At 43.8% G+C, this 121,896-nt stretch overlaps 4 protein-coding genes across 8 annotated transcripts; all 4 read left to right on the top strand.

Annotated features, from left to right (window-relative positions):
* Positions 1–385: 385 nt before the first annotated feature.
* Positions 386–7,434, top strand: znf131 (zinc finger protein 131). 5 transcript variants are annotated; one of them, XM_029638379.2, is made up of 9 exons: positions 386–651; positions 1,663–1,795; positions 1,994–2,095; positions 4,126–4,270; positions 4,480–4,615; positions 4,781–5,011; positions 5,148–5,532; positions 5,992–6,122; positions 6,263–7,434. In XM_029638379.2, the coding sequence occupies exons 2-9, from the start codon at positions 1,678–1,680 to the stop codon at positions 6,746–6,748; spliced, it is 1,734 nt and encodes a 577-aa protein (XP_029494239.1). In that variant the 5' UTR covers positions 386–651; positions 1,663–1,677; the 3' UTR covers positions 6,749–7,434. The 5 variants fall into 5 exon arrangements, with proteins under 5 accessions (XP_029494239.1, XP_029494238.1, XP_029494242.1 ...); XM_029638378.2 differs by having other exon boundaries at positions 1,626–1,795; XM_029638382.2 differs by having other exon boundaries at positions 387–651; positions 1,626–1,795; positions 4,781–4,978.
* Positions 7,435–10,395: 2,961 nt separating this feature from the next.
* nim1ka (NIM1 serine/threonine protein kinase a) lies at positions 10,396–34,612 on the top strand. Its single transcript, XM_029638377.2, has 8 exons — positions 10,396–10,647; positions 19,197–19,288; positions 22,304–22,366; positions 22,538–22,817; positions 22,946–23,058; positions 32,093–32,214; positions 32,373–32,519; positions 32,709–34,612. Exons 4-8 carry the CDS (start codon positions 22,603–22,605, stop codon positions 33,462–33,464), a joined length of 1,353 nt encoding a protein of 450 aa, XP_029494237.1. The 5' UTR covers positions 10,396–10,647; positions 19,197–19,288; positions 22,304–22,366; positions 22,538–22,602; the 3' UTR covers positions 33,465–34,612.
* Positions 34,613–35,885: 1,273 nt separating this feature from the next.
* On the top strand, positions 35,886–44,565 carry creb3l3l (cAMP responsive element binding protein 3-like 3 like). Its single transcript, XM_029638375.2, has 10 exons — positions 35,886–36,025; positions 37,104–37,241; positions 38,233–38,623; positions 39,563–39,669; positions 40,618–40,710; positions 41,343–41,449; positions 41,661–41,729; positions 41,857–41,941; positions 42,592–42,685; positions 42,923–44,565. The coding sequence occupies exons 2-10, from the start codon at positions 37,104–37,106 to the stop codon at positions 43,342–43,344; spliced, it is 1,506 nt and encodes a 501-aa protein (XP_029494235.2). The 5' UTR covers positions 35,886–36,025; the 3' UTR covers positions 43,345–44,565.
* Positions 44,566–48,352: 3,787 nt separating this feature from the next.
* Positions 48,353–50,095, top strand: gadd45ga (growth arrest and DNA-damage-inducible, gamma a). The gene is made up of 4 exons (XM_029638374.2): positions 48,353–48,504; positions 48,624–48,725; positions 48,846–49,056; positions 49,263–50,095. The coding sequence occupies exons 1-4, from the start codon at positions 48,446–48,448 to the stop codon at positions 49,374–49,376; spliced, it is 486 nt and encodes a 161-aa protein (XP_029494234.1). The 5' UTR covers positions 48,353–48,445; the 3' UTR covers positions 49,377–50,095.
* Positions 50,096–121,896: the final 71,801 nt, after the last annotated feature.

The raw sequence follows: 121,896 nt of genomic DNA, 5'->3' as shown, positions 1-121,896 counted from the left end.
ACTGTGCCCAATGTTTGTACCATGTTGTGTTGCTACCATGTTGTTGTTATGTTGTGTTTCTACCATGCTATGTTGTTGTCTTATAGGTCTCTCTTTATGTAGTGTTGTGTTGTCTCTCTTGTTGTGATGTGTGTATTGTCCTATATTTACATTGTATTTTTATTTTATATCCCAGGCCCCGACCCCGCAGGGGACCTTTTGTTAGGGCGTCATTGTAAATAAGAATTTGTTATTTTATCTGACTTGCCTAGTTAAATAAAAATCTTTATCACAGTTACCTGTTTTTCACACGTGTATCTGCCCTCTCATTGGCTAGATAGGTCCCACTTGAAATGGCTTCCTCCTGCCTGCCTTCCATCTTCGAGGACGTATTTTCATATTAGCGCGGTTTATCGATTATCTTGTCAATATAATAGGCAATCTTTGGTGTTAACTAGTGACAACCTAAATGCAGAGAATCGAAAGGGGAAGGCCGTATGTTGCCTAGCAACACGCATCGGCGTCCTCTGGTGTTTGCAGTGGCTTGCGGGAATCTGAGGCCCGATTGAGTGACCGCCCTTTTTAGACAAACGAAAGTAGAGCAACGCTGCTAGAGTGGGGAGAGATATATACGCAAAAACAACTATTTAAAGCTGCGGAACCTAACTTGAGGTATGTTTTCTGATGCACGAGTTGAAATATTTCGGCCAAATGAGGTCTAAATTGGGTAATGTCTCTGGAAAAAGTGTATTTTAATGCGCGATTTGATGACGTAATGGCGATGGTCAAACTCGACATGGCGAGCTTTCACGGGCCTATTTGAAGTGATTACCTAGCTAACGTTAACGGGATTCTGTATCATAAAGCGTTGGTATGATTAGATACACATTATGATTATATGTTGATCGTTAAGTTTGATTTTGCGTTCTGAATTATAGCCAGAGTAGAGCTAGAGGCCTTCCGCTGTAACTAAGCTATTTAGCTAGCGTTTGAGAGTATCAAAACCGTGATGTATCATGGGTAAATTAACTGACGAACTAACCTACAAATAATATTGAGTAGTTATTTACGAACCAAGGTGATTTGTAGATCTGCCTCGCCTTTTAAAGTATACTGCAATGTCGATCGCGCCCACCGTCTTCCATTGCCATTGGCCAACTTAATACGATTATCTTTGCTGTCAAACGCATGATTGGCTGAATTCGACCTCTTTCCTTTGCATTGATACTATTATATTGGATAATACATGACGCGTTTTCCCCTCCTCGAACATCCTTACGATAGCACAGACCACCATGAAGTTTCGGGAATCCTTGGGACGTGGTTAGGTAGCTAAGTGGTTAGGTAGCTAAGTGGTTAGGGTATGGACGTCCCAAGGACCCCAGATATAATTGATGTAATTTTGAGAAATCAGTCCGACATAGCGTTTTTTTCCCTTCACATAAACCCACATTGGCAGATAATGATGAACATATACTCAGTAGGCTACAAAATGCCCAATGATAAAATGTTATTGAAATCAAAATGTTAATATCACAGTACAGTCCATCATGCTGTGAGCATGTTGGTCATATTTAACAAACGTGTTTTCCCACATGTAACTGTACAGACACAGACCATTACTGGTGATGTAATCATCTGTACAGTGTGCCATCTTTGCATGGATTTCTTCCTTGTGCCTAGGTGAGGGGCTGAGCCATGGCAGACGAGGTGGATTGTGGCAGTGAGTTCCCAGCCCTCTATAAAGTCATGCTGGACAAACTGAACGAACAGAGACAGTTGGACCAGTTCACAGATATCACTCTCATAGTGGATGGTAAGCTCATCCTCAATGACACTTGTTGTATTACAGAAAGTGGAGGTGCAGTTTAAGGTTGTATATTTTCTTCAGAATAAACCATTTCTGTTCCAATATCATTGTGTTCAAGAAAAAGTGTCCACTTTGTATGAAGTATTCAATTTAAGTATGTTCTGTGTTGTACCATTTATGGGCTCATCTTACTCTGGTCCGTAGGGCACCAGTTCAGGGCTCATAAGGCAGTGTTGGCAGCATGCAGTCAGTTTTTCCACAAATTCTTCCAGGACTTCACACAAGAGCCACTAGTGGAGATTGAAGGTGTGTATTGCTCAGGGTTTCCATTAGCCGGCAAAAGTGATTTAAAAAAAATATGAATTAATTTTTTATAAAATAAACTGTTGCCGGCCAAAAAGTTGTGCAAAATAATGCTTTTTATTAATTTATGGAAATATCAGTCGATGGAAATACATTTGACCACCATGTTTATAGATTCATTTACATAATTTAGTGGAATTAAATTGGCCTGTGTGTATTTTCATTAGTCATTGTGCATCTTATCCAAAACAACTATCACACACAGACAGCATATAGAGCCTATTTTGAGCATTATTTTTCCTGCAGCTCCACAGCTGGTTGCTGCTGGAGTAAACGTGCTTTTATAAGCCATTCATTGCGCAACATTTCAAAATGCAATTGTGTGTTAAAAAATAGTTTTGGTACAGGATTAAAAAGAGCTACTATTTTTTATTTCTCAGCTGGTAATTAAAGCGTGCCTCCCATTCACAATTCAAGTGCAAGCTATCAGCGAGTCACCCACCACTGTACAATGTGAACTGGAGGCAGTATACATTTTGAAAACATGCTTCATTTTTTAAAACCTGAATGTTTTATTTCTTATTATGAGCTATGTCTTGCATTGTTTCAAAGTAGCCTATCAGCAAAATCTGACCATGGAAACGTGGAGGCAATTATTTTATAAAGTCTTTATAGCCGGCGCTAGTTTGGGTATGCTTACAATTTATCCTACCATTTCTACTGTTCTGCGTGCCAGTTATGATTTTCATATGCTCATTATATCATAAAAATCTGAATTAAAATGATTTATATATAAAAAATAAATGAACTAATGTGACTAATCACCAGCCTCTGCCATATGGACACATTGATACACTTTGGTCCATTGGCGGCTAAAGAAATTAGCGCATGGAACTCATAGCCTATAGGCCAATGCCACAGTAGGCCTATAACTTCCATTGCTCTTTCACGCTGAAGATTGGTGATTATCGAGGGGGAGATTGTTGTAAAGATTTTTCAAATAGCTTACTGTGAGGGACCATAGTTTTATATATTATCATTCGCAATGGATGTTTAAAAAAAAATACATTTTCCTATATTTCATTGTTCTCATGGAGCACTCTAAACAAAAGACAATGAAAAATTGATAAATCTCGTAAATGATGGTTATGAAATAAACCAAAACTTGTTTCTCACAAGTGTAGCAGTTTGTGAACTCTGCAAACAACGTTTTCACTCTGAGAATGAGAACGATAAATGACAAATGAATACATCCATTAACATAAATCAATGTAACCAAATGGCGGGGATTAACAGTACATTTACTACTGGTGACATATGTAATGGAGAATTGATCCAAAAAATTATCTAATGGAAAACAATTCACACAATGAGACAATGTATGCGCAAGAATCGACGGAAGAAAGCTAAGCCGTTCTGGAGAAAGTCTCGCCTATACAGTATCTTTGCCACACACCCCTCTTCTTCTTCACTCAACATTTTAAAATTATACTCAAGATGCATTATCTTCAAACATATTTTAGAGCTTTTCACTGACAGCCACTACTAAATAATCAGCTAGGCCTATTGCCACGCACGCTGCCCAAATTGCTGGCTTCCCAAATAGGCATAGACCTACGGGCTTGTGATTTGAAACCTACAAGCTTGTGATTTGAAACAATCCACAGCTGTAAAAAAAAGTATAATGATCCTTGATTCCTCTTTGACTAAGTCATGATTTCTGCTTAAGTATTTTCTTTCTTTCTATATAGACAGAAGTCATTATATAATTTTGGCAGAGTGTATTTCTAGTGTAGTGTATTCCCACCACTATGTCATGTTCTATTGGCCAGTAAATTAAAATATTTTTGGTCATGTTGTCCGGCGCAGAAACCCTGGTACTGCTGAACCAATGACACATCCTCTGTCTTACTGTCATATCAAGAGCATAAACAATTGCAGAAAGAGCTCTATAGCCCCTGAGATAAGCAAAAAACAAGACTTATCACATGCTAACCCGGTGCACCCATCAATCCTCTGTGTTTGTTCTCCAGGAGTGAGTAACTCAGCCTTCCGCCAGCTGATGGAGTTTACGTACACGGCTACACTTGCCGTCAATGGGCCAGAGGAGGTCAATGACGTGTGGAAGGCAGCAGAGTACCTCCAGATGCAGGAGGCCATCAAGGCCCTCACCATCAGGTTAGCCTGCCATTAGAACATCTGGACCCCCTTACTACTAATATAGCCCCGTACTCCTTATAGTCCCATACCACCAATATAGGCTAGTCCCTTTTTGGTGTTGTCTTGTTTGGTTGTCATCTTTTTTTGTTTAGCTGATATTTTTTTCCCTGTGTATTTGAACGTAGAGGACTTTGATGGAATTAAAAACCCACTCTGTCTCTCCGTAGGATGAGTGATGGCACTCCCGTCAGTCCGGCCCAGGACCAGGCCCTGGCGGCGGGGAAGAGCGAGAGCGAAAAGAGGAAGACAGCGGAGACTTTTAGCGGGATCGCGGAGACTCTTCCGTCAGTGGTGGGGGAGCAGGTTAGAGGTCTACAATGGCACATTATGGTTGCGTTATTATGACATGGAATTATGACCTGCATAAAGTTCTAAAAAAAAAGTGTCCCAAATCCTCATCATCATCATCATCCTCGGTCCTTTCCTCCTAATATGTGTTGCTGTGCTGACCCCAGTCTGTCCTTGCAGGTGGAGATTGAGGTGGAGATCGGGGAGGGGGCCATCGAGGTGGAGGAGACTGCTATGGAGGAGGAGGTGGTGGATGCTGCTCGGAACGCCCAGGCTGCCTCGGACGACTCGGCCCTGGCACTGCTCGCTGACATCACCAGCAAGTACCAGCAGAGGGGGCCAATGCTGCACGTGCTGAAGAAGGAAGGACTGGAGGAGGTGAACGAAGCACTCGGCCTCTCTAATGCGCATGTAAAAAACCACACACTTGGACAGTGACCAACCTTGATTCAAAGCATTCATTTTAATATTATAAGGAGACTATTCTTTTTGGTGACATTTCCAATCTTTCTTAAAACAAGTTGTGTGTGCGTGTGTGTGTGTGTAGGAGATCCAGGAGGTGGTGTCTCAGGAGGAGACAGTGACAGCTCCCAAGACTCTTGAGGGCCTGGAGGTGGTCGAGGTCCAGATCTCTCAGCTGGACAAGATGTTCCGCTGCAACAAATGTGACCGCAGCTTCCGCCTCTACTACCACCTCAAACAGCACATGCGCGCGCACGTGGCCGCCCTGGACAAGCCGCATGTGTGTTGCCACTGCGGTAAGGCGTACATGCGGGAGGCGGCGCTGAAGCAGCACCTGAACACGTTACATTACGAGGCAGAGGAGCTGTCGCGCAGCCAGTCCCAGAAGAAGAAGATGCACCTGTGTGATTACTGTGACAAGCAGTTTGACCACTTTGGACACTTCAAGGAGCACTTACGTAAACACACCGGTGAGAATGATAATACCCAGAGGGATTCATTTAGGGTAGGGGCGTCAAACTCATTCCATGGAGGGCCAAGTGTCCTGCAGATTTTAGTTTTTTTCCTTTCAATTAAGACCTAGACAAACAGGTGAGGGGAGTTCCTTACTAATTATCGACCTTGATTCTTCAATCATGTACAAGGGTGGAGTAAAAACCCGCAGACACTCAGCCCTCCAAGTTTGACATGTGATTTAGGGGTTCGAGTTCATCTGTGTCAAAGTGCAGTTCCTGGGCAGGCTAAAATTGGCATCCACAGCATTTCATTGCAATTATTTGCAAGACTTCACTTCAACAACACCTTTTTGTCTCTCCTCTATGACTATGATCATGTGCGTTGATGACCTGTTCATGTGAATGCGACCACCTCAATAGGATCTCCTGAGTTATGCATTGAATGAAATTTGTTTTTTTGGTCCTTGTGTGTAGGTGAGAAGCCGTTTGAGTGTCCAGACTGCCATGAGCGCTTTGCCAGGAACAGCACATTGAAATGTCACATGGCTGCCTGTCAAAACGGCGTCGGGGCCAAGAAGGGACGCAAAAAAGTCTACGAATGTCAGGTACGGAGAACAGTCCTTTTTTTGTTGTTGCCTGATTTAATCAGGAGTCAAAATGTACTGTTTTTGTGCTGATGGTGTGCCAATCACACCGCTTGAATAGTGTACTTGCTGAGGTTCTAAAATGATCTCGCTCTCTCTAGGTGTGCAGCAGTGTGTTCAACAGCTGGGACCTTTTTAAAGACCACCTGACGACCCACACAGGAGAAAAGCCCAACCACTGCACCATGTGTGACATCTGGTTCACCCAGCCCCACGACCTGCGACGACACCTCCGCGAACTGCACAGTGTCACAGACGACACACTAATGACCCAGGAACTGGACATCGGTGCCATGGCAACGCAAGAGGAAGTGGCCGGGGAGGAGGACGAGGAGGGAGACGAGAGAGAGACCCTCTTACTGGAGGACGGGATGAGGGTGGAGCATGTTACCGTGGAGCCCGTAGACGTGGTAGTCATGGACGAAACGGACATGGTGGTGGAAGAGGTGACGGAGATGTGCGAGGAGGACGTGCAGAGACTGAAGGAGGCAGGAGTGGAGATCCGGGTGGTGCAGGTGTCAGCGGCGGGGCAGGTGAACTCTGAGATCCAGGTGGAGGAGGAATCACAACAGACTGTGGATGTATGAAGTGGAGCTCCATCTAAAATCGTACCCTGTTACCCATAAATACAGTACCTTGGCTTTGACCAGAAGTAGTGCACTGTATGAGGAAAGGGGTTTTATTTGAGATGTGCCTGCTGGTTATGGTCAAACTGGAAAAGCTCCACCTCCTCACCCTGTTGACTAATAGGGTAACGGACAGAGACAAGTATTTGAAGTTGCTCACATTTTTAGATATTTTTTTTAGAACCTGCTCTCAGCATGTTTCTGTCTTCTCTATGTGTGTCTGAGATATACCTGCTGAATGCACTTACACTGACCCTGTTCAAGGTTTTGTCACAGACCGATCAAAAGCTTTCTTTATTTTCTTGCTTTCTTTGTTTTTTTAAAAACATTTTAGCATGTACATTTGAGATGATCAAAAATTCATTTGTCAAGACGGTATGCGATCCGTGACGGTCCCTACTCCGTTGAATGGTTTCACTAGCAGACGCCAGTTATTGATTGGAATGCACAGTCTGTTTCACTGTCATACAGCTGCAGACATATTAAGGATGTGCCTCACTGCTGTTGCCCAGTTGGAATCCATCTGAAGCACAGATCTGTTGATAAATCTTTCAGCACTTGACTAAAGAGCATGTTTTTGATGGTGCGCATGTCCTAACTGATGGGGGAAATGCTTTAATATTTGAATAAAAAGATAATTGCTGTTAGTGTACGTATGTTTTCTGGTTTCTGCCCACCAATTCCCCTGCTCCTCTACCTCTTTCCTGTTCTGCCTGCAGCACAGCCCTGTACCCACAAGACATTGGGGTTCATGCACGACACTGTTATGAGTTACGCTGTTAAGAAACAGAAGTGAGAAAGTATTAAAAGCTAACATGTTTTTTTTATTTTAACAAATGTTCATAATTGTTTTCTTTGTCCAGATCAATTAAGAGGGAGTGGCGTAATCAATACACATTGAATCTTCAAAACGTGTTCACACTTTGCAATTACATTTCTTACAATGCTTTCGAATGTGCCGCTTTCAAATGTGTCAGACGGAGACGTGGAAGTTTAGGTTACTAGTCATCAAGAATGAACAAAAACCTGCTGGGACTAAATGCAATTTAAAAATGTTTTAAATATGCTTGTGAATAAAAGGTTGACTTAAACCACATTGGTTCTGACTGTCAACCACTGTTGCTGTCATTTACTGCTTTGGTGCTCTTCTTGCCACCACAGCAGAAGGCCTTTGAGAGGGCAGCATACAGACGGGAGCCCAATGAGGGTTTCCTGGGCTGCTCTGACTGCAGGAGCATCTCAAATGACATTAACAAGAAGGCCTGTAAAGCCACCGTATGCAACAGATGAGGATGGTTGTCCAGTCCACTATTTACAGTGATAAAGGCTGCAGACTTTTTGTCACATTTAGGAAACCTGCACATTTGTTTCGTGAAAGTCGGGTCCAAAATTATTGTCACCCTTGATAAACAAACGAGACTATCAAATCAATTGTAAAAATGCTGAACTACGTAACAGTACTGCTCCTGTCCCTCTTCTCATCCCAACCAGGGCTTGAACCTGGAATCCTCTAGCACACACCGGCAACAGTCACCCTCGAAGCATCGTTAGCCATCGCTCCACGATAGCCACAGCCTTTGCAGAGCCAAGGGGAAACAACTACTTCGAGGTCTCAGAGTAAGGGATGTCACCGATTTAAACGTTACTAGAGCGCACCGCTGGCTAGCTAGCCATTTCAAACCAGTTACACGGGACTGAGTCCGGAGACAGATGGCCACTGCAAAACTGTTGTGGCCTATTAAACATGTTTTTTTGTGAATTTTGACGTGTGCTTGGGGTTATGGTTGTGCTGGAAGATACACTTGTAGCCAAGTTTCAGCCTCCTGCAAGCGCCAACCAGGTTTTTTGGCCCCAGGACCAGTGAAAGCAAAATAGGCCCATAACATCAAAGGTCCACCACAATATTTTACAGTTGGTACAGATGTAGGATCTTAATTTGAGCCACTTTGCTACAACTGGAAGATAATCCTACAGCAACAGGAAATGTGAATTATTAAGTGGGTTATAATTAATGGACATTTTTTAAGGGGTTGATAGATTTTTTATAAGGGAAAATACAGTCTGAAATGTCTACTATAAGTGGAAATTACAAACTTCCGAAGCCTTTTAAACCTCAAATACACTACAATACTGCTTTCACGTAGGATTTACGGTATTTTGCTTGAAATTTTATTTGGCCCATTTGTACCACATTCTTCCCTTCATATGGCCTTGAATACCTGCCGTGCAGGTAGGAGTGGTGTGCAGATGTGGGTGGGTGTCTATTTTAATACATTATTGAATAGACACCCTCAAAAAGAAATCCATTACTCATTTGTTTAGGCAGGTCCTAAGAAACAAAAGAAAAAATTATTTTCAAAACAATAGAATGGAATATTTTTTAGTTGAATTATGTTAAATCCAAATTAATGAAATCTATAGGTGATTATTTTGTTAATTAACAGACAAGACATAAGAAATAATATATACTGTTAAAATGTTCACATGGAGAAAAGCACCAGGAATGGATGGCTTTCCCATAGAATTCTATTCAACATTTTGGTGACAAAGTAGCCACCCCTATTTACGCAAATGACAACACATGTCACCCAAATCAAAATCAGTACTTCCTAGTTCCATGTACCAAACTGTTATTTCAATTGTATTAAAACCAGGAAAATCTGAAGAGTCCCCTGCTGATTGTGGACCAACAAGTTTAATAAATTGTGACAATAAAAAAATAACAAAGCTTATAAGCAATAGAATGGAAAAGGTCTTACCAGACTTGATACATATCAAACAGGAAGAAAGGAGGACCAAGGCCCTCTTCATAAAATGTATTAAAATACTTTTATTTGTATGGCATGTTCAATAGAAACAACTTTTTTTTAAACCCCACGCATTTCGGCTGCATGGCCTTCGTCAGGGAGTACAATGAAATAATACAATGTCCTCTTTTGAACAGCTTTTCCAACAGCTTTTCCGGTTGTTCAAAAGAGGACACTGTATTATTTATTTGTACTTCCTGACGAAGGCCATGCAGCCGAAACGCTGTTTTGTTTCTATTGAGCATGCCTTACAAATAAAGGCATTTTAATTCATCATAAGAAGAGGGCCTTGGTCCTCCTTTCTTTTTGATGACCAATTCACCCCTTTGACCAAAGACCACCTTCTGTCTACCAAAATGTACTCTTGTGTACCTTAGTAGTGCTTCCCTTCCTCTTCTTTCTACATATCAAACAGGGTTTATTCAAATGAAATACAAAACAAATACAAGAACATGTTTCAGTTTAGTACAATATAACAACAAAAAAGATAGAGATGTTTCAATAATGGCTGTTGATGCTGCAAAGACTTTTACCATTTTGAATGGCCTTTTTATTTTCAAAACTTTGGAAGCTTTCAACTTTCCAGCTGAAATAATATGTTTAATAAAAATATAGCAGAAAATGTATACAAATAATACATTATCTGATGAAATTGCTTTAGAAAGGGGCACAAGACAGGGATTTCCCCGCTCCCCCTCCTGTTTGAACTGACAATTGAACCGCAAGCAGAAAGAATTTAGACAGGACTAGCTCAGTGTACGGAGAGCTCAGTGGTGCTGAACGAATCCTCTGTCTATGCCCGTGGACTCCAGCCAAGGCCATCAAACGCGTTTATGCATTGGCTAAAGAGAGGCAGATAACACACCCTGCCGTACCTAATTCGCCAAAGAAACTGTCACTCAAAGGGATTCCCTCTGTCGCAAGCTGGCTGGTTGCGAAGCAAAGTGGCAATTGCCATCAGTGGCAACACTACAGGGTAAAATAGTTGTCCTCCGAATAAATTCTGTCGGTAATTTTGCCTTTTGAATCGGTGTCTGCGTGTAATACAGAAAGGTAAGGCGACATGGGTGTTTCATGTGTTGTGCATAGCTGACAGGCTGGCCAAGTAAAATGAATAGCAATGTTCTGCTGGATGGCTGCGTTCTCATGATGTTTATGTGTAGGTGACGCCGCTTCTGACGTCCTGAATGTTATTGTTGCCTACCCTGTGTCAATCTGTTCTGTTCTGTTCTTGCTGTTCTCGATGTCGTTTTATTGTCACGTTTAGGCTACCTTGTGGCTGTGGTTGAAACAGACCAAGTACATGACATGTGGTGAACATCACTGAAACTTATAAGAACAGTGTTGGCCTATTATTAATTCAACAGATCGATCATATGAGCAGCGTCTAGGGGTAGCATAGTGGGCAGTACTCTCTCGTGGACAGATTAAATGGGCAGAGGTTGGTTATAGGCTACTATAGTCGGAAGTCATGTAATAGCATTGACTTGAGATACACTGCTATAGATAAAGGGGATTAACTGAGCATTAAAGTTTAGATGTTTAGAGACTGAAGTACCAATGTGGAGGGAGACCACACACAGGTCTCTCTCTCTGTCTCTCTGTGTGTGTGTGATGTGTCAAGAATGATGCATGGAATACCTGAGTCAAAGCTGCCTAGTTTCGTAGGATGGATAGGGTAAATTAGTTGTGAGGTCTTTATACCATGCTCCCTGTAATGTGAACCAGAATTCGCAACTAACCTGCTATCAAACCTGGGTTGTCTGAGAAATTCAGGAGTGCCTTATCCCATTGAGCTAATGCTTAGTGATTAGGTCTGAGGGCTAAACATATTATTCTGACCACTTCCATTACAATTCTAGAAACACTCAAAGGTGGGGAGGCTACTGTTGTGTGGCTGTTAGACAAGACTGTCTGTTTCCTTTGCCTTTGATGCTCCATCACACGGAGCACATGACACATTCATCGGATTTTATAAGATAAAAGCTGCTTTAAAGTGTTCTGATTAGAGAATACAAGAAAGTGAATAGATTATTGAGATACAATGCAGCGGAAATGGCTCTTGTCACTGGTCAAGGCGCCTCATAACTGCTTAACACTTTTTCTCTTTTCTATTTTGTAGATCATTGCCAATTGCTTACAAATTAAAGATATGTCCCAAAGAGATTCATTAGGATGTAGAGACCATAGAGTTGAATAGAACAGGTGTAGGCTAAATATAATGTCAAATATCATATAATTCACTCTGTTCTCACTGACCTGGGACTGTTCTCTACCTAACACCTTGTGTGTTTCTGTTGATGTGGCACGGATAGGATAGCACTTGCCCAGTGAGTTGGTACAATCAATGAGTCACTGGTGATACCTCGTCCAAGCCATCATTTTAGTTGGTGTGCATGTGTTCCCCCGAGTGCTTACAGCAGTGTGAAAACACCTCTCTCCCTCTGTACAGTGTCATGGTAACTTCATCAGACCCCGGGGATGTGGGATGTGTGTGTGTGTGTGTGACCTGGAAGTCACTCCTCATACAGCTTCCTTTATCTCTCGTCACAAACAGGGCACAAAACACATACCTTGTACTATATAAGATAGATCGATTTAGAACTAGTCTCAAAGGAAGATTCTCTTTGATCTGTTTCCAGCTCTACTTGATCTTGGTAAGCGATGGTCACTCAATGTGTTCACTGATTGAAGTTGAGTTATTCTGATCAGATGAACCTCTCTCTCTCTCTCTCTCTCTCGTTCTCCTGATTGTTATTCTGCCTACACCGACAAATTGCTGATGCTATCTACGTAATCAAACTCCTCTCCCTTCTGAAGGCGTTTTATATGATTGGTCTAATCAAGTCTGCTGGGTTTCTTGTTTGAATCGTCTGTTCTTTACCTAGTGTTCACAGAATGTCATTCTTAGGGTGGGGAGGCCCATGAGTGATTACTAGGCCAAGGCTATACAGTGCATTCGGAAAGTATTCACACTCCGTTTACTTTTTCCACTTCTGTTACGTTACAGACTTATTCTAAAATATATATATTTTTTTTATCACATCAATCTACACACAATACCCCTTAATGACAAAGCGGAAACAGGTTTTTAGAAATGTTTTCTAACTTATAAAAACTAAAAAAAGATACCTTATTTACATTCGGTATTCAGACCCTTTGCTATGAGACCCTTTCCTAAAGTTGATTGGAGTCCACCTGTGGTAAATTCAATTGATTGAGCATGAGTTGGAAAGGCACACACCTGTCTATATAAGGTCCTACAGTTGACAGTGCATGTCAGAGCAAAAACCAAGTCATGAGGTCGAAGGAATTGTCTGTAGACTACCTCAATTGGGCCGACCAAGCAGTGCTCCCACACATTGGCTAACTGGGCTATCTGCATTGTGTCCCACCACCCACCAACCCCTCTTTTACGCTACTGCTACTCTCTGTTCATCATATATGCATAGTCACTTTAACCATATCTACATGTACATACTACCTCAATCAGCCTGACTAACCGGTGTCTGTATGTAGCCTCGCTACTTTTATAGCCTCGTTACTGTATATAGCCTGTCTTTTTACTGTTGTTTCATTTCTTTACTTACCTATTGTTCACCTAATACCTTTTTTGCAATATTGTTATAGCCTGCAAGTAAGCATATCACTGTAAGGTCTACACCTGTTGTATTCGGCGCATGTGACAAATAAACTTTGATTTGATTTCGAGCTCCGAGACAGGATTGTGTCGAGGCACAGATCTGGAAGGGTACCAAACAGCATTGAAGGTCCCCAACAACACAGTGGCCATCATTCTTAAATGAAATATGTTTGTAACCACCAAGACACTTCCTAGAGCTGCCGCCCAACCAAACTGATCAATCGGGTGAGAAGGGCCTTGGTCAAGGAGGGAACCAAGAACCTAATGGTCACTCTGACAGAGCTCCAGAGTTCCTCTGTGGAGATGGGAGTACCTTCCAGAAGGACAACCAATCAGGCCTTTATGGTAGAGTGGCCAGACCGAAGCCACTCCTCAGTAACAGGCACATGACAGCCCGCTTGCAGTTTGCTAAAAGGCACATAAAGGACTCCCAGACCATGAGAAACAAGATTCTCTGGTCTGATGAAACCAAAATTGAACTCTTTGGCCTGAATGCCAAGTGTCATTTCTGGAGGAAACCTGGCACCATCCCTATGGTGAAGTATGGTGGTGGCAGCATCATGCTGTGGGGATGTTTTTCAGCGGCAGGGACTGAGAGACTAGTCAGGATCGAGGAAGAGATGAACAGAGCAACGTACAGAGAGATCCTTGATGAAAACTTGCTCCAGAGCGCTCAGGACCTCAGACTGGGGGCGAAGGTACCCCTCCAACAGGACGACAACCCTTTGCACACAGCCAAGACTATGCAGGAGTGGCTTTGGGACAATGTCCTTGAGTGGCACAGCCAGGACTTGAACCCAATCGAACATCTCTGGAGAGACCTGAAAATAGCTGTGCAGCAACGCTCTCCATCCATCCTGACAGGGCTTGAGAGGATCTGCATAGAAGAATGGGAGAAACTCCCCAAATACAGGTGTGCCAAGATTGTAGCGTCATACCCAAGAAGACTCAAGGCTGTAATCGCTACCAAAGGTGATTCAACAAAGTACTGAGTAAAGGTTCAGAATACTTATGTAAATTTGATATTTCAGTTTTTTATTTGAATAAATGAGCAAAACTTTCTAAAAACCTGTTTTTGCTTTGTCATTATGGAATATTGTGTATAGATTGATGAGGGGAAAAATCAATTTAATCAATTTCAGAATAAGGCTGTAGTGTAACAAAATGTGGAAAAAGTCAAGGGGTCCGAATACTTTCCGAATGCATTATATCTCCATGTTCATTTGTCAGTAATGCTTAATTTTACAGTCTGGCATGTACCTTATTGTGTGATGGACACTTTCTGAGACTAACTTCAAGCCTGGTAGTACAAGTATTGTCACACCCTGATCTGGTTCACCTGTCTTTGTGCATGTCTCCACCCCCCCTCCAGGTGTCGCCCAGCTTCCTCATTATCCCCAGTGTATTTATACCTGTGTTCGCTGTTTGTCTGTTGCCAGTTTGTTTTGTTTCGTCAAGCCTACCAGCATTTTTTCCTGTGCTCCTTTCTGTCTCTAGTTCCTGTTTTCTAGCTTTCCCGTTTTTTTGACCATTCTGAATGCTCTGAGCCTGCCTGTCGGTCTATACCTTGTCAAACCACCCTGGATTACTGATCTCTGCCTGCCCTGACCCTGAGCCTGCCTGCCGTTCTGTACCTTTCGGACTCTGCTCTGGCCTGTCGTTTGTCTGCCCCCGTGTTTTTGTAATAAACTTTTGTTACATCGAAACTGTCTGCATCTGGGTCTTCTCCTGAGCCTTGACAAGTATAACAAAAGTAATAAGGAGGTTATTGTTATGGAAACACATTATTACCATTTACTGTAGTTTCTGACTATGTATACCAGGTATAGGCTATTTATCTTTACTTGGCCACTTTTACAAGACCTATTAACAAAGGGTATGTGATGGTTCAAATCAAATTCTATTTCTCACATACACATGGTTAGCAGATGTTAATGCGAGTGTAGTGAAATGCTTGTGCTTCTAGTTCCGACAATGCAGTAATAACCAACGAGTAATCTAACCTAACAAGTTCACAACTACCTTATACACACAAGTGTAAAGGGATGAAGAATATGTACATAAAAATATCTGAATGAGTGATGGTACAGAACGGCATAGGCAAGATGCAGTAGATGGTATCGAGTACAGTATATACATACAGTGGGGGGGAAAAAGTATTTAGTCAGCCACCAATTGTGCAAGTTCTCCCACTTAAAAAGATGAGGCCTGTAATTTTCATCATAGGTACACTTCAACTATGACAGACAAAATTAGAAAAAAAATCCAGAAAATCACATTGTAGGATTTTTAATGAATTTATTTGCAAATTATGGTGGAAAATAAGTATTTAGTCAATAACAAAAGTTTATCTCAATACTTTGTTATATACCCTTTGTTGGCAATGACAGAGGTCAAACGTTTTCTGTAAGTCTTCACAAGGTTTTCACACACTGTTGCTGGTATTTTGGCCTATTCCTCCATGCAGATCTCCTCTAGAGCAGTGATGTTTTGGGGCTGTTGCTGGGCAACACAGACTTTCAACTCCCTCCAAAGATTTTCTATGGGGTTGAGATCTGGAGACTGGCTAGGCCACTCCAGGACCTTGAAATGCTTCTTACGAAGCCACTCCTTCATTGCCCGGGCGGTGTGTTTGGGATCATTGTCATGCTGAAAGACCCAGTCACGTTTCATCTTCAATGCCCTTGCTGATGGTAGGCTTTGTTACTTTGGTCCCAGCTCTCTGCAGGTCATTCACTAGGTCCCCCCGTGTGGTTCTGGGATTTTTGCTCACCGTTCTTGTGATCATTTTGACCACATGGGGTGAGATCTTGCGTGGAGCCCCAGATCGAGGGAGATTATCAGTGGTCTTGTATGTCTTCCATTTACTAATAATTGCTCCCACAGTTGATTTCTTCAAACCAAGCTGCTTACCTATTGCAGATTCAGTCTTCCCAGCCTGGTGCAGGTCTACAAATTTGTTTCTGGTGTCCTTTGACAGCTCTTTGGGCTTGGCCATAGTGGAGTTTGGAGTGTGACTGTTTGAGGTTGTGGACAGGTGTTTTTTATACTGATAACAAGTTCAAACATGTGCCATTAATACAGGTAACGAGTGGAGGACAGAGGAGCCTCTTAAAGAAGAAGTTGCAGGTCTGTGAGAGACAGAAATCTTGCTTGTTTGTAGGTGACTAAATATTTATTTTCCACCATAATTTCCAAATAAATTCATGAAAAATCCTACAATGTGATTTTCTGGATTTTTTTTCCTCATTTTGTCTGTCATAGTTGTGTACCTATAAGTGTACCTATGATGAAAATTACAGGCCTCTCTCATATTTTTAAGTGGGAGAACTTGCACAATTGGTGGCTGACTAAATACTTTTTTGCCCCACTCTGAGATGAGTAATGTAGGGTATGTAAACATTATATTAATTGGCATTGTTTAAAGTGGCTGGTGATACATTTTTTACATACATTTTTCCATTATTAAAGTGGCTGGAGTTGAGTCAGTATGTTGGCAGCAGCCACTCAATGTTAGTGGTGGCTATTTAACAGTCTGATGGCCTTGAGATAGAAGCTGTTTTTAATTCTCTCGGTCCCTGCTTTGATGCACCTATACTGACCTCGCCTTCTGGATGATATCGGGGTGAACAGGCAGTGGCTTGGGTGGTTGTTGTCCTTGATGATCTTTTTGGCCTTCCTGTGAAATCGGGTGGTGTAGGTGTCCTGGAGGGCAGGTAGTTTGCCCCCGTTGATGCGTTGTGCAGACCTCACTACTCTCTGGAGAGCCTTAGGGTTATGGGCGGAGCAGTTGCCGTACCAGGCGGTGATACAGCCCGACAGGATGCTCTTGATTGTGCATCTGTAAAAGTTTGAGTGCTTTTGGTGACAAGCCGAATTTCTTCAGCCTCCTGGGGTTGAAAAGGCGCTGCTGCGCCTCCTTCACAACGCTGTCTGTGTGGGTGGACCACTTCAGTTTGTCCGTGATGTGTAAGCCGAGGAACTTAACTTTACTACCCTCTCCTCTACTGTCCCGTCGATGTGGATGGGGGGGTGCTCTCTCTGCTGTTTCCTGAAGTCCACGATCATCTCCTTTGTTTTGTTGACGTTGAGTGTGAGGTTATTTTCCTGACACCACACTCCGAGGGTCCTCACCTCCTTCCTGTAGGCCGTCTTGTCGTTGTTGGTAATCAAGCCTACCACTGTAGTGTCGTCTGAAAACTTGATGATTGAGTTGGAGGCGTGCATGGCCACGCAGTCATGGGTGAACAGGGAGTACAGGAGAGGGCTCAGAACGCACCCTTGTGGGGCCCCAGTGTTGAGGATCAGCGGGGTGGAGATGTTGTTTACCTTCCCTCGCCACCTGGGGGCGGCCCGTCAGGAAGTCCAGTACCCAGTTGCACAGGGTCTCGAGCTTGATGATGAGTTTGGAGGGTACTATGGTGTTAAATGCTGAGCTGTAGTCGATTAACCGCATTCTCACATAGGTATTTCTCTTGTCTGGATGGGTTAGGGCAGTGTGGTTGCGATTGCGTCGTCTGTGGACCGATTGGGGCGGGAAGCAAATTAGAGTGGGTGTCAGGTAAGGTGGAGGTGATATGATCCTTGACTAGTCTCTCAAAGCACCTCATGATGACAGAAGTGAGTGCTACGGGGGCGGTAGTCATTTAGCTCGGTTACCTTAGCTTTCTTGGGAACAGGAACAATGGTGGCCCTCTTGAAGCATGTGGGAACAGCAGACATGGATAAGGATTGATTGAATATGTCCGTAAACACACCAGCCAGCTGGTCTGCGCATGCTCTGAGGGCGCGGCCTGGGATGCCGTCTGGCCTGCAGCCTTGCGAGGGTTAACACGTTTAAATGTTTTACTCACGTCGGCTGCAGTGAAGGAGAGTCCGCAGGTTCTGGTAGAGGGCCATGTCAGTGGCACTGTATTGTCCTCAAAGAGAGCAAAGAAGTTTTTTTAGTCTGTCTGGGAGCAAGACATCCTGGTCCGCGACAGGGCTGGTTTTCTTTTTGTAATCTTTGTTTTTGCCAAGCTGTAAAAACAGCACTGATCACATCCCATGTGTGCTTTTAAAACAGACCCACTCATGTACCTAACCAGGCCTGTAGAAATGCCCAGATTATGTTTCTTTGGCTGGGGCTCCATGACTCAGAGCAAGGGAACATTGTGTGTGTGTGTGTGTGTGTGTGTGTGGGGCGGACTGGTGATCTGGTGTTTCGGGCAAATGCCAGATGGGCTGGTCCATTTTTAGCCCAGAGTACCTGTCTCACTTGTTTTTCTCTTGCAAAATTCTTATTATCTCAAATAATGTAATAGGCCGTTGTGTGGAAAATGCCAGAGACTATTTCTGGTGTGCGTGTGCGTGCACCAGAGGGGTTATAGCAGTGGGGAGATTTGGGTCAGTCCTTTTTGGAAATGTGAAATGTTTGTCCCACAGATTCTAGAGAGGCCTGTCTCTCTGTTACTAAGGCCCACAGCCGCTATTGTCCCTGTCCTTTCACCGCTCAGCTCTTTATTCTCCACAACCGCACATCTCAATTATCACACAGGGGAGCTTTGTGTGGCCAGAGCCCTCCCTCCCTCCGTGTGTGTGTGTGTGTGTGTGTGTGTGTGTGTGTAAAAGAGAGAAAATTACAGACACACACACACACAAGCAGACCAAGACTAAGATAGAGAATTCAGAGAGAGAGAGAAAAAGACAGTGGGAGTGAGAGAGAAAAAGACAGTGGGAGTGAGAGAGAGCCAGTGAGAGAGAGTTTTAGTCAAAGGAAGAGGAGGATCCCTTTCATAGAAAGCATTTCCCCGAAGCTACCTGGTGTTGTGAGCTGCAGTACCAGTGCTTCTCTCAAGGAAAATACATCCTCTCATACAACTGGTAGCCTACATGTAGGGAGAGTGGAGTGCACTTCAGATCTGCGTTGCGTGTTGTGGATGGATTCTTCCATTATAGTTTTCGCAAATTGTTATTGCAGAGTAAACGAAGAGGATCACCAGAGCTTGGACCAGCCCTCCACCACCAACCATCCTAATGGATCCTTAGCCCCTGTCTGCTGCTATTTGACTGGTGAGTTGAATCTCTTTTTACAGGCTCGTGAATAAGTATTTTTACCATGTAGTTCTAATTTGATATTGCCTACACCATACAGAAAGGTAGCGTCATTTAGCTAGTGTGTATGTATGTATGTGTGTGTCAGTGTAGGCTGCTGAGGGGAGGACAGCTCATAATAATGGCTGGAACTGAGCAAATGGAATGGCATCTAACCATGTGTTTGATGTATTTGATACCATTCCACCTGTTCTGCTCCAGCCATAACCACAAGCCCATCCTCCCCAATTAAGGTGCCACCAACCTCCTGTGGTGTGTGTGATTTAAACTCAATGAAGCAATGTGTAATTGTGAACACAGTGCTCCGCTCTCTTCACATTCACCAGTTAATACCTAATCCAGAATAGAGATGCACACAAATATGCTCACTGCCCATTGCCAAGCAACCAAGTGGAGTTGTTTGTGTTTAGGGTCAGGTTGACATTTCCCATTTTATTTAACTAGGCAAGTCAGTTAAGAACAAATTATTCTTATTTACAATGACTGCTTACCCCGGTCAAACCTGGACAACGCTGGGCCAATTGTGCGCCGCCCTATGGGACACCCAATCACGGCCGGATGTGATACAGCCTGAATTGGAACCAGGGACTGTAGTGACGCCTCTTGCGCTGAGTTGCAGTGCCTTAGACCACTGTGCCACTCGGGAGCCCATCGATTTACTGAGGTCACCTTTTAGGTACTCTGTACACTCAGGTGTATCAGCTGCCAATTACAATTCATAAACAAATCCTTTCGTGTGTGTGTGTGTCTGCACGCTCACATAAATGGCTAATATCAAATCAAAGTTTATTGCTCAGTTTAGCAGATGTTATAGCAGGTGCAGTGCTTGTTATAGCATAATTATACTTTGCGGAGCAGTGTTCGCTTTGTGCTGTAAAAGCGGAGCCCTCTTCTCTCTTGGCGAGTCCTTTTAGTCGGCCTCAGATCAATCGTTAGATATTCATGCTAGAGAGACACAGAAAGGCAGAAAGGTGTTTGAAGGCTGGACAGATGGGAGAGGTCACAAAGGGGAATCTCTTTGATTTGCTATGCTCCACCTCCACTGCTTCCCCTTAATAGACATTGAATAGGGGAGCTCCTGGCAAGACGAGGGATATTCTGGTTTGAGATATCATGTGTCTTACTGAGGTGTTTATATAAGATCATGATTATGTACATTTAGATTGGTACTTGTTGCGGAATCGATCAATCGGTATTTGTAGAAATGTGCTATAGTTGTATATTCTGGAAAAGCAAATGTAGATGGCAAATGCCTAGAATTGGACTGAAAACCTGCATACACAGGCGTCCCTCCTCTGTTGACGTTTGTCTGTCGGTGGTGGTGTATGGCTATTGGCCGGTCATGTCTGAGATACATCGGTGTAGGATTAGAGAGCAGTGTGGTTGTGTGAGAACAGTAGTGTGTCTGGTGTTTGGGCTGAGGGATAAAGGACCTAACCCTTTGCTATGAAGGAGAGGATCATGCTGCATTACAGGTTATTATAGTGTGGGTGGGTTCTCAGACCGATGAACTCAAGTGTGCTCACCTTCAAAGATTCAAACCCTCTTTACTCCTCTCGCTCTCTCTCTGTCTGTTAGTGCATCCCTCTGATACGTCAGCTGAAGAGTGCGTTGTGATTCATTCTTAATAATCACAAAGTGGGCCCTATAATCTGTTTGGCATTTCCCAGACACAGGTTAGGCCTAGTCTTGGACTAAAAAAGCATTATCAATGGAGAATCTCAATTAAAAGTTCTTAATTGGGAAGGCTAATCAGTGTCCGGGAAACTGGCCCTATGAGCATAGGTTAGACCCTTGGACATGACAGTGGTGCTAAGTGAGTTAGTGCTAGGTTAGAAAACCTTGTTTCCCTTTACCATCCATAATAAACACATTAATGAGTGTAAAGCTACCTCCGCCTCTACTCCAGGGACATTGTTAGAGCTTCCAGAACAAGGAGTTATCACCTAATCACACACATGTACAGATGCACACGTGTGAATGAACTAGTACAGATGCACACGTGTGAATGAACTAGCACAGACACACGTGCACAAATTCGCCTGCACACACACACACACACACACACACACACACACACACACACACTTGTCACCTAATCATCTCCTGAAAACAAAATATGTTCTAATCAGTTTTTGAGTGTGTTTGAGTGTTCACACAGGTAAGCAGACATACATTAACACTTGTCCACAAGTATGTACACATTCTGTATGCTACCCTCACACACACACACACATGCTCACACACACAATGAATAAATCCGGGATTAAAAGATGTAGCGACTGTCTTCATTAATCCCTGCACCAGTGTTTTAGAGAGAAGAGACGAGAGAATGGGAGAATGTTAAAGTTAATGTTTCAACTGAGTTCATTGTTCCAATTTACATGTTTTATCGTTATTTAGCTAGGCAAGTCAGTTAATTAACAACAAATTATTATTTACAATGACAGCCTACCAGGGAACAGTGGGTTAACTGCCTTGTTCAGGGGCAGAACAACAGATTTTTACCTTGTCAGCTGAGGGATTCAATTCAACAACCTTTCGGTTATTGACCACTAGGCTACCTGCCGCCCCAAGAGATGGACAACTTTGTGGGGTGTTTAAGGAAGTACCCCATGGCAGCACCTTAACGTTCAGCCATATTCCTTTCCTCCCTCCCCCTCCTCCACCACCTGTGGGCTATTTATATCTCAGGGAATCAAAGCGCCAATTAAAACGCAGCTGCACTAATGAGAGAGCCAGCAGACTGAGGTGAACTGTTGTTCACTCTAAGCCATCCTCTGTTTCAAAGAATGATCTAGAGCAACAAGTTGGGCTTACAAACGGTCTGGGGTCAACTTCCTTGAGCTATGGGTCAGAAACTGTCATCAACCGCCTTGGTTAAGGGAGTGTTCAAACTGCAGTCCATCGAAGGTCTGGAGAGACGCACTTGAGGAATAGAATAGTAGCCTCTGTTTTGTCTCGTTGGCTTAGATCTGCGGTCGTCTGGACATTCGGTCAACAGAAAAGTTCTCTACATGGACCCTATGTATAAAGGTGAGATTCACACTTTGCTCTTCGCTTTTAGTTTGGTTTTGATGAGATCATGAATAAAATAAAAGAAGTCTGTGTTTTTGCAGCCCAGAAAAGGGGTTTTATAGACTGGATTGAACAGGGCTCTGGGTATTTCCCTCATGATAACGTTCTGTTCTGTGTGTTCTCCCACAGGTGGTGCCTTGCATCAGAACCCCCTCCAGCCATGAGCTACCCCCATCCTAGGCATCCTGGGTAGGATGACGGCCGTGTGCCCCTCTGGGGTAGGCCCTGCTGGGGCTACGGTGGGGAGCTCCAGGGGCTCTGGGGCTGGGAGTACAGGCGGTCAGGATAGGAGATATGCCCGCTGGAGCCGTCAGGACAGCTCAGACATTGCTACAGATGATGAGGGGGTTCCTGCCCGCCAACTCACCCCCCTGGAGAGGCTCAACCTCGACATGTGCCAGGACGACAGGTAGAACCAGGACGCCCAACGCTCTCTTAGAACACAACAAGAAAGAAAATTCATTATCATGTATTGTTTTTCTGGATCCTTTGTTAATGATGATTATTTGGCAACCCCTCTGGTAACCCTACTGACAGGGTGGTCCGTGAGCTCACAGTGGGCCGACGTATCGGCTTCTACAAGGTCCGCGGGGAGATCGGCTGCGGAAACTTCTCCCATGTCAAACTGGGGATCCACGCCCTCACCAACGGTAAGGAAGACCCCTGCCAAGCAGCAAACACATTAGCTGATGTTTAACATAACAGACTGTACTGTAGATGCTCACTAAACCTTTGAATCTTTTAAATTATTCAATTCATTGACCAGTAAAAGTGAGAAGATATATTTAGGCCTGGCCAATCTTCACTAAATATGCTGGCTTGAGTTGAATAGTTCTCGGAAAATCCCAGCTCCTCTGCTCCAGCAAAGTCTCAAACCACAGTGATGACTGACTAGCTGTTTTCATCAATGAGCTAATAATACGTATCCTTAGATAGCTGTTTGCTAATGAGCCAGTGGTTTGGGCCTGTGGTCGGAATCAGCCACAGCGAGACAGCTTGTCTGCTGCCCTTGAAAAGATGGATTGATTAGAGATCTCGTGTTTCCCTAGCGACGGCTGGAATTGCTGCATGCTTCATCAAAGACTGTATGTAGTGTGAATGAGTGAGTGAGTGTGCGTGTGTGGTATCGCTTGCTTAGTCCGACAAAGCAAAATGAGCTCCGGTGCTTTTTTAAAGGCTGTCACTGAAAGCTGTGGTAGAGCAGAAAGAGAGACCAATACCAGTTTGAATTAATTATGCATGTCAAAGCACAATTAGATATCTCAGCACCATCACACCGCTTAGGGACCTTTCCATACCGTATTAGCCAAGATCTTTGTTTTATTCCTTTATATTATTAATTAGTTCATGCTATTGATATCAAGTATGGGTGCTGCAGGTGAGGTCAGGGTGGTCAGAGCTGTTTAAGATGAGCATGGCCTTATTTCTATTACAGCATATTGGATGACTGTCATTCATAATCCATTCACCCGGCTCAATGTAACATTGATAGGTTTAGGCTACTACATGATATTCAAATTTTCCTTGAACCCATCATGAGGTTGATACATCCTAGCCTATGAATGAAAGTTTACAACCTAGGTGCACAGGTCAAGAGACAAATTAGAGTAATCAAAGACAGACAGTGACACATTCAATACAGCCTTGGACAATCTTGCGTGTATCTAGCTGACCTAGGGTGTAATTATCAGTCCAGCAGTTGCAAACAAGAGTTTCTGTTGGACAAATGCAGGTATGTTATCCCCGTTTTGTTCTGTTTGCTTCTGTTTAAGAAAAGTTCATCAACAGAGTTGATCACCGCAAACACAGTTCACTTTCATAGAAGCCACATACAAATAGTATGGTTGCTCATTGTGTAATTTCTTCTTGCATTTACTCGCGCTCCTCCTCTCAACTTTTTCCTTCGCTTGTGGACTTCAGTGCCTGTGACCAGGTGACAAAACCTTTCCAAGCCAAACCTTCACACCATAATCGCTAACCACTACACACACAGCCTAAATCATTGTCACCATATTAGCGAACGTCATAGTCAACATAGCTATCTACTAGAACTAACATGTTAATAAACCAACTACAATCATGCAGTACAGTCCCGGCAGATAAAACAGTTACACCGGCGAGCCCTGGTGGCAATAAAATAATAAAACCAAAACCTTACCTTGATTTGGAAGAGTTCCAGTGTTGGATAGCCATAGCCAGCCAGCTAACATAGCATCCCTCTCTGTTTGAGCCAGGTGTTTGAGTCGGCTAAACTAGCTAGCTGCATTCGCTAGCCAGGTAAGTGAAAGAAAAGAAAATCGAAATAAAGCTAGCTCTCAAATTAAATCAAATCGAGAGAGAGAGAGCACATTAGTAAGGTTGGGTGCGTATGTTGGGAGATCACAGATGGCGTTCCATCTGACCACCAACTCAATGGAGTTGAGGTCAGGGCTCTGTGCAGGCCAGTCAAGTTCTTCCACACCAATCTCGACAAACCGTTTCCGTATTTACCTCGCTTTGTGCATGGAGGCATTGTCATGCTGAAACAGGAAAGGGCCTTCCTCAAACTGTTGCCACAAATTTGTAAGCACAGAATCGTCTTGAATATTATTTTATGCTGTTTGCATTAAGATTTCCCTTCACTGGAAATAAGGGGCTTAGCCCGAACCATGAAAAAATCCCCAGAACATTATTCCTCCTCCACCAATCTTTACAGTTGACACTATGCATTGGGGTATGTAGAGTTCTCCTAGCATCCGCCAGACCCAGATTCCAGATGGTGAAGCGTGAATCCCTCCAGAGAACGCATTTCCACTGCTCCAGAGTCCAATGTTGGCAAGCTTTACGCCACTCCAGCCGACACTTGGTATTGCGCATGGTGATCTTAGGCTTGTGTGCGGCTGTTCGGCTATGGAAACACATTTCATGAAGCTCCCGACGAACAGCTCTTGTGCTGAAGATAGTGTTGCTACCGAGGACAGACAATTTGTACACGCTACGCGCTTCAGCACTCGGCGGTCCCGTTCTATGAGCTTGTGTGGCCTACAACTTCGCGGCTGAGCCGTAGTTGCTCCTTGACGTCTGTGCCCAAACAAGTCTCTCACCGTTGCCGCTTGCTATAGACCACCTTCTGCTCCCAGCTGTGCCCTGGACACCATATGTGAATTGATTGCCCCCCATCTATCTTCAGAGCTCATGCTGTTAGGTGACCTAAACTGGGACATGCTGGGACATGCTTAACACCCCGGCCAACCAGGATCTCAGCGATCACTGCCTCATTGCCTGTGTCCATAATGGGTCTAATCGACCTGGCCCGGGTATCCTGCAAGGATATTGACCTAATTCTGTCAGTAGAGGATACCTGGTTATTCTTTAAAAGTGCTTTCCTCACCATCTTAAATAAGCATGCCCCATTCAAAATATTTAGAACTAGGAACGGATATAGACCTGGTTTCACTCCAGACCTGACTGCCCTTGACCATCACAAAAACATCCTGTGGCGTACTGGATTAGCATCAAATAGCCCCCGCGATATGCAACTTTTCGGGGAAGTTAGGAACCAATATACACAGGCAGTTAGGAAAGCAAAGCCTAGCTTTTTCAAAAAAAATGTGCATCCTGTAGCACAAACTCCAAACTCGTTCTGGGACACTGTAAAGTCCATGGAGAATAAGAGCACCTCCTCCCAGCTGCCCACTGCACTGAGGCTAGGAAACACTGTCACCACTGATAAATCCACGATAATTGATGATTCAATACATTTCTCTATGGCTGGCCATGCTTTCCACCTTGCTATCCCTACCCCGGTCAACAGCCCTGCACCCCCCACAGCAACTTTCCCAAGCCTCCCCCATTTCTCCTTCACCCAAATCCAGATAGCTGATGTTCTGAAAGAGCTGCAAAATCCCTACAAATCAACCGGGCTAGACAATCTGGACTCTCTCTTTCTAAAATGATCCACCGCAATTGTTGCAACCCCTATTACCAGCCTGTTGAACCTCTCTTTCGTATCGTCTGAGATCCCAAAAGCTTGGAAAGCTGCCGTGGTCATCCCCCTTTTCAAAGGGGGAGACACTCTAGACCCAAACTGCTACAGACCTATATATATCCTACCCTGCCTTTCTAAGGTCTTCGAAAGCCAAGTTAACAAACAGATCACAAACAGACCATTTCGAATCCCACCGTACCTTCTCCACTATGCAATCTGGTTTCCGAGCTGGTCATGGGTGCACCTCAGCCATGCTCAAGGTTTTAAACGATATCATAACCGCCATCGATAAAAGACAATACTGTGCAGCTGTCTTCATCGACCTGTCCAAGGCTTTCGACTCTGTCAATCACCACATTCTTATCGGCAGACTCAACAGCCTTGGTTTCTCAAAGGACTGCCTCGCCTGTTTCACCAACTACTTCTCAAACAGAGTTCAGCGTGTCAAATTGGAGGGCCTGTTGTCCGGACCTCTGGCAGTCTCTATGGTGGTACCACAGGGTTCAATCTTCAGGCCGACTCTTTTCTCTGTATACGTCAATGATGTCGCTCTTGCTGCTGTTGATTCTCTAATCCACCTCTACGCAGATGACACCATTCTGTATACTTCTGGCCCCTCTTTGGACACTGTGTTTTAACTAACCTCCAGACGAGCCTCAATGCCTTACAACTCTCCTTCCGTGGCCTCCAACTGCTCTTAAATACAAGTAAAACTAAATGCATGCTCTTCAACCGATCGCTGGCCACACCTGCCCGCCCGTCCAGCGTCCCTACTCTGGAGGCTTCTGACTTATGTGGACAACTACTAATACCTAGGTGTCTGGTTAGACTGTAAACTCTCCTTCCAGACTCACATTAAGCATCTCCAATCCAAAATTAAATCTAGAATCGGCTTCCTATTTCGCAACAAAGCATCCTTCGCTCATGCTGCCAAACATACTATCCTACTGATCCTTGACTTCGGCAATGTAATTTACAAAATAGCCTCCAACACTCTACTCAGCAAATTGGATGCAGTCACAGTGCCATCCGTTTTGTCACCAAAGCCCCATATACTACCCACCACTGCAACCTGTATGCTCTCGTTGGCTAGCCCTCAGTTCATATTCGTCCAGGTCATCTATAAGTCTTTGCTAGGTAAAGCCCCGCCTTATCTCAGCTCACTGGTCACCATAGCAGCACCCACCCGTAGCACGCGCTCCAGCAGGTATATTTCACTGGTCACCCCCATAGCCAATTCCTCATTTGGCCGCCTTTCCTTCCAGTTCTCTGCTGCCAATGACTGGAACGAACTGCAAAAATCACTGAAGATGGACACTCCTATCTCCCTCACTAACTTTAAGCACCAGCTGTCAGAGCAGCTCACAGATCACTGCACCTGTACATAGCCCATATGTAAATAGCCCATCCTACTACCTCATCCCCATATTGTTATTTATTTTGCTCCTTTGCACCCCAGTATCTCTACTTGCACACTCATCTTCTGCACATCTATCACTTCAGTGTTTAATTGCTATATTGTAATTATTTTGCCACTATGGACTATTTATTGCTTTACCTTTCTTATCCTACCTCATTTGTACACACTGTATATAGACTTTTTCTATTGTATTATTGACTGTATGTTTGTTTATTCCTTGTGTAACTCTGTGTTGTTTGTGTCGCACTGCTTTGCTTTATCTTGGCCAGGTCGCAGTTGTAATTGAGAACTTGTTCTCAACTAGTCTACCTGGTTAAATAAAGGTGAAATAAAAATAAATATAAAAATTGTTTCCACTTTACAATAGCAGCACTTACAGTTGACCAAGGCAGCTCTAGTAGGGCTGGAAAGGTGGCATCCTATGACATTTACATTTACATTTAAGTCATTTAGCAGACGCTCTTATCCAGAGCGACTTACAAATTGGTGCGTTCACCTTAAGACATCCAGTGGAACAGCCACTTTACAATAGTGCATCTAAATCTTTTAAGGGGGGTGAGAAGGATTACTTTATCCTATCCTAGGTATTCCTGAAAGAGGTGGGGTTTCAGGTGTCTCCGGAAGGTGGTGATTGACTCCGCTGTCCTGGCGTCGTGAGGGAGTTTGTTCCACCATTGGGGGGCCAGAGCAGCGAACAGTTTTGACTGGGCTGCGCAGGAACTGTACTTCCTCAGTGGTAGGGAGGCGAGCAGGCCAGAGGTGGATGAACGCAGTGCCCTTGTTTGGGTGTAGGGCCTGATCAGAGCCTGGAGGTACTGAGGTGCCGTTCCCCTCACAGCTCCGTAGGCAAGCACCATGGTCTTGTAGCGGATGCGAGCTTCAACTGGAAGCCAGTGGAGAGAGCGGAGGAGCGGGGTGACGTGAGAGAACTTGGGAAGGTTGAACACCAGACGGGCTGCGGCGTTCTGGATGAGTTGTAGGGGTTTAATGGCACAGGCAGGGAGCCCAGCCAACAGCGAGTTGCAGTAATCCAGACGGGAGATGACAAGTGCCTGGATTAGGACCTGCGCTGCTTCCTGTGTGAGGCAGGGTCGTACTCTGCGGATGTTGTAGAGCATGAACCTACAAGAACGGGCCACCGCCTTGATGTTAGTTGAGAACGACAGGGTGTTGTCCAGGATCACGCCAAGGTTCTTAGCGCTCTGGGAGGAGGACACAATGGAGTTGTCAACCGTGATGGCGAGATCATGGAATGGGCAGTCCTTCCCCGGGAGGAAGAGCAGCTCCGTCTTGCCGAGGTTCAGCTTGAGGTGGTGATCCGTCATCCACACTGATATGTCTGCCAGACATGCAGAGATGCGATTCGCCACCTGGTCATCAGAAGGGGGAAAGGAGAAGATTAATTGTGTGTCGTCTGCATAGCAATGATAGGAGAGACCATGTGAGGTTATGACAGAGCCAAGTGACTTGGTGTATAGCGAGAATAGGAGAGGGCCTAGAACAGAGCCCTGGGGGACGCCAGTGGTGAGAGCGCGTGGTGAGGAGACAGATTCTCGCCACGCCACCTGGTAGGAGCGACCTGTCAGGTAGGACGCAATCCAAGCGTGGGCCGCGCCGGAGATGCCCAACTCGGAGAGGGTGGAGAGGAGGATCTGATGGTTCACAGTATCGAAGGCAGCCGATAGGTCTAGAAGGATGAGAGCAGAGGAGAGAGAGTTAGCTTTAGCAGTGCGGAGGGCCTCCGTGATACAGAGAAGAGCAGTCTCAGTTGAATGACTAGTCTTGAAACCTGACTGATTTGGATCAAGAAGGTCATTCTGAGAGAGATAGCGGGAGAGCTGGCCAAGGACGGCACGTTCAAGAGTTTTGGAGAGAAAAGAAAGAAGGGATACTGGTCTGTAGTTGTTGACATCGGAGGGATCGAGTGTAGGTTTTTTCAGAAGGGGTGCAACTCTCGCTCTCTTGAAGACAGAAGGGACGTGAGCCAGCGGTCAGGGATGAGTTGATGAGCGAGGTGAGGTAAGGGAGAAGGTCTCCGGAAATGGTCTGGAGAAGAGAGGAGGGAATAGGGTCAAGCGGGCAGGTTGTTGGGCGGCCGCCGTCACAAGACGCGAGATTTCATCTGGAGAGAGAGGGGAGAAAGAGGTCAGAGCACAGGGTAGGGCAGTGTGAGCAGAACCAGCGGTGTCGTTTGACTTAGCAAACGAGGATCGGATGTCGTCGACCTTCTTTTCAAAATGGTTGACGAAGTCATCTGCAGAGAGGGAGGAGGGGGGAGGAGGATTCAGGAGGGAGGAGAAGGTGGCAAAGAGCTTCCTAGGGTTAGAGGCAGATGCTTGGAATTTAGAGTGGTAGAAAGTGGCTTTAGCAGCAGAGACAGAAGAGGAAAATGTAGAGAGGAGGGAGTGAAAGGATGCCAGGTCCGCAGGGAGGCGAGTTTTCCTCCATTTCCGCTCGGCTGCCCGGAGCCCTGTTCTGTGAGCTCGCAATGAGTCGTCGAGCCACGGAGCAGGAGGGGAGGACCGAGCCGGCCTGGAGGATAGGGGACATAGAGAATCAAGGGATGCAGAAAGGGAGGAGAGGAGGGTTGAGGAGGCAGAATCAGGAGATCGGTTGGAGAAGGTTTGAGCAGAGGGAAGAGATGATAGGATGGAAGAGGAGAGAGTAGCGGTGACGGTGCCACGTTGAAAGTCACTGACCACGTCAGTAAGGCCATTCTACTGCCAATGTTTGTCTATGGAGATTGCATGGCGGTGTGCTCAATTTTATACACCAGGCAGCAATGGGTGTGGCTGAAGTATATAAATCCACTAATTTGAAGGGGTGTCCACATACTTTTGTATATATAGTATATTTAGTATAGAATTTTTCTAAAAAGGATAACTTTTTTTATTGTTTCACTATTTTTAATTGTATTAAATTCACTGAGGAGGATGGTCCTCCCTTTCCTCCTCTGAGGAGCTTATACTCCCCAAAGCCAAATCTGAACCAGCTTCACCCTTCTCCTAAATGGGTTCAATTGGATGTTTTCATGTTCTTTTTGTTCTCTACAACCTACACAGTATGTGTGATCTTAATTTCCGTTTGGTTATTTCTGCTCTGTCCTGTCGTCTCATCAATAGTCGAATACGGCTTTTCAAGAAAGTACTTGTTGAAACGAGTAATACTTATATTTGATTGTTTTAGAATAGGCTATAATCAAGAAAATGGGTTTCCATGAAAATCAAGCTCTCTAACAAATTAGTTAGTTGCCTCAGAGAAAATTGACAATATACAATAGCATACAAGAAAGCAATATCATAAGCCTATATCTAACTGTTTGCAGATTTGTCTAGGCTTCTACAGCTCTTTTAAAACTACGTCCTGGGATTTGGTCCCGGAGACAGTCATAGGCTTTAGCTGCTTGCTCTGGTGCACCCCCAGATAATGGGTGGAGATGCCCAGCAGTGTTATATTTAGTTAGGAAGTTTGCGATTTGTTTTCTGTGTTGCCAGGCACCATGCGGAGTGTTGTATGTAAACCTGTTCATTCAATTATAGCCATGGAGGTAAAGGAGAAGGCTGGGGGACAACGGAATGAGCTGAACCCCAGACATCAGATAGCTCTCCTTGAGGTTTTCAATGGTCAGTTGTTCCACAAAGTTAAAGTCAACATTATCCAGCTCCTCCCGTGCCTCATCTCAGGACTTACATCCACAACATTGACTGGCTCAAATTCAGTCAACTCCTGCAGGTTCTCCTGATTCCTGCAGTAAAGGAAGCTAGCACCAAGCACACACTGATGGCCAATGCTGCAGAACAAGCAAGCTACTTCGAGAAAAATCTGCAGATACTCGCCTTTGGATAGGCTAGCTAGCTATGCGTTTTGAATGGCTTTGGTTCGATCGCTGTAAAGCACATCCTCTTGCCACAAGTGTTAAGTCAGGACTTGGGCATTTCCCAGAATATTGAACCACATTCCACAACTGATATTGAATATAAATATCCCATTATCATAGTGACAGAATGAAACCGAAAAGTATGAAAAATGTCAGTCCTTATTATGACATCATACTTGAGAAAGCCACCTAGCTTGGAATAGAATGTAGAATGCACTCGTTTCATCGGCCACATAACTTGCTTATGCATACAGATATGCTAATGAAGTGTGTGTTGACATCGACAAAGTATTGCACAGTCTTTTCAATAGAGAATAAAACACCAAAAGCTCAAATAGCCTTACTCCTTCTCTCAGCCTCTTCTTTTTGGTACTAACTTCTATGTTTAATGAACATGTCCCTCTGTCTGTTCTCCTTCAGACAAGGTGGCCATTAAGATCCTGGATAAGACCAAGCTGGACCAGAAGACCCAGAGGCTACTGTCCAGAGAGATCTCCAGCATGGAGAGACTACACCACCCCAACATCATACGTCTCTACGAGGTCGGACACACACACACACACACATACACACACTGTTGATAAGGAATGAGTTACACAAAGCCTGGTCAGAAGCTAAGATCATCAGTGCAATGCACTTAAACAGAGTTTATCAGAAGACAACTTGACCATCCTCTCTCTGCCTTCCTGCCGGGTGACAGGTGGTGGAGACATTGTCACGGTTACACCTGGTGATGGAGTATGCTGGTGGAGGAGAGCTCTACACCAAGATTAGCATGGAGGGGAAACTGTCGGACATCGACAGCAAGATCGTCTTCTCTCAGATCCTCTCGGCTGTCAAACACATGGTATGGCCCAGGGCTGAAGTCCTGCTTACATACACTTTTCAGTGTAATCATCAGAGCCCACCCAAATAAATATTATGCAGTCTCTTTTCTTTTCCGTTGTGCAACATTGAATGTAATTTAAAGAGTATGAGATGTATTTAAGGTACATATCGGTATGTTAACCAGATAAATATTTGACCCACCCCACAGCATGACAACAGCATCATCCACCGTGACCTGAAGGCAGAGAACGTGTTCTACACCTGCAGCACCTGCGTCAAGGTGGGAGACTTCGGCTTCAGCACGCTGAGCCGCCGCGATGAGACCCTCAACACGTTCTGCGGCTCCCCGCCCTACGCCGCGCCTGAACTCTTCAGGGACGAACACTACCTAGGCATCTTCGTAGACATCTGGGCCCTGGGCGTCATGCTGTTCTTCATGGTGACAGGAACCATGCCCTTCAGGGCGGACACGGTGGCCAAACTGAAGCGCTGCATTCTAGAGGGGGCCTATGTGCTGCCCTCCTGGGTACAGGAGCCCTGCCAGAGGCTGATCAGAGGCATCCTTCAGCCCCAGCCCTCAGACCGCTGCAGTGTGGAGCAGATGATGGGCTGTGAGTGGCTGCTGCCTATAGACTTCCCTCGGGCCATGGAGCCCTTTAAATTGGACCCGTCCTATCTGGCCGAGAGCACGCCTTCAGAGTTGGAAGAGGATGAGGCGGAGGTGAGAGAGGCGCTGGAGACACTAGGGATCACCCCGGAGCACATCTTAAATAATCAGGGGAAGGACTGTAGGAGTTCTGTTACGGGCGTTTATAGGATTCTGTTGCACCGTGCGCACAAGAGGCGGGCGGTGGAGAGCATGCCTGTGGTTACACATGTGGTCGGGTCCAGCGTGAGTAAAAAGGACCGGCTAAAGGCGTACCACAGCTTACGGCACACCTCCAAGCTCTGTGTGATTCTGTGACGAAAAGCCTTCGCTCCTATAGTTGAACTTTTGTTGTAGTTTTTTTTTTGTCAATAAAGTAAACATTTATGTGACTGTGAATGAGGAATGAGGTGGTGAATTTTAAATCGGTACAACTTCTGTCTTGAATGTTTATCGACAAAATGTTAACCGCTGATTAAAAAAAGAAAATTGAAATCCTAAAGTTGGGATTGATGTTAGGATTTGTTTTATTTTTATATCAGTCTCTGTGTGAATATACTTTAGCCTGGGTGCCTGTCTTCTTCGACTTTATCTTACCAGACAAGGCTAAAATTGTTCATACGGTCATCCAGCAGACGCTTTTCTACAAAGTGATATACTGTTAACGCATATGTATATTCATATGACCTCAAGCAGCAATAAATCCTATACAACTCTGGTGTATAGCGACTGAGGCTTGGTAAAACCAGATGTAGCATTGTGGAATGCTGAAAGAGTCAAGCATCCAGGCTAATGAGAATGAAGAATGTGATGATTTGAATTAGAAATCAGGAGGTGATTATCTCTCGAATGTTTTATTGCACTGTTTTTGAGAGACATTTTTTTTTTCCCAGTTACATGCCATCATCATTCTAGACATTTTCATCTCCTATTTCATAAATGCATGTTATTTTTATTCATTTTGCATATGATATCCTATCACAGTGCTTCCCCAACTTCTCCTTGAGTAGCCCCAGCCAGTCCACTTCTTCTTTGATGTATTTCAGAACTAGCATAGGTGATTACTTAATCATCAAGCCCTTCATTTGTTGAATCAGCAGTGCTAGTTCTGGAATACATAAAATAACTGGGGTGGCTGGGGGTACTCGAGGAGAGGTTTGGGATGTCTATATCTGTTTTTGCTTTTTATGCTATCATGCTAACTCCTTGTCACTCCTTGTCATGCAAAACATGTTTGGCTTGACAATAAGCAATGGAGTTGGCAAGAGCACAAACAGATCTGGGACCAGGCTAGATATCAGCAGGTAACTGGTTGAAAGGAACACATTGGCCTTATTGGCCTGGTTGGGTTGACAGTTATTTGTACACCTTACCTGTCAACGCCAATAATTTGATTTTCAATTGTTATGATGCCATATTACTGCCCAATATATATTTTCAAAATATTAAATAAAATGCTGAAATACTTCGTTGTCCTATAATGTTTTGATAAACTTCACATGTCAATGTTCATTACAAAACATATTTTTCTCATCTAGGGTTAATGGGTTTATATTATGGACAATAAATGGTGACTGTATCTGATAAGAAACAACCCTAATGTCTTACTTACAGTACAGAAACAGTAACTAGCCTACACATCAGGCTTATCGGCATATGTAGACTCTAAGCTGTGGATGAAACTGAAGGGGGGCATGATGCATTTGCCTAATGTACAGTATCAAATCAAATTGTATTTGTCACATGCACCGAATACAACAGGTATTACAGTGAAATGCTTACTTACAAGCCCTTAACCAACAATGCTTTAAGAAGTTAATAAAAATACATTTTAAAAAGTATATATATATATATATATATATATATATACAGTATATACATATATATAAAAGTAACATAATTAAACAGCAGCAGTAAAAAACAAGCAAGGCTATATGCAGGGGGTGCTGGTTAGTCGAGGTAATATGTACATGTAGGTAGAGTTAAAGTGACTATGCATAGATTATAAACAGAGAGTAGCAGCAGCATAAAAGAGGGGTCTGGGTAGACCTTTGATTAGCTGTTCAGGAATCTTATGGCTTAGGGGGAGAAGCTGTTAAGGCTTTTGGACCTAGACTTGGCGCTCCGGTACCGCTTGCCGTGTGGTAGCAGAGAGAACAGTCGATAACTATGGTGGCCGGAATTTGACTATTTTTAGGGCCTTCCTCTGACCGCCTGATATAGAGGTCCTGGATGGCAGGAAGCTTGGCCCCTGTGATGTACTGGGCTGTACGCACTACCCTCTGTAGTGCCTTGCGGACGGAGGCCGAGCAGTTGCCATACCAGGCAGTGATGCAACCAGTCAGGATGCTCTCGATGATGCACCTGTAGAGCCTTTTGAGGATCTGGGGACCCATGCCAAATCTTTTCAGTCTCCTGAGGCGAAATAGGCTTTGTCGTGCCCTCGTCTCAGTATGTCTCTCTTCGTGCAGCTCAATATTTTCTGAAGAAACAAAAATATCAAAGATGTACGAGAGATGTATGAGAGAAAATGCCATTATATACTATCAATAATACATTTTCACAAGCAGTAAACCTCATCCATTTGTGATGCCTTTGATTCTTGGTTTAGTATTGTTTGAGTCTGTGTACTGTGATCATACTGTATTGCACACACTATACTACATTTCCCATAATGGACTAATATTGCGCATGCTGACTCGTCGATACGTGATGACGCAATTTCTGTCTTGTTGGAACTGCAAGGTGATTTCATCAGGAAGAGAGTAGTCATACTTGAGAGTGTACTCTACATACAGTAACGGCGACTAGAAAACGAAAATAGCTTCACTGATTCACTCGAATGCTATTGCAACTTGTCAGGCAGTATACTGAGAAAGGTAAGTATATTTGAGACATGATAAATGAATGCTATTTATTTTATTAATAAACGAACACATACAACAACGACCACGCCCTCAGCAATATTTGCACAGATGAATCTGTCGTGCTGGCACATTATTAACGTTATAACGTTAGCTGCTGTCAGTTTAAATATGTGTAAAGCCGTGGTGTGTAGTTTATGACCATCGATTCTTTATATTTTATGGAAATGCTATGTTCAGTTATTTGTCAAATTTGGTAGGGCATGGAACATGCATTGGCTGGTCAACTATGCAGTTGTGTTGCGTATGGCAAGCAAACTCTTGATTAGCTAACTAACTAGCCTAACGTTACCTACTAACCCTTGTGTCTGCACTGTCAGTACATTATGTTTCTATGTTAACAATGCTCTTTCTTGTAGTTAACGAAAGCTAGATAAACTAGGCCGGCAACAATGTATCTGGCTAACGTTACCTAGCTAGCTTGCTAACTAACCATCGACCTACTGAGCACAAACTGGTTTACATTTATTTGTGAGCTAGATTTTTCGCAGCAGCAGTTCATATCAAATGTGAGTACTTCATCCAGATTTGAAGTGCAATATTATCACGAACATTTTATGCCGCGTTCATGTACTAGTCTGAATTATGAAACTCGGAAATCTCCGACTTTCCGAGTTTCTTAGTTCCGACTTGCATATGAACGCGGCAGGTAGACTGGATTGTTTTCTTGCTTCTCATGCTTCTCATGTGACAAAGGGGAAAGTGGGCGGGGCGATGTATAAGAATGAGGTCATTGATGGGAGCGCGCAGCTGTGTATACTGGGTGGGGGCTGCCGAACACTAGTGACTGGTGTCAATTCTCACTTTAGTCTCTCTCCAGAATTTCTCATGTCCAGAATTTACATGTTAGAGAATTTAAAATGAAAGACACAGTTATTGGGTAGGATATTCCTATATATTTGCCTTTTTATTTGAACAAGAATGAGTTCAGTCAAAATTATCTTATTACACATCATTGAACTGAACTTGCCCCCAAACCAAAGTATTATATTTCCTGATTGTAATGGTGACATTGCTGATTCTGTTTTCCCAGATGTCAGTCACTGAGGATCTTCCTGATATGGATGGAGTGGATCTTCTGGGGATCCTGTGCCAGTATGGAGAGACTGGAGCCGACGATCCCTTCTTCACAGATGGGAATGGGCTAGAAAACTGGCTCGCCGAGCAAGATGTATGTCTCCCACTTAGGAATAACACTGTTTTATGTTTGCTAACCAATAGGCTAATAGAGTTTTGTAATTGTCAGGGAAAGAACCATTAATTTAATGGTATCTAGTAAAGCAGAATAATTTATTTTGTTTTACATCAATAATGTGATAAACTTCCTTATAGTGCTGAGCGATTAACTGAAATATCAGTTATTTTTTTAGATATTTTTTAACAACTAACTACCGACGTTGGTTCAATATTTTTAATTCTATTTTGTTTTTGTTTGGTGAGCTCGATGTGCAGTTACTGTAGAGATAAATCAGATGAAGCCTGAACTGTGCGATGTAGTAGTTGTCGTTTCCAGCAGGCCAATATTCTACATAGTTTAGTGCAGAAAGCGTAGTAATTAACTACAATAACCATAATCCATTGCGCGCCTGCTTAAACTTGTCCGGTCTGAACGGAGCAGACACGGAGACTGAGAGATCATGCGATCGACAGGGATAGAAAGCAGTTGCTTCATGAGCCTGAAAATACATTATCTAAGTAATTGACAGTTGGTATTCAGAAGTCATATTTACTTTGATCTACTAAAATAGTGATTTTGTCAGACAGCATAGGCAGCAGCACTATAGAGATGAGATGATGACTTGGATATGAAATAATAGTAATTAAAAAATATTTTATTAATGTAAAGTAATTTGACTAAATGATGGATTCATATGTGATAAGCAGTAATGGGCAACCACTACCATCATGGGACTTTTATTCATTATTTTATAAAGTGTTACAGCATTCAACCCACATAATGCAAAGTGCATTTAATATTTAAAAAAATATCAACATCGAAAACCCTGATTATCTTTTTATAATCGACCGAAACGACTTCGAAAAGCACTAATTGCTCAGCACTACTTCCTTACTTTAAAGCAGAATAACAATTTTTCACATTTTCTCTTTGTGGAATAAACAGTCATTGAATGGACACCAACATCCTGCTGTGTTTGTTGTAGATGCTGACAGGCATGGACACTGAGGACTTCCTGTCCAGCCTGCTGGAGGGAGAAGACAACATGGCTGCCTCGTGTGCTTCACACTCTCCACTGGGCAGCGACAGTGGCATCTCTGATGACAGCAGCACTGGGGGCGTAGTTGGACAGAACTTCCTGGCCTGCCCCAGCCCCCAGGGGAGTGACAGTGATACCGCACCCAGCCCAGGGTACTCCCAGCCCAGCCCGGGCTACTCCGACAGTCCCCTGATGGCCCTGGAGCTCCAGGCTGAGAGCCCTGAAGCCCTGGCTGTGCAAACGGACCACACCTACTCTCTACTTCAGGGAGGAGACATGAATGCTCTACAGAGTGTGAGGGCTGAGAAGCCTGACATGGATGTCTTTATTGATCTGGGTAAATGTTGATCTAGACCTTTATACTTGTCTAGCAGGTTCATAGCTTTGGGTGGTATGAATAGTTGCATGACATCAAATTGGCTCTTGACAATTCAACTAATTGGATAGTTTGTTGGTAGTTTGAGCGTCTAACTGTAGACTAACTTTAGGGTGGCTTTGCAAATGAAGAGGTTCCCAGGTGTGACCGTACACAACACACACACACTAGCCCAGCTGGTCATGAATCGTGAATAATGTAGCACACCAGCCAATCAACTATTGTAATGGGGAATTTCCAGGTGAAACAAAAGGAGAGCAGTCGTTGATCAAATCTATCCGAAATCAATCTGGTTTATTACAAGTTGCAACAGACAGGGAGACACCTCCAGAACAGAAGCAGAGAAAATGTCTAGCTGGCCTCTTGGAGACATGCCATTTTTAATTGTAATCAGACGGTACCAAGTGGTCTGTAAGCGCCAGCTGAGAGCCTTTTAGGAAGTCAAAATCGAATGCAGTAATGTTGTCAGCTGCTACAGAATCACAGTTTCACAGAATACAATAATAATCTGTCCTCGGTCCTTGTACCTCCAGTCTGGTGTCTATCCCTATCAACAGAACCTTACTTGAACAGAACACTGGAAATCATGTGTATTACAGAAAGCGAAAACTTAAATATGTTAAGTAATTGTGTTAATCACTCTTAACTGAATATGAACTTTATTCATCTTAAATATTCCCATTAAAACTATAAAGATCAGTTAGACTCGCACCACCTAATTCCAGCTATCTCTTCTATGTTTTTGGGATTAAGTCTAGCAGATTTGAGTCCAGTCACTAGACTCGTGTCCTTGGGCTAGACGATTTCAAAAGAATAACCTAGTAAGGTTTGAGAACTTTACTGTTCATGTGAACAGAAAAAAATGAATATGTTGTGTTTTTATGCTCTCCTGTTCATCAGACGACCTGGACAGTGAGGGGATGGAAGTGGAACAGATCTATTCCAGTGAAGAACTTCCCTGTTCTCTCGCCATAGAGGACTCTACACAGAACAACAAAGCTGATCTGGTGAGTTTCACATAATCAAATTAATATATTATAGACGAGGAAACAAGATGATCAAGTCTCGGAAGATGTCATCCGGAAAGGCTGTTTTTGTTTTGTTGACGAAGAGGAGGCGAGGAGCGTCGCCCAATGTGGTACAAAAAAACAATTGCAGTACATATCCTGTCGCATGTCTGTTGTTTGCAGTAACTTCTTTGATGTAGTATCGCAAATGGAAGTGGCAGTTTCACCATTAAACTTATTGCCAAACTCATTGTTTTAGTAAGAATGGCATTGATTGTACATTATTTGAGTACACCGGGGTTCCCCAACCGACTGGCTGAACAGAGAGATTGTATACAAATGTAAGCATGGTTTGAAATGTTTTAGTCAAATATCTGTTTGGCCTTGTGGTCAATTTGCAGTCTCAATCATTCAAATGTATTTATAAAGCCCTTTTTACATCGGCAGATGTCAGAAAGTGCTTAGCCAGAAACCCAGCCTAAAAACCCCAAACATCAAGCAAGCAATGCAGATGTAGAGAGAACAGTGGCTAAGAAACCTAGGAATAAATCTAGAGGAACCAGGCACTGAGGGGTGGACAGTCCTCTTCTGGCTGTGCCGGATGCCGATTTTACAAGAGTACATGACCATTAAGGCCAGAGTGTTCAAATGTTCATAGATGACCAGCAGGGTCAAATAATAAGATAATGTGTGAGAACATTTTGTTAATGTACTCCAGGGATCATTAACTAGTAGATTCAGCAAATTATTTGTAATTATGTTCTGGCCCCCTGACCAGCCGCTCGAGAACATAATCGGCCCGCGGCTGCTAGTTATTATCCCTGGAGGACATGAACAAAATGTAATCTCACAAGACATAATCTTTGTGGCAAAGTGGTGTACGTGTGGCCTTGAGCAGATCTTCAGCACATCTCATTAAAAAATACAAATGTTTTTCTTCCCTTTTAGTTCCAGTTCAAGGAGATTGTTCTGACTGATGAGGAAAGGAGACTTCTCGCTAAGGAAGGAGCAACCATACCGTCCTGCATGCCTCTTACTAAGGTCATTTTCTCCATTGATTTATTACAAATACTTGTTGACGCGCTGGAGACCAACCTAGAAACCATTGTAAGCATTGATCTAATTGGCATTCAGGGAGCACCCCTTAAAAAATGACAGCCAGGGAGGGTGTGACACAATCTACCCAATTTGTTGCTACTTTAGAGTGTTGAGCTTGCTATTATGAAGGCAAAATCTATCATATGAGGCTGGTGGGAGGAGCCATAGGAGGATGGGCTCATTGTAATGGCTGAAATGGAATAAATGGAATGGTATCAAACATATGGAAACACGTTTGACTCTATTCCATTACAATGAGCCCATTCTCACCAGCCTCCTCTAATCTATGTTTCATATTTGACCAGCGGACAGAAAATGTCTATTAAATAATAGACATCTCTCCTGCACGCACGTTTGACTACAGCGTAATTATTTGTTGACCCTTTTTCAAAATGAGAAAAAAAAAAAAAAAACCCTGCAGAATCACTTCCAATCAAACCAAATGAGAAACCGTCCCAGATAGCTTATTTGGCTCCAGCAGTGTGACGGCAGACTGCTCCTCAGCACTGTGTACTATCCGCTCAATCATGTCAAGCATGTGATGGGTAACCATTCCTCCTCTGTCTTTGTCGCAGGCGGAGGAGAGGACCCTGAAGAGGGTGAGGAGGAAGATCCGCAACAAGCAGTCGGCCCAGGAGAGTAGGAAGAAGAAGAAGGTGTACGTGGACGGCCTGGAGAACAGGTGAGAGAACGAATGGCGGGATCTCTGAAAATGAATTGAAAGCCAGCACACACTACTAATAAAGTATTAGTCATCGCATGATTGATTTCACCATTTCACTTCACCAATGTTTAGCCTGTTACGTCTTCGTCGGGTCAAAAGGTGTTTGTGTGTCTGTGTTAAGTAGAGTTTGATTGGTTGATTGACTGAGTCATTGCTGATTGGTGCCTAGGGTTTCCATCTGCACCGCTCACAACCAGGAGCTGCAGAAGAAGGTCCAACAACTGCAGAAACAAAACATGTAAGACACCACTGCTGTTATCATGATTATGGAATGAATGTTGTTATGATGAGTATCAAAGAATGAACGTTTGTAGACTAATATTGAGAGAATGTCCAATGGGTGTTATTATTCTCCCCCTGTCTAGGTCTCTGATAGAGCAGCTAAGGAAATTGCAGTCCATGATGAAGATGTCAACCATGAAGACAACCACCACCAGCACCTGTGTCATGGTAAGAGGACTAACACAGAGTAGATCTAGTAGCAAAACTAGTACTGAAGGACTCCCACATACAAGTTTATGTCTGCAGATGTATCTTGTTGACATTTTGGTTGTCAACCTTTTTCAAATTGAAGTTAAACTTTAACATGGTGGGTGCTACATCCTGTTCTTTCAGGTTGCCAGCTCAGCCTGTGTTGACATTTTTATAGCTTCAACTGTTTGGGACATGATAGCCTGACCCTGATTGAGGCTTGCTTGTGGTTTCATATGGTGCTCAAGGAGTTCCTGCCTGTACTATACTAGTGTATTTTATGAAAGTGTTCTATTGAGGCCAACGCAACTTTGACTACCCATTATTTTGTCCCACTGCCAAACAATGGTATGTTGGAAACATAAACCAACAAGTACTTCTGCTTCGGTTAACAAAAGACGAGTGCTATTTGGGTCCGTAATGATGAGAATTATATTTCTTATACAAAACAAGGTTACTTTAGCATAGAAAAACAAATTGAATGTTTTTTTTTTTTTAATTACACAGTAAAATACTTTTTGCGTTCATCTTTGTTGACCGATGTACCTCATCTACTGGGTTTGTAAATCTGGGTCGCACACACCACATTTAACAACTTTCTTATGTTTTTTTTCTTCTTCTCTGCTCAGGTGTTCCTGCTGTCTTTCTGCCTCATCATATTCCCCTCTGTCAACCCGTTTGGCCGCAGCCCTGGACAGAAGGAGATATACACCCCCTCTTCCGGTAAGTCAGGAGAGAAGTGTCGTCTGAAATGCTAAGGCTATGTCTAAACTATGAATAACATGTTCTTCTGTTGAAAACAACATTCATTTAGAGTACAAAGAATAGCTATGTATACAACAATAAATCACATCTAAAATTGTTCACAAATATTTCCTGTCTCTTCCAGTTAAGGTGCTGTATGAAACATTGTGTACGAATGCAGAATACGTTAACAAGCCTTTTCCTTTTGAACTGTAGTTGTGTCCAGGACCTTGCGTTCCGTGGCTGTTGATGACACCCCAGACCCCTTGCCCCTGGCTTACTCTGAGCCCGTGGAGGAAACTGACAGCGCTGATCCGCCCCCTCTCAGCCTCCTCCTAGTGGCCAAGGTAGAGAACCCCAAGGCAATGTTCACTGGAGGCCAGAACCACACACCGGACTACCAGAAGGTGGAGCAGTCGGAAACGGAGAGCGGAGTCAACAGCAACTCGTCTGCAGACTTCCCCAAACCAGGTCAAAACGAGCTGAAGCCGGGGGCTGGGCCCGGGGGCCTGCAGGAGGGATCCAGAGATCCAGTGGGAACGCCTGTGGCCTACGAGGTTCCAGGGACCAAGGAAAACTGGATCGACAGGAAGCCAACGTCCATCATTATACAGCAACACCGCTCGGATGAGATGTAGACAGATAAGAGCCAGATTTGAATCAACTAACAGAGGGAGGAAGCGGGCTAGGATGAAGGGGGCGAATCAAAGGTTTCAGTTGTTATTGATAATGTTGATTGAAACCCGGTGGGAAAAGGGTAGTAGATGTTCTGTTATGACAGTATTCCTCTATCTGTTCCTCCTTCTCCTGGTGATACTACTGTTCCTCTTTGAGCACTTTGTTCTGATGTTCCGTTCCAGTGGTAGAATGGACTACTGAGATTTCCATTGTTATGCGTTAGCCTCTCATCAAGGGGGGGGTGAAGTACACTATGAAAGGGAATAGTCATCTGTTGAAATCGCTTGACTGCTGAAGACTTTAAAACACATTCTCTCTTGAAAAACAGAATGATTAGTTCTTGCCATCTGTGTTTTTGTGTCTCCAACAGGTCTTGTTGCTAAGCACTTTGCTAGCGAATGACCAATTCCTTCCATAGCGCATGTCTAGTCCTCTGCTAGTTTACTTTGCACATTCAGCATCCATAGTGTAAATGTATACTCATGATGCTAGCTTAGTGGTTGATCTATCTGTATACTCTGCTTTAGACATTGCAGGACATTTGGCCATTTGGATTTTTGTGGACATCTCTTGGTATTTTCCTTGTAACAAGGGTTTTCATGCTTTCTTTTGTGTTTTCTTTGTTTTGCTTTTAGCTTGTTGACAAATTTAAACGACTGAAAATGGGAGTGCTCTGGAATTAGTCCCCATTTTCCCGTGCCAGTGACGGAACTGTGACTAGTTTGGACCTTTTTAGGTAGGAGCTGTTTGAGTCCTTTATCCAGTGGTTCTCTCTCTGGACCTACAGTATGTTTACCCCTGTAAACCTCTGGACATCTTTTTAAATAAGTGTATGTCACATGGAGAGGTGAACATTTAAAAAAAAAAATCTATTAGCTATGTTAATTCAGTGTTGCAGTATAACTATACTCAAGTGTAATGACCTGTCAGTTCATTCAGTGAGGCATTTTTGTTGTCTTTTTTTATTTTTCTTCAGTTCAGTGAATTATAAAATCTAAATGGTATTGGAACTCTTTGTTATTTTTGATAAGTCAAAGAAGATATTTAGATGTAGCTTTAATCATGTTGAAAAGAAGCACTGATATGCCATAGTCCGAAATTGGAATGTAAATAGGCTGGAATGATTGTAATGTTCATTTTTAACAATTAATGTATGACATTAAACTTCACAATTAAAAGTCCCTTTTTAAAAAATGGTTTTATTAAGGATTGTCATGAGTTTGGTCCTACTGTCCATGGTGCTTAAATATTGCTTACAATGTGTGCTGTTTCTTTGTGCAGAAATTGGTGTTACCACAGTTTGTTAGATCTAGCTATATGTTTTTCTGGGGATTTTCCCAAGGTCTAGTTCATAGGTTGGCAACCCTGTTCCTGAAGTGTCGCACTTAGGCCAGTGATGGACTAAATTCATCACACCTGGTCTTCCAAATCAGTTAAATCAAAAACAAGAAATGGTCTAGTTGTGTAAACCATGTTTTGCCAACTAAACTTGAGCAATCTTCAATACAAAATGCTCATGGAAATGGTTTCTTCGTTTGAAGTCAATTACTTGAGGTATGAGGTTATTTCCGTCTCATGAGATAGGTTTGTTAAAATATAGGCTACATTATTGGGTCATCATGGAAATGTTATGAAAGTCATGGCCACTGGAAGCTATAGAAGCTGAGCAAGATGCTCATTTGGTATCATCTATCAAAATGGTAGAGGTAGAGGCTTCTCAGCCCACCCAGTCCGCAGCAGCACAAGCCTGCGTGGAGGCAGGAGGAGACACCCGGGCTGCAAAGCTCAATGTCAAATGTCTTCTAAATAAATGAGGGTTTTTAACTAACATTGACCACTTCCTCTTATAAATTGGTTAAGTTTTTGTTTTAGTAAATAGGGAATTGACAGCCATTGGGCCTAATAGTTAGACATTCAATTCCACCTCCAACAGTCCTCTCTGCATACTACAATTACACTCAATTTTTGCATAGTATAAATGTGTTCAGACATCTGCAAATTGTTAGCCTGAGTGCCAGTCTGTGCTATCATGCCAAAAAAATCCCTGTCACTCATTGTCATACCAAAATTGAGCAAGTTTTAGTGCACTTTGACTGCAGAGTGCAAGAGCACAAACAGATCTGGCGCCAGGCTAGCAGATCTGGGCCCCTCGTTTTAAACAATTGTACTTCACTAGACACATGTTTTAAAGATGGGATGCATGTAGAAAGGGATGGAGGGAAGAAGGTATGTTGATAGATGCTGGACTATTTGAGTGGATGGAAGGATGAGAGGAGGTTGGAGGGGTGGATGGAAGTATAGGATAGTGTGTGATAGCATCATTGATTCGTCACTTACAACAGAAGAGTGAATAACAGCACATGATCACCACCTTCTATAAGGAATAAATGACTCATAATAGAGTCATCATGAGTCTTTGTTATTCAACAACTCTATGTCTGGCAATGTAGGTTAAAGGTCATTCTCATTTACTACCACCGGGTGGCGACTTCTGCACAGTTTTGTAGAGCTCTGCTACCCGATTGGAGCCTGACAGCCCTGACATATGAGGGTTAGGGCCTGGTAGGGCCAGTTTATTTCATCAATAACTAGGCTACAGGCAGGGCTCGGGTATCATTAAATTGATCGCTAAGATTTTGTAGTTGAGCCATTTGCTTGTGCTTTGCTGTGTAGTACAGTGATATCTGACTAAGATCATAACATGGTGTCAGACGCACTTAAACCTCGTCAAATATACAACAGGAGAGATTATTTCACAGAAAATAATAATGTTCCTTGAGTTTTGTCAGAGTTTAGGGTGACGGGAAAGTAGCTGACAGCTAACTGCCGTCTCATATCTCTTCATTGAGCAGAGCAGCCCAAGCAGAGCCTGTGTTGCTATGGAAACTCACAGACTCAGAGCAGCCATGAGCAGAGTGCATGCAGAGTGAGTTGTGCGCAGGGAGTGAGTGACAGACAGATCGGAGCAGTTTATGGATATACTCATGGAGGAGGTTATTTCTGATTTAGAGCGTCTGGCAGGGCAGGGCCAGGCCTTAAATTTGGCAGAAGCAATCCGGTCTTGGTAGGGTAGGGTCTTAACGTCACGGGCATGGGTAGGGCTTAAAATTCATGCCCGTGTAGGGCTCAACTGTTTTAGCCATCCTTTGACTAAGGGGCAACACTGTTTTAAATTATGCCTGCCTATGTAGGCCTATTGTAGGCCTGTATCAGATCTAGTAATAGTCACTGTATTATAACAAGTTCCACAATCATATGTATTATCTAACTTTCTATTGTTAGTCCTAGTAGAGTGAAGTACCTATAGGATTGGCCATGAATTGTATTCCAATTTCAGTGCTGAGTAACCTAGGCCAGAGCTAATAGTTCATGAGATGGCCTATCAAGTCGTTATTCATAGGCGACTCTGACAGATGAGTAAAAAGGGAGTGTGGATAGCAGACAAATAGTTGATAACTGTTAACGAGCTAGTATGTCGAATCTTTCAACGAGCTATCAGACGTATCAATCAAAACCATTCATCAGAATGATAAAAGAGTGAAAGGGCCAGCCCGCACCACTCTAAATCCCTGTTTATACCTGGTTCTAACATGCATCCTTTGTCCTGATCTTGTTTGCATTCTGATTTTGCCCACATGTCCAGATAGGTTTAGACAATTAAAAGACACATTGTGCAATTAAAAATAACACACTGTGGTCTGATTGTGATTAGATCTTGCCTGACCACCTTCGGAGGTAGTTCGGCATGCATTGTGTCTGCATACCTTACAAGTGAAGACGGATATGGACAGTGAAACCATTTAAATAATCATTATCCATCTTCTACAATCATTGACTTATGGCATCAATTAGGTGTCTTAAAATAAATAAATAAATATGATTTTGTAAGAAAAGCTGTCAAATAATTTGCATACAGGGAGGGACCAGGATGTGGGTCACAATGTGGTCACAATGTGGGGACAGTGTACGGATAAGAGACACATTTTAGTACCATGTGCACATATTTCTGAAAATGTGGGCACAATCAGAATGTGGACAAGATAAGAACAAAGGAAGCATGTTTAGAACCAGGTAAGAACGAGGCTTTAGTGAGCACGTGCATCTGTCCGCAGCTGTTGCAGTAGCTGTTGCAGTTACACACACACCCTGACTCCCCCCCGGCCCCACTCCCCCCCGGCCTCACTCTCATCCTGAAAGAACAGGAGGCAGGTGGGGCACGCGCCATTATTCTGACAGCGTTCTTGCGCCTCAGATGCAAAACACTGGCGTGTGCCGCGTGCAAGCTGTTCTCTTCCGCTTGTCATTCTCCGTAAAAAAAAAAAAAAAAACGTCTTTCACTTGGCTGCTCAGATACGTATTGGAACCAATAACAACTTTGGGAAAATAGATAAGGCACACATTTTATGTTTAACGTTGCTGCAAGTAGCCCAGATACCAAAAGCCTTTACAACTTTTGGTATTGGATCAATTGCAAACCAATAAGGCATTATTACCTATCAATACTAAACAGCCCTAAAGAAACGAATTATGCATGACCTCCATTTCGTCTTATAAGAGACAATACAATGTAGGCTTCACATGCCCAGTGAGTGCATGTCAATTTTAATAACGTAACTGAACAAAGAGTACCGTTTGGGAGCTTTATTCAGTTCTGCAAGTTTCATTCCTTTCAAGCCTGTTTTCTGTGAGGTGTTTTCAAATTGATATAAAAGGGGAAATTTCAGTTTTGCACAGTGCTGATGTTGGATGTTGGCAGCGAGTCAAGGCAAAAGTCAATGAAGGTGGGGGGATTTCTTGTAATATTGTAATCCTGCCCCACGTGGGGTTGTCAACAAGCGCAACTGTAACACACAGGGACATTTGGCTCCGCACATACCCAAAGCCAATCACGACCGTCAGCGGGGGAAAACCACGCCTCTTGCCGAGAAACTCCGCTGACCTGCTATATAACAACTGCAACGCTGCGAGAGCTCAGAATAACGCAAGAGCTGCCGGTGAATTGTAAGCCTGTATCTATCTATCAATTATTGAACAAGCCCGATATACACTTGGATTATAATCATGACTCTGGAACTGGAAGAGATCCGTGGACAGGAGAGCGCACTCGATACCACCGATAGGTAAATAGCCTACACATTTTACAAACGAATGCAAACCTACTGCAGTTGGAACCTTTTGATACTGTGTTACTATGTAATGACAGTGTGCAGAGATTAATAATATATATTTTTCTCTTCAGACTGCAAATTGCAGGCACAGCCCTGGAGGAGCTGTTGGTGTCTGCAAAGAAGCAGGACTATCTTACGGTGGGAGTCTACGAGTCTGCCAAAGTTATGAATGTGTAAGTACACTTCTAATTGTTTTTGTCATGCACTAAGTATTCATGCTCCGATGTATGGCGTAGTGTACAATTACAGAATAGGACCCGTTTCTAAACTGTCTCTCATGTTTATTTCAACAGTGACGCAGACAATGTGGCATTCTGCGTTCTGGCGACAGACGAGGAGTACGAATGCGACATCGCGCTCCAGATCCACTTCACCCTCATCCAGGCTTTCTGCTTCGATAACGACATCAACGTGGTGCGCGTAAACGATATCGAGCGCCTGGCTGACCTCGTGGGCACGGACGAAACTGGGGAACCCAAGGACGCACATTGCATTCTTGTCACGGTACGTCCTGGTCTACATGCTTGATCACGAGTCATCCAGTCAGCATGTTTTACCCATAGTTCTTGCTGATAGTGGCCGCCCTGAGCGCTGACAAAGCAATAAAAGCATGTCACTCAATTCAATCTAATTCTATATGATATAGAGTAGCTGTCTATCTGATGTGTTTGTCATGATTCTAATTCCTGCTCCCTCTCTCGTCCTCACAGAGCCCTGGTGCTGAGTCGTGGAAAGACCCTGCTTTGGACAAACTGCATCTGTTCTGTGAGGAGAGCCGCAGTGTGTATGACTGGGTTCCCACCATCACCCTCCCTGAACGCTGAACAACTACACCCTCTGCATGCTTCATTTGACGATGATGAAGATGACGAAGAAAGCATCAAATAAATCGGAAACCTCAGGGTTTGAAGCCTGCCTGTCTATTGGAATATAAGGCTGTGGCTGTAACCAAGGACCCAGAGTGCAGTGTGGGAAGGCAGTGTGGTTCTGGATTACTCATGTGGACTGGTCCAGGTGTATGTGGACTGGGCCCATGTCATGTCATGAAATCCCAGATCAGGATAGGGACTTGAACTGGAATGAACTCTGAAGTACACAGAGACAGGTCATGACCCTATAGCTGCCCTGGCTAAGGTCAAGAGTTAGGGGTGAACTGAGGGGATGGTCAGAGAAAGAGAGAGGAGGAGGGAGGAGGAGGTGGACTTGTGAAAATGTGAAACATGGCTGGATGTGAGGTGGTTTTGTTGTAGCAGAAAGAGATGTGGAAGAAGACGGACTTCAGAAGGTTCTCAGAAGAGAAAGGAAAATATTGGACTTCATTTTTAAAGTTTTACAAAGACACTGGGGAGTGCTCGGATTGAAACTCAGAGACAATAACTTTCTTAAAATGATGCAAGCTGTTCTTATGGCCTACCACTGAATGAACTTGGCAAACATCAATTTGTTGGACTATGAATTGTATTGATTATTTTACTGCCATTCTGTTTGTTATGAAACTGTAAACACATTTTACACAATTTCTTAATAAATGCTTTAAACTTTACCCAAGTTCTATGCTGTGATTTGAAAAAATATATATTGTTCTGTGCAGCAATCTCCAGTGATGCGCAGTTTGCACTCACTTGACCCTGTCTCTGATGGAGTGGAATCTGATAGGATGAACCTGCTGCAGAGTGGCATCTGATTGGTCAGAGATAGGTGAGGCAGGAAGTGTGGCACAAAGAACCCCAAAGGGGGAGGGGGGTTGCGGGGGTTGTCGGAGAGAGTAAGAATAACTGGGTGACAGGTAGGAGGTAGTTGCAACACCAGCGGTTCAGACACAAGCTTTTTCAGGCAGTCAAGCAGTGACCTTTCCTCACCCATACACCAGCTGCTTACTGCAACAGCTTGCACAACCGCAGGAGCCAGCAACCAGGGCTGGGGGGGCCAGAGACTGGGGCGGGCTGGAGAAGAGAGGCTAGGAGTCTGTGCTTTAGAGGGCTCTCTTTGTCTCCAGAGCATGGCTTCTGCACTGTCAGCGAGGGGGCTGGTGGTGTGTGTGTAACCGGGGAAGTGTGCTAACGGGATTTTCTTAATAAATCACGAAGTACAGTTGCACACATTTTGTTTCACTGAAGGGGATTGCACGCTGTTAGGAAACAGCAATGCACACTTGCACATCCTGAGTGACAGGTTTCCGAGATGCTATAGCTCTTGCGCACAAACACTATCGTTGTGCATTACACAAACCAAGGCAAGATTCAAACTTCTTCAAAAGGGAACGTGAGCACAGCTATTAGTAATTACCATGTGTATGCATGTGGTCTTTCCAGGAACACATGCATACCCACACGCCTTGACATGGTCTTGAAAGTCCGGGCTGGGGGCTGTGAGTTGGAAAGGGGCTCAGGCGGTCAGAGGAAAGGTGGATGTGGTGTAGCACTAAGCTGACAGTCAACACGTCCACATCAAAGAGTCCGAGTTAAGGGAACACACACACACACACACACACGCACACACTCTTCCTGTAAACACTCGTCATGCAATTCTATGAGAAGAAGACCGCTAAACTGAGTTGAGATGAATAGAAGTCTAGTCAATAGGAATTCCCCCTGTCCATTAGTCACTGGACTAGAAGGCACTGGGCAGCCACTGCAATCCCTCCAATGTGTAGGAGTAGTACTTGTACATTTGCACTGCATTGGCCTCGAGCAATTTACAGAAAGTGCATTCAGTTAAAGGGGAGTGAAACAACTATCGCACGACATTTCTTTGCTAGACTGAACAGACAATATGTTTTGCAGTCAAAAATGATTTATGTTCATCTAAATAATCATGCTGTGTAAACCAATGACTGAAAGACATTCTCCCCCAAAATAACTCAGTGAGTCCATAAAACAAAGAAGTGTCTTAATGTGTTCATGTAAGCAGAATCGGACTATATTGCTGATGCTGGTTGTGTCTTGCTGTGCAGGTCCCTGTCTGATTAAAAAAACACTCTCCCTTGAAATAGTCTTGGCAACAAATTGCTCCCCAAAATGTGTTCTATCAAGACTATTTCCCGTGAATGTAGGGTTTTTCCTTCTTTCTTTTGCACTTGCCCTGAAGCCAATAATTACTAAAGCCAAAAGTCTAGCACACCAGTCCTTGACTTTAGTCAACTTGTCTGAACTTTTAACACCATATAGAAATACGCAGAAATAGCAGCTCCTTGACTGCTCACACTTGACCCATTTCTTAAAAAAAAAAAATGAAAAGCACTATTTCAGTCATGCCCCAGATAAAATAAATCTCATATCTTGGAGAAATATAAATGTTGAATGTATGTTAGTTAAACATTGCCTCGGTCAGTAGCATTTAATTGGTAATTGTTGGATAGCTCCTTGCCTTAGTTTACATGGGGCCCTATACAATTGACTTTAACCCCCTAGAGTCGATTGACGCACCGGTGACACACCATAACAACAACAACAAAAAAACTTGACGCACCGGTGACACACCATAACAACAACAACAAAAAAAACTTGACGCACCGGTGACGCACCATAACAACAACAACAAAAAAACTTGACGCACCGGTGACACACCATAACAACAACAACAAAAAAACGATCAAAATCTGTCAGCCAGAAATATCAGCTTTTTTTTGTTGCATTGGATGCATCTCAATCCATCACATCTGCCAGTGTCGCACTTCTGCATCTGCGGTGAAAGGTGGCAGAGCTAGAGTGGTGTTTGTCAGACCGTAAGACATCCCGAAAATCGGTCTTCTCACCTAAACGTCTGTAGCGTCCGAACGGTTTGGCTTGCAAGCTATTAATGACTCCCCTACTCCCCTACCTTCCTCGGAAATGAGACTGTATCTCAACAAGACTGACCTAAACCAATGTGAAATGAAGACAAAGGATCACTGCTACTAGATGTGTGGAGAAACTGCATGGAGTCTCTCTACACGAGTCGACCCAGTTTAACTTTGTACCCAGAACAAAAACAACGTGTCTGTTTACCCTCTCTTTACAGGTGCACCATGGGGCCAGTGTGGAGAGGGAAGAAGGTTATTCTGGTTTGAATATAGAGCTCCAGCTGGAAAACAGAAAGACATGCTGTGTTCGTGGTTTACTAACAGGTTCACCTCCTCGTGTTGCCTGATGTTCTCTTCCACTCGAAGCTCCCTGCAGCAACAGACCTCGTCAGAAGCCTGTTTATACCTGCTCCTAAAGTCCTTTGTCCTGATCTTGTCCACATTCTGACTGAGCCCACATTTCTAGGCATGTGTAGATGATTAAAAGACACATTGTGATCTGATTGTGATCAGATCTTCCTGACCACCTCTGGAGGTAGTCAGAAATGCATCGTGTCTGGATATCTTACAAGTGTAGACAGATCTGGACAGTGAAACCATTTAAATCATCATTATCTAAAGGTCTAAAGTCATTGACAGGAGATGCCATTGACGTGTGGCATCAACATGTCTTAAAATAAATCAATATTATTTTGAAAGAATATCTGTTAAATCATTTGCAGGGAGGGACCAGGATATCTGGTGACAATGTGGACACAGTGTACGGATAAGAGACACATTTGACTACCATGTGTAAATGCAATGGCTACAATGTGGGCACGATTAGAATGTGGATAAGATCAAGATAAAGGACACATGTTAGCAACAGGTATAAACAAGGCTTAAGAGAGACATACTGACTGTCTATGCTGAGATCTGTGCTCAGATAGACAAAGAGGGAAAATGAAAGTGTGATCCAGAGAGAGAGAGAGAGAGAAAACCGGAGATGGAGAGTTTATCAGTTAGACGGCTAGCCCAGACACTGTTCTCCCTCCCCGTGTGGAAGCTTATCCTCAATTTCACCGGTCCCAATTCAAAAACGTTTATTTGGCATTCTTTGGACATATAACATGCTCCAGTTTAGTATTCAGAACAATCCCAAACCATTGCTCACAACATGGGCCAACTGTAATACCGATATGTATGCCTGGTTAAGGTAGAGGATCAGCACCAGTTTTCCCCATGTGTGCTTCAGCCAACCTCACTGACTGCTGTTGTCATGCTATTCATGTTAGATCAGTTAGGCTAAAGTACACAGAGATCTGGAAGCAGGCAGGCAGGCAGACAGACAGACAGACAGACAGACAGACAGACAGACAGGCAGACAGACAGACAGACAGACAGACAGACAGACAGACAGACAGACAGACAGACAGACAGACAGACAGACAGACAGACAGACAGACAGACAGGCAGACAGACAGACAGACAGACAGACAGACAGACAGGCAGGCTAGAGGAACAGAGAGTTTCCCACTCCCTGCTCCTCCTTCCTGACACTAACCACAAACAGACAGATGACACCAAGCCAGTCAACGTGCCTCCAACTGTCCCCTGTCCCCTAGTTTAATGCCATGAGCTCATGCTCCATGCTGGCTGGGGCTGGTTATGTGCTGCTAATCTAAGCATGTGTCTCAAACTGGACTGAAGCTGCTTTACTCTGGTGCTTCTGCTTACTGACAGATCACTTATATGGGCTCTGGCCCGTCACACTGCTCCTTGTTTTGGATAAGGAATAATGATTTCCTGGTGTCACTGTTAACATGGTGGAGAGTTTTCTTCAGTGTCACTCTCTGGCTCTGGGGATAAGTAGAGGTAGAGGTGGATGGACCCAGCACACCTGGGTTGGGGGAGGTCAGTAACAGGCAGCGATGAGTTCACCTCCACTGAAACTCTTTGTAGAGTGACTGACTGTAGCTAGCTCAGTGCCCTGTGATCAGCCACAGTAAGACAGCTGTCTCTGACCTGAAGGGAGGATGACCAAGATCAACAGTCACTCATTCACTTGACCATTAGTTAACAGCCTCACTGTGGCCCCTGGGTAGGAGGACACATACTCTAGGTCTTTTGGTCTAGTGTTCATTAGTGGTCCCAAAACGGCGGTTCTGCAGTATTGTCTCCCAGCCCTGCAATAACGTACCTGATTTGCTAAGCAAAACCTGAAAATCCACATGAGACTGTAGGTATATTGTCATGCTAATTTGGTTTAAATGCAAAATCCCACATTTGGCTTTGTTTAATCATGCAAGAACTGATGTTCATTCTCAATTTGATGAAAATCATCAACGGGGATTTATTTAACATTGCATAGTCATTGCATCAGGGGCTTCTTCATATGGTAATCACGTTTTGGAATGGGTGAAACGTGTGATATTTTTGGTGAATAAACGCCTCGTCCCTATTTCCATGAGAGCACACTGTTTTGTAGACGTACTGTATGTGTTGTCGTTGTGCACCCCTTCCTTTAAGAACACCAACCAAAGTGTACGTCAAACAATAACGTTTGAGGGGTATCAAAATGCAAACGAGGAAAATATCAAACAAAATATGGCAAACTGATGTGGGACAGGCAAACGGTGAGATGCACCAAGAATGCACACGGCATAACAACCTCAAACAACCTCGCAGGCAACTACTAAGACCAGGCGTATCACATTTCAGATTAGTGCATTTTACTCACGCAATTGTAAAAAATCCTAAGCACATAAAGCAAAAAACAGAATGGCTTGAAACACAATCAAATGTGAAACGTCGAAGAGTGACATTTCATTAACTGAACCCAATCTAGTTTACGCAGAGGGTCTTAGTACATACAGTAAGACGCTGTCAAGCCAAACACATTCCCCTCCTGTTGATCAAATTAGGCTGAGGGTTCAGGCCTGTCCCCTTACCCTTACGTAAGCCCACATGAGATCAGTGTAAATGAGAAAGGGCTCCTTAAATAGCCTAGGGAGGCCACACAGCCATGCCTGGCCTGCACCTCCTGGTATAGACACACAGCTTGGCAGCGGAAGTATGGAGAGGGGAGGGAAAACTGAGCAAAGACATGCATATAGTTTGAGATGAATGACGCGTGAAATGTTTGAACACGGAGTGGGATGGTGCCAACATGTAGTGGGAGCGAGCAGTTCTGGTTTTAAAGGAGAAAGTGCTTTCTTTTCCCTCCACCCTCCAACTCTCCCCACATGCCATCCATTTTTGCCAGTTTATCGTGGATGCCAGTCTTGCACTGGCGAGGAAATGCTAAGTGTTTGCCCAGATATGGGGTGCAGTGCAGCCTCAACACTCAGAATGAAGCCTCACACATTACTGACATAGTTCAGCCTAGCCCATCAGGAACAAGTCTCTAGGCCATGCCAGGAATCCCCAGGCCCCAGCCACTCATAGCCTTTAGATGTAGGTTCTGGGGAGCGATGTCATATGCGTATATACACTGCTCAAAAAAATAAAGGGAACACTTAAACAACACAATGTAACTCCAAGTCAATCACACTTCTGTGAAATCAAACTGTCCACTTAGGAAGCAACACTGATTGACAATAAATTTCACATGCTGTTGTGCAAATGGAATAGACAACAGGTGGAAATGATAGGCAATTAGCAAGACACCCCCAATAAAGGAGTGGTTCTGCAGGTGGGGACCACAGACCACTTCTCAGTTCCTATGCTTCCTGGCTGATGTTTTGGTCACTTTTGAATGCTGGCGGTGCTTTCACTCTAGTGGTAGCATGAGACGGAGTCTACAACCCACACAAGTGGCTCAGGTAGTGCAGCTCATCCAGGATGGCACATCAATGCGAGCTATGGCAAGAAGGTTTGCTGTGTCTGTCAGGGTAGTGTCCAGAGCATGGAGGCGCTACCAGGAGACAGGCCAGTACATCAGGAGACGTGGAGGAGGCCGTAGGAGGGCAACAACCCAGCAGCAGGACCGCTACCTCCGCCTTTGTGCAAGGAGGAGCACTGCCAGAGCCCTGCAAAATGACCTCCAGCAGGCCACAAATTTGCATGTGTCTGCTCAAACGGCCAGAAACAGACTCTATGAGGGTGGTATGAGGGCCCGACGTCCAAAGATGGGGGTTGTGCTTACAGCCCAACACCGTGCAGGACGTTTGGCATTTGCCAGAGAACACCAAGATTGGCAAATTCGCCACTGTCGCCCTGTGCTCTTCACAGATGAAAGCAGGTTCACACTGAGCACGTGACAGACGTGACAGAGTCTGGAGACGCTGTGGAGAACATTCTGCTGCCTTTAACATCCTCCAGCATGACCGATTTGGCGGTGGGTCAGTCAGTCCACCTGGCCATGCTGCTGCTCCAGTTTCAACTGTTCTGCCTTACTATTATTCAACCATGCTGGTCATTTATGAACATTTGAACATCTTGGCCACGTTCTGTTATAATCTCCACCCGGCACAGCCAGAAGAGGACTGGCCACCCCACATATGCTCTCTCTAATTCTCTCTTTCTTTCTCTCTCTCTCGGAGGATCTGAGCCCTAGGACCGTGCCCCAGGATTACCTGACATGATGACTCCTTGCTGTCCCCAACTGTTCTCCACCTGACTGTGCTGCTGCTCCAGTTTGAGCCCTAGGACCGTGCCCCAGGACTACCTGACATGATGACTCCTTGCTGTCCCCAGTCCAACTGTGCTGCTGCTCCAGTTTCAACTGTTCTGCCTTATTGACCATGCTGGTCATTTATGAACATTTGAACATCTTGGTCATGTTCTGTTATAATCTCTACCCGGCACAGCCAGAAGAGGACATATGTTCTGCCACCTGATGCTGGTCATTTATGAACATTTGAACATCTTGGGTTGTTATAATCTCTAGGTTTCTTCCTAGGTTTTTGGCCTTTCTAGGGAGTTTTTCCTAGCCACCGTGCTTTTACACCTGCATTGTTTGCTGTTTGGGGTTTTAGGCTGGGTTTCTGTACAGCACTTTGAGATATCAGCTGATGTACGAAGGGCTATATAAATACATTTGATTTGATTTGATTTGATGGTGTGGGGTGGCATTTCTTTGGAGGTACCCTGACTGCCATTAGGTACCGAGATGAGATCCTCAGACCCCTTGTGAGACCATATGCTGGTGCGGTTGGCCCTGGGTTCCTCCTAATGCAAGACAATGCTAGACCTCATGTGGCTGGAGTGTGTCAGCAGTTCCTGCAAGAGGAAGGCATTGATGCTATGGACTGGCCCGCCCGTTCCCCAGACCTGAATCCAATTGAGCACATCTGGGACATCATGTCTCGCTCCATCCACCAACGCCACGTTGCACCACAGACTGTCCAGGAGTTGGCGGATGCTTTAGTCCAGGTCAGGGAGGAGATCCCTCAGGAGACCATCCGCCACCTCATCAGGAGCATACCCAGGCGTTGTAGGGAGGTCATACAGGCACGTGGAGGCCACACACACTACTGAGCCTCATTTAGACTTGTTTTAAGGACATTACATCAAAGTTGGATAAGCCTGTAGTGTGGTTTTCCACCTTAATTTTGAGTGTGACTCCAAATCCAGACCTCCATGGGTTGATAAATTTGATTTCCATTGATCATTTTGTGTGATTTTGTTGTCAGCACATTCAACTATGTAAAGAAAAAATTATTTAATAAGAATATTTCATTCATTCATTCAGATCTAGAATGTGTTATTTTAGTGTTCCCTTTATTTCTTTGAGCAGTATACTGTATATATATTTTTAGTTATTTATTAGGATCCCCATTAGCTACTGCTAAAGTAGCAGCTACTCTTCCTGGGGTCCACACAAAACATAAAACATGACATGAGACAACATTAATAGACAAGTACATCACAGAATTACATAGATTTACAATAAGAACACATGCTTTCATGCAGTTATGCCTTCATGATCATTTGATACATGGATGCTACTGAATGCCAGTACGACACACGAAAGTGAAAATGCTATTGCAACGGTTGACCCATCAATGGGCTCATCCACATGCTGTAGGAGACAGCTGCCCTGCAGTTACAGTCTGTTGCTTCATTTGCATATTCGTTTGATGACAGGCTCTGGTGCCTGGGTATTCAGACTTACAGGCAGATTGGCTGGTGTACAATTTGGTGGGATGGATGGAAGAAAGGATAGGTAGAAGGAGAGAGAGGTGCGAGGGAAAGGAGAGAGAGAGAAATGAGAGATGCCTGTTTAGAAGGTGTAAATCTGATGGGAAAGGCTGCGTCAGGCTAAAGGATCTATTTGGAGACTATCCGAAAAGGCAATGCGGACTCTTATAACCCCCCCCCACCCCTCCAAACAAACACACACACACATACACACACACACACACACACACACACACACACACACACACACACACACACACACACACACACACACACACACACACACACACACACACACACACACACACACACACACACACAACACACACAACACACAGAAGATGTAGCTCTGTTGTTATAAGTTGCTCCTTAGATACAATGAGATTATCCTTTAGAAAGTATCAAAGGAAGCCGGTAATGCTATTATCGGTAAAGAGCCTCACTGTTTTCCACATTCCCCATGTGGTTCTCAATCTGCATCTGTTGGTGCTAACTCAATATCTGGGACCAGGCTAGATCTTGGGTGAGAGTTCTGTGAGGGTAAGGTGGTCAAGGCAGGCATGTTGTTTTGGCTGGTGAGTAACACAAAAACAGAATGGCCAGCACACTTAAAAGAGTAAACAGCATGACTAGAGTACTCTCTCTTTCTCAATCTCTCTCTCTCTCTCTCTCTCTCTCTCTCTCTCTCACACTCTCTCTCTCTCTCTCTCTCTTCTTCAGTAGCCCCTCCAACCATGTTAATGAGAAACCCAGAAGGACGTTGAGTGAACAGAGAGAGAGAGAGAGAGAGAGAGAGAGGAGATAGAGAGGGGGGAGAGAGAGAGAAAGAGAGAGGCCTTGTTTGTGTTCAGGTCGCTGTGTGTCCAAGGTCAGGGTTATTAGGGGAATGATGATGCACTGGCTCCTTACACAAACACAGCTTATTTCCCCTTGAAAGTGTGTTGAGAATGTAAAAACATGCAAGATAGACTGATGTAATACTGGGCCATAACATGTTGTTGCGTAGGGTAGGGCATGTCGGGTAGAAGGGCATGATCTTCAGAATACGCTGAAGCCATGCCCCCTGAACCATGTCTACATTACTTGCTGTTGTAAAGTCCCACTGGCCACCTGCACCGTCATCTTATCTACAGGTCCATGAACTTTCAGAACAGTCCGCGGACTAACACGCAGTACTGTGAGAGGACAAGCAAACAGCAGCTGTGTTCATACTCGCACACTCTCCATCCCTAGGGAGAACAATGCACTACCGTTATCATCACTAACATGTGCACAGTGGCGGTCAACAACAACAATAAACGTAGCATTTTCTCCCACGCCTGAACTGAATAACAAAGTGTTTTGAGTCTGCATGGAGACGTATGTGAAACGTTTAGAATTCCATCCATTATCACTCAAAGGACGAACTGAGGATAACAATTGCATTTAGCTCATAGGGTGCAGTAAGGTTTTTGAAGGAACTGATGCAATCGTCCCCTCTTGGTTGCACATGGGCTTTTTCCATAGCAACACGTCACATTTGCCCTACTAACACACCAAGGGGTCCCTAGCAACAGTGCTCCATCTTACTCTCTCTCTCTCTCTCTCTCTCTCTCTCGCTCTCTCTCTCTCTCTCTCTCTCTCTCTCTCTCTCTCTCTCTCTCTCTCTCATGCCTTCAGATATCAGCAAGTTCAAGCAAAACAAGCCCAGTGTTTATGGGTGCTCTCTGCCATTAATGAAAAACAAAAATAATCTCTTTTTGTTTTGGTGGTGTATCTTAATCTGTAGGGATGGAGGGAAGAGCACAGTGAAATATAGAGAGGGGTGGGGCCCTCTGCTAGGGGCTGGGGTGGCAGTGGCCAATCAGATCACAAGCTCAAACAGGGATTGTTGCTGTTGGTAACAGAGATGTGATTGGCTGACGCTGGTCTTGCACAATTGGATAGGTGTCCCAGAGCATGTTGGTATTTTGAGCACTGTTATGATTGTGTTAACCTAGTTCATTGGTGTTTAATAACCTTGTAATTATTTTTTATCTTACACGTTCTCTCTCTCTCTCTCTCTCTCTCTCTGTATTTCTATCTCTCACAGAGGAGGATGTGACGGTAAAGTGAAGATAATTAGATTTCTAAAGCTTTGTCCACATGTGTGTGAGTGTTCATGTGGGAAAGAGTGTGTGGGTGTTTGTGTGCATCTCCCGCATACCACTACTGACTTATGACCACGATGTACTTTTCGTCCCTCTGCAGCACAAGGTCATGTGGCATGGGGCCTCCCTCTAAACTCTTTTATTCATATCTCCATTTCCCCATCTCTGTTCTGCATGGATGGGACGGATTCATATCGGATCAACATGTTATTGGACTATTGGAGCCTCTGGAGAGCTCTGTTTTCCAAGCATGAGATGTCCAGCGTGAAACCATCATAATCTCACTGATCCTACAGCAGTAGATCAATCCTAGAGGTCAACCCAGGTGTGAGCAACACTCTGTTGACCCCTCAAAGACAGAGCTGACACACGCTGGGATTGACACATGCACTGTTTGTTGACATGTTTACGTACCGTTCCTTCCTCAAAGGGCGGGGCTTCACCCGGCATTCCGATGTTGCTTTGGAGACAGGGCTCTGACAGCGGCCAATGGGCAGAGAGGATTATAATGAGTGTGTGTGAATCAAACAGCGCTATCAAACAGCATGTTGACAGAAGGTGATTTTTTAAATCTGCTCACTCAAGGAAGAATGCACAGCGGGGAATAAGAACGAGAATCAAATAAACAAACGCTGCTAAGCCAATTAAATACCATAGTCATAATCTGGACATCAGGGGTTAGGTAGTGAGTGAGTGTGTGTTTTAATACAATTGTTATTGTTACTGAATGTGGCAACTCAGTTGTCTTTGGTTCTGATTTAATCTTGGCATCAAGGGTCAGCTAGAAGTGTGTGTGTGTGTGGTCATGTGTGTGTGTGTGGCTGTGTGTGTGTTTGTATCTCACAAAAGTGTTTGTGTCTCACAAAGGTTTGTCACTCTCCTTACAAAGTTGTAGTTCTTTTGCTAAGTATATCAATGTTGTCGTTAGTATCTTCTCAGTATCTGGTTACTTACTTACAGTTGAAGTCAGAAGTTTACATACACTTTAGCCAAATACATTTAAACTCAGTATTTCACAATTCTTGATATTTAATCCTAGTAAAACTGTCTTAGGTCCATTAGGATCCCCACTTTATTTTAAGAATGTGAAATGTCAGAATAATAGTAGAGAGAATGATCTATTTCAGCTTTTATGTCTTTCATCACATTCCCAGTGGGTCAGAAGTTTACATACACATTAGTATTTGGTAGCATTGCCTTTAAATTGTTTAACTTGGGTCAAACATTTTGGGTAGCCTTCCACAAGCTTCCCACAATAAGTTGGGTGAATTTTAGCCCTTTCCTCCTGACAGGGCTGGTGTAACTGAGGCAGGATTGTAGGCCTCCTTACTCGCACACGCTTTTTCAGTTCTGCCCAAACATTATGAGGATGGAGGTCAGGGCTTTGGGATGACCACTCCAATACCTTGACTTTGTTGTCCTAATGCCGTTTTGCTACAAATTTGGAAATATGCTTAGGGTCATTGTCCATTTGGAGGACCCATTTGCGACCGAGCTTTAAATTCATGACTGATGTCTTGAGATGTTGCTTCAATACACATAATTTTCCTGCCTCATGATGCCATCTATTTTGTGAAGTTCACCAGTCCCTCCTGCAGCAAAACACCCCCACAACATGATGCTGCCCCCCGTGCTTCATAGTTGGGATGGTGTTCTTCGGCTTGTAAGCCTCCCTCTTATTCCTCCAAACGATGGTCATTATGGCTAAACAGTTTATTTTTTGTTTCATCAGACCAGTGGACATTTCTCCAAAAAGTACGATCTTTGTCCCCATGTGCAGTTGCAAACCGTAGTCGTTTTTTTATAATGGTGGTTTTGGAGCAGTGGCTTCTTCCTTGCTGAGCGGCCTTTCAGGTTATGTCAATATAGGACTCATTTTACTGTGGATATAGATACTTTTGTACCTGTTTCCTCCTGCATCTTCACAAAGTCCTTTGCTGTTGTTCTGGGATTGATTTGCACTTTTCACACCAAAGTACGTTCATCTCTAGGAGACAGAACTGGTCTCCTTTCTGAGCGGTATGACGGTTGCGTGGTCCCATGGTGTTTATACTTGCGTACTATTGTTTGTATAGATGAATGTGGTACCTTCAGGCATTTGGAAATTGCTCCCAAGGATGAACCAGACTTGTGGAGTTCTACAATTTTCTTTCTGAGGTCTTGGCTGATTTATTTTGATTTTCCCATGATGTCAAGCAAAGAGGCACTGAGTTTGAAGGTAGGCCTTGAAATGCATCCACAGGTACACCTCCAATTGACTCAAATTATGTAAATTAGCCTATCAAAAGCTTGTAAAGCCATGACATAATTTTCTGGAATTTTCCAAGCTGTTTAAAGGCACAGTCAATTTAGTGTATGTAAACTTCTGACCCACTGGAATTGAGATACAGTGAATTATAAGTGAAATAATCTGTCTGTAAATCTGTCTGTAAATTGTTGGAAAAATGACTTGTGTCATGCACAAAACTATAGTTTGTTAACAAGAAATTTGTGGAGTGGTTGAAAAACGAGTTTTAATGACTCCAACCTAAGTGTATGTAAACTTCCGACTTCAACTGTACACCTGTCCCTCAGTTACTTTACAGTAACTGTCCTCGCTAACTGCCCTCGCTAACTGTCCTCGCTAACTGTCCTCACTAACCGTCCTCGCTAACTGTCCTCGCTAACTGCCTGCATATTGTCTGTTTATCACATGTAAAAGCCTTCGTATTTAATCTGCAATAAAATGAGAGGATACTATGTAGTGTAAAACCCCGTTATTCAAACAGGCAGCAACACTTCCTGACGGGCAGAGTGGATTATTAATCTGACACATGGTAATCAAACAGGCAGCAACACTTCCTGACAGGCAGAGTGGATTATTCATCTGACACATGGTAATCAAACAGGCAGCAACACTTCCTGACGGGCAGAGTGGATTATTCATCTGACACATGGTAATCAAACAGGCAGCAACACTTCCTGACGGGCAGAGTGGATTATTCATCTGACACATGGTAATCAAACAGGATGTTATCATCTGCTCTGATTACACGAAGATTAAAAAGACTTGGGATCAGCCAGACAAAGGATCATCTACAACTGAGGCTTTCATGTGTGGAGATTTCCTTTGACGTCCGAGCTAATTCATGATTACCTATCAATCAAATGAAGTTTCATAACTTTCATCATGATGCCTTTGTGTCTGTGGTTTGTGTCTGCTGCTTCTTGGCAGTTGTCTTGGTTGTTTAACAACAAAAAAATCTTTCTTTCCCTTTTGAGGGGTAACAGGTTTAAACATGCAGTGTGTGCGTATAAAGACCTTGGTGTGTGTCTATGACAAGAGAGCCCTGTGCATTCAGCCATGTAGGATGCAGCTGCAGATGCAGTTGGAGAGTGTGTGTTTGTATGTGTCTGCATGGGGCCTTTTGTGTTTCTTCAAATGTAAATTGCTGGTTGTTTGTGTTGTTTTGTGTTCTCTCTCTAAGCCCCACTCTATGCTATCTTGTCATCCACCTAAAACTTTTACTCAAAGTGTGCCTGACAGATAGAGACAAACAGCAGAGGGAGGAGAGGAAAAGGAGGGCAGTAGTAATCGAATAAGTAATCGAAGTTTACAGCCTGGCTTGGCTCTTTGTCCTCTGACAGTTCGTGAAAGCCAACCACTGGCTGAGTGACTCCTGGGCCACTTAGTCTACCCAGCAACCACACTCCACTCCTCTCCATCTGCTGCACAACACAAAGGAACAGAGAAAAGGACTGCGTGTGTGTGTGGGTGCGTGTGTATGTGTGTCTGTGCGTGTGTGTGTGTATAGATGGGCGGTGTGATGTTCTTGTGTGTTTATGATGAGCCGTATGTGTGTTTGATGGGGGTTGTGTGTGGGTATACGGGGATAGCGTATATGGTGGGCGTTCTTGTGGGTGAGCTGAATGGATCATCGCAGCACAAGGCAACTTTCATTGAGGTCCAACAGGGAAGCACAAGGAGTCTGCTTGTTGCCCCCAAGGTCCTCAGTGGGCGACCTAATTGACCAGGGTCTCTCTCGCCTTCTCTCTTGCCTTCTCTCTCGCTCTCTCTCTCACTGTTTCTCTGTCTATCTTTCTTTCATTTGCCCTACTAACACACCAAGGGGTCCCTAGCAACAGTGCTCCATCTTACTCCCTCCCTCCCTCCCTCCCTCCCTCCCTCTCTCTCTCTCTCTCTCTCTCTCTCTCTCTCTTTCTCTCTCTCTCTCTCTCTCTCTCTCTCTCCCTCTCTCTCTCTCTCTCTCTCTCTCTCTCTCTCTCTCGCTCTCTCTCTCTTCAATGGACTTTATTCACATGGGGAACATATGTTTACATTGCCAAAGCAAATGAAATAGATAATAAACAAAAGTGAAATACACTATATAAAACATTACACAAAAGTTCCAAAGGAATATAGAGGCATTTCAAATGTCATATTATAGCTATATACTGTGTTGTAACGATGTACAAATAGTTAAAGTACCAGATGGAAAATGATTGAACATAAATGTGGATTGTATTTACCATGGTGTTTGTTTTTCACTGGTTGCCCTTTTCTTGTAGCAACAGGTCACAAATCTAGCTGCTGTGATTACACACTGTGGTATTTCACCCAGTAGATATGAAAGTTTATCCAAATTTGATTTGTTTTCAATTTTTTTGTGGGTCTGTGTAATCTGAGGGAAATATCTGTCTCTAATATAGTCATACATTTGGCAGGAGGTAAGGAAGTGCAGCTCAGTTTTCACCTCATTTTGTAGGCAGTGTGCACATAGCCTGTCTTCACTTGAGAGTCAGGTCTGCCTACGACGGCCTCTCTCAATTGCAAGGCTATGCTCACTGAGTCTGTACATAGTCAAAGCTTTCCTTCATTTTGGGTCAATCACCGTGGTCAGGTATTCTTCCACTGTGTACACTCTGTTTAGGGCCAAATAGTATTCTAGCACCATCTTGCTTCGGGGACTCTTCTCCAGGTTCGTCTTTCTCTATAGGTGATAACTTGTACCCTTCAGTCATGGAGGGTACCTACCACATGGCTCACTCTAACAGACACTTGAATCCCCACCAACCCCCTGACACACTAATTGCATATCCACTCTGCAACACCCTCACCCCGACCCAATGAAACCCCCTCCCTCCATCTCCCTCCATCTTGTGTACCACACCTCCTGAACACCCTGTCCATGACTGACTGTCTATGTAAGTGTGCCAGATCTGGGTTTCTGTCTCTGACTGGAATGTGTGTGTGTGTGTGTGTGTGTGTGTGTGTGTGTGTGTGTGTGTGTGTGTGTGTGTGTGTGTGTGTGTGTGTGTGTGTGTGTGTGTGAGTGTATAGTCTGTCTGCAGCTTGGGGCAGCCATCCCCAATGTCTCCATTCAGCTTAACAGGCTACTCATCTTGAAGAGGCCTCAATCAGACATGTGCCCTCTTCAAAGAGACATAGACACACAACAACTGGCTGGGATTCAGAGCATCTAGAGTCTCCAACAGAAACACACAGACACATGGATATATAGTCATACCCTGTGTTATGCAGCACTAATATGACAATTGAAATATACAATAATGAACTGTGCACTGTTTAGGCACGCAGGCCGCAGACAGACTTCACATAACACAGGCGCGCACACAAGATCCCTCAGGGCTTGTTGGCTTTAATCTGTAACTTAGTCATCCATAGACAACGTGGCAGGTGCGAAGCTGCAGTAAGATGTGTGTGTGTGTGTGTGTGTGTGTACTTTAGTCATCAGCCATATGGCCCACTTGTCCTGACCCCCTCACACACCTCACCCTCTATCACACACACCCACGAGCCCACAGCACACAACCACACGCTTGCTCACCCACTCACACTTTCATCAGCCACTCTTCCAGTCTCCATAGCTGCTGTTGAGTTCAGTATACAGTGTTCAGCTCCTCTACCATTCAGGATACACACACACTAACCAGAGACACAATCAAATAACCAATCACAGACACAGCCTATTGGAAGGTGAGCCAATAAGAGAGGGGTAGAGCTAACCAATGACGGAGCCAGCAACAGCCCTAGGCAGCTAGAGATTGAGGCAGAGCATTCTGTGAACCAAACTGCGATAACCAACAAAGGAAAGAGCCAATCAGTGAGGATTTCTTTGCAGTTGCAGCACGAGTATCTGACCAGAGAGAGAGAGAGAGAGAGAGAGAGAGAGAGAGAGAGAGAGAGAGGGAGGAGAGAAAGATTGAGTGTTATTGTGTACCTTATTAAGAGTCGATTGTTTGAGTGCAAAAGACCAAAATACAGCTTCCAAATGATCATGAGTGTAAAAATGTTTTATAATGTATATGTATGCATGTGCATGTGTGTGCATGCACGAGTGGCTATGTCTGTGTGTGTGTGTTTTTGTGTTTCTTTGTGTGTTTCAACCACTGTCTTGGTAAACAATATGAGAGGGAGGCGTATCATTGAGACACGTGCTGCCAACAGTTGCTGAAACTCAGCTAACATAAAACCATTTAACTGACTGTGAAATGACCCCCCTGGTCACGGCACACTCTGACAGCAACCCCCCCCCCTGTCCTGGCTCCATTGTCCCTCATGAATAGGATGAGGGGGTGGAGGGGTGTGTGTGTGAGTGTGCGCGCACGATATTGAGGAGTGGGTGTATAGGTGTGTGTCTGCTTGATGAGATTCAGTGTTTGTGTACGTATGTGTGTGTGTAGGAGGTTCTGCTTGTGTGTAAGGAGAGCTGGGTGTCTGGCAGTGTTAATAGCAGCTGCCACTGCCCCAGGCCTCAGGGCTGAACAGTGCAGATTAGAGGGCTGAGGGCACGTGCTGCCTGTTCTGGAGACAAACAATGGATGAATGGAAGAGGAGTCCTTATCCCTCTCTATTTTTCTCTCTTTCACTCTTTTCACTCTTTCTTTCTTTCTTTCTTTCTCTCTCAATTCAATTAAATTTGCTTTATTGGCGTGATGTAAGAATGTACATATTGCCAAAGCTTACTTGGAGATTTAAAATATTAACCCAATTAACATAATATCTCTCTCTCTCTCTCTCTCTCTCTCTCTCTCTCTCTCTCTCTCTCTCTCTCTCTCTCTCTCTCTCTCTCTCTCTCCTTACAGATGAAGAGAATTAGGCATAGAAGGAAGATAGATGTTGATAGGGAGATAGACAGGACAGAGGCGGCTTGGAGGATAGAGGGATGGAGACAGAGGAGAGTTGGGCCTCTGTAGGGTGCTGAGAGGGCCATGGTGGCTTTGTGGCAGCTGTTACTCCTGCAGAGAGATATTTGAGACGGTTCCTTTCACAAATACAAGGGTCTGAGGGATAGAGAGGGGCGAGGTGTGCGTATGTGTGTGTGTGTGTGTGTTATGAGGCAATGGGTTTTGGTTGGGTACAATGGGATTTGGGTGGGTCTGGACAGACATAAAGAGAGGCACATTTCACCCAAATGTCTCTTTTACTAATGAAAAGAGTGTTCTGGATGAGGGTGGGATGGAGGGATGGAGAAAGGGAAGGGGGGAGGAAGACTTTCACCACCTAAAGAAGAGTTACTATTATTATTATTAGTGTTATTATTATTATTAAGGGCTCTATTCAATCTGTATTGCTGAAGTGTTACAGATTGCACAATAGAAATGTAAAGCTAATCTCCGATTGAGCCAACATATGCGGCGTTTACCGTGAATGCAGTTTCCGCTAACATTGCCTTTAAATTTAAATCCCGCTGTAGCGCTGAACTTCTGTGATGCGGATTGAATAGATCCCTAAGTTTATTCGAAAAGGGACAATGTACAACAAAACATACACTACCGTTCAAAAGTTTGGGGTCACTTAGAAATGTCCTTGGTTTTGAAAGAAAAGCACGTTATTGTCCATTAAAATAACATCAAATGGATCAGAAATACAGTGTAGACATTGTTAATGTTGTAAATGACTATTGTAGCTGGAAACGGTAGATTTTTAATGGAATATCTACATAGGCGTACAGAGGTCCATTATCAGAAACCATCGCTCCTGTGTTCCAATGGCACGTTATGTTAGCTAATCCAAGTTTATAGTTTTAAAAGGCTAATTGATCATTAGAAAACCCTTTTTGAAATTATGTTAGCACAGCTGAAAACTGTCCTGATTAAAGAAGCAATAAAACTGGACTTCTTTAGACTAGTTGGGTATCAGGAGCATCAGCATTTGTGGGTTCGATTACAGGCTCAAAATGGCCAGAAGACCTGTACGGTACAACGCTGTACTCCCTTCACAGAACAGTGCAAACTGGCTCTAACCAGAATAGAAAGAGGAGTGGGAGGCCCCGGTGCACAACTGAGCAAGAGGACAAATACATTTGAGTGTCCAGTTTGAGATCGATGCCTCACAAGTCCTCAACTGGCAGCTTCATTAGATAGTACCCACAAAACACCAGTCTCAACGTCAACAGTGAAGAGGCGACTCTGGGATGCTGGCCTTCTAGACAGAGTTCCTCTGTCCTAGTGTCTGTGTTCTTTTGCCCATCTTAATCTTTTCTTTTTATTGGCCAATCTGAGATACGTTTTTTTCTTTGCAACTCTGCCTAGAAGGCCAGCATCCCGGAGTCGCCTCTTCACCGTTGACTTTGAGATAGTAAAGTAGACAGTATACAGTAGATAGTAAAGTAGTTGACTACCTAAGGGTTGTGGAGCAAGTCCATGTAAACATTTAAAAAGCAGCTTTACATTTGAACATTTACTAAAACTTTAAAAACTTAACACATTGTGTTTCTTGAGAAATAAACAATGGTTAACAATGGTTAACTGTTGCTGTTTTTGTCCATGTCAATCTACTAAAACACAAAAGGATGCCTGAACAGAGTCGATGTTGACATAAAGGGGTCATTGAGATCTTTAAAACAGTTACTGATATTTACCCTGCAATACAGGGTAATGGGCCGTATGGTAATCTGGCCGCCAAACACAAACACAGTCAAACACAATCAGTTTGACTTTCCTACGCATCTCATAAAGGATACAGGGATGATGGTTAAAAGGCTCAAAGAGCACTATGTCATGCTTGAAAACCCTAGTTTATGATGCCAATGGAGCATGGAAAACGCTAAGAGAAATTGTAAATGCTTTAGAGCCATAACATTATTTGCTATTTAAAAATAAATGCATTTCACCTTTATTTAACCAGGTAGGTCAGTTGAGAACAAGTTCTCATTTACAACTGCAACCTGGCCAAGATAAAGCAAAGCAGTGCAACAAAAACAACAACACAGAGTTACACATGGAATAAACAAATGTACAGTCAATAACACAATAAAAAAATATATATATACAGTGTGTGCAAATGTAGTAAGATTAGGGAGGTAAAGGCAATAAATAGGCCGTAGTGGTGAAATAATTACAATTTAGCAATTAAAAACGGGAGTGATAGATGTGCAGATGATGATGTGCAAGTAGAGATATTGGGGTGCAAAAGAGCAACAACAAAAAAAAAACAATATGGGGATGAGGTAGTTGGATGGGCTATTTACAGATGGGCTGTGTACAGGTACAGTGAGTGATCGGTAAGCTGCTCTGACAGCTGATGCTTAAAGTTAGAGAGCGAGATATAAGTCTCCAGCTTCAGTGATTTTTGCCATTCGTACCAGTCATTGGCAGCAGGAAACTGGAAGGAAAGGTGGCCAAAGGAGGTTTTGGCTTTGGGGATGACCAGTGAAATATACCTGCTGGAGCGCGTGCTACGGATGGGTGTTGCTATGGTGACCAGTGAAATATACCTGCTGGAACACGTTCTACGGATGGGTGTTGCTATGGTGACCAGTGAGCTGAGATAAGGCTGGGCTTTACCTAGCAAAGACTTATAGATGATCTGGAGCCAGTGGGTTTGGCGACGAATTTATCTATCTATGATAGAGTAATTGGAATCGTAATTTCCTGGGAAATGTCACACTGACTTAAATGTTGATTGATGCGAAACATTTATGTGTGTTTCTCAAGTTAGACCCATTGTCACTGATTTGGCCTTGAGTGTTTGTGTATGGTGTATGTGGTTGGATGCATGTTGCCCTCAGCTACATGTTCCTCCAACTCCATCTCTTACTTTTCTCCTTCTCTCACTTCATCTCATCTTCCTTTTCCGCCTAATCTCTCCCTCCTGCTCCTCTTCTTCTTTCCTCATTCCCAACGTTTCTCCAAAAATCCCGCTCTCTATTCCCAGCCTTGTTTTCACGGCAATGCTTAAGTCTGATGCACACTGACAGTTCTATTGAGGTTGACATTGTCTCTCGTGACAGCAACCGTCTAATTAGTGTAAAAGATGCTCCAATAACTCAAATGGCGGTTGATTCTTTCAGACCTTTTGTCTAACTCTGTCTCTTTGTCTCCCTCATAATCTCTGAATCAGCAGAGTTATGCAGTAGAATGAGAACTGGTATTTGTTGATGATTCTTTCCTACACTTTAATGATGCTAATTCTGTGACTGACTGTTCTCTTTTTCACAGTCAGAGAGGGACACGTACGATGCATCAGTTTTTGGCCCTACACTAACAGCAGTTTAACAACATTTATAACAACAATGAGTAAACAATGGTCAGATATGGTCCGCCCTCCAAACCATGGGTAAATTAGCAATACAAAAACACACAGCAGGGTGATGGAGTGTTGTGATCCAACATGGCCTCAGGGAAATTCGTAAGATTATGGAGATATATTTGTCTCCCTTTAGAATGAAACAGTGCCTTCAGAATGTATTCACACCCCTTGACTTATTCCACATTTTGTTGTGTTACAGCCTCAAATTCAAAATGGATTAAATCAAATTGTAACGGGGTTCTTCCTGGGAAGGAGAGGAGGACCAAAACGCAGCGTCGTTGAAATTCATGTTTGTTTTTAATAAGAAAACTATACATGAATAAACTACAAAAACAACAACCGTGTAAACCCAAAACAGTCCCGTGTGGAACAAACACTGACACAGGAGAAAATCACCCACAAAACCCAACACCAAACAGGCTACATAAATATGGTTCCCAATCAGAGACAATGACTAACACCTGCCTCTGATTGAGAACCATATCAGGCCAAACACAGAAACAGACAAACTAGACACACAACATAGAATGCCCACTCAGATCACACCCTGACCAAACAAAACATAGAAACTTACAAAGCAAACTATGGTCAGGGTGTGACACAAATATAAATCTCACCCATCTACACACAGTCTTCCATAATGACAACGTAAAATATGTTATTAGAAAATGTTGCTAATTTATTGAAAGTTAAGTACAGAAATATCTCATTTACGTAAGTATTCACACCCCTGAGTCAATACATTGTAGAAGCACCTTTGGATGCGATTACTGCTGTGAGTCTTTCTGGGTAAGTCTCCGAGAGCTGTACACACCTGGATTGTGCAACATTTGCCCATTATTCAATTTCAAAATTCTTCAGGGTCTGTAAAATTGGTTGTTGATCATTGCTAGACAACCATTTCCACAACTTGCCATAGATTTTCGAGCAGATTTAAGTCATAACTGTAACTCGGCCACTCAGGGACATTCTCTGGTAAGCAACTCCAGTGTAGATATGGCATTGTGTTTTAGGTTATTGTCCTGGTGAAAGGTGAATCAATCTCCCAGTGTCTGGTGGAATGAAGACTGAACCAGGTTTTCCTCTAGGATTTTGCCTGAGCTTAGCTCCATTCCATTTATTTTTTATCCTGAAAAACTCCCCAGTCCTTAATGATTACAAGCATACCCATAACATGATGCAGCCTCCACTATGCTTGAAAATATGGAGAGTGATACTCAGTAATGTGTTGTATTGGATTTGCCCCAAACATAACACTTTGTATTCAGGACAAAAATATTATGTCTTTGACACATTTTTCAACTATTACTTTAGTGCCTTGTTGCAAACAGGATGCATGTTTTGGAATATCTTTATTCTGTACAGGCTTCCTACTTTTCACTCTATCATTTAGGCTAGTATTGTTGCGTAACTACAATGTTGTTGATCCATCCTCAGTTTTCTCTTATCACAGCCATTAAACTCTGTAACTGTTTTAAAGTCACCATTGGCCTCATTGTGAAATCCCTGAGCGGTTTCCTTCCTCTCCGGTAACTGAGTTAGGAAGGACGCCTGTATCTTTGTCGTGACTGGGTGTATTAATATATCATCCAAAGTGTAGTTCATATGTTCACCATGCTCAAAGAGATATTCAATGTCTGCTTTTTTATTCTTACCCATATTACCAATAGGTGCCATTCTTTGCGAGGCATTGGAAAACCTCCCTGGTCTTTGTGTTTTGAAATTCATTGCTCGACTAAAGGACCAAACGGATAATTGTATGTTTGGGGTACAGAGATGAGGTAGTCATTCAAAAAGCATGTTAAACACTATTATTGCACACAGATTGAGTCCATGGAACATATTATGTGACTTGTTAAGGTAATGTGTACTCCTGAACTTATTTGGCTTGTCATAACAAAGGGGTTGAATACTCATTGACTCAAGACATTTAACCTTTTCATTCTATATGAATGTGTAGAATTTTTAAAATCTTCATTTAATTCATTTTAAATTCACGCTGTAAAACAGCTACATTTGAAAAATACCAAGGGCTGTGAATACTGTCTGAAGGCACAATATTCTACTATATGTAACTTTTTGGGCACCCCGACCAAATTCACATATAAATGTTAGAGTTATAGATATGTAATTCTCATTGAAAGAAATTCTAAGAAGTGGTAGATCTGTTCTATGTGCGCTATTTCTATGCTCCCCGTTCTTAAGTTTCGTTATACTTTCGATTTTCTACACCAGATTTAACAGCTGAAAATCAAATATTTTGGGATATGGAAAATACATTTCACAGCGGTTTAGTCACATAAACTGAAATTAGGCGAACAATTAGAATTTTCGCAAGTAGGAAATGGTGGAGCGACCTTTAAGTTTAAAGGACCTACAGTTGAAGTCGGACGTTTACATTCATCTTAGCCAAATACATTTAAACTCAGTTTTTCACAATTCCTGACATTTAACACTAGTAAAGATTCCCTGTTTTAGGTCAGTTAGGGTCACCACTTTATTTTAAGAATGTGAAATGTCAGAATAATAGTAGAGAGAATGATTTATTTAAGCTTTTATTTATTTCATCACATTCGCAGTGGGTGAGAAGTTTACATACACTCAATTAGTATTTGGTAGCATTGCCTTTAAATTGTTTGTCTTGGGCAAATGTTTTGGGTAGCCTTCCACAAGCTTCCCACAATAAACTGGGTGAATTTTGGCCCATTGCTCCTGACAGAGCTGGTGTAACTGAGTCAGGTTTGTAGGCCTCAATCTCACACGCTTTTTCAGTTCTGCCCACAAACTTTCTATAAGATTGAGGTCAGGGCTTTGTGATAACCACTCCAATACCTTGACTTTGATGTCCTTAAGCCATTTTGCCACAACTTTGGAAGTATGCTTCTGGCCAAGTATGCTTGCGGCCAAGCTTTAACTTCCCAACTGATGTCTTGAGATGTTGCTTCAATATATCCACATAATGTTCCTCTCTCATGATGCCATCTATTTTGTGAAGTACACCAGTCCCTCTTACAGCAATGCACCCCCACAACATGATTCTGCCCCCCCTGTCTTCGCGGTTTTGGTGGTGTTCTTCGGCTTGCAAGCCTCCCCCTTTCCTCCAAACATAGCGATGGTTATTAGCGCCAAACAGTTCTATTTTTGTTTCATTACACCATAGGATATTTCTCCAAAAAGTACGATCTTTGTCCCCATGTGCAGTTGCTTTTTTTATGGCGGTTTTGGAGCAGTGGCTTCGTCCTTGCTGAGCAGCCTTTCACGTTATGTCAATATAGGACTAGTTTTACTGTGGATGTCCAAACTTTTGTAACTGTTTCCTCCAGCATCTTCACACGGTCCTTTGCTGTTGTTCTGGGATTGATTTGCACTTTTCGCACAAAAGTACGTTCATCTCTAGGAGACAGAACGCGTCTCCTTCCTGAGCAGTGTGACGGCTGCGTGGTCCCAAGGTGTTTATACTTGCGTACTATTGTTTGTACAGATGAACGTGGTACCTTCAGGCATTTGGAATTTGCTCCCAAGGATGATCAGACTTGTGGAGTTCTACAATTTTCTTTCTGAGGTCTTGGCTGATTTCTTTTGATTTTCCCATGATGTCAAGCAAAGAGGCACTGAGTTTGAAGGTAGGCCTTGAAATACATCCACAGGTATACCTCCAATTGACTCAAATTATGCCAATTAGCCTATCAGAAGCTTGTAAAGCCATGACATAATCTTCTGGAATTGTCCAAGCTGTTTAAAGGCACAGTCAACTTGGTGTATGTAAACTTCTGACGCACTGGAATTGTGATACAGTGAATTATAAGTGAAATAATCTGTCTGTAAACAATTGTTGGAAAAATGACTTGTGTCATGCACAAAGTAGATTTCCTAACCGACTTGCCAAAACTATAGTTTGTTAACAGAACATTTGTGGAGTGGTTGAAAAATGAGTTTTAATAACTCCAACCTAAGTGTATGTAAACTTCCGACTTCAACTGTATAGTTTCATACGTCTTACCCGGTCAGACAATATCACACGAATTGGAATACATTACATACCATACATCTTGAAGGACATCTTCTTGAAGCTTGTTCCGTCCTAACAGCAAAGGTTAGGATTTTTTTAAACATTTTTTATTTCACCTTTATTTAACCAGGTAGGCTAGTTGAGAACAAGTTCTCATTTGCAGCTGCGACCTGGCCAAGATAAAGCATAGCAGTGTGAACAGACAACACAGAGTTACACATGGAGTAAACAATTAACAAGTCAATAACACAGTAGAAAAAAAGGGGAGTCTATATACATTGTGTGCAAAAGGCATGAGGAGGTAGGCGAATAATTACAATTTGAATGATCAGATGGTCATGTACAGGTAGAGATATTGGTGTGCAAAAGAGCAGAAAAGTAAATAAATAAAAACAGTATGGGGATGAGGTAGGTGAAAATGGGTGGGCTATTTACCAATAGACTATGTACAGCTGCAGTGATCGGTTAGCTGCTCAGATAGCAGATGTTTGAAGTTGGTGAGGGAGATAAAAGTCTCCAACTTCAGCGATTTTTGCAATTCGTTCCAGTCACAGGCAGCAGAGAACTGGAACGAAAGGCGGCCAAATGAGGTGTTGGCTTTAGGGATGATCAGTGAGATACACCTGCTGGAGCGCGTGCTACGGATGGGTGTTGCCATCGTGACCAGTGAACTGAGATAAGGCGGAGCTTTACCTAGCATGGACTTGTAGATGACCTGGAGCCAGTGGGTCTGGCGACGAATATGTAGCGAGGGCCAGCCTACTAGAGCATACGAGTCGCAGTGGTGGGTGGTATAAGGTGCTTTAGTGACAAAACGGATGGCACTGTGATAAACTGCATCTAGTTTGCTGAGTAGAGTGTTGGAAGCAATTTTGTAGATGACATCGCCAAAGTCGAGGATCTGTAGGATAGTCAGTTTTACGAGGGTAAGTTTGGCGGCGTGAGTGAAGGAAGCTTTGTTGCGGAATAGAAAGCCGACTCTTGATTTGATTTTCGATTGGAGATGTTTGATATGAGTCTGGAAGGAGAGTTTACAGTCTAGCCAGACACCTAGGTACTTATAGATGTCCACATATTCAAGGTCGGAACCATCCAGGGTGGTGATGCTGGTCAGGCGTGCGGGTGCAGGCAGCGAACGGTTGAAAAGCATGCATTTGGGATAATTTACATTAGTTAGGAGAACTAACGACACAGGTTAGGAGAATTTACGGAGCAGGTTTGGAGAATTAGATTAAGGTTAGGAAATGGTTAGTTTAGGGGAAGAGTTAGCTAAAATGGTCCAGCTGTCCTAGGCGCGACTCGAACACCCAATCTTTGGATTGCTAGATGGTCCCAGTATACGCCCATCCATACTCCCTGACCAACCTCCCTATTTTAGATTCTGTCTTAAGTACATTTAACATTTAAGTAATTTAGCAGACGCTCTTATCCAGAGCGACTTACAAATTGGTGCGTTCACCTTAAGACATCCAGTGGAACAGCCACTTTACAATAGTGCATCTAAATATTTTAAGGGGGGGGGATGAGAAGGATTACTTTATCCTATCCTAGGTATTCCTGAAAGAGGTGGGGTTTCAGGTGTCTCCGGAAGGTGGTGATTGACTCCGCTGTCCTGGCGTCGTGAGGGAGTTTGTTCCACCATTGGGGGGCCAGAGCAGCGAACAGTTTTGACTGGGCTGCGCAGGAACTGTACTTCCTCAGTGGTAGGGAGGCGAGCAGGCCAGAGGTGGATGAACGCAGTGCCCTTGTTTGGGTGTAGGGCCTGATCAGAGCCTGGAGGTACTGAGGTGCCGTTCCCCTCACAGCTCCGTAGGCAAGCACCATGGTCTTGTAGCGGATGCGAGCTTCAACTGGAAGCCAGTGGAGAGAGCGGAGGAGCGGGGTGACGTGAGAGAACTTGGGAAGGTTGAACACCAGACGGGCTGCGGCGTTCTGGATGAGTTGTAGGGGTTTAATGGCACAGGCAGGGAGCCCAGCCAACAGCGAGTTGCAGTAATCCAGACGGGAGATGACAAGTGCCTGGATTAGGACCTGCGCTGCTTCCTGTGTGAGGCAGGGTCGTACTCTGCGGATGTTGTAGAGCATGAACCTACAAGAACGGGCCACCGCCTTGATGTTAGTTGAGAACGACAGGGTGTTGTCCAGGATCACGCCAAGGTTCTTAGCGCTCTGGGAGGAGGACACAATGGAGTTGTCAACCGTGATGGCGAGATCATGGAATGGGCAGTCCTTCCCCGGGAGGAAGAGCAGCTCCGTCTTGCCGAGGTTCAGCTTGAGGTGGTGATCCGTCATCCACACTGATATGTCTGCCAGACATGCAGAGATGCGATTCGCCACCTGGTCATCAGAAGGGGGAAAGGAGAAGATTAATTGTGTGTCGTCTGCATAGCAATATAAGTAACCAGACTATTACTGCATTTGCAGCATAATGTAACATATCATACTAAATGGAGGTGAACACATTAACGTTCCAAAGCATACGTCTGTTTAATGTGGTCAGGCTGTGTGGTTCTAGAAAGCACCAGTCCACTTACCTGTTTATAAAACACAACAGCCTGGCAACATCTAAATGATCTGAAGGGTTAAACTACTGTAATTACACATTGTCTGACACCTACATGTATGACAAGCCAACTTAAGATTTATGTTTTGGCTCTATTTAACAACTATTTTTACTATTAGGGTGGCTTAAAGTACAGCTGACACTGTACATCAAATGTCTTGTTTGTTGATCGTCTGAGCATCGAAAAAATAAAGGAAGTTAAGTCCAGGAGGCTTTTAGGAGTCATGTGAGCCCAGTTAGAGTAACTGCTTCCGCTGCTGTGATTGTTATGTGTCGACAAGGACTTACTGTATGTATTCCCATAAAGGTGTGGGATGTAAGGTATTTAACATGTCACAGAACAATAACCGCACACACTGTTATATGCGAGTGGGATTGACTGTTCATTCAGTTGTATTCTAGTCTCAGCAATGTTTCATTAACTGCTAATCTCTTATCTGAAACTTTCCTCTGTACTCTAATCCATCCAAAATGACATGGACCTTTCTTCTGCTCCTTTGGCACATACAATATACCTAACCAGAAACTAGCCTATTAAGCAGGAAATGACCAAGTAAACAGGACATAATATATGTTAAAGTGTTCACCTAAATAACCGAACTTGTATCTCAAAGTATTACAGCTAAATAAATAAGGTTTGGGTTTCGGTGGCCTCAGTCACCTGGAAAAACCCTGTAGAAGGTGTGTGTGTGTTTGGGCGCGCGTGCTTGGGCGAGTGTGTGTGCTCATGTGTGTGTCTCTGATGTATGCGTGTTCGTGGCTGGATTTTTCTGCCTGGCAGTCCAGTAAATGTATGTGGTTTCCTGCACCGGACCAGAGCGTGAGATGCCAAACTTCATTGCACCTTTTAACACATCTGTAGATTTTTGTGAATGTTTTTATAATCTTGGCAGTAGGAGTATGAGGTCGGAGTGCTACATCCGTTGGTTCTTCGCTCTCTTTGCGCTTTCAACACATTTTGTGTGCTTAAACACTATTTACTTTGCTGAAACAGATCAAAGTGGTTTTGATTTAGTCATTATTTTGAATGAGTTACATTTATAGCACTTTTGCACTTTTTTAAGGGGGTATCTCCCCTCCTCTACTAATGTGTCACAACATGGAGGTTGAATCCTAGCATCCCTTCCTAGCTTCCCTACACTCTTCGAAAAAAGGATTCCAAAAAGGGTTATTTGGCTGTCCCCATAGGGGAACGTGTTTTTGGGTCCAGGTTAACCTTTTTTTTTTGTTTCAGGTAGAACCATTTTGGGTTCCATGTAGAACCCTTTCCACAGAGGGTTCTACACGGAACCAATAAGGGATTCTTCAAAGGGCTCTCCGATGGGGACAGCCGAAGAACCCATTTAGGTTCTAGATAGCACCTTTTTTTCTAAGAGTGTAGACCTCACTCTTTTGTTCATAAAAACATATTTTTTGCCAATTTTTTGTTGTTGAGTTTTTTAGGCTACTTTCCTAAAACAATAATTGTCCACCTCACGGTTCAGCTGTCAGAGATTTGAGCACTACAGTACATGTATCAGGGCATTGCATGCCTATAGGCCCATAGGCTTAGGTGTCCACTGAATGATATTGACATTTGAATTTATGGATACATATAGTCTATATAAAGGAAGAGAAGCTTAGGCCTAATCCCAGCGAGATAGAGGGAGCTAGAGACATGCATTTCTTTATGTCCGATGGCTACTGAGTCTGCTGTATAGATATAGACGTACAGAAGGAGGGTAATTCGTTCATTTTCGATCAGAATATTTTGTATAAAGATAAGCATTATAGTGTTAGATTATAGGAGTAACTGGTAGATCTGAAACATTCTTCCATACCTCAAGTTCAACTGTCGGCGTCCGTTGAAGCTCCAGGGCGCACTGCCTTCGTATTTTAGGCCTGCAGTAGCTAGAGCTTAATAATAGCCACACCACACCAAACCTTCACAAGCGCTTCTAAACTTTACCAGGGTAACGTCAAAAGTAAGTCAAGCCATTGTTTATAGGGAAAATACGAGCAGAAGAGCAAACGTAAACCAGGGAAAAACGCAATACCCTCAGCTCTATCCCCAGTTACTGCTAGAGGAATGAGCACTGTGCTCAACAATGACTGGTTACAGCTCTACCTCCAGTTACTGCTAGAGGAATGAGCACTGTGCTCAACAATGACTGGTTACAGCTCTAACCCCAGTTACTGCTAGAGGAATGAGCGCTGTGCTCAACAATGACTGGTTACAGCTCTAACCCCAGTTACTGCTAGAGGAATGAGCACTGTGCTCAACAATGACTGGTTACAGCTCTAACCCCAGTTACTGCTAGAGGAATGAGCACTGTGCTCAACAATGACTGGTTACAGCTTTACCCCCAGTTACTGCTAGAGGAATGAGCACTGTGCTCAACAATGACTGGTTACAGCTCTATCCCCAGTTACTGCTAGAGGAATGAGCACTGTGCTCAACAATGACTGGTTACAGCTCTACCTCCAGTTACTGCTAGAGGAATGATCACTGTGCTCAACAATGACTGGTTACAGCTCTACCTCCAGTTACTGCTAGAGGAATGATCACTGTGCTCAACAATGACTGGTTACAGCTCTACCTCCAGTTACTGCTAGAGGAATGATCACTATGCTCAACAATGACTGGTTACAGCTCTACCTCCAGTTACTGCTAGAGGAATGAGCACTGTGCTCAACAATGACTAGTTACAGCTCTACCTCCAGTTACTGCTAGAGGAATGATCACTGTGCTCAACAATGACTGGTTACAGCTCTATCCCCAGTTACTGCTAGAGGAATGAGCACTGTGCTCAACAATGACTGGTTACAGCTCTAACCCCAGTTACTGCTAGAGGAATGAGCACTGTGCTCAACAATGACTGGTTACAGCTCTACTCCCAGTTACTGCTAGAGGAATGAGCACTGTGCTCAACAATGACTGGTTACAGCTCTACCTCCAGTTACTGCTAGAAGAATGAGCGCTGTGCTCAACAATGACTGGTTACAGCTCTAACCCCAGTTACTGCTAGAGTTATGAGCACTGTGCTCAACAATGACTGGTTACAGCTCTAACCCCAGTTACTGCTAGAGGAATGAGCACTGTGCTCAACAATGACTGGTTACAGCTCTACCCCCAGTTACTGCTAGAGGAATGAGCACTGTGCTCAACAATGACTGGTTACAGCTCTACCCCCAGTTACTGCTAGAGGTATGAGTACTGTGCTCAACAATGACTGCTAAGGTGGGTTAAATTGACAAACCGTCAAATGCATAAAACAATGTTAAACATTAAGACACAACCACTGGCATGTTCTTTTAAGCTTAATAACTTAAGGGACCCTACATTTGTGTTCACTACAACAAGTCACTTTAATCGTTGCAGTTCAGAATACATAATGGAATTTAGTGTCAGAAAGTCCATAAAACACCAAACAGTTAAGTATTTACAACTTTAAAACCATCTGGGCGGGGATGTCACTCTATGACTTTCTTATTGAACACTGAAAAACTTTGAGAGGAGACAGGAGAACCGACTGTTAACAGTGGCTCTCTGAAACAGTCACATTTTGCTTGTACACATTGGGCGGAGGAGAGAGAGAGATTGTCTGTCTGTGTGCGCGAGTGTGTGTGTGCGTGCGTGTGCGTGCGTGTGTGTGTGTGTGTGCGTGTGCGAGTGCGAGTGCGTGCGTGTTCATACAGTGTAAACAGCACCATATGCCCAGGTTTACGTAGCTAATGGTTTCTCTTATCATAGCTGTTCAGTGTGTGTGTGTTCATACACAATGTACATTAGTTTTAATGACTTGAATAATGAATGAATATCAGGGAGTTGCATGACAGGACCATATGCCCATATGCTTTCTTTGAGAGGGCGGAATTATATCTCCACATCTGACCACTGAGTCTATGGAGTGAGGGAGTGTGTCAGCTCTGTGTATGTGTGCCGGGGTCTTGAGCAAACACTCATGTGTATTAAGGCTTTATCACATCACTCCGGTAAGGCACGCCTCTGGGATCCAACACGGAGAAAAACATCCACCTATTGGATCCTGATACCAGTTGCATCAAACTGCTTAGATTTCCCCTTACCTGAGGGAATTGGGTAAGAGAGGTTTAAAGTAAGGGGCATAGGTGTTTCACAGTCCTTTCACCAGTGCACCGAGGAGGGGTCATATTTGAGAGCGACTCACCATGTCTCAGGTCAATGTTACAATGAGTGTGAAACCTGCCTCTACCGTGGCACACTTTCACACCACGTCGAAAACACAGCTCCATGTTTTCAGCATAGCTTCAAACGTGAGAGGTAGACTAAGTACCCCTGTGTTCAATTCTATTTCCCCAAGTGATTCTGCCTTAGGTGCGATCTGAAGTGTGTGGCTTTGTGTGTGTGTATATGTGTGTGCAGCAGATGAAAAGGGTCTTGTTTGAAGGTGAGTTCCAGAGAGATCAGAGAAGATTCTGGAAAGTCCAGGATGACTCACCATGCTGTCATACTCAAACTGAGTTTCAACTGCAGAGCAAGGCATCAATTGAACAGAATCTGAGAGAGAGAGAGAGAGAGAGAGAGAGAGAGAGAGAGAGAGAGAGAGAGAGAGAGAGAGAGAAACAGAGAGAGACAAAGAGAGAGAGAGAGAGAGAGAGACAAAGAGAGAGAGAAACAGAGAGAGAGAGAGAAACAGAGAGAGAGAAACAGAGAGAGACAGAGAGAGAGAGAGAAACAGAGAGAGAGAGAGAAACACAGAGAGAGAAACAGAGAGAGAGAGAGAGAGCGAAACAGAGAGAGACTTGTGTGGTGCAGTGGTCTAAGGCACTGCAAGAGGTATCAGGCTGTGTCACATGCGGCCGTGATTGGGAGTCCTATACGGCAGCGCACAATTGACCCAGCGTCATCCGTGGTAGGCCGTCACTGTCAATAAGAATTTGTTCTGAAAAGACTTGCCTAGTTAAAGAAAAAGAGGAAAGAAAAAAGAGAGAGCGGGGAAGAGAGAGGGATATTATCAGTCATGTTCATGTAAGCTTTCACCTCTCTGTCGTTGTCTTTTTTTAGACACACAGTAGATGTCTTTGAAGAGTCTTTGAGTCAGAAAACATTATCTTAAGATCCACAACAGACCCTTTCATGTTTGTTTCAGGGAGCCTTTCCCTTTGTGAGACGGAGAGATGATTGAGACTCACTTAAGTGATCTGATGTCATTTAAGTCTACACTGCACATACAGTAGTTAGTGTGATATTTTTAGTGAGTCACATTTGAACATCAGATTTCCTGATAGAAAGAATTCAAGATAATGTTATGGCTGAGAGGAATACTGTTCTAATCTAAGTTTATAATGTTGCTGGGATCCAGAAGTCGCTCATTCCTCCAAAATCTGTTTTACAAAATTTCTATCAGCATGTTAAATGTTATTCCTTTACCTTTATTCCACACACAGAGACGCATACAAAGTTCTCCCGAGCCCTCCATTTGGCAAATCTGACCATAATTATATCCTCCTAATTCCTGCCTACAAGCAAAAATTAAAGCAGGAAGCACCAGTGACTAGATCAATAAAAAAAGTGATCAGATGAAGCAGATGCTAAACTACAGGACTGTTTTGTTTTCACAGACTGGAATATGTTCAGGGATTCCTCCAATGTAATTGAGGAGTACACCACATCAGTTATTGGCTTCATCAATAAGTGTATCGATGAGGTCGTCCCACAGTGACTGTACAAACATACCCCAACCAGAAGCCATGGACTACAGGCAACATCCTCACTGAGCTAAAGGCTAGAGGTGCCACATTCAAGGAGTGGGACTCTAACCCGGAAGCTTATAAGAAATCCCGCTATGCCCTCCGACAAACCATCAAACAGGCAAAGTGTCAATACAGGACTAAGATCGATTCGTACTACACCGGCTCTGACGCTCGTCAGATGTGAGTAGGGCTTACAAACCATTACATACTAGAAAGGGAAGCACAGCCATGAGCTGCCCAGTGACACTAGACTACCAGACGAGCTAAACTACTTCTATGCTCGCTTCGAGGCAAATAACACTGAAACATGCATGAGAGCACCAGCTGTTCCGGAAGACTGTTTGATCACACTCTCCACAGCTGATTGAGTAAGACCTTTAAACAGGTCAACATTCACTAACATTTAAACCTCTTTCTATTCGAGTCTGTAATACCAACACGTTTTACCACCGTTATCTCAGAAACCCTAGACCCACTCCAATTTGCATACCGCCCCAACAGATCCACAGATGATTCAATCTCATCTGCCACGCTGATCCTCAACACAGGGCCCCTTCAGGGGTGTGTGCTCACTCCCCTCCTGTACTCCCTGATCACTCATGACTGCACGGCCAGGTACAACTCCAACACATTAATTAAGTTTGCCGATGACACAGTGGTAGGCCTGATCACCGACAACGATGAGACAGCCTTTAGGGAGGAGGTCAGAGACCTAGCCGTGTGGTGCGAGGACAAGAATCCCTCCCTCAATGTGATCAAGACAAAGGAGATGATTGTGGACTACAGGAAAGATAGGACGAGTGCGCCCCTATTCTCATCTACGGGGCTGCAGTGGACCAAGTTCCTTGGTGTCCACATCACCAACAAACTAACATGGTCCAAGCACACCAAGACAGTCGTGAAGAGGGCACAACAAAACCTATTCCCCCACAGAAGACTGAAAAGATATGACATGGGTCCTCAGACCTCAAAAGGTTCTTCAGCTGCACCATCGAGAGCATCCTGACTGGTTACATAACTGCCTGGTATTGCAACTGCATGGCCTCCGACCGCAAGGCACTACAGAGGGTAGTGCCAACGGCCCAGTACATCACATGGGCCAAGCTTCCTGCCATCCAGCACCTCTATACCAGGCGGTGTCAGAGGAAGGCCCTAAAGATTGTCAAAGACTCCAGCCATCCCAGTTCTCTCCTCTACCGCACGGCAAGCAGTAGCAGAGTCTTGGTCCAAAAGGCTTCTAAACAGCTTCTACGCCCAAGCTATAAGACTCCTGAACATCTAAAATGGCTACCCAGACTATTTGCCTTGCCCCCCCCACCTCCCCTCTTTTACACCGCTGCTACTCTCTGTTGTTTTCATCTATGCATAGTCACTTTAATAATAACTCTACCTACATGGGCATATTACCACAACTAACCGGTGCCCCCACTCATTGGCTCTGTACCGGTACCCCCTTGTATATAGTCTCGCTACTGTTATTTTACTGCTGCTCTTTAATTACTTGTTACTTATATTTCTTATTCTTATCCATATATTTTAAACTGCTCGTAAGTAAGGATTTCACTGTTTTATTCGGCGCAAGTGACTAACACAATTTGATTTGATTTGATTTAACCATTGGGGTGGGGGGATGCAGAACCGGCCTTATCGGTGTCATTACACTTCAATACACTTCATATTCAGATTTTTCACAGTTTACGTCTGCTGTGCCACTGAATGGAGACATTTTAAAACACATCAAAAGGACAAGGTTTAAATTAAATGAGACAACTTCATTACTTCAAGGAATCAACTCTTTGATATCATAACCACTTGAACATTTCAATGTGTGTGTGTGTGTGTTTAACCCAGAGACCCTTGATGTAAAGCCTGCATCAGCAGAGAAGGGTTAGGTCAGTTCCTGTTATATTCAGCTTGCCAACTCTTTCAAGAAAGAGCATGTACATCCGGCTGTCCGGGACTGGAGAAGGCCTGGGAACCTGCCTGTTGCTGACTAGGATAGACTGGGGTTCACAGGGTCCACTACCGTCTGTATACTGAGTTGAATAACCACATCAAACACAACAGGTGACTCTCTCTCTGTCTCACTTGTTCTCTCTTTCTCCCAACCTCTCTCTCTCGATCTTTCTTTCTCCCTCTATGTCTTCTCCCCCCTCTCTCCTGGGCTGTGAGAAGAACGGATAGACTTGGTCTCTCCCTAGCTGCAAGACCAGAGCCAGCGAAGCAAAAAGAGAAGAGAGGAGAGTACTGGAGGTGTGGGTGAGAGCAGAGTGCCTTTCTCAGCCCAGCTGAATACATACTATACCAGCTGCACACTACTGAGGCCAAACACAGTTACACATACACACCCTCTCTCTAATACTCAAGCATTTAGTAAAACAAATGCATGCCAACACGCACCCCACACACAAAGACACAAGCATATGAACAAGTACGCGTACGAATACACTTATGTACACACGCAAACAACAACCACATAGTCAAACACACAAACACAAACACGTAGTCTACATATACGTGGTAGATGTAGATGGCGCCGACAGAGATGGTTGCCTCGCTTCGAGTCCTTAGGAAACGATGCAGTATTTCGTTTTTTTAATGTATTTTTTCTTACATTGTTAGTCCATAAAATCTTAAGTCTTATTACATTCAGCCGGGAAGAACTATTGGATATAAGAGCGATGTCAACTTACCAACATTACGACCAGGAATATGACTTTCCCGAAGCGGATCCTTTCTTCGGACCACCACCCAGAACAGTGGATATAATCCCAGAGGCCAACCCAAAACAATGTCGCTGCAGAAGAGGTAGACGGTGTGGCCTCCTGGTCAGGCTTCGAAGGTGTGCACACCGCCCACCACTTCCCGAGTATACTACTCGCCAATGTCCATACAACAAGGTGGACCAAATTAGGGCAAGGGTTGCCTTCCAGAGAGACATCAGAATTGTAACATTCTCTGTTTCACAGAAACATGGCTCTCTCGGGATATGTTGTTGGAGTCGGTACAGCCAACGGGTTTCTTCATGCGTCGTGCCAACAGAAATAAACGTCTCACTGGGAAGAAGAAGGACAGGGGTGTATGCTTCATGATTAACGACTCATGGGGTAACCATAACAACATACAGGAACTCAAGTACTTCTGGTCACCTGACCTACAATTCCTTACAATCAAATGCTGACCATATTATCTCCCAATCAAATTCTTGTCAGTTATCGTCACAGCTGTTTATATATCCCCACAAGCAGATACCATGACGGCCCTCAAGGAACTTCACTGGACTCTATGTGAACTGAAACCATATATCCTGAGGCTGCATTTATTGTAGCTGTGGATTTTAAGAAAGCCAATTTGAGAACAAGGTTACCTAAATTCTATCAGCATATTGATTGCAGCACTCGCGCAGGCAAAACACTGGACCACTGTTACTCTAACTTCCGCAATGCATACAAGGCCCTCCCTCGCCCTCCCTTTGGCAAATCCAACCACGACTCCATCTTGCTCCTACCATCCTACATGAAGAAACTCAAACAGGATGTGCCCTTGACTGGAACCATTCAACGCTGGTCTAACCAATCGGAATCACGCTTCAAGATTGTTTTGATCACGCGGATTGGGAAATGTTCCGGACAGCTTCAGAGAATAACATCGATCTATACGCTGACTCGGTGAGTGAGTTTATAAGGAAGTGCACTGGAGATGTTGTACCCACTCTGACTATTAAAACCTTCCCTAACCAAAAACCATGAATGGATGGCGGCATTCCCGCAAAACTGAAAGCGCGAACCACCGCATTTAACAATGGAAAGAGGACTGGGAATTTGGCTGAAAATAAACAGTGTAGTTATTCGATCTGCAAGGCAATCAAAGAAGCTAAATGTCAGTATAGGGACAAAGTGGAGTGGCAATTAAACGGGTCAGATACGAGACATATGTATCAGGGACTAAAGGCAAATACGGATAACAAAAAGATAACCAACCACGTCACGGACACCGATGTATTGCTTCCAGACAAACTAAACACCTTCTTTACCCACTTTGAGGATAATAGTGTCCACCGACGCAGCCTGCTAATCAGGACTGCGGGTCCCCCCCTCCTTCTCCGTGGCCGACGTGAGTAATACATTTAAACGTGTTAACCCTCGCAAGGCTGCTGGCCCGGACGGCATCCCTAGCCGCGTCCTCAGAGCAAGCGTAGACCAGCCGGCTGGTGTGTTTACGGACATATTCAATCGCTCCCTATCCCAGTCTGCTGTCCTCTGTACCCAAGATAACTGAACTAAATGACTATCGCCCCGTAGCACTCACTTCTGTCATCATGAAGTGCTTTGAGAGACTAGTCAAGGATCATATCACCTCCACCTTACCTGCCAACCCAGACCCACTTCAGTTTGCATACCGCCCCAACAGGTCCACAAACGATGCAATCGCCATCACACTGCACACTGCCCTATCCCTTCTGGACAAGAGGAATACCTATGTAAGAATGTTGTTCATTGACTACAGCTCAGCATTCAACACCATAGTACCCTCCATGCTCATCATTAAGCTGGAGGCCCTGGGTCTCAAACCCACCCTGTGCAATTGGGTCCTGGACTTTCTGACGGGACGCCCCCAGGACACCCACGGCACCCGATGTCACAGGAAGGCCAAAAAGATCATCAAGGACAACAACCACCCGAGCCACTGCCTGTTCACCCTGCTTACCATCCAGAAGGCGAGGTCAGTACAGCTGCATCAAAGTTGGGACAGAGAGACTGAAGAACAGCTTCTATCTCAAGGCCATCAGACTGTTAATCAGCCATCACTAACTCAGAGAGACTGCTGCCTACATAGAGACTCACTAGTCACTTTACACAATGCCACTTTAATAATGTTTACATATCTTACATTACTCATCTCCTATGTATATACTATATCTTATACCATCTATTGCATCTTGCCTATGCCGCTCGGCCATCGCTTATCCATATATTTATATGTACATATTCTTATTCCATCCCTTTAGGTTTGTGTGTATTGGGTAGTTGTTGGGGAATTGTTAGATTACTTGTTAGATATTACTGCACTGTCGGAACTAGAAGCGCAAGCACTTTGCTACATTCACATTAATAACATCTGCTAACCATGTGTATGTGACCAATAACATTTGATTTGATTTGGTGTTACAATGTTACACACAATCAATTTGCAGGGGCCGTTGCAGGAACATTTTCACCACCAGGAAATTGTTCCAAAATGACTCTACCCCACCCCTCTGCCCCATAGGCTTTTGTCCTGTGTTGTCTGTCTCCAAAGCCCTTGAGTGCGTAGCGAGTCGTTATGTTTCATAAACACAAACCCTCTGGAGGTGACAGCTTCCCATTACTCCTCTGGCCTGGCCTTGACATGGCTAGACACATCCCACTGGGCAGAGACGTCAGTTCAACGTGTAGTTTTGATTTACATTTGGCTGAGTTGTTAACTAACGTGTCATTGGATTTAGTATAAAGGTTTGGTGAAGAAAATGCAAAATTCCCTTACGTTGATGATTTTTCCAAATCCAATCAGTTTTCCACGATGATTCACATTGCGTTTTGGGGTTGAAAAGACGTGGAAACATTGATTCAACCAGTTTTTGCCCAATGGGATGGTGCTAATCACCAGCAGTGGATGGATGTTGCATGATATGGGTCTCAGAGGGGCATTTTTACAGTTTTCCCCGCCCTCCCTCGCTCCCTCTCTCTTTTCTCCTTTTCAGCCTTAAGGGCTGCAGCAGCTGCCCCACTTGCGTGAAATCCTTCAATCCCTGCAGGACAGGTAACGCCACATGTGGGACATTAAGGGACTCTCAGAGCTCTGCGTCTCCGGTTACCAGCTGCACGCGACAGCTGCCCAGAAAAAGATTTGGTTTCATGTGGTTTTTACACTGTTGGTGATGGACAAGTAGTAAAAAGAAAGAATTGTTTCCCCCCCTTTTACGCCCGACCCGACTTATGAGTCAAGGACAGTTTGACTGTCAGAGACAGAAGGAGAGTCCACTCATCTAACCGACACCAAGCGATGCACTCACTGACTAATCCAGTACACCACGTTCACAGAAAAGCCTCCTCTCTGACTAAAACAGCTCTTGCACTCCACTTCTGGAGGAAAAACACACTGGGTATATTCTTTTCAAAAGGCAAGACTGCTCAAACAAATAGACTGCAACTTGAAAATAGAAAATGTAGTGTATCATGCTCAATGACATGATTCAATTCAGTCCACACAACATCTACCTCCTGTAAACATCTCCGTATCTTTCCCTGGGACAGTCAGATAAAGAGAGGAAAGACAGGATGCTTCATCAGACAGGATGCCTTCGTTACCCTGTGGAGGAGGGCAGTGGTGCAAACACACCCAGCATACTAGCCCTCCACTGAGCCTCATCTGATAGGGGGCCCAATACACTGTGTGTTTGTGTGTGTGTGTTTGTGTGTTTATGTCTGTGTCTGTAACAATATCGTCCTCCTAACCTCCTTATCTCCTCCCCTCTGCAACTTCCTGTAGTGTCTTTGTGTGTCTGGCCCTGCCTGACAAGGAGGCTTTAAGATGCATAGAGAATAGGACCATTGTCCGAGAAGACTGTTGCTAAGGAGATAAGGAGAAGGATTGACATGAGGACATGGAGGACTCTGGCTGATGCCACAGACAGTTGGTTTATGTAAAGGGAATTGACTTATCAGTGACATTTGCTCATTGCATCTCCTGTCTGGGTTGATCTTTTTTTAAATGGTTTTATTGCGAACAGGAACAATTAAAGCCTGAGCCAAACATGTTGTCGTCGTGTTTACTTCCCACTGGGCACACGCTGGTTGAATCAACGTTTTTGTCCACGTCATTTCAATGCAATTGCGTGGAACCAATACGGAATAGACGTTGAATTGGCGCCTGTGCCCAGTGGGTTTCTGTCTATTTTACATTTACCTGCATATATTTGCATATATATTTACATATATTTTTGTATGATTGACTGGTTATGCAACTTGGGTTATCTGCATGACCCCAGATTGCTTTAACACAAAGCTGGGCATCAGCGATGGGAGCTAAACAAGAATCTTCAGGTCTGCCGGCAAGTTGATTCATCATGCGAGCATAGCTCACCAAACCACCTCTGCGACAATCGTTGTATCAGTGTGCAACACTGCAGATCATTTCAGACACGTACGGCAGCAGCTGGGAACGTTATCTCCACATCCACCACAGACATCATATCACCGTTGGAGGGAAACATTCCCCAGGTGAGGTCACCTGTAAAACAGACAGACATGTTAGTTACACACTCACCTGTGTTATCTGGGTTCTTCTTCAGATGACGGAAGGTTGAAAAATAAGGTGGGACGGTTCTCTCTAGCCACGTAGTGATGAATAAAGGAGATGAATAGGATTGAGCTTCTTGGTTTTGGTCGCATGGACAGACTGCTTGGTCAATGTTTTGGCAGAGACTCCGACTTCGTAGTGTTACGGTAGGTTGACCTTTATGATGACCCATTTCACATCCAATCAAATCAAAATCACACGCCTCTCTCTCTTCTTTAACTCACCGTTCACGTCCACATTGTGGACGATGACATCACCGGGTCTTGCTTGCTATTGCAATGCACACAAAGACGGCAACGTGCGTGTTTATGCAGTCCTCCTTCCCTCTCCCTGCTGATCTTTCTGTCTGAGATCCTATCATATCAGAAACGCTGGAATGTCGTCTGGATATGAACTGTGATAGTGGGATCTTGAACATTCTGAAATAGACAGGGACATTCAGAACCCACCTGACACTGTGTTACTGTCAATGACCTGTGATTAAAAGTGAAAACAGTGCATATTTATTGTATTTTCATGTTCACAGGGCTCCCTTGCAAATGAGATCCTGGTCCTGGTCTCATGTATTAAAAAAAAACGAAATGTGTCTATTTGTGCCCATGTTTGTGTGTATGTGTGTGTGCTTTCAGAACACTGCACCAAGAGACCTTAATGCCTATTTAGCATGCAAGGGTTGACACAACATCTGTTCTTCAGCTGTTTATCATTCATGCAACATGAGCCCTTATAGAAGTATACTGTATATACATTCAGTGGTTGTTCTCAGTGTAAAAGCAGACGTCCTGTGAGTTTAACTCTTATTGGCCCCTCCATTCAGGATACGCATCAAAGCCCAGTGGTCTCAGCTACCTGGTGTGTGTGTCTGTGTGTGTGAGATACGGTATTGTGTAAGTGGTGTTATAAGAGCATGGGGATACAAGCTGCTTACGACGACACTGTCTGGCTTGTGTAAGTGTGTATGTGTGCCTGAACATGTTCTCTTCCACAGGTGTAGGTGGGTAACCTGAACTCTCACATGTTACTGCCACTGGAGCAGACTGGTCACTGCACTGCCTCTTTACTGTGTGCGTGTGTGTGTGTGTGTGTGTGTGTGTGTGTGTGTGTGTGTGTGTGTGTGTGTGTGTGTGTGTGTGTGTGTGTGTGTGTGTGTGTGTGTGTGTGTGTGTGTGTGTGTGTGTGTGTGTGAGAGTCAGTGTGCACGTGTTGGTGATGCTTGAGTGGGTGCAGACCTGAGCTTGTGTGTATGTGTGTGCGTGTGTGTTTTGTATGTTGAAAATATTGTATGGACTGTATTGTATGGACCAAGCTTCATATTGAGATGACTTACGTGAAGAGATGTGTCAGATAAAACATTTTCATATTTAACACTGCACCAGCACAGGTCAACTTCCTGTAAACAATCTGGTGAAGTAAGACAGGATTAATAACATACGTTACACAAGTTAGCAGGACAAAACACTGCTGCTGACTCCCTGCTTGATGTGTGCTGTTGTTGTGAGGGACTTTTTTGTTCGCTCAGGCCTGATCTGATACTTGTACTATTTGTGTGTGTGTTTGTTCTGTTGAATCTGAAGTGCCTTGGGAGAATGTTCTTCTTTTGTTGTTGTGACAGATGAGGAATTCTAGTTGTCAAGCGAAATTAGGCATTGCAATAAGTCCCCACACAGTCTTTTTGATCCATGTCACACTTCAGAAATCACTCTATGAAGCAGTCCTTGGGTTTTTTAACCATACTTTCCTTGGACTTACTTAGGCAGAATTGTGAATAACATTGGTAGTAAACATTTCCCTCCAATGGTTTTTATTGTTTTTCATGTTCTGCACTGGGGGGTTGAAAACATCCCTTCCAGATACAAGCTCTTTGTCCTCAGGCAACATCAAGCTGGACAGCATCCAACCTGGACAGTAATGAGTACAATAGTGCTGGTAACCATTATCACCAAAGCTGGTGGGAGGAGCTATAGGAGGAAGTGTCCAGTTGGTGGAGCTTTGATGTACTCATTGTAATGGCTGGAATGGAATATATGGAGTGGTATAAAACACATCCAACACATGGAAACCACATGTTTTACTCTGTTACATTCATTCCATTCCAGCCATTACAAAAAAAAGGCTGTCCTCCTATAGCTCCTCCCACCAGCCTCCACTGCACCAAAGACATTTCTTTAGAAACAACCCGTTTAAGCACACAAGCTCATGGTCTTTTACACGAGCACATCAAAGCTCCACCAACTGGACATGAGGTAAATACATGCTAAGCTCCAGCATTTAAAGAAGAACGGTTAAAAAGAGAATCTAACCAATAGGCATTTATTTCTTCCCTTTCTCCTTGGTATTTGTCTGTCTTTACTACTATACGCAGAGACGACTGATGCCTATTGCGCTTGAAGCCCAGACTTCTCTTCTGCACTGATGCATTAAGCGTCTTTGCCCTGGAAGCTATTGTGTTGTTGTACAGTTCACTGTGCTGGACAAACATGCTCTTGTGCAGACTTGTAAAAGACGGCAGGTCTCAAAATGAACCTTTGATGTTCTATGCTGCTCAGTTGACATTGACCTCCATGTGCTGCAAAGCTGCCTTTCGGTCTGAGATGTTGATGACAAGAATCACGGTCCGGCGAGCTTGTTGGACCAGTCAAAAGTTCCTGACATGAAACTGGCGATTCACATGGTTAAATTATGCACACAGTTAGTGTTCCAGCACATCAATATCTTCCAGTTGATCTTAATCTTGGGAAAGCTTTTTTTCCCCCAATGAGTTCTTAGTTCTTGAAAGACAATGCAAGTCAAAATGTGAATGAGACGCTAGGGTTGAAAGGTGCATTTATATGACCCCTTGTCGGCTGAGGGAAAGATTGTTGTTTTATACGGCCTTGTCTAAACACGGTTCCGTTACTGACCTGGGTCTACAAGTCATGACTGCCTTCATGGAGTGTTGGGGAAAAGCATAAAGTGGCACATGAAAAAGTCCCCCGGCAGATAGCCTGGCAGGTAGGCTAGGGATCTATCAACGTGCCCTTAAGCAAGGCACTTAACCCTAACTACTCTGGGTCATCAGATATCTGTTGAAAATGATGCTGATGGATATGATAGAACAGAATCGCTTCCAAGTCAATGTGAGATGTACAGCACCTTCAGAAAGTATTCACTTGTTGTGTTGTTGTGCCTGAATTTAAAATGGATAAAATGTTGATTTCTTTGGTCACTGGCACAATACTCCATAATGTCAAAGTGGAATTATGTCTTTCAAAATGGTTTGTAATGAATAAAACATTCATAGCTGACGTGTCTTGAGTCAGTAAGTATTCAACTCCTTTGTTATGGCAAGCCTAAATACGTTCAGGAGTACAAATGTGTCCCATAATAAATTCCATGGATTCTGTGTGGACTCTGTGTGTAATAATGGGGGTTTACCTTGAATTTTGAATGATACCTCATCTCTGTACTCCACACATACAGATAATTGTAAGGTCCCTCCGTCAAGCAGTGATTTTAAAACAAAGATTCAACCACAAAGACAAGGGAGGTTTCCAATGCCTCGCAAAGAATGACACCTATTGGTAGATTTAAAAAATATATTAAAAAGCAGACATTAATTATCCCTTTGAGTATGGTGAAGTTATTATTACACTTTGGATGGTGTATCAATACACCCAGTCACTACAAAGATACAGGCAACCTTCCTAACTGAGTTGCCGGAGAGGAAGGAAACCTCTCAACCAATGGTGACTTTAAAACAGTTACAGAGTTTAATGGGTGTGATGGATCTGAGGATGGATCAACAACATTGTAGTTACGCCACAATACTAACCAAATTGAAAAGGCAAAAGAAGGAAGCCTGTACAGAATATGTGGCAAAGCCAGTCACTTTTTGTCTTGAATGGAAAGCGCTATGTTTAGGACAAATCCAACACAACATATTACTGAGAACCGCTTTCCACCAGACACTGGGAGATTAACTTACCTTTCAGCAGGACAACAACCTAAAAAACAAGGCCAAATCTACACTGGAGTTGCTTACCAAGAAGACAGTAAATGTTCCTAGTTACAGTTTTGACTTAAATCTATTTGAAAATCAATGGCAAGACCTGAATAGTTATCTAGCAAGGATCAACTACCAATTTGACAGAGCTTGAATAAATTTGAAAAGAATAATGGGCAAATTTTGCACAATCCAGGTGTGGAAAGCTCTTCGAGACTTACCCAGAAATACTTACAGCTGTAATCGCTGACAAAGGTGCATCTACAAAGTATTTATTCAGGGGGTGAATACTTGTGCAAACTACATAATTCCACGGTACCACGGTAATTGCCTATGGAGCAGCAAGAGGACCTGCCCCTCCCTAGTTTCAGTCTATTCTCAAACCCTACACCCCAACCCGAGCACTCCGTTCTGCCACCTCCGTTCTGCCACCCCCCCTTACTAGCTCTGAATTTGCTGACAGCAAAGGAAAGGAAAATGTGCTTACTAAGACTGTGATACAGTGGGGAGAAAAGTATTTAGTCAGCCACCAATTGTGCAAGTTCTCCCACTTAAAAAGATGAGAGAGGCCTGTAATTTTCATCATAGGTACACTTCAACTATGACAGACAAAATGAGAAAAAAAATCCTGAACATCACATTGTAGGATTTTTTATAAATTAATATGCAAATTATGGAGGAAAGTAAGTATTTGGTCACCTACAAACAAGCAAGATTTCTGGCTCTCACAGACCTGTAACTTCTTCTTTAAGAGGCTCCTCTGTCCTCCACTCGTTACCTGTATTAATGGCACGTGTTTTAACTTGTTATCAGTATAAAAGACACCTGTCCACAACCTCAAACAGTCACACTCCAAACTCCACTATGGCCAAGACCAAAGAGCTGTCAAAGGACACCAGAAACAAAATAAAAAATTAATTAGGTAAGCAGCTTGGTTTGAAGAAATCTACTGTGGGAGCAATTTTTAGGAAACGGAAGACATACAAGAACACTGATAATCTCCCTCGATCTGGGGCTCCACGGAAGATCTCACCCCGTGGGGTCAAAATGATCACAAGAACGGTGAGCAAAAATCCCAGAACCACACGGGGGGACCTAGTGAATGACCTGCAGAGAGCTGGGACCAAAGTAACACAGCCTACCATCAGTAACACACTACGCCGCCAGGGACTCAAATCCTGCAGTGCCAGACGTGTCCCTGCAGTGCCAGATGAAACCAAGATATAACTTTTTGGTAAAAACTCAACTCGTCGTGTTTGGAGGACAAAGAATGCTGAGTTGCATCCAAAGAACACCATACCTACTGTCAAGCATGGGGGTGGAAACATCATGCTTTGGGGCTGTTTTTCTGCAAAGGGACCAGGACGACTGATCCGTGTAAAGGAAAGAATGAATGGGGCCATGTATCGTGAGAGCAAGGGCATTGAAGATGAAACGTGGCTGGGTCTTTCAGCATGACAATGATCCCAAACACACCGCCCGGGCAATGAAGGAGTGGCTTCGTAAGAAGCATTTCAAGGTCCTGGAGTGGCCTAGCCAGTCTCCAGATCTCAACCCCATAGAAAATCTTTGGAGGGAGTTGAAAGTCCGTGTTGCCCAGCAACAGCCCCAAAACATCACTGCTCTAGAGGAGATCTGCATGGAGGAATGGGCCAAAATACCAGCAACAGTGTGTGAAAACCTTGTGAAGACTTACAGAAAACGTTTGACCTCTGTCATTGCCAACATAGGGGATATAGCAAAGTATTGAGATAAACTTTTGTTATTGACCAAATACTTATTTTCCACCATAATTTGCTAATAAATTCATTAAAAATCATACAATGTGATTTTCTGGATTTTTTTTCTCATTTTGTCTGTTATAGTTGAAGTGTACCTAAGATGAAAATTACAGACCTCTCTCATCTTTTTAAGTGGGAGAACTTGCACAATTGGTGGCTGACTAAATACTTTTTTGCCCCACTGTATGTGGTTGTCCTACCTAGCTACTGTACCTTATTAAGATAAGTTGCTCTTGATAACGGCGTCTGCTAAATTACTAATATGTAAATGTCTAGTGGTATGAATACTTTCTGAAGGCAATGTATCTTAGGTTTCAACACCTTGGCAGACAACATACTGTATATAATGTATTTGAAGCATGTCAAGTTCATTACCAATAGAATTCCATGCATAGCTAATGCTCCTTTGAAATTACCAATATTTATGGAATTTGCAGGAGGTGGAGCAGCAGAATCTCGGAATGTGGTTCAGAAATAGAATGCGGATCAGAAACATATCAAATCAAGTACAAATGCTTGTCGAACATCTCATTCCAATATCATGGGCATTAATATGGAGTTGTTCTCCCTTTTCTGCTATAACAGCCTCCCCTCTTCTTGGAAGGCTTTCCACTTGATGTTGGAACATTGCTGCAGGGACTTGCTTCCATTCAGCCACAACTGCATTATTGAGGTCGGGCACTGATGTTGGACGATAAGGTCTGGCTCGCAGTCGGCATTCCAATTCATCCCAAAGGTGTTTGATGTGGTTGAGGTCAGGGCTCTGTACAGGCCAGTCAAGTTCTTCCACACCGATCTTGACAAACCATTTCTGTATGGGCTTCACTTTGTTCACAGGGGCATTGTCATGCTGAAACAGGAAAGGGCCTTCTCCAAACTGTTGCCAAAACGTTGGAAGCATAGAATCGTCTAGAATGTAATTTTATGCTGTACGTTAAGATTTCCCTTTACTGGAACTAAGGGACCTAGCCCAAACCATGAAAAACAACCTCAGAACATAATTCCTCCTCCACCAAATTTTACAGTTGGCACTATGCATTGGGCAGGTAGCATTCTCCTGGCATCTGCCAAACCCAAGTTCGTCCGTCGGACTGCCAGATTGTGAAGCGTGATTCTTCACTCCAGAGAATGCGTTTCCACTGCTCAAGAGTCCAATGGCCGCAAGCTTTACACCACTAACGTTTGGCATTGTGCATGGTGATCTTAGGCTTCACAATAACAGCACTTACAGTTGACCGGGGCAGCTCTAGCATGGTAGAAATTTGACTTGTTGAAAAGGTGGCATCCTATGACCGTGCCACGTTGAAAGTCATTGAGCTCTTCAGTACGGCCTCTCTACTGCCAAGTTTGTCTATGGAGATTTCATGGCTGTGTGCTCGATTTTATACACCTGTCAGCAACAGGTGTGCCTGAAATAGCCGAATTTGAAGGGGTATCCAGGGGTAATTTGAAGGGGGTATCCATATACTTTTGGCAATGTAGAAAAACATCTCAAACATCCCTATGGGCCCTGGTCAAAGTAGGGCACTACATATGGAATAGGGTGCCATTTGGAGCACCGCCACAGACTTCTCATCAAACACTGACATCACAGAACAGAACTAAAGCCATCGGTCACATAAAGGTCTATCTAAAGCAAGCGTTCATTAAGGATGACATCATTGTTCTGTATGACTAACTGCAAATAATACACAAAGGTATTATTTTGACAACAACCTCATAGACTACTCTGTATCACTGTGCTACTGTAGGAGTATGTATGGCCCTGAATGCTGTTCATTGTAAATCAGAGCTAAGGGACACCTGGTCCAGGGGGCCCACAGAGGTTCAACTAACCCTGCTTAAACTACAAGATCTCATGGTTTTACCAATTTGCCTATTCTGACGTTAATACACATTAAAGAAAAGTTCAACTGAAAACTGTTCTCCTGTATCCTTAATTATCCTGGTTAGCCTATTGTCTGCAAAGGTTATTACATAGTCATTACATTGTAATTATGAAGGTTATACACTACTGCGTTTCATTTTACATTAAGTTGCTAGCTCCTGGGTAGGTACATGATCATTACAAGTATATCCTGTGTAACTACATTGTGGTTACATTACACTTGATTTGGTATAGCCTTTGAGCCAGGTCATAACATAGAAATGAAGTAACAGGGTGTGTCTTGTTACAATTGTTGTTATCTGGTCCTAGTCTATTTATCAACCCTGGTATCACATGTAGATTCACCTTGTAGTTACATGTAACAAGCTCAGATTTTGATTTGATTTATTAACATGCTAATTCATGTAAACCTCCGATTTTCATTCTTGATTAATGAAAACATTCTTGGCAAATGCTTTTGCTTTCATCCATGCTAATTCATTTAATTGCAAAACATTACTTACATAGTGTAATAACATCAGTAATTACAAATGTGGAATAACCTTCAGTAGATGTGTAATTACACATTCCTTGTTCCAATTCTAACAACTTATAGTGCTGCAAACGTATTACCATGTAATTACATAATAACACCTATGTAACTACTATGTGGTTACTGTAGTTATTACTGTGTAGTTACATAGTAATAGTAATAGGGGCAACTTAATGTAAAGTGTTACCCTCATTTCTTTCAGCCTGGTGACAATGACTTTTATAACACTACTCTGTGCTTCTACATCAGGGGTGGGCAAACGATGGCCCATGGGCCGAATCCGGCCCGCAGGAGGTTTGAGTAAAAAAATTAAATAGTGTTGATTATTCATTCTTTGGACTTTAAAAAACACTCCAGGCCACTTTTGAAAGTCTAAACTAGATATAAACTATGTACACGTTATAATGGACATATATTTTCAAATAACTGCCCTTCTAATGGCCCGCAAATTGATTTGAACAAACAAATCGGTAAAAAAGAAATTGAAATCTCAATGTGGCCATCAAGCCAAAAAGTTTGCCCTCCCTCTGTGAGCCAAGCCAACTGGCTGCGTAACTAGGTCTCAGTCAGCCGAAGCCTAGCTCTCACAGACTCAAGGGAAAAAAGACGTAAACATATTCCACACGTCACAAAAGAGTATGACTCATCAACGATCTATTCATATCTCTCACCTCTCAGCTCATCTGTTATGTCTGAAAATAGCGGCTTTCTATCAGGTCTGAAATAGGCTGTGAGAATGGAATGGTTAATAGTGTCTATGTGTTATGGCTGGATGGAACGGAGATTCTAACGGGTACATGTGAAATACTCCTCTGACTCATCTGTAGGTGTACTCCAAATACATCTAATCTATTTTTACACCAAGATTCCGTTAGGGAAATGTAAATAGTAAAAAAAATAAAAAAATATATATTGCTTTTGATGGTGTTTTGATTTTGATCATGAATTAACAAGATGTTTCTGTGTTGAGGGAGTAGAATCTGATTATATCCTAATTGAACACTCATTAAAGAGCAATTCCACCACTTTTCAATCCCGTTTTCATTATCTCCAGCACAACACCAGTGTCCAGAAATGTGAAAACAGCACATAAGGTTTTGTATTAAAACATTTAAAGTAAAAAAGTTGTACCCAATGACATCATCAAAAGTTAAAACATGATTTGCGGTGACGTGGGGGAACAAGAAAATATCCTCCCTCTGGTTAGAAACTTGCAGGTTTTGAAAATCGCTGTTTTTTTCTACTTTTAATCCTACCCTGTGATGTCACAGAGATGCATTTTTTTTAGGACCTTTCGTCTCATATATTTAACCACAGATCATAGAAATGCGCTGTTTTCACATACATAGACACTGGTTTTGTGCTGGGGACAATGAATATGAGGTTAAAAAGTGGTGGATTGGCCCTTTAAGGCCTTTACAGACTCATTTACTGTTTCCATTTGTGAATGGGATTGTCGAAAGGAATCATTTATAGAGGGTTGCTATCACGTATGATAAATTGAATCCACAACCAAAATGGCCAACAATCTATTACTGTTTTTGTGTTGTTTAATTGGTGTGTCAAAGAAGCTCATGGTTCCCAGTAGGTCAAGCATAAATATATATATGGGAACCACAGACTTAACATCATCACCACTAATATACTGTAGTTCCCCTTTCTACAAGCCTAGTATGGCCCTCTTCCTAACCTCCCCCTGACCACTTCCCTTGTCCACTGTGCTCTGTCATCTTACCTCAGAGCTAAAGCCACTGAGGTGAACAGACACACAGGACCTCTATGGCTGAACCACTGTCAACACCATAAAACAGACAACCATGCCTCTACTCCGTACACTCAACCTCAATGACATCACTGCTATATACTGCCTCAGCTTGAATGATATGTGGCATAGGGTATTTCGTTACCACAGAGAGTACTGTCATGTAGTAAACCTCACAGTGAACCACATTAAAATCCACAGGACAACACCACACATCTCCACTGCAAGTCTTTTTGGTCCTCAGACAAGACTGCAAGTAAAGCAATGAGCAATTTGAAGAAAACCACACACAGACAGTACCGTTACCAACTCCCCCCCCCCCCCCCCCCCTTTCTGCTTATGCAGCCCTAGAGTCAGAGCAGTTCTTTCTGCCCGTGCCTCCAAGCCTCCATTGACGTAAGAGAGGTCAACTCTCCCCAGCTGCAGTGGGCATAGTTGATGATTTCCCTCTCCTCATCAAGGTCTTTACCATCTGATTAGTCCTAGGACACAGTGAGACCCTGTGGTACTGACAGAGACAGAGGCTGTGGCCAGAGCCGAGTTGGGACGTACGTAATGATGAACAAAAGCAAAGCCAGTCACTGAACCCACATACACGCACACGGGGTCTGAAGCATCAACTGGGGGACAGACGTGTGCTTGCACACTCCGCTCTGCTGTTCTGTTGCCTTTTATTGCATCATTACAAGGCTCTTTGTGTGGGTGATCGGCTGTCACTGGGCTGACTGTACTGCACTGTCTGGCTGCAGAGTCACTGCCTGGGGATATGTAGAGCCCTGCTAGGATCACCGGCTTCATCTGGGGGCGATTAAGACATACACATACCGCCACCTGGGGTCAATCAGTTCATCTGGCATGTACCGACCCTGGATGCCACGTAGTCAACACTCCAAGTCAAAGGTCGGGCATCATTGCCACAAGCACCATTAGTATAGGTCAGCGGTAAGATCTATTTTATGGAGGTAAGATATAGTCACGAGGTCAGCACTTCAGTGACGTTCCCATCCCTGACACCATAAGTAACTGTCACCACTGAAAGCCTGCACTTTTATGGTTTAGAAATACCAAAGGTTTTTCTGCATTTGGGAACTAGGCAGGGTTGCTTTTTATTTTAACTTCATTTAACTAGGCAAGTCAGTTAAGAACAAATTCTTATTTACAATGACGGCCTACTGGGGAACAGTGGGTTAACTGCCTTGTTCAGGGGCAGAACGACAGATTTTTACATTGTCAGCTCAGGGATTCCTTTCGGGTTAATGGCCCAGCGCTCTAACCACTAGGCTACCTGCTAGGCGCTTCACGTTCAAGGATAAGCAATCATCACTGACATCCATTATTACGTCTGTTGACAGTATTGTTCTAAATGCATTGTACACACAAACATACCGTTTACATATGTCCTATAAGAACAACACATGTGCCGCTGCCTTGATACAGTCACAAACAACAACAGAGCAATGCTCCCCCATCCACATGTTTACATATTGCACACACTCAGAGGGGATCAGTGATGCTGATATTAAATCCCCCTGGGATGTTATTCCCCACTGCAACCAACAGCTGACTGGTTAGCTGGTCCAACCCAGGATTTGTGTGTGCATGTGTGTGACAAGGAGGGAGAGAGAGAGTGTGTGCGTGTGTGAGTACGCGTGCGTGTGCGTGTGTTTGAAATCATGTGTGTAGCTGTCTGTATAATGCCCCATACATCTCACGCTGTTGCTGAGGAGAATCTGTCATAATCCATTGCTTTCCTAGTGACAGCCCATCAACTCTCTCTCCTAAACCCTGCTATGGAAAGCTGCTTTAAATTAAACACCAGATTCAGGGGACTTCCCATCATCCTCCCAATGCTCTCTCACTTCTCTGCTCTCCCCCACTTTCCTCCCACCAGCCTCGCCCTCTTTGCTCTCCCCCTTCTCCCCTCACCTCCTCATTTGCCCTCCTCATTTGCCCTCCTCAGTTCTTTCCACATTTATCTCCCTCCACTTTTCTCGTCTCCCCTTCCCCATCTCCTCCTCCCCTCCTGCTGCATTCTTTCCTCTTTTACTCTCTCCCCCACTTCCTCCCTCACCCCTCTCTCCCGCCTTTCCCTCTCTCCGCTCAGGTAGATGGTAATGCACAGCAGAGGGGGTAAACACATCAAACACAAGCTCATAATCTGACGGAGAGGGATTATACCAAACCACATGCACAAGTTTATAATCTGGCACAAGCACTCTAAACACACATACATTTGACCATTTTACTATTTTAATATTGTTATTTGACTGTATTGTTGACTTTCTATTGGAGATATGTTAAGGTGAAGTATTGTGTCATACTGGGTTGTGTAACGCATGGTTTGATTGTATGTAATTGTGTTTGGACCCCAGGAAGTGTAGCTTCTGCCTTCGCAGCAGCTAATGGGGAAGGGGAATTAATCAAAATCAAAATACACACATACACACACACCCGACACCCGACACCCCCTCCCCAACCCCCCAGAACCTTATACAAATCCCCCTTCTTAACCACTGAGTGCAGAGCATGGTAAATAAACATACGGCAATAACAACTAATACTCCAGTAAACAAGCTGTGATGCAACAATAGGATTGATCTTTATCTCCGGGCGTTTTTTTTCTCTCTCTGTCCGCTACTAGCTGGAACAACCTAACATCTGCCCAGATGGGAGCAAAAATCATCTCAATGATGAATCCTACTGTTTATTACTGGAGAGGACCATTGTGTTGTGTGTATTTGTGTTTGTGTTAACTCGTGTTATCCTCTCTGTTCTCCTTTGTCTTGTTGATCTACTGTGGTGGTAAATGAGGCTGTAGTTAAATAGTTCCTCAAGTTTGCCATTGTCAGTTGGGCTGTAATCTCCATTGAAGCACTGAGAGACAGAAACAAGTGTTTTAGATTAACTACAGTCTGTCATTACCGTACCTACCGACTCCAAACAGATGCGACCTTTGAGATGTGACTGTGGCCATTGATTTATTCAGCATTAACTCAACTTGTGTAATATAATGTAACAATATCGGCGAAAGGCAGGACACGTTTCACATCTACTTTCCAAGGTGAAGTCGATTATGTAAATCACCACTAGGGTTTAAAAATTCAGGTGAAAAAAAAATAAAAATCCCAAGGTTTTCCAGACATCCTGGTTGGCAGATTCCTGAAATCAGTTTGGAATAACGAAGTAAAGCCTTTGAATTTGGGGAACGTTACTGTAATTGTGCAACCCTCGTCACCGCACATTTGAGAAAGACTAGAAAGTGTAAAGATATCATACAGTATAATCTGTGGAGCTGTACTCTGGTGGGGGGGGGGGTTCTGTTGTTTGACGGCAGCAGGTTCTTCTAAACATCACACACTTGTGTTGCAGCTGCTCCTGTAAGCATTTAGCCTCTACCAAGAAGAGAAGGCCCCATGGGGACTCCTTTGGGCCTGTGTGTGTGTGTGTGTCTGTGTGTGTTAAAATGAATGGCATCCCTGGAATGTCTCCTCATCTCTGGGGCTGACGTCTGATCCGAGGCGATAGATACACATTCTTTCAGAGTCTCCTCCATAATCAGAGAGGGTTGGTCTTAGAGAGTGGGAGAGGAACAGTAACATTTACTGTAAAGTACTTTTACAATTGCAATTGTCCAAAGGAATGAGCTGCTTGAGAAACAGTATGCTCATGATGTCTATGTAATGCTCTCCCCCCACCCACCCCCCCCCACACACACACACACACACTCCCCCTCACATAGCCTACACAGGATTTATCTATAGAGCCAGCTGTGTAATAAACTCCCTACTGGATAGTGTGTCTCTCCTCCCTCGGCAGCAGCAGAGACAGAGAATGGGTCAGAGACAGTGAAAAAGATAGGGACAGAGACAGTGACAGAGACGGTGACAGGGACAGGGACAGGGACAGGGACAGAGACAGTGACAGTGACAGAGACGGTGACAGAGACAGGGACAGGGAAAAGTGTGTGTGTGTGTATCCAGTTATTAATAATGCAGCAGGGGAGGGCCTGACTGTCATAACAGGAACCCCCCCCCCCCCCCCCAGTAAAACACGCTGCTATGGGGGACTTTACAGTAAGTCTCATCTGTCTCTTGGTCTCTCTATTGGTCACAGCAGTGAAAGCTTACTGACGGTAAACTATTAGGCCAAAAGGTACTTTCAGATTTACTCACAATTATAGCATTTTTACAATCTCTCTTTCTGTCATTTCAGTACTGAAAATGAACCAAATGATAGCAATGTGTTGTTTTCAAGACAACTCATTGCAGTATGCTTAGCATGTTAAGCACTGAGCATGATATGACTGAATGCACACAGCAGTGTGTTTGTGTGTGTGCCATGTGCGTAAGAGCGCTTTCCACGATAATACGCTTCATCATCTAACATCGGGCTCTGCCAATCAAATCAAATTTTATTAGTCACATGCACAGAATACAACAGGTGTAGGTAGGCCTTACAGTGAAACGCTTATTTACGAGCCTCTAACCAACAATGCAGTTTAAAAAGACAATACATATAAGAATAATAAATAAAAGTAACAAGTAATTAAAGAGCAGCAGTGAAATAACAATAGTGAGACTATATACAGAGGGCTACCAGTACAGAGTCAATGTGCTGGGGCACTGGTTAGTTGAGGTAATATGTAAATGTAGGTAGAGTTATTGAAGTGACTATGCATAGATGATAACAACAGAGAGTAGCAGCGATGTAAAAGGGGGGGCAATGCAAATAGTCTGGGTAGCCATTTGATAAGATGTTCAGGAGTCTTATGGCTTGGGGGGTAAATAAAATAAAATCAAAGTTTAAAATCACGTGCGCCGAATACAACAGGTGTAGAACTTACAGTGAAATGCTTACTTACAGGCGCTAACCAATAGTGCAAAAAAGGTATTAAGTGAACAATAGGTAAGTAAAGAAATAAAACAACAGTAAAAAGACAGGCTATAGACAGTAGCGAGGCTATAAAAGTAGCGAGGCTACATACAGACACCGGTTAGTCGGGCTGATTGAGGAAGCATGTATATTGTTAAAGTGACTATGCATATATGATGAACAGAGAGTAGCAGTAGAGTAAAAGAGGGGTTGGCGGGTGGTGGTTGGCAGGACACAATTCAGATAGCCCGGTTAGCCAGCGTGCGGGAGCACTGGTTGGTCGGGCCAATTGGGGTAGAACTGTATGTACATGAATGTATAGTTAAAGTGACTATGAATAGATGATAAACAGAGAGTAGCAGCAGTAGCCATTTGATTACCTGTTCAGAAGTCTTATGGCTTAGGGGTAAAAACTGTTGAGAAGCCTTTTTGTCCTAGACTTGGGACTCTGGTACCGCTTTCCATGCGATAGTAGAGAGATCAGTCTATGACTGGGGTGGCTGGGGTCTTTGCCAATTTTTAGGGCCTTCCTCTGACACCGCCTGGTGTAGAGGTCCTGGATGGTAGGCAGCTTGGCCCCAGTGATGTACTGGGCCTTCCTCTGACACCGCCTGGTGTAGAGGTCCTGGATGGTAGGCAGCTTGGCCCCAGTGATGTACTGGGCCTTCCTCTGACACCGCCTGGTATAGAGGTCCTGGATGGTAGGCAGCTTAGCCCCAGTGATGTACTGGGCCATACGTATTACCCTCTGTAGTGCCTTGCGGTCGGAGGCCGAGCAGTTGCAGTACCAGGCAGTGATGCAACCAGTCAGGATGCTCTCGATGTTGCAGCTGAAGAACCTTTTGAGGATCTCAGTACCCATGCCAAATCCTTTTAGTTTCCTGAGGGGGAATAGGCGTTGTTGTGCCCTCTTCACGACTGTCTTGGTATGTTTGGACCATTCTAGTATGTTGGTGATGTGTACACTTGAAGCTCTCAACCTGCCCCACTGCAGCCTCGTCGATGAGAATGGGGGTGTGCTCGGTCCTCCTTTTTCTGTAGTCCACAATCATCTCCTTAGTCTTGGTAAGTTGAGGGATAGGTTGTTATTCTGGCACCACCCGGCCAGGTCTCTGACCTCCTCCCTATAGGCTGTCTCATTGTTGTCGGTGATCAGGCCTACCACTGTTGTGTCATTGACAAACTTAATGATGGTGTTGGAGTCGTGCCTGGCCGTGCAATCATGCGTGAACAAGGAGTACAGGAGGGGACTGAGCACACACACCTGAGGGGCCCCTGTGTTGAGGATTAGCGTGACGGATGTTTATGATTATTTTCCATGTCTGTGTTTGCTCCATACGGGACTGTGTCGGTTTCCATTTATTCTCTTATTCTTTTGTTTTCTGTGTTCAGTTATATTTCATTAAAATTATATTATGGACACTTACCACGCTGCGCATTGGTCCGATCCTTCCTACTCCTCCTCAGAAGAGGAGGACGAAAACCGTCACAGGAATGTGTTTAGTCCCAGGGTCCGTAGCTTATTTATGATTTATGGTGTTGAACGCTGAACTGTAGTCAATGAATAGCATTCTCACATAGGTGTTTTCACTTTTGTCCAGGTGGGAAAGGGCAGGATGGTGCAATAAAGATTGCATCATCTGTGGATCTGTTGGGGCGGTATGCAAATTGGAGTGGGTCTAGGGTTTCTGGGATACTGGTGTTGATGTGAGCCATGACCAGCCTTTCAGAGCACTTCAATGCTACAGACGTGAGTGCTACGGGTCGGTAGTCATTTAGGCAGGTTACCTTAGTGTTCTTGGGCACAGGGACTATGGTGGTCTGCTTGAAACATGTTGGTATTACAGGCAGGGAGATGTTGAAAATGTCAGTGAAGACGCTTGCCAGTTGGTCAGCGCATGCTTGCAGTACACATCCTGGTAATCCGTCTGGCCCTGCGGCCTTGTGAATGTTGACCTGTTTAAAGGTCTTACTCACATCGGCTGCGGTAGAGTGTGATCACACAGTTTTCCGGAACAGCTGGTGCTCTCATGCATGTTTCAGTGTTATTTGCCTTGAGGCGAGCATAAAAGTAGTTTCGATTGTCTGGTAGGCTCGTGTCACTTGGCAGCTCTCGGCTGTGCCTCCCTTTGTAGTATGCAATGGTTTGCAAGCCCTGCCACATCCGACGAGCGTCAGAGCCGGTGTAGTACGATTCGATCTTTGTCCTGGAATAATGCTTTGCCTGTTTGATGGTTCATCGGAGGACAAAGCTGGATTTCGTATAAGCTTCCGGGTTATAGTCCCGCTCTGTGAAAGTGGCAGCTCTAGCCTTTAGCTCAGTGCAAATCCATGGCTTCTGGTTGGGGTATGTATGTACAGTCACTGTGTGGATGATGTCATCAATGCACTTATTGATGAAGCCAATGCCTGATGTGGTGTGCTCCTCAATGCCATCAGAGGAATCCTGGAACATATTCCAGTCTGTGTTAGCAAAACAATCCTGTAGCTTAGCATCTGCTTCATCTGACCAGTTTTTTATTGATCTAGTCACTGGTGCTTCCAGCAGGAATAAGGAGTATATAATTATGGTCAGATTTGCCAAATGGAGGGCAAGGGAGAGATTTGTATGCGTCTCTGTGTGTGGAATAAAGGTGGTCCAGAGTTTTTTTCCCCTCTGGTTGCACATTTAACATGCTGATAGAAATTTGGTCAATCGGATTTCAGTTTCCCTGCATCAAAGTCCCCGGCTACATGGAGTGTCGCCTCTGGGTGAGCGTTTTCTTGTTTGCTTATGTCGGAATACAGCTCATTCAATGCTGTCTTAGTGCCAGCCTCAGTCTGTGGTGGTATGTAAACAGCTACGAAAAATACAGATGAAAACTCTCTAGGTACATAGAGTGGTCTACAGCTTATCATGAGATACTCTACCTCAGGCGAGCAATAGCTCGAGACTTCCTCAGGTATCGTGCACCAGTTGTTATTTACAAAAATACATAGTCCGCTCCCTCACCTCTTACCAGACACCGCTGTTCTATCCTGCCAGGACAGCGTATACCCAGCCATCTGTATGTTGATAGAGTCGTCATTCAGCCTTGACTCTGTGAAGCACAAGATATTACAGTTTTGAATGTCCCGTTGGTAGTTTAATCTGCCGCGTAGGTCATCGATTTTATTCTCCAAAGATTGCACGTTTGCTAGCAGAATGGAAGGAAGTGGGGGTTTATTCGATTGCCTACGAATTCTCAGAAGGCAGCCTGCCCTCTGGCACCGTTTTCTCCACCTACTCTACATGCAAATCACGGGGATCTGGGCCTGTTCCCGAGAAAGCAGTTATAAATCGTGTCGGGGTCGTCCGACTCGTTAAAGGAAAAAAAAGGATTCTGCCAGTCTGTGGTGAGTAATCGCAGTCCTGATGTCCATAAGAGAGGGTAGCGGCAACATTATGTACAAAATAAGTTAGAAACAATGCAAATAAACGAGCAAAAGCACAATCGGTTGGGGACACGTAAAACGTCAGCCTTCTTCTCCGGCGCCATTTTTGTTACTGATTAGTTGTTTAGCCGATGCCTTGAGGTAATCTTTAGAATTCAGTTAAAGACTGACCATGCAATTACTCCTAGAACAAACTATCTGATAACAACCTAATTATATTCATTAGCACACTCAAGGAGGAATGAGGATGTTGCCCCCTTAATGGTAAAGTTAAGGATTTCGGAAGTAAACAATGATCCTAGATCTGTGCCTAAGGCCAACTAGAGAAGTACATTTCTTGAAGAAACTGTGTGCTCTTGCTCGCTTTTAAAAAGGTATTTATGGTTTTGAAATAAGTTACAGTAGTGGTTGTGACTCCAGTAGTAATGGTAGTGCTTGGTTATAGTTGGAAAAGTAGGTATATGGAAAGATTGATTGTCTGTTTGACTGATTGATTGGATGGGACAGCCTGACCGTTTGAAAGTTGGTGTTGTTGCTTAAATGGCAAAGAATAGATATATTGAAAGATTGATTGATTGATTGATTGTTTGGTAGATTGATAGGATAGCCTGAACATGTGAAAATTGGTTTGTGTCTCTAGCTTGAAGGGTTCAACATGTTGCTGGTAATCAAATGAGTGGCTAGATTAGATTAGATTAGATTAACAGGTTAAAGCACATCTGTGGACTGATAAAATTGATGACGTAAACTCTATGGGTCCAGCAGGTAGTTATCTCTCCTGGTTTGACCCTTGACTTGTGTGTCTTCTCGTGATTAGTCAAGAGAGCTGATGGTGACCCATCAATCACACAGAAGGAGGAAGTGGGATGATTTCACATTGCTTATCTCCAGCTACACCAGGGATGGCCAAAGAGTGTGGGTGTATGTTTGAGGGGACAGCTGTGTTTGGTGCTCTGTCCTCCCCCCTCTCAACCTTCCTATCTACCTCTCTCTCCCCTCCTTTCTTCTCCTCTCCCCTATGACAGATGTATACTCTGTGTGCAGCTGTTCTCTCACCTGTTAAGTGAGAGGTAATGAGACATGAGGTCTCAGGCCATACACACACACACACACACACACACACACACACACACACACACACACACACACACACACACACACGCAGCACTGACATAATGACCTGATTCCAGACAGCACCTCTCAAGAGAAACACATTCACCCTGATACTGTCTGCCAGTGGCTCACTCTGTACAGGCCACTGTGTATGATTGGACAACTCTTCTCAAGCGTTTCTGAGATATTTCTGTTCTGTGTGTATAGTGCCTATGAGGTGCATGTGGAATACCTCTTAGCTCTCGCACTGCAGTATTTTTATTATTATTTTGTTTGTCATTTTTCTCCCCTTTTTCTCCCCAATTTCGTGATGACTCTCTTGTCTCATCGCTGCAACTCCCCAACGGGCTCAGGAGAGGCGAAGGTCAAGTCATGCGTCCTCTGAAACATGACCTGCCAAACCGCGCTTCATAACACCCGCACGCTTAACCCAGAAGCCAGCTGCACCAACATGTCAGAGGAAACACCGTTCACCTGATGACCGAAGTCAGCCTGCAGGCACCCGGCCCGCCACAAGGAGTCGCTAGAGCACGATGAGCCAAGTAAAGCCCCCATGGCCAAACCCTCATCTAACATGGACGATGCTGGGCCAACTGTGCGCCGCCCTATGGGATCAAACCCCAGGCTGTAGTGACACCGCAACACTGCAATGCTGTGCCACTCGGGAAGCCACTGCAGCATTTTCATGAAAAAATGTACACTACGCAAACTATTAAATTAAATGATAGTTTTTTCTGTATGCAAGTATGAATACCATTATAGGCAGCAAGGCACATCCCTATGACTGAGGGAGAAGAGTGAATAATCCACACACTGCAGGCTGAGTAGAGGACAGTGGAGTTTAACTGAGGGTTTGGTCTGATTCAGCTTTGTTACTTTTCAGTGGTCCAGCTGCTACCTTTGCCTGCATGCAACAAAGCAACTAACACACCGCTTTGTTCTTTGAATCAACCATCCCTGTCCTTACCCTGCTCTTTCTTTGTATTCTCTTCCTTTCTTTTCTTTCTCTCTCCTCCTCTTTGCTGTGTAAGCACATGGAGCCAGAGCCTGGGGCTGTTCACCAGCATATGGGAGATACAAGGAGAAGAGTCATAAAATGAGGGAAGAATGAAAGAGAGGAAGAAAAGGTGCAGGTATCAAAGAGTTGGAAAGGGGGACAGAGAGAGAGAGATAGAGAGATAGAGAGGAGAGTCACCTGTTATGTTTGATGTGGTTAACCAGCTCAGTTCAGATGGTACTGTACCCAACGAACCCAAAGTCTTAGTCAGCCAATCAGCCCATCACAGGTAGACAAACACCCCCCCCCCCCCCCACCCCCACCCCGAGAAGCTCATGCTTTCAATTTGTCCTTCAACCTCCCTCCTCCTCTCCTGAAAGGAAGAACCCAAGCCTCAGATCCCTCTACCCTTCCATACCTACACCTCCCTGTTCCTCCTTTCCCCACACCCCTACCTGAGAACATGAAAGTAAATAGCTCCTCAGATCTTTACTCAGACGTGTCTTCTTCTGTCTTCCTCTGTCTTTAGATCTTTGAGTTAGGAGCGTTGTCTTTTTCTCTCTTCCTATCTCTTGTTTTCCCTTTGTTCCCCCATATGTCTTCCTTTTGTTCCTACATATGTATTCCCATGGTTTAGTAAACTGGCAGAAGAAAGTTAGCCTTTCCCTCCCTCATTTCCTAACTTCCTAAATCAATTCAAATTGTATTTGTCACGTGCGCCGAATACAACTGGTGTAGACTTTACTGTGAAATTTTTGCTTACAAGCCCTTCCCCACAATGCAGAGTTAAGATAAAAATGAAATAGTAACACAATACATTTAAAAAATAAAATACACAAGAATGGAACTATATACAGGGACTACCAGTACCAGGTGAATGTGCAGGGGTATGAGGTATTTTAGGTAGATATGTACATGAAGGCAGGATAAAGTTACTAGACATCAGGATAGATAATAATAGTAATAATAAGAGTAAATTAAAGAACAGAACAGCAGCAGCAAATGCTGAGTGTAAAAGTGTGTGTGTGAGTGTAATGTGTATGTATGTGTGTTTGTGTTGGTCTCCGTGTGTGTGTTATGTGTGCATATGTAGTGTATGTGAAAGTGTGTGGGTTTTGTGTGGGAGTGTCAATATTGTAAACGTTTTCCTCCTCCTCTTCTGAGGAGGTGTAGCAAGGATCGGACCAAGATGCGTTGTGGTAAGTGTCCATGTTTTTAATATGGAAAAAACTCAGCAACGTGAACAAAACAGAAACAGTACCGTGTGGCGAACAGACACAGAAACAATCACCCACAAAACAACAGTAAAACCCAGGCTACCTAAGTATGATTCTCAATCAGAGACAACTAACGACACCTGCCTCTGATTGAGAACCATACTAGGTCGAACACAGAAAACCGACCTAGAAACACAAAACATAGAATGCCCACCCAACTCACGTCCTGACCAACTAAAACAAACAAATAACACAAGAACTAGGGTCAGAACGTGACAAATATAGTGTGTTTGAGTGTGTATATGGTTTGTATATATAGTCTAGTGAGTGTGCATAGGGTCAGTGTAGGTAGTTTGGGTACCATTAATTAACTATTTAGCAGTCTGGCTATTTACCAGTCTTATGGCTGTCTTGGAGCCTATTGGTGATGCAGCCAGTCAAGATGCTCTCGATGGTGCAGCTTTCTGAGGATCTTTTCAGCCTCCTGGGGGGGCTGCCGTGCCTTCTTCACGGCTGTGTCGGTGTATGTGGACCATGTTAGGTCCTTAGTGACGCCAAAGAGCTTGAAGCTCCCGACCAGCTCCACAACAGCCCAGTCAATGTGGATGTATGCTTGCTCTCCCCTCTTTCTCCTATAGTCCACAATCAGCTCCTTGGTCTTGAGGGACATTGAGGGAGAGGTTGTTGTCCTGGCACCACACTGCTAAGTCCCTGACCTCCTCTCTGTAGGCTGACTCATCGCCGTCGGTGATCAGGCCTACCACCGTTGTGTTGTTAGCAAACTTGATGATGGTGTTGGAGTTGTGCGTGGCCATGCAGTTGTGGGTGAACAGGGAGTACAGGAGGGGACTAAGCACACACTCCCAAGGGGCCCCCATATTGAGGGTCAGCATGGCAGAGGTGTTGTTGCCTATTCTCACCACCTGTGGCCGGCCCGTCAGGAAGTTGCAGAGAGAGGGGTTCAGTCCCAGGGTCCCTAGCTTGGTGTTGAACTCTGATCTGTATTCTATGAACAGCATTCTCACATAGTTATTTCCCCTGTTGTCCAGGTGGGAGAGCTTGTTTGGGAGCTCTGCATCTCTGGGCAACTCATAGCTGGGTTTCCATTTGCAATCTATTATCGTCTGCAAGCCCTGCCCCATACAAAATGTTGGACCCGGTGTAATAGGGTTCCACCTTCCTTTTATATGTGACCCACCACTGGGATTTGGTCCGATGTAGCAAAATTTGAAATGGCGTTTTATACATTGGATAAATGTGGAGACTCATAGCTAGAAAATGGTATATCATATACTGCAGTTGATGTACAATGGGAAAGTAATTCTGCTTTGAAAGTGTATAAGCTTGTAACCCCACTTTTGAGAAAATGGCCTATGAATGTTTTGGGTCACCTACTGGAGAGCTCTTATTTGTCTACACCCATTCAGCATCGTTCACACCCTCTTAAGCCTTAGCCCCACTCATCTCTTTAATTCATATGTGAGCGCATGTGCTAAACAGAGGGAGTAAGGTAGTGTAGTAAACATCCAAAGATTAAGACTAAAAGTGGTGAAAGTAGTATCAAAAAGGAGTAGTAAAAATACACTTGATATAGTCCTTAGCCTATATCCTAATCTGACATTGGTGCAGGTAATGCGGTTCTTCACATTACCGTCTCTGGTAAGCAAACACTGTATCAAATAAAATCAAGTTTATTTGTCACATGCACAGGAAACAGACGGTGTATCAGCATGGTAAAATGTATTTTTTTGTTGTTTAGACATGTTACTAGCTAGCTAAACAATGAACCATAATCCCAACTCATACTACCATGCATCATCACCCAAACAAGGGCACTGCGTTCATCCACGTCTGGCCTGCTCGCCTCCCTACCACTGAGGAAGTACAGTTCCCGCTCAGCCCAGTCAAAACTGTTCGCTGCTCTGGCCCCCAATGGTGGAACAAACTCCCTCACGACGCCAGGACAGCGGAGTCAATCACCACCTTCCGGAGACACCTGAAACCCCACCTCTTTAAGGAATACCTAGGATAGGATAAAGTAATCCCTCTCACCCCCTTAAAAGATTTAGATGCACTACTGTTCCACTGGATGTCATAAGGTGAATGCACCAATTTGTAAGTCGCTCTGGATAAGAGCGTCTGCTAAATGACTTAAATGTAAAAAATCATGTACAGTGGGGCAAAAAAGTATTTAGTCATAAAAAATCCTACAATGTGATTTTCTGGATGTTTTTTTCCATTTTGTCTGTCATAGTTGAAGTGTACCTATGATGAAAATTACAGGCCTCTCTCATCTTTTTAAGTGGGAGAACTTGCACAATTGGTGGCTGACTAAATACTTTTTTGCCCCACTGTATGAATCTGCAGGTTGCTAGCTAGCTAACATTAGGCTTTAACTAGCAATGCAAATAGCTTTCTGCGATACAAGTAACATTACTACACAGATCATACATGTACCATTAGCTAGTGTGCCAGCAAGCTAATGTTCATTAGCAGGCTAACAGTATGATTGAACTTACAATGAAAACACATTTCTGACAAAATTAAAAACACTGTCATGGATGCCCTTACTTTGAAGATGTAATCCAGAGGCATTTTATACAACAGCCTTCTGTGTTCTCTTTTTGACTCTCCGCATTTGGCAATCATCTGTCTACTCACTCTTGATGTCACTTTGGAGGTCATAGCGGGCTTTCTTGCATGCGTCCATGTCTGTGTCCCGTTCCCTGTTGCTCTGGCCTTTAGCCCAGCAAGGATATTCCCTGTAATCCACAGTTTGTGGTTAGGATACATTTTTATAGTCACTGCGAGGATGACATTTTGCCTGCAGCATTTTGGTAGCCCATGAACAGTGGAACAGCTGAGTCAGAGTTGAAGTTGTCTTAGAAGTCTAAATCAAGGTTAGTAACTATCAATATGATGTCCAGAAATGTTTTACGGTCATATGTGATACTATTATGAACTTTCTGTACGAAAAAAGTCAACATAAACACGATAAAGGTTACTATATAGGACTGTTGGGTTGGAACTTGTAAGATGTCGACCTTCTCCATCGGCATCATCTATGCACATGGACAGATGCATTCAAGCATACACAGTACATGGACCCATACACATACAGATGTAGGATCTTAATTTGAGCCAGTTTGCTACAACAGTGAAGTAATCCTGCAGCAACAGAAAATGTGAAATATTACGTTGATTATAATTAATGGACATTTTTGTAGGGGTTGATACCTTTTTCATTGGGGCAAATCAAGTCAAACATTTCTAAGTGGAAATGAGAAACTTGAAAGCCTTTTTAAAACTCAAATACGCTACAAGTTTGCATTTCCTGCTGAGCAGGAACATGTTCAGCATCAAAAGAATAATCAAATTAAGATCCTACATCTGAACATTCGTCCATCAAGAAACAGGAAACAGGAAACAATATAGGCACACACCATCCACACATAAACGCATGCTTGCACAAACAAGCACACGCACACTGTATCTGTATTGAGCAGACCGTAGGCGTCACCCTGAAATCCCCTGAAAATATGTTCTAATGAGTACTAATGCTACCACAATGGAGCCTGGTCCCCACCTTCTGTATAGACACTAATCCTGCTGTGTGTGTGTGTGTCTCTGTGTGTGTGTGTGTGTGTGTGTGTGTGTGTGCACGTGTGTTCATGCTCTAGTCTATCCATCCCTGAGCTGAATACTCATATGCTGGCTCCTTTCAATTTATTAATCAAGGATTGGTAAAAAAAATAAAAAAATAAAAAACATACAGGATCCAAGGGGATTATTCAGGAATGGCTGTTTAAGAGTATTAATTTAGTGTGTGTTTAGAGCTTCATGTTTATGTAGGGTCAGCCGTGTCACGAGCTATATTGTAGGAGCAATAAGCTGAAAACAAAGAGGGTGGGGTTGTCATTGTTGGCAGGGAAGAGAGGAAGAGAGAGCCAGAGATGAGTGGAAGAGAGGAGGAGAGCCAATAGGAGAGGGGTTTAGAGGGTTGCTCTGCTTGGGTTGTCATGCAGACTAAAGTAAAGGTATGTTGGAGCATCTGAGTGTCCTGGGCCTACGCTATAGGTTTTAAATATACAGGTCTGCGTAATAATTCCACGCGGCAGTTCGGAAATAAACAGAGTAGTTAGCTTGAATTCACCACGATTGTGTTTATTTTCCACTTTGATGGCACACTTTCTGTACGGCTAACATTCACATCCAGTCATTTTCACTCACATTGCTAGTTTAGAATTCTTCCACATTTATGCAAATACTTATGGGACATTAGAACCCTCTTGTCCTAACCTGTATATATTTTTGACTTACATCCTACTTTACATCCATCTAAATCTATTACAGATTCCACTGGCCCAGCACCTCATTTTAGTTCATTTGCAGGTGTAGAAAAAGTATTCATGGGACATAAAGCAAAGTATCCAGGTTTGCCTCTGGGGATAACATCAGTGAATATGCTGACTCTGTCACCAAATTCATTTAAAAATGTAAAGGTTATGTGATACCGATAGTGTCTTTCAAAATTTACCCGAATCAAAAAACGTGGATTGATTTGTATTTGTATTTATTATGGACTCTTCCTGGGGTCCTATTACTCTTCCTGGGGTCCTATTACTCTTCCTGGGGTCCTATTACTCTTCCTAGGGTCCTATTACTCTTCCTGGGGTCCAGCAAAATTAAGGCAGTTTATACAATTTTAAAAACATTACAATACATTCACAGATTTCACAACACACTGTATGCCCTCAGGCCCCTACACCACCACTACCACATATCTACAGTACTAAATCCATGTGTATGTGTGTGTATGTTTTTGTGTGTGTGTGTGTGTATGTGTGTGTGTGTGTGTGTGTGTGTGTGTGTATGCATGTATCTGTGCCTATGTTTGTGTTGCTTCACAGTCCCCGCTGTTCTATAAGGTGTTTGTTTATCTGTTTTTTTAAATCAGATTTTACTGCTTGCATCAGTTACCTGACGTGGAATAGAGTTCCATGTTGTCATGGCTCTATGTAGTACTGTGCGTCTCCCATAGTCTGTTCTGGACTTGGGGACCTGAAGGGAAACTGAAGAAGAGATGTGCTGCTTATAAACACTGCAAGGTGACCGGGGACAATATAATTGTTAAACAGTACGAATACGACCTACGCAGATTGATCAAGATGGCGGAAGACAAGTATAGGGACATAGTGGAGGAGCAATTCAGAGGGTCGGACACGAGGCGTATGTGGCAGGGGCTCCTAACGATCACGGATTACACAACGATGACGTTGAGCAGCCAAGGAGAGCCCCTGAGTAGAACGAGGGCTATGTACTTACAGTCTCCATGGAGCATGTGTGTAAGTCATTCAAATGTGTTAACACTCGCAAGGCGGCCAGCCCAGATGGCATCCCTGGCTTCAAGATGTCCACTATCATCCCCGTGCCCAGGAAGGGGAAAGTAACTGAACTGAATGACTACAGACCTGTAGCACTCACTTCAGTGAAGTGCTTCGAGAGGCTAGTGAAATATATTTTTCCTCCCTGACACACTCAACCCTCTCCAATTCGCCTACCGCCCTGACAGACGCAATTGCCATTGTATTGCACAAAATACATGCATATGTGAAAATGCAGTTCATTGAATATAGCTCGGCCTTCAATACCATAGTGCCCTCGAAGCTCACCACAAAGCTCACGGCCCTGGGACTGAACTCCTCCCTATGCAACTGGGTCCTGGACTTCCTGATGGGCCGCCCCCAGGTGGTGAAGGTAGGCAACATTACCTCTTCGACACCGATTCTCAACACGGGGGTCCCCACAAGGGTGTCCTCAGTCCCCTCCTGTACTCCCTGTATACCCACGACTGCATGTGGACCCACAGAGTTCCAAAACCATCATCAAGTTTTCCCCTGCTGCTCCCCCTTTGGACCCCCCTCAATGGACATTTACCCTGCCCCCACCCCAATGGACATTTACCCTGCCCCCACCCCAATGGACACATCATTGTCACAGTTGTTCGTATGTATATATAATTATTTTTATTATCTATTTGTATTGTTACATTGTTGGAGCTCGGAGCTCAAGATTTTCACTGTACCCTGTAATTACACCTGCGACACTGTACACGTGACTATTAAACTCTCTAATCAAATTCTTTGTTTTGGACTAAACCAAAAACACACACTGCTAGTCTGATCAAAGTTCTTCCATGAAATGGAGACGGCCTTCCATGCCTCTGGATCAGGCTGGGTTTTGTGAGTGCTACAGCGGGGTCAAAGGGGGGGCTTCTGAAGGCTCTGGTCTTTCTGCCGACTCGTCCCTTTACGTCACCTCTCGTAAAGCCCCTCTGACTGCCTGGCCTGCTCCTTACCCTGTAATCCAGCCATGGAGGAGGTATCACAACTCACAATCCCCAATGACAGGAGTCTTTGGCCCTATTGTTCTATTCTTAGAACACCACCACTTGCTGGAGTCACAGTAATGCATATAAAAAGCACAAACTGTATTGCATTTTCAGCAGACTTATGACTTGAGATGACATTGCAAAGTGTGCAAAGTTGGTTTCAGTATGGTCATCATGTGATGGAGTACATTGCAATGATGTTGCAACGTGATCCATGGCATGACGAACAGCAACACAACCCAGAGCCATTTACAGTTCTCTATCTTTGGCTCAATGGTAAGAGGTTCTGTAGGCCCTGTCAGTCAAAGCTTGCCTGTGGCTGGGTCGTATTCACTAGGCACCAGACGGAAGTAAACAGACTAGCTGAGGCTGTCAAAAAAGAATGGCTTGTTTTCATGATCTGTTGCAAAACGTTTTGCAACGCTGAGCAGGACCCTGCACTGTGATACTTCAGGTGTTGAACACGAGACTGGTGAGAGGACCATGTCTGCCCTCTCTTTTGCAATCTCTTCCTGGTCATACTCTGCATCCACGCAGTCATGCATGTGTCAAAATGAAAGTTATTTCAAGCCCAATATCACAGACACAGGCAGACAGTCAGTATTTACAGTTAGTATCTTCCTTTGTATTAAAAAATAGGGGTTACAGGATAAAATCAACAGAACACAAAACAAGGACAGGCACGGGTACACTCACACCACATACATTCTAGATCCCACAGTTGTTTAGCATGGAGCGTTTGTCGCCTCGGCGCTGGCATCACGGGGTTCCGATGAGGCAGTCGCAGCCTCTGCGGTCTCGTCGTAGCAGGCCACGTCTGGAGAGAGTGGAAAAAGTGTAATCAATAACGTCATCATACCGGAAACCATTGGTACGCACTCACATGCTGTTTGGCTCTTCATCCCCAGCAGGGTTGTTTCGTTCTTCCCGAGCAGGGTCACACTCATCTGGTCCCCTCTCCCTAGACGCATTGGTTGTGGCAGTGTGGCTGCACACAGCCTATGGAACCTGTCCTCTCCCATTGCTTGCTTGAATGTGCGAAACATGATCTGAATGTGCGAAACACTAATGAATGTGCTAACATTAGCTGCATTTGTGCAAGGGGAGCTCATTGAGCCCATTACTCCTCAGGTGTGGGGTGCACGGCTCAGGTCCCTAATTAACACAATCATTCTCGTATTCACATGAAGAGACGGGCACTCCAAAGAACGGAAGTCACTCAAATAAGTAAATACGAAGTAAACCAAAACACAGCACAAATATGTATTAAAGCACTTCTAAGTAAATAATTTCACGAGGGAAACTTAATAAATGCAACGATAAGCACATGCAACATATGCAGAGTTACAGAGAGCTAGGAAGTAGGTTAAAGTTGAATGGCCCTTTATTAGGTAAGAGCAGGCTATGTTTCCACATACAGTACAGTACAGTACACACAGTTCCACACAGGACAGGAGTCCTTGGCTAAAACCCTCACCCAGACGCAAGCTGTCTCTCTCTCTCTCTCCCCCCACTATGTTCAGTTCTCTCTCTCTCTCTCTCTCTCTCTCTCTCTCTCTCTCTCTCTCTTTCTCTCTCTAGTACAGGAGAGTGCTGAGGTCTCAGAATAAGCTTCAGCTATATTAGGAAACAGCTGATCGGCTTGGATTTGCACACAAGGCCCTTTTATAGCGGGCTTTTGCAGAATGACTCGTGTTGCAATAAGATTTCACTCTCCACTGAGTACAACTCTCGTAATGAGACAGCTCCGTTTTTTTCTCTCCAGGAAACCAGAGAGAGAGGAAACTGCAGAGTCCGTAGTTCACACAATAGAGCCCATAAGGCCTCTATTGTGTGCGAGAGGCTTAATAGAGTTGTGATGACTAGACAAAAATAAATCACAGTTTCAGGTTAAGATGGACAACTGAAACTCTGCACCACTTCTATTGTACATAGTGCCGCAGATGAGCTAAACGCATGCAAGGTGAACATGCGAAGCCCTGAACATGGGACCGAGATCATTCTTCAACAAGCTGACACTGAGTCACTACTTTCATTATAGCCTATCTGTAATTATGAAGGGAGTTTCCATACTCTACTATGAAAGCCCAACCCTTTGATGTGCACTTTCAGGTGCTGAGTGTGCTCACAATTTGACTCTGAAGACCTATTACATGTGTGAATTGTCATCAGATTCAGACAGCTTTCTGCAGAGCTTGAGTAAAACAGATTGTTGGGTATTTACTCCCTAAAGAGTCCAATAAGCACACACTTCAATCACACACGTCCTCCATTTCCCTCTGCAGCTACATGCTGGCATTAGTATTTGAAATGCTTTAAAAGTCAATTCATCAACTACAAGCCTGTGTTTTACTCTAAAGCCTGTGTTTTACTCTGCCCCTGTAGTCTAGTCTGGATTAGAGGGCTGGGATACAGAGAGAGAGGTTCGAATCCCGCTGACTGTTCCAAATCAAATCAAAGTTTATTTTGTCACGCGCGCCGAATACAACAGGTTACCTTACAGTGAACTGCTTACTTACAGTACAAGCCCTTAACCAACAGTGCGGTTTTTAAGTAAAACATTGGTATTAGGTAAACAATAGATAAGAAAAAGAAATGTAAAAAAAACAGTAGCGAGGTTATATACAGGTGGTACCTGTACAGAGTCAATGTGCGGGTGCACCGGTTAGTCGGGCAATTTGAGGTAATATGTACATGTAAGATCAGTTAAAGTGATTATGCATAGATGATAAACAGAGAGTAGCAGCAGCATAAAAGAGGGGTTGGCGGGGGGTGGCGGTACACAGTGCATAGTCCGGGTAGTCATTTGTTTAGCTGTTCAGGAGTCATATGGCTTGGGGGTAAAAGCTGTGGAGAAGCCTTTTGGTCCGGTACTGCTTACCGCACACCGGTACCGCTTGCCAAAGCAGTAGCAGAGAGAACAGTCTATGACTGGGATGGCTGGAGTCTGTGACAATTTTTAGGGCCTTCCTCTGACACCGCCTGGTGTAGAGGTCCTGGACGGCACTACAAACTGCCCTCTGTAGTGCCTTGCAGTTGGAGGCTGAGCAGTTGCTGTACCAGGCAGTGGTGCAACCAGTGCAACCATGCTCTCAATGTTGCAGCTGTCGAACCTTTTAATAACCTGAGGACCCATGCCAAATCTTTTTAGTTTCCTGAGGGGGAACAGGCTTTGTCGTGCCCTCTTCACGACTGTCTTGGTG

Source organism: Oncorhynchus nerka, linkage group LG27 (assembly GCF_034236695.1).
Source record: "Oncorhynchus nerka isolate Pitt River linkage group LG27, Oner_Uvic_2.0, whole genome shotgun sequence".
In the NCBI taxonomy this organism is placed as follows: domain Eukaryota; kingdom Metazoa; phylum Chordata; class Actinopteri; order Salmoniformes; family Salmonidae; genus Oncorhynchus; species Oncorhynchus nerka.
Note: the sequence above shows the minus strand (reverse complement) of the source record. Positions and strands in the feature narration are given on the sequence as shown.

Excerpts from the sequence above, each read along its gene's own strand:
- znf131 (XM_029638379.2), top strand. The coding sequence starts at position 1,678 with ATGGCAGACGAGGTGGATTGTGGCAGTGAGTTCCCAGCCCTCTATAAA. Across the intron at positions 4,616-4,780 it reads CGTCAGTGGTGGGGGAGCAG|GTGGAGATTGAGGTGGAGAT; the intron begins GTTAGAGGTCTA and ends CTGTCCTTGCAG. Across the intron at positions 5,533-5,991 it reads GCACTTACGTAAACACACCG|GTGAGAAGCCGTTTGAGTGT; the intron begins GTGAGAATGATA and ends CCTTGTGTGTAG.
- nim1ka (XM_029638377.2), top strand. The coding sequence starts at position 22,603 with ATGACGGCCGTGTGCCCCTCTGGGGTAGGCCCTGCTGGGGCTACGGTG. Across the intron at positions 23,059-32,092 it reads GATCCACGCCCTCACCAACG|ACAAGGTGGCCATTAAGATC; the intron begins GTAAGGAAGACC and ends GTTCTCCTTCAG. Across the intron at positions 32,215-32,372 it reads ACATCATACGTCTCTACGAG|GTGGTGGAGACATTGTCACG; the intron begins GTCGGACACACA and ends GCCGGGTGACAG.
- creb3l3l (XM_029638375.2), top strand. The coding sequence starts at position 37,104 with ATGTCAGTCACTGAGGATCTTCCTGATATGGATGGAGTGGATCTTCTG. Across the intron at positions 39,670-40,617 it reads AGAACAACAAAGCTGATCTG|TTCCAGTTCAAGGAGATTGT; the intron begins GTGAGTTTCACA and ends CTTCCCTTTTAG. Across the intron at positions 42,686-42,922 it reads GATATACACCCCCTCTTCCG|TTGTGTCCAGGACCTTGCGT; the intron begins GTAAGTCAGGAG and ends TTTGAACTGTAG.
- gadd45ga (XM_029638374.2), top strand. The coding sequence starts at position 48,446 with ATGACTCTGGAACTGGAAGAGATCCGTGGACAGGAGAGCGCACTCGAT. Across the intron at positions 48,505-48,623 it reads GCACTCGATACCACCGATAG|ACTGCAAATTGCAGGCACAG; the intron begins GTAAATAGCCTA and ends TTTTCTCTTCAG. Across the intron at positions 48,726-48,845 it reads TCTGCCAAAGTTATGAATGT|TGACGCAGACAATGTGGCAT; the intron begins GTAAGTACACTT and ends TTATTTCAACAG.